This window comes from Oncorhynchus mykiss, chromosome 2 (genome assembly GCF_057628025.1).
Source record: "Oncorhynchus mykiss isolate SJ-2025 chromosome 2, ASM5762802v1, whole genome shotgun sequence".
NCBI classification, from domain to species: Eukaryota; Metazoa; Chordata; class Actinopteri; order Salmoniformes; family Salmonidae; genus Oncorhynchus; species Oncorhynchus mykiss.
Window position 1 is genome coordinate 32104206 of NC_143023.1, and position 109609 is coordinate 32213814.

Here is a 109609-nt window from a genome sequence, read left to right on the forward strand (position 1 = left end):
GAAGAAAACCTGATGGAGTCTGCAAAAGACCTGAGACTGGGACGGAGATTTGTCTTCCAACAAGACAATGATCCAAAACATAAAGCAAAATCTACAATGGAATGGTTCAAAAATAAACATATCCAGGTGTTAGAATGGCCAAGTCAAAGTCCAGACCTGAATCCAATCGAGAATCTGTGGAAAGAACTGAAAACTGCTGTTCACAAATGCTCTCCATCCAACCTCACTGAGCTCGAGCTGTTTTGCAAGGAGGAATGGGAAAAAATTTCAGTCTCTCGATGTGCAAAACTGATAGAGACATACCCCAAGCGACTTACAGCTGTAATCGCAGCAAAAGGTGGCGCTACAAAGTATTAACTTAAGGGGGCTGAATAATTTTGCACGCCCAATTTTTCAGGTTTTGATTTGTTAAAAAAGTTTGAAATATCCAATAAATGTCGTTCCACTTCATGATTGTGTCCCACTTGTTGTTGATTCTTCACAAAAAAATACAGTTTTATATCTTTATGTTTGAAGCCTGAAATGTGGCAAAAGGTCGCAAAGTTCAAGGGGGCCGAATACATTCGCAAGGCACTGTATGTGTCCCCTTTCTCTTCCCCACAGAGAATAAAGAGGAAGAAACAGTATATGCTGAAGTTAAGGGAAGTGCAGTCACTCAACGGAATCCTGCCACAGCAGGTACATTTGAGAGATACCGAACTGCGAAAGATCTGCGTTATTGTGCAATTAGTCTCTCTAGATATCCGGGTTGCCTCCAACAATTAATTTTTTTTTCGCTTTAACATCGTCTGAACGGCAATTTGGCATAGAGGAATTATGTCACTGCCTATGCGAGTACCTTATCCGCTTGAATAAAATAAGAAATAGTAAAAAGCAAAATGTATATATATTTCCTCAAATTATTCACCATTTACTGTTCAATTATTAGATTTCAACAAATTATGGAATAACGCTTACCATTAAATATATACACTTATGCTAACAATTTGGCTATAATAACATGAATCTTATTTTTGCTATTCCTAGTGGATGAGAGGCCTGCTCTCCACTCTCAACCCTTTCGAGGAGTGGCAGTGTGTTTGGGTGTTCTTTGTGTCCTCTTGGTTTCAGCCATTATAGGCCTCTATGTGTACTGTGAGTATGTGGATCATAACATAATATGGATTGTGGAGTGGTGCAGGATGACATCATAGAGTAAACATGTCCTTCTCTCTCCATAGTCAGCACTGCCCTGTCAGAGCACAACACAAAGTTGGTGAGGGAACTGGAGCAACTAACAGATGTGCGTGCATTCCTACTGGCGGCCAATCAGGACCTTACGAACCTCAACAGTAATCTGAGTACAGCCAATCACATTTTGCGGTGTGATTATAGCAAAGTAAGCACTGCAAACCAACGTTTAGCGGCTGAGAAAGAAGCATTGTCAAGAGAGAGGGATAGACTGAACTGGAATCTTAAGTACATATATCAGTTTGAAAATTTTCCAGTCAATCAATATTGTTCACCAAAGGATGACGTAGGAGGTAAGCCCCCTTCCTGTTGGCCTTGTTTTCATCATAGTGTACACCACGTGTCAAACTCCTCCCACGGAGGGCCAAGTGTCTGCGGGTTTTCGCTCCACCCTTGTACTTGATTGATGATTTAAGGTTACTAATTAGTAAGGAACTCCCCTCACCTGGTTGTCTAGGTCTTAATAGAAGGACAAAACTAAAACCTGAAGACACTCGGCCCTCCACGGAATGAGTTTGACACCCTTAGTGTACACTAAAGACAAACTTTACACTTTCTATCTTACTCTGTAATATTGATAACACGTATGTAGTACAATTACCTAATAATTACAAACTAATAATTATCACCTGTAATTCTTCATTGTTGCAGAGAGAAAGTGTAACCCTTGTCAAAGTGGGTGGATGTTGTTCCAATCTAGTTGTTACCAGATTTTATACCATTCCAGTCCCTGGAAGACCTGGGAACAAAGCAGAGAGAATTGCAAAACAAATCATTCTGATCTGCTTGTCATAGGAAGTCAAAAGGAACAGGTGGGACAATGCTACAGACTAGAGTTTTGAGGGACAGATTCATTTCACATTTAAAGTGGATCTCCAAAAAGTGAAATGGGAACTATATTATAATGTGTGATATGTAGATATGAGCTCAAGGTAAACCAGTTGTTACTGAAAAACAAAAGCACAAAGGTCATTATACTGCTGCTACCTGTTTTGTTATTCTCGCTCATTTGGACCTGATTAGATACATTTATTCATAACGTTTAGACACTCTCTCCTGAAACTGTGGATTACCATATAAAAATGTTTTTACTTGTGGTTTCATTCATTTCACATTCAGGAATTCATTCATAACCACACTCAATACTACTTTGATATTCATCATGGATACTGGATCGGTTTGACTGACATAGCTAATGTCAACCAATGGCTCTGGGTTAATGGAAGTCACCAGACTGATGGGTAAGGACCTTTCAGTCAATGTAAATACAACAAAGACGCATTGCATTGTTAAATCATTATTTGACTCAGTCATTTCTTTTCATTCATGGTGGTGTTCTCTTTTCACAGGTTTTGGAAGAGACAAACTGGGGGCGGTAATTGCGCGCTAACTGTCCCAAATAATGGGCCTTTGGCTAATTGGAATGCTGAATCATGTAGCATGCAGAACCGTTGGATCTGTGAGAGTAGAGCCTTACTATGGTCAGATTAAATTGCAGGGACACTCTCTTAAGAGGTATTCTCACATACTGAACTTATATATTATTGCATCTCCACTTGAGAATTACATTGAGTTTTATTCTTCTAATTTAAGGACCCATGCATCTGTCTGTTGTGGTCAATTCGAATTCACTCAATTCAGGAAGTGATTTTAATTTACAATGGAAAACCTTCCTTAGCTGACTTCAATTTGAATTGACCCCAATCTGGTTCTGTTTGTATGTTTTTGAATCAAGGATCTGTAGTAATGTAGCTATAGAGAAGTTAAAAAATAATGTTCCGTTTTGACCTTTCATATAAATCAGGCATATTTTCTTTAATGTCAATCATTTCACTTTGACAATAAATGTATGTTCTTCTATTGTCTTACTGTATTATGTTCGTAGTGTTTTAGAATAACATTTGTTTTGGCCTTTTCATAGATCAGAAATCACATCATATTCAGTTTACAAAGCAAAGCAGGACTTGTCTTCCAAGATTGTCTTCTTTCGATTTTGAAAGATCTTACTTAGCATAAGTAGTATGCTAAGTAAGTTTAATACATGGAATGGAAGTTTAAAGTTTTTAATGAAATCACTGTTTTATAAACTATACAATACTTCTAAATCAGCAGCTTTAGGCACTTGATTAAATCTTTATTTAAAGCAGCAATCAGGAGTTGAAACCGTAACAAAGTACATCCCCGCCCCTGTTTTGGCGAAAGAAAATAAAAAGGCTGAGGGATGGGGCTGGAGAAATGTTACCACTGTCAAATTCATAGAAGGAGCCATGCCTGACCATCCATGATATCAAAATGATAGTTTTAACCATGTTATGAAGCTGTAGTGTTTGTTTACATGTATTTTGATGACAAACATTGGAGTAAAACAAGCTTATATTTTGGGTTCTGATGGAGAATCACAGTTGAACGAAGCTCATGAGGCATTTAAGTTATATTCTTTAAGAATCAATGGGTACATATCATTCATTTAAGTCCAAAATTGATTCCTCTTTAAGCATCATGCAAATGTGTCACATCAGAGAGTAGTAAGGAAAGCTCATTGAGAAAAAGACGGGCTCCAATCCTTTATTCAGCCCATCAATTATCCAATAAGATGAATTTGATAAGATTACTACATTTTCTACACAAAATAGTCACAATCTTTATCAGATAAACTAAAAACCATTGTGTCCATATTTAATTAAATAATTGCAAATGTATATGCAGAGACGGTGTTCTACATAACAGTAATGTCAATCAAATCATGAATTTCTCCAAGTGACTGACTCAGACACTAATATCAAAAATAAGAAGTCGTCCAAGAACAAAGAGGATTCAGATGGTGATAGAACACACTAACGTAGAGAAACCAACCAATCAGAAACTGCGGTGGACTCTCCTCCGAAAAATAAATTGGATGCAGCAATAGAGGAGAGAGAGAGATGAAGGGAGAACCGTGGAGGAGGAACCTAAAATAAAAGGTAAAAACAAAAAATGCAAAGAGGACAAGCAGACAGTAGAGGACAGGTAACATGAGTCCATACCTCTAAAAAATAAATAAAATGGAACAAGATTGAGGACTTGCCTAAGATTGTTGGAGAGGCAAATAGGTCAGGCATTTAGGAGCTTGTGGTCAGAGCTCCAATGTTCACTTCATCTCATAGACACATGAAACCACCATAGGAAACCGTATATTTGAATCTGACATTATTGCAAAACCATGAAAAAAGGATGCTTTGTTTCCTGTCAACAACAGACTTTCAACAATCTACTTCATAGTGGAATGGATAATAGAAAGAATTTTGTGTGCATCAACTGGTGTTTATATACCACTTCTTGTACGGTGGTCCTGTATTGTTAATATTCTCAACATGGATGTTTTAAACAATGCTACATCAGATAAAAGGTTGCTAGATATGAGCATAGTAGTGTCCATGTTTATTTGGAATAAACAAATGGCGTAGCTATTTTCTCAGATCCATTTTGACCTCAGTACTACCCTCTGGTGACAGTATTCAACATTGCAACAGCCCCACGTCTATATTGTACAGTAGCAACCCCGCTTCCATTCAACCTCCTAGGGTTGGCTCAATAGTGTACTGAAGATCTACTGCATTCATATGGGAAATGACTTAATATCTATTGCAGACTAATTGGAAAACTTACATTTTCTGACATCTTAGGAAGTCAGGGAATTTCCTTGAACTTGTAACCAGTCAATGTGGCTCGATCTACTTATTTTTTAAGAATCAATTAGTGACTGGAGGGTATGGCAAGTCTTCAGAGATATGCTCACCCTAAAACAAGAGAGGAATGAAAGACAATTGTATTTCTGTTTCCCACAGCTATAGAGCTTTCCATATTGAGTAGCACACAGCAATGTTACCATCATGACACGTAAACATACATTCCCCTTTTGAGTCAGATGTGTGAATCTGTACAGTGAAATGTCTGTCTGTGAAGTAACCTCATCGCCAGGCTCAATTACTACAGTGACAGAGAGCCGGCTGGGTGGAGATTATCTGTGAGTAATTAATGCAGACCAGAGTCAACCCATAAGTACTTATACAGATCCTATTGGGGATAACAACAGTAGTCGCACTTGCAGAAACAGTAGTCGCACTTGTATCGAATCACGCTTCAAACCAGCTTGAACAAAAAAGGGAATCCCAAAAAGCCTTCCTCACCCCAGGACACTTCAACAGGTAAATAAATACCTTTAAATAAACTGGGAAATAAAGAAAGGGTGCTTATGAAGGCCTCCAATGATGAAACATAAGCCTGTTTGCTTTAAATGAAACAGATCAATGCAGACAGAGAGCTATTTTTCTTTATTTTCCTGATAGTCACCTGCTGCAAAGTCCTGGAGTAAGGAATGCTTTTTAACAGTAGTCGCACATGTCTTTCAGACACCGTTGGTTATGGCTTTATTTGTATCTGAAGGATGCCAGAAGAGCTGCATTACTCTACAGTGGTTATAAAAAATTTAAAAATGTCTTCACCAAAAGGTGAGTCTTAGCATTTCTTTCTCTCTTCATCTATCTTACTCTCTTATAGTGCATTTATACCAATTCAGCTAATTCTCACTGCCAGACCTAGCAATAAAACAGTTTTACTTAAATTGCCATGTTTTTAAATGTTCAAATTGATGGATGCTTAAAGCAAGCAAGCCGGTTATGGCAGCTATTTATTCCAGATTATTTGAATGTTTTACCAATTCTGTGTTGGAGAACATTGATGCCAAATGAATTGTAAATTAAGGTTTAATCAAGTACCTCTGTGTAAAAACTAATGAATAATCTCCCTCTCCCACGAAATAAGAGGAAAAGAAAGAACATATGCCATATATTGAAGTAAAGGCAAGATGCACCCAGTCAACCTGGTCCTGCCACAGCATGTGTTAAATAAGAGCTCAATATCCACCACTTATTGTTCAATTATTTGACTCCTTCGAATAATAGCATACTGTCAGATTCACTAATGAAGCATATTAAAATGTAGCTATAATGCACTCCTATCTTTGCTATTCCTAGTGGAGGAGGGCCCTGCTCCCCACTCTCAAACCTTTGGAGGAGTGGCATTGTGTTTGGGGGTTCTTTGTGTCCTGTTGGTGTCAACCATTTTACCTCTCTGTGTCTACTGTGAGTATGTTCATCATAAAGACATAATAATATGGAATTTGGAGAGGTGCAGGTTGAGTAAACATGTCCTTCTCTCCACAGTCAGCACTGCCCTCTCAGAGCACAACACAAATTTGGTGAGAGAACTGGAGCAGCTAACAGATGAGCATATATCCCTACTGGCAGCCAATCAGGACCTAATGAATCTCTACTGCAAGCTGAGTGTAGCCAATCAAATTTTGCAAAGCGATTACATCAAAGTGTCTACTGAAAACCAGCAATTGAAGGCAGAGAGGATGAACTTGTCAAGAGACAGGGATGGGCTCAACTGGACTCTTGGGGTCATATTTCAGTTGAAGAATTTCCCAGTTGATAACTACTGCCCATATGAAGATGCCAACACCAAAGGTAAAGTTTCCATCCTTAATATTTAATATTAATATTAATATTAATATTTCCTCATTCATTTGAATTGTTTCATATGCTGATGGTCTAGAATGTGTCACAGTGATACTTTGTTACTTTAAATGTCAAAAACACTATGTAGCTGGTCGTAGTGGTCCTCTGTTGCCCAGTTGATAGAGCATGGCACTTGCAATGCCAGGATAGTGGGTTTGATTCCCAGGACCACTCGTAGAACAAATGTATGCACGCATGACTAAGCCACTTTGGACAAAAGCATCTGCTAAATGGTATATATTAATATTATATTACTTTGCATGTTTCATGTTGCACAGATAGAGCGTGCAAACCTTGTCAAGTTGGCTGGGTGCTGTTCCAATCCAGTTGTTACCTGTTTCTGCACATTAAAGTCCCCTTCGGTCACCTTTGGAGGACCTGGCAAGGAAGCAGACAGCACTGCAAAAACAACAACGCCGATTTGGTTGACATAGGCAGTCAAGAGGAACAGGTAGGACACTACTACAGGGAACAGGTAGGACACTACTACAGGTACATCCTTTAAGGGAGATTCACACAGCCTTTAAAGGGTTGCTCAAGCAATACAAATGTACAAAAAGTAGGAATAGGAACCATATTAAAATGTGATATATAGCTACCTCATAACATGAAGTTCATTAACACTGCTACAACTGTGCTCCTTGTTATATGGTATGAAAGTGGTACTTCCTGTTGTCTCGTTTTGTAGGCTAAGAATGGGCTTCAAATAAGACTTTTCTAACTTTTGGCAATGTGTCGTACTTCTTGAGCATCAAATATTTTGATAAAAGGAATCGGCTATGAGCTAATCAACACATGAATATGAATAGAATTGTGTATATATTATTATATATATGTAATACACTGAGTGTACAAAACATTAGGAACACCTTCCAAATATTAAGTTGCACCCCATTTTGCCCTCAGAACAGCCTCAATTTGTCAGGGCGTGTACTCTACAAGGTGTTCGAAAGCGTTCAACAGGAATTCTGGCCTCATGTGGACAATGCTTCCCACAGTTGTGTCAAGTTGGCTGGATGTCCTTGGTGTGGTGGACTATTTTTGATAAACACAGGAAACTGTTGAGTATTAAAAAAACAGCAGCCTTGCAGTTCTTGACACACTCAAACTGGTACACCTGGCACCTACCACCATACCCCCATTCAAAGGCACTTCAGAAAATCTTGCCCATTCACCCCCTGAATGGCACACACGGTCCATGTCTCTAGGCCTAAAATCCTTCTTTAACCTGTCTCCTCACCTTCATCTACAATGATTAAAATGGATTTAACAAGTGACATCAATAAGGGATCATAGCTTCTCACCTGGTCAGTCTGTCATGGAAAGAGCATGTGTTCCTAATGTGCACTCAGTGTATTTAATTATATAAGCTTGAAGCCCATTCAAAAAAGTAGGGGACTGACAACAGGAAGTACTTTCATACTGTATCTTTCATTTGCACCAGATAAGATACATTTAGACAAGTCACACTGCCTCAAAACTGTGGATTACTGTTAAATGTATCCTATATGTATTTTTATCTACTTGTGGTTTCCTTAATTTCGCATTCAGGAATTCATTCTCAACAACACTCAAGCCTACTATGATGAAGATCATGGGTACTGGATCGGCCTGACTGACATAGCAGAAGACGGTCAATGGCTTTGGGTTGATGGACGTAATCAGAATCTGACTGATGGGTAAGGACATTCCAAAGAAGCATGTTCCCTGAAACAATTCTTCACTAAGGGCTGGATTCAATTGGTATCGCAGAAGATTCGCAAAATTTTAAATCAATGTTCCCACGTTTGCAGACTGCATTCATGGTCAACGCTGCATGCCGGCCCAATTGGAAACCATTACCTCTAAATCTTAACGTGGCTCTTCCACGATACAGATTGAATCCAGCCTTAAATCATTATTTTTGGGGGTTATGTTTTTTCATTCATTGTAGGATTTCTTTTCACAGGTTTTGGAAGATTCAACCTGTATGGGGTCGCGATTGTGCTTTAACTAACCCAAACAATGAACCTTTGGCTAATTGGAATGCTGCACCATGTGGCCAGAGAAACCGATGGATCTGTGAGAGTAAAGCATTAATATGGTCAGGATAAATTGAGCCACGTTCACAGTCAAAAAAGCTATTAGCAGTGTATAACAATTTTAAAATAGAACACTTGTGTAGGGCTTTCATAGGTTCCGTTTTTTAATATAAAACAATTATAATTGCTGTTTTAGAAGCGATGCAATAATTCTAAATCAGCAGCTTTAATTGTCACTTCATGTAAATGTACCTCAGAGTAGTAAGGAAAGTTAATTGAGCAAAAAAAATGCATTACTGTGCTCATATGTAGCAACCTCATATCTGATGTTGATATCACATTGTTTAAAACATCCATTTGAGAATATTAATACAAGACCACTAGACAAGTATAAAAACACCAGTTGACGCTGAAATACACTGCTCAAAAAAATAAAGGGAACACTTAAACAACACAATGTAACCCCAAGTCAATCACACTTCTGTGAAATCAAACTGTCCACTTAGGAAGCAACACTGATTGACAATAAATCTCACATGCTGTTGTGCAAATATAATAGACAACAGGTGGAAATTATAGGCAATTAGCAAGACACCCGCAATAAAGGAGTGGTTCTGCAGGTGATAACCACAGACCACTTCTCAGTTCCTATGCTTCCTGGCTGATGTTTTGGTCACTTGTGAATGCTGGCGGTGCTTTCACTCTAGTGGTAGCATGAGACGGAGTCTAAAACCCACACAAGTGGCTCAGGTAGTGCAGCTCATCCAGGATGGCACATCAACGCGAGCTGTGGCAAGAAGGTTTGCGGTGTCTGTCAGCGTAGTGTCCAGAGCATGGAGGCGCTACCAGGAGACTGGCCAGTGCATCAGGAGACGTGGTGGATGCCAACAACCCAGCAGCAGGACCGCTACCTCCGCCTTTGTGCAAGGAGGACCAGGAGGAGCACTGCCAGAGCCCTGCAAAATGACCTCCAGCAGGCCACAAATGTGCATGTGTCTGCTCAAACGGTCAGAAACAGACTCCATGAGGGTGGTATGAGGGCCCGACGTCCACAGGTGGGGGTTGCGCTTTACAGCCCAACACCGTGCAGGACGTTTGGCATTTGCCAGAGAACACCAAGATTGGCAAATTCGCCACTGGCGCCCTGTGCTCTTCACAGATGAAAGCAGGTTCACACTGAGCACGTGACAGACGTGACAGTCTGGAGACGCCGTGGAGAACGTTCTGCTGCCTGCAACATCCTCCAGCATGACCATTTTGGTGGTGGGTCAGTCATGGTGTGGGGTGGCATTTCTTTGGGGGGGCCGCACAGCCCTCCATGTGCTCGCCAGAGGTAGCCTGACTGCCATTAGGTACCGAGATGAGATCCTCAGACCCCTTGTGAGACCATATGCTGGTGCGGTTGGCCCTGGGTTCCTCCTAATGCAAGACAATGCTAGACCTCATGTGGCTGGAGTGTGTCAGCAGTTCCTGCAAGAGGAAGCCATTGATGCTATGGACTGGCCCGCCCGTTCCCAGACCTGAATCCAATTGAGCACATCTGGGACATCATGTCTCGCTCCGTCCACCACAGACTGTCCAGGAGTTGGCGGATGCTTTAGTCCAGGTCTGGGAGGAGATCCCTCAGGGGACCATCCGCCACCTCATCAGGAGCATGCCCAGGTGTTGTAGGGAGGTCATACAGGCACGTGGAGGCCACACACAATACTGAGCCTCATTTTGACTTGTTTTAAGGACATTACATCAAAGTTGGATCCACCTGTAGTGTGGTTTTCCACTTTAAATTTTGAGTGTGACTCCAAATCCAGACCTCCATGGGTTGATAAATTTGATTTCCATTGATCATTTGTGTGTGATTTTGTTGTCAGCACATTCAACTATGTAAAGAAAAAAGTATTTTAATAAGACTATTTCATTCATTCAGATCTAGGATGTGTTATTTTAGTGTTCCCTTTATTTTTTGAGCAGTGTATATATTTTCTTATACAGTCTGTAGCTGAATTTTTCCATACAAATAAATATGTTGACAAGAAACAAAACATCATTTTTGCATGGTGTTGCAATAATGGCCATTGAGCGTTAATTAGAAATATACTTAATTTCATTAGATGGTTTCATGTGTCTTTGAGACGTATTAGAGCGCTGACCCAAATCCCTGACCCGTTTCCTCTCCAACTAGTCCTCATCAATCTGGTTCCTGTTGTTTAGCTTTCTTCTATTTTTTTAGAGGTATGGAGTCCGATACATCATGCAACCTGTCCTCTACTGTCTGCTTGTCCTCTTTACCTTTTATTTTAGGTTCCTCCTACACCGTTCTCACTTCCTCTATTGCTCCATCCCGTTTATTTTTCTCTTTTGGAGGGGAGTCCACCAGGTTCCGGTTGGTTTCTCTATCAGAGCGTTCCATCTCCCCAGCCACCATAGCCACCTCTGTTCTTGGAGGACTTCTTCTTGGTAGTAGTGTCTGAGTCAGTCTGTTGCTGAGTGGCACCTTCTCCCTCTGAAGCCTCTTCACAGCCGCCTCCAGCTTAACTCCCTATAGAAATGACAGCAGTTTCACACCTCTCCATTTAGATGACAGCTCTCGCCCTCTTCCAACACCTTCCACTGTTTTGAACGTTTCCTCTTGGTTGGCTGAGCGTTGTCTGTTGTATTATCTTCCACAGAAGATAATAGTTATTCCTCTACAGGAACCACTGCCACCTCTCCAGTGTTCTCCTTTGAACTTCCCTTCTTTATTTCCATGTTGGTACTTCTGGAGAAGACAGCAGAATCAGCATTCTCTTCAGCCACATTCCCACGGGTATCCTCCGTGATTCTTCCTCTTTTTCTCCCCCCCCCCCCCCCCTGGGTCTCATCCTTCAGTTCATCCTCAGGGATCTGGGCAGCTGGCTGGGTAACGGTGGTGACGCTATCTGGTGTTGCACCCGCTAATTGGTTTTTATTGCCATACTTTGCCATGAACTCTTGCTCCTGCTGCTCCAGTCTGGCTAGCTTGGCACTCATGGTAAGGCCGTATCTGGCTCCTCTGTGGCGAACAGGAATAGGGACAAACGATGTTTAGCTTCCTTATTAAGACATGCAAGACCAGGTTCAAGCCCTTCACTAACAGCATGCACCAAGATAGAATACACATTCATGTGATTTGTTTATGGTTTATTACAAACTTATTGGTGACAAGCAAAATACTTGAGCGGTGCGTCCTCCACAAGCCTTCACCAGGTCAGCGTCCAAGGGAAATAACATTTATTATTTAAACCTGTGAGTACATAAAACCACTGTCGTTAATCTTCACATTGATATGAAAATGAATAACCTTCAAACTGATAACAATCCCTGTATGGTGGTGGATGGTATTGGGCAGTGAGGTTCTTACTTGGTGGTGCTGGAGAGTTCCAGTCTCTGGTCCTCATCGTCAGAGCTGCTGCTGTCATCTGTACTGGAAGACTTATACTCTGGCTGCTCCAGTCCTGCCAGGAGGGTGGCAGACTAGGAGGAAGAGAAGTACAACCGTTCCAGTCCATATCATTAGCCAAAGTGCAGTATATTTCTGTACTATCAAGAGAGCTCATTGGCACAGATATGGAAGTGTGTTCCAGTTAGATTTGTTTATCTGTACCTTCACAAAGCATCCATAAAGTTTCTCTTCCCAGCATGGCTTTCGTTGGCTGCTGGTCCTTCCTCTTCCTCCTCAACCAACTTCTTCACACCATTCTACAACAGAAAGGTGGAGATGTAGCCTAGGCCCAATGTAAGCGTGTGTGTGTGTGTGTGTGTGTGTGTGTGGTAGTGGTAAAATACTCTTTCATTTCACACACCCCTTCTGAGGACTTACCTCTCCAAATTCCACTTCCAGTCTAGAAGATGTCCCACCCCTCCCTTGCCACATTCACTATGATAGCCTCACATACCATTCTTCTGCCGACCAAGACCTTTACCTGTGAACAGTGAGGGGTCTTCTATTAGTGGTAGACTTAGAACATTAGACCTAGTTACCTTTCATAACACAGAATAAGATACAACTGGCAACTACTACTAGTAGGGACAGCAAACATTCCGTCTACTGCACAGACATAGGCTCTAGTCTAGAACGCCCAATGTAATTGTTTGAGAGCATTTTTTTTTAACACTAAATCATTAAATTAGTGAGAAATAGATGTCATTGTTGCAATAGTTTGACACAATCATCTTAAATTGACATGTTTCATTATTTTGCCATATTGAATATTGCGCTCATTTCCCTAATGTGGACATTTTGTTAATACCTTACAAGCTTGCATTTTCAACCTATAATAAACTCGGCAAAAAAAAGAAACGTCCTCTGTCAACTGCGTTCATTTTGAGTAAACCTAACATGTGGAAATATTTGTATGAACATAACAAGATTCAACAACTGAGACAAACTGAACAAGTTCCACAGAAATGGAATAATGTGTCCCTGAACAGGGGGGGGTCAAAATTAAAAGTAACAGTCGGTATCTGGTGTGGCCACCAGCTGCATTAAGTACTGCACCAGATTTGCCAGGTCTTGCTGTGAGATGTTACCCCACTCTTCCACCAAGTCACCTGCAAATTCCCGGACATTTCTGGGGGGGGGGGGGGGGGTGGCTCTAGCACTCACCCTCCCATCCGGTTCAACAGGTCCCAGACGTGCTCAATGGGATTGAGATCCGGGCTCTTCGGTGGCCATGGCAGAACACTAACATTCATGTCTTGCAGGAAATCACGCACAGAACGAGCAGTATGGCTGGTGGCATTGTCATGCTAGAGGGTCATGTCAGGATGAGCCTGCAGGAAGGGTACCACATGAGGGAGTAGGACATCTTTCCCTTTAACGCACAGCATTGAGATTGCCTACAATGATGACAAGCTCAGTCCAATGATGCTGTGACACACTGCCCCAGACCACGAAGGACCCTCCACCTCCAAATTGATCCCGTACCAGAGTACAGGGCTCGGTGTAACGCTCATTCCTTTGATGATAAACGTGAATCCGATCACCACCCCCGAAGAGACAAAACCACGACTCGTCAGTGAAGAGCAATTTTCGCCAGTCCTGTCTGGTCCAGCGACGGTGGGTTGGCGCCCATAGGCGACGTTGTTGCCGGTGATGTCTGGTGAGGACCTGCCTTACAACAGGCCTACAAGCCCTCAGTCCAGCCTCTCTCAGCCTATTGTGGACAGTCTGAGCACTGATAGAGGGATTGTGCGTTCCTGGTGTAACTCTGGCAGTTGTTGTTGCCATCCTGTACCTGTCCCGCAGGTGTGATGTTCGGATGTACCGATCCTGTGCAGGTGTTGTTACACGTGGTCTGCCACTGCGAGGGCTGTCTTAGGCTTCTCACAGTACGGACATTGCAATTTATTGCCCTGCCTAAGGGCCTAAGGCACGTTCATGCAGATGAGCAGGGACCCAGGGCATCTTTCTTTTGGTGTTTTTCCAGAGTCAGTAGAAAGGCCTCTTTAGTGTCCTACGTTTTCATAACTGTGACCTTAATTGCCTACCGTCTGTAAGCTGTTTGGGTCTTAATTAATGACCGTTCCAAAGGTGCATGTTCATCAATTGTTTATGGTTCAATGAACAAGCATGGGAAACCATGTTTAAACCCTTTCCAATGAAGATCTGTGAAGTTATTTGGATTTTTACAAATTATCTTTGAAAGACCGGGTCCTGAAAAAGGGACTTCTCTTTTTTTTGCTGAGTTTATTTAGTGGAATTACATATCCTTTTACCTCAGATTGGTGATGTTAGTGTAAAAGAATATAGTCATCACGATGACATAAGATTGATTACTTAAAACATATCAATATATTTGGTTTTGTACACACGTGCTGGGATTAATGAAATGGCATGAAAAATTTGGGTCAGTCTCTCTCTATGACAATCAAACTATCACTTAAATATCAGCCAACCATCATCACTGTTGATATCCTATGGGTCGTGATAACTTAAACAAATCACAACATTTGGGTTAACAGAAAGTGGTTTGTTCCCTTTTTTTGTGATGCAGCGTCGGGAAATCAACGTCCGGCATTCCAAAATATAGATATCAGCCTTCTACAAGTTCTCATCTAACCAACCATATACAGGTTATTCCAGGATTCTGTGTGGCCTTTGAATAGTGTTAGTTTAAACAGCGCTGCACTCCAAACGTTTGCCCCCTGTTCAACAATTGTAGCTAGCAGTCTCCTACAAAATTGTCCTCAGTGATGTACACATTATTCCATGTGGTTTTCGATACGAGTGATTGACAAATGTGTTGGGTTTCTTTTTCTGTTTAGGCAACCCTCAAATCAAAATGCATCACCCCAATGTAGCCCACTGTCTTCTACAGGTGATGTAAAAATATCTCCAGTGTTTTTAGTTTCAACAGGGCGTACCCGATTTCCCCCCCTAATCGATATCAGTGATGTATTGCCACCAGTCAAACCAGGGTTTATGGTGCATAAAAAAATACAAGTAATATGATTACTAATTGTTGCACATGTATGATGGTACATTTTATGTTTAGGTTTTCAAGATACACTGTTTCTGCATATTGGGTATTGATTTGGCCACGTTAAAACTGTTTTGACATTGGGCTATTTATCCAAATGGCTTGTGGAAAGGAAGCAGTGCCAGCATCATTTAACACACGTTTTAGGAATATAAATTTAACTTTCAACATTAAATTCCAATGGTATTGTACTTAAATCTGGTATAAAAAAAAAACTGCTGAATGAGTCCAAAAACGTGCTGTGATGGATTTATTTTGATGATATACCATAAAATCACCAAAATAGCCCTGCCTACTAATGTAATTTACAAGCAAGTTAAAGCTGACATATGTATAACGTTACACTTGATATATTATCATTGCTACTGTTATTTTCACTGTTGTTTTTATTTCTTTACTTACCTATTGTTCACCTTTTTTAACTTAGAAATTGCACTGTAAGTAAGCATTTCACTGTAAGGTTGCACGTGACAAATAAACTTTGATATGAGAAACTCCTGCCCGTAATCGATGTTCATTAGCTAACAGATTGTCTATCGTTAATTGACTATACTGTTACTAAATATATTTCTGAAAATCTAACACGGAGTCAAGTTGATAGGTATTCGACTAGCCGGACTGTTCCCCGGACTCCATGTGTAGGGATTTGTACAATGCACAAACAAGCCTATTGAACCTGACATTGGTGTCTGTCTTTATTCCTTTATCCAACATATCATACTGAAACAGTAGTGGTTGCTCTGCAAACTTCAGTCCACGGCTCTTTCCCTTAACAGTTTCTGCCATTTACTTCCAAAGAAATGAATATGTTAGCTATATTACACTGCATTTGGCAGGTCTTCAGTCTCAGGTGTCAACATTTATGTATTAATTAGATAGTTGAACAGTAATGCACAAAGAATACACGATTTTCTCAAATATAATATACACATTTCCGTTTGGAAGTCTGCAAAAAAAATAAAAAAATACTGCTCAGTCAAAGTTCAGTTTGGGTTTAGCTAACGTAATCTAACAATAGTAACGTTAGCTAGGTAGTTTTAAGAGAACATTTACACTTGAATGCAAGTCATTAACGTTACTGTGCTAATAAGGGCTGGAAATGAAATCATAAACAACGACCGGAGTAATGGAACTAATTACTTTTACCTCGTCTGGTTATCTAGACTCACATCGTTGTTGAAAAGAGATACATAAAAACGTTTTCACAGTTCTATTGAAACAATGGGATAAATTCAGCACGCTGACACGACACCGGAAAATAGTAAACTTCTTGTTCTTCCTCGACGAAGTTTAACGGCAGTTGGCATCCAATAAATGTTCCATTACCGCCACCTACGAGACTGGAGTATAACTCCCTTGTACTTTGCTTGTAAATTCAAAATAAAAACAAATCACCAAATACCCTACCATCTAACCCTACACTCACCACCCTACTCCACTATTTAAATATATCTAGGCTACCTCAGGCCAACAGCCTGAAAGGACAGGTCACCACCACTCAATACACCCTGTAACTCTTCTGACGTTAAGTCTCATACACCCAAATATCTCTCTGTAGCATCCACCACAACTTTTCTGCGACTTACATTCCATCCCTGCAGTACAGTTGAAAATCATTGCTATAAATGCAAAAACTCCAATCTGACTGAAGCATACAGTACCTGTCGAAAGTTTGAACACACCTACTCATGCAAGGGTTTTTATGTTGACTATTTTCTACATAATAATGGTGTCAGGTAACCTAGTGGTTAGAGTGTTGGACTAGTAACCGAAAGGTTGCAAGATCAAATCCTCGAGCTGACAAGGTAAAAATCTGTCGTTCTGCCCCTGAACAAGGCAGTTAACCCACTGTTCCAAGGCCATCATTAAAAATAAGAATTTGTTCTTAACTGACTTGCCTAGTTAAATAAAGGTCAAATAAAAACATCAAAGCTATGAACACATATGGAATCATGTAGTAACCAAAAAAGTGTTAAACAAATCTAAATATATTTTATCTTAACCAGCTTCACCTGGAATGCTTTTCCAACAGTCTTGAAGGAGTTCCCACACATGCTGAGCACTTGTTGGAGGCTTTTCCTTCACTCTGCGGTCCAACTCATCCCAAACCATCTCAACTGGGTTGAGGTCGGGTGATTGTGGAAGCCAGGTTCTGATGCAGCACTCCATCACTCTCCTTCTTTGTGGTCAAATAGTCCTTACACAGCCTGGAGGTGTGTTTTGGGTCATTGTCCTGTTGAAAAGCAAATGATAGTGGGATGATGGAATGGTGTATTGCTGCAGAATACTGTGGTAGCCATGCTGTTTAAGTGTGGCTTGAATTCTGAATAATTCTGAATAACCACCATCACACCTCCTCGTCCATGCTTCACGGTGGGAACCACACATGCGGAGATCATTCGTTCACCTACTCTGCATCTCACAAAGATATGGCGGTTGGAACCAAAAAGTCCAATTTGAACTCATCAGACCAAAGGACAGATTTCCACCGGTCTAATGTCCATTGCTCGCGTTTCTTGGCCCAAGCAAGTCTTTTCTTCTTATTGGTGTCCTTTGGTAGTGGTTTCTTTGCAGCAATTTGATCATGAAGGCCTGATTCACGCATTCTCCTCTGAACCGTTGATGTTGAGATGTGTCTGTTACTTGAACCCTGTGAAGCATTTATTTGGGCTGCAATCTGAGGTGCAGTTAATTGCCGATTTCTGATTCTGGTAATGCTAATGAACTTGTCCTCTGCAGCAGAGGTAACTCTGGGTCTTCCTTCCCTCTGGCGGTCCTCATGAGAGACAGTTTTTCACAGTTTCTTCGTAGTTTCTGCGACTGCACTTGAAGAAACGTTCAAAGTTCTTGACATTTTCTGGATTGACTGACCCTCTTGTCTTAAAGTAATGATGGACTGTCGTTTCTCTTTGCTTATTTGAGCTGTTCTTGCCATAATATGGACTTGGTATTTTACCAAATAGGGCTATCTACTGTATACAACCCCTATCTTGTCACAACACAACTGATTGGCTCAAACGCATTAAAGGAGGAAAGAAATTCCACAAATTCGCTTTTAACAAGGCACAACTGTTAAAACCCCTCTGGGATATGTGGGAACTAGCGTCCCACCTGGCCAAAAGCCAGAGAAAATGCAGAGCGCCAAATTCAAATAAATTACTATTAAAATCAAACTTTCATGAAATCACACATGTAAGACACCAAATTAAAGCTACACGTGTTGTGAATCCAGGCAAAATGTCAGATTTCAAAAAGGCTTTTCGGCAAAAGCAAACAATGCTATTATCTGAGAGTAGCACCTCCATAAACAAAGAGAGAAAACATATTTCAACCCTGCAGGCGTGACACAAAACGCAGAAAGAAAAATATAAATCATGCCTTACCTTTGACGAGCTTCTTCTGTTGGCACTCCAATATGTCCCATAAACATCACAAATGGTCCTTTTGTTCGATTATTTCCGGTGATATATATCCAAAATGTATTTATTTGGCGTGTTTGATCCAGAAAAACACTGGTTCCAACTTGTGCAACGTGACTACAAAATATCTCAAAAGTCACCTGTAAACTGTGCCAAAACATTTCAAACTACTTTTGTAATACAACTTTAGGTATTTTCTAAAGTAAATAATCGATCACATTGAAGACGGGATGATCTGTGTTCAATACAGGAAGAAAACAAACTGACGCTACCTTTCTGGTCACGCGGCTCTAACAAACAGTACACTTGAAGTGACCCTCGTTTTGAACAGGACTACTTCTTCATTACACAAAGGAAAAACCTCAACCAATTTCTAAAGACTGGTGACATCCAGTGGAAGTGGTAGGAACTGCAAGAAGGTCCCTTAAAAATCTGGATTCCCAATGAAAACCCATTGAAAAGAAAGTGACCTAAAAAACAACAACATCTGAATGTTTTTTCCTCAGGGTTTCGCCTGCTACATAAATTCTGTTATACTCACAGACATGATTCAAACAGTTCTAGAAACTTCAGAGTTTCTATCTTATCTTCTGGGGATGAGTAGCAGGCAGTTGAATTTGGGCATGCATTTCATCCGGACATGAAAATACTGCCCCCTGTCACCAAGAAGTTAATTGAAATGCAAACCAGGTGACTACCTCATGAAGCTGGTTGAGAGAATGCCAAGAGAGTGAAAAGCTGTCATCAAGGCAAAGGGTGGCTATTTTGAAGAATCTCAAATATATTTGTTTAACACTTTTTTGGTTACTACATGATTCCATATGTGTTTTTCATAGTTTTGATGTCTTCACTATTATTCTACAATGTATAAAATAGTAAAAATAAAGAAAATTAGTAGGAATGGGTAGGTGTATCCAAACTATTGACTGGTACTGTTTATCACTTGTTGGCCTATCCCTCTGTACTGGTACAGATCTACTACAGTACTCACATCACTCCTCTCAAAGTCCCTCCCCCTTGACCCATCTTCCTCTACTTTCTTCACTGCCTCAGCATATGATAACTTCTGCACTCTAGCCCTAAAAACCTCAACCTGCCTCTTTCGCACTGCACATTTCTGATCCACAGTCCCATGGGCACCCCTACAATTAACACATATCCTGTGGTGTAAAGTACTTAAGTAAAAATACTTGAAAGTACTACTTAAGTTTTTCAGGGTATCTGTACTTTACCTTGCTATTTTTGACAACTTTTACTTCACTACATTCCTAAAGATTTTTAAAAACTTTTTACTCCATACATTTTCCCTGACACCCAAAAGTACTCATTACATTTTGATTGCTTAGCAGGACAGGAAAATGGTCCAATTTACACACTTGCCAAGAGAACATCCCGGGTCACCCTACTGCCTCTCATCTGGCGGACTCACTAAACACACATGCTTCGTCTGTAAATTATGTCAGTGTTGGGAGTGTGCCACTGGCTATCCGTACATTAAAATAACAAGAAAATGGTGCCGCCTGGTTTGCTTAATATAAGGACTTTTACATTTTAATTTACCTTTTGATACTTATGTATATGTTAGCAATTACATTTACTTTTGATACTTAAGTATATTTAAAACCAAAATAACTTTAGACTTTTACTCAAGTAGTATTTTACTGAGTGACTTTCACTTTTACTTGAGTAAGTTTCTATTAAAAGGTATCTTTATTTGTACTCAAGTATGACAATTTGGTACTTTTTCCACCATTGCACATATCCCTACTTTCCCCAATGCTACACATTCCTTTGTCTCATGCCCTTATGCACACTTCTCACACCTAGGAACCTCCCTCCTACACACCGCTGCCACCTGTCCAAAGGCTTGACACGTGTAACAACGTAAGGCACAAAAGCTCATACGGGATAACTAACATCACTTTGTCGGGCAAAGACTCAACATCAAAACTCAAAAGAACAGACAACGACTTCTGTTTCACCACTCATGCCACCCTGTCTGCGTTGCACCAAGTGACTAAACACTGGGGCGTATTCTTTACGTTTCTGAAACGGAAGCAAACGGAACGCAACGGGGAGAGACCTAGCAGAATTTGTCCAATAGTAACTCTCGTTTGGACCACAGGAGGTTGGTGGCAAGTTGGTGGCACCTTAATTGGGGAGGACGGTCTCGTGGTAATGGCTGGAGTGGAATTAGTAGAATGGTATCAAATAAATCAAACACATGGTTTCCATATGCTTTATGCCATTCCATTTACTTCGTTCCTGACATTATTATGAGCCATCCTCCCGTCAGCAGCCTCCACTGGTTTGGACTAATGATTACAACCCCAACGTGCAGAATCGGCAACGTTCTGAACTTGTTTCCGGTTTTAGTTGATTAGAAGTGGTTTTGAACTTGCAAATAATCATTATTTAATTGGTAAATGTTGTACTTGTCAGCCAAACTGAACAGAGAATGTGTTGCATTGCCATTCCAATACCAACCCTTACTTACTTACATATGTGAAACTCACAGAAGGCTGCTGAGGGGAAGACGGCTCATAATAAAGGCTGGAACGGAGCTAATGTAATGGCATCAAACACATGGAAAACATGTGTTTGATGTATTTGATACCATTACACCTATTCCGCTCCAGTCCTTACCACAAGGCCATCCTCCCCAATTAAGATGCCACAAACCTCCTGTTTTGAAACTACAGTCATTTGAAACGAATGTGCCCTATATCCTTCCAACAGTGGACTCTTGATTGGCCTGTCACAGTTCTGACAGTGGGCCTACCTGCCCCCTTGTTCTTGCAAACCTGCCTCCTAGGGCCCCAATGGAGAAACCCCATGTTGGGGCCCCAGAGAAAATTGCATTGTGATAACGTTTTCCTCAACAGCTGTTTTCCTCAACAGCTGTTTTCCCAACCTTTCCAACTTATACCCATCCTGTTTGTAAAAATGTTGCACGTTTCTTACAATTATGGAGCCTATGGGAAAACATTGTAATTGTTTTACTTATCATGCTTTGAAAATGTCAATGATTCATAATTCATATCATATTTTATCACAATATTTTAAAGCAGCAGCTTGCCACATGAGTAAGTCTTTCATAACCCACAAGGGGTCATATGAGATAGAGAGAGAGAGAGAGAGAGAGCAATCTGAAAATCAACAGATGGGCCATGATCAAGTACATCTTTACATAATATGTCATTTGTCTTATTCCATGAATTTCTGTATGACATGAGCTCAATTGATTTTAATTTAGCTTTTGAGTTTGTGTAGAGACATAGGCTACAGTTCCATTCTAACTGCGTCCCCTGGCTCAATTAGTGCACGGCCGGCAGGTGGACATAATTAGTTCCATCCTACAGGAGTCCACTCAGGCTTTGCCTCATAGGGCCCTGGTTGAGCACTCCAGCCTACAGGAAACCATTTTATTTTTTCCTTGGGCTCTTGGTTTCCTCACGACAAGGTTGTGTGCACCATTAACCCACCATGCTGTGCTGTTTATCTGTGTGAACACTCGGCGGTAGGAAAAACCCACGTCCTGAAGTCCCCAGTTATCATCCCCAGCCTACTGTTTACCAGGAAACTCTTCTCTTGCTGCCGTACCTATATACCACCCAGACACACGGTTAGCACAGCAGTCGCAACATATATTGTGAGCCAGAAATACCCAATGTCAATAAAACGTGTGTCCACTGTCTGGTCATGTTTAACATTCCTGTCCTGAAACTCAGTGCCCTACTGAGGAGGGGAAAACCCCAAGGGGAAAGAGAGAAGAGGAAAAAAAGGTATAATGTGCAGTGTGCATATTGTCATTTTTCAACAGGAGTACATTTACATGACTAAACCTTTCCGACACCAGGCCTACTATGTTGAATTATTGGTTCTGTACAGTGGTGAAAAATTATTTAAGGATGCCTTCATCAAACACTGCGTCTACATGATGTCACTGATGCACTCGGTCTGTCCTCCATATGAGCCAGTCGTAGCAAACTGATGTTCTGTCTACCTAGCATGCAATGAGTTATTTAGTTTCCCATCGAGTATTCATTGCCGATTGGTCCTTACTTACAATCTGAACCACAAATTCTTGATCATATCTCCTCATCCACTTCTTCAGATCTTAAAACTAGGCTACAGTAATGAATAGCGATCATGTATGACAAATAATTGAATAAAACTCCAATGTGCACTTTGACGTGATCACCTACTGTATTAGTTCAATCCCACTGAAAATGTACTAACCATATACTTTAGGCCTTCAACAAGATAATAAATCAATTTGCCAATTTCGTTTTTGTTTATTGTGAAAAGTCTAATTGCAATCAAATGTTTACTATTCTATACTTGCATCTCTCTTTCTCTTTCTCTTTCTCTCTCTCTCTCTCTCTCTTCTCTCGTTCTTCTTTCCTGTCACAGTTTTTCAATTCGCTACTTGTCTCTCCTCCTCTCAATCCACAATCTGCGACGACAGACCCTCCCCCGATGGATGCGGCTGAAACCAATGCACTGAAGTTGTGAAGTTATGCTACTGCTCTTTCTTCACTGACTTCATCTGGAACTCATTTTTCACCGCTGGAAATTTGTTATAATATCTTGAGGTAGCCTACTTTGAGATCGCAAATACAGTGGATTAACAACAAATGCTTTTCACCCAGGTGAGTACAGAAAACAAATGCGTTTAGAAAACAAACGATAACGTCTATATTGTATAACCAAGATTATGATTATGCCTGATCATTTGCAGATTATTCAAACTATAGCGGTCATATTTAGATCTGTATGATTTTTTAAAATTCTCTCCCATACTGCTGTCTTGCTCTTTTCACTGAAGTACCGCACATACAGTAAGTACATCCTGACATGCCTGCTTATTACCATGTATATTAGTAGATAGAAAATAACACGTGAATACTGAACATTTGTATTTGGAGTGCCGATTTTGTGAGTATTTCTTGTCATTAATGTTTGCTATATCCTCAGTCTTCATAACTAAACCGGGTCAATTCATATTTTGTTAAAAGGATTAGCCTATAGTCTTGATATGCAAAGCATGATCTGACTATCATAGAGTGCCATCTTAATGGGTATTGTTTGATCAGGCTTGCAGTTGATTGGTTTAGGGTTCAAGTTGTTTCAAAGAGGGTGCCACTTTTCATTTTATTAAGTGCCTCTGGGGTATTCCGAGATCTTAATTGACCTTGAGGCCTATGTTGTGGCAAGGCAAGAGTCATGATTAATGGCAGTGAAACGTGGAGATGAGGTGGTTGTCACTTCTCGCAGTGTGCGACACATTGTGACACAGCCTGAGTGACTGAGTCAACTTTCAACTCTTCCATGTGTAGTCTGTCAAGTTGGAAACATACCAAATAGGACAATCATAGGGCAACGAAACGTGGAGATGGATCTGGCGGATCTGTCTCACCCAGTGGCTTTCATATCTATGTGGAGCACATTTCCTCGTTGGATGACACATATAAAGTTGAAGTCGTAAGTTTACATACACTTAGGTTGGAGTCATTAAAACTCGTTTTTCAACCACTCCACACATTTCTTGTTTGCAAACTATAGTTTTGGCAAGTTGGTTAGGACATCTACTTTGTGCATGACACAAGTAATGTTTCCAACAATTGTTTACAGACAGATTATTTAGCTTATAATTCACTGAATTACAATTCCAGTGGGTCAGAAGTTTACATACACTAAGTTGACTGTGACTTTAAACAGCTTGGAAAATTCCAGAAAAAGATGTCATGGTTTTAGAAGTTTCTAATAGGCTAATTGACATCATTTGAGTCTATTGGAGGCGTACCTGTGGATGTATTTCAAGGCCTACCTTCAAACTCAGTGCCTCTTTGCTTGACATCAAAGGAAAATCAAAAGAAATCGGCCAAGACCTTAAACCTCCACAAGTCTGGTTCATCCTTGGGAGCAATTTCCAAATGCCTGAAGGCACCACATTCATCTGTACAAACAATAGTACACAAGTATAAACACCATGGGACCACGCGGACGTCATACAGCTCAGGAAGGAGACGCGTTCTGTCTCCTAGAGATGAACGTACTTTGGTGCGAAATCCCAGAACAACAGAAAAGGACCTTGTGAAGATTCTGGAGGAAACGGGTACAAAAGTATCTATATCCACAGTAAAACGAGTCCTATATTGACATAACCTGAAAAGCCGCTCAGCAAGGAAGAAGCCACTGCTCCAAAACAGCCATAAAAAAGCCAGACTACGGTTTGCAACAGCACATGGGGACAAATAACATACTTTTTGGAGAAATGTCCTTTGGTCTGATGAAATAAAAATATAGCTGTTTGGCCATAATGACCATCATTATGTTTGGAGGAAAAAGGGGGAGGCCTGCAAGCTGAAGAACACCATCCCAACCGTGAAGCACGGGGGTGGCAGCATCATGTTGTGGGGGTGCTTTGCTCTATTTTGTGATGCACTTCACAAAATAGATGGCATTATGAGGAGGAAAAATTATGTGGATATATTGAAGCAACATCTAAAGACATCAGTCAGGAAGTTAAAGCTTGGTTGCAAATGGGTCTTCCAAATGGACAATGACCCCAAGCAAATTTGAAAGCATAGTTGTGTCAAAATGGCTTAAGGACAACAAAGTCAAGGTATTGGAGTGGCAATCACAAAGACCTGACCTCAATCCTCTAGAAAATTTGTGGGCAGACCTGAAAAAGCATGTGCGAGCAAGGAGGCTTACAAACCTGACTCAGTTACACCAGCTCTGTCAGGAGGAATGGGCCAATATTCACCCAACTTATTGAGGGAAGCTTGTGGAAGACTACCCAAAACATTTGACCCAAGTTAAACAAGTTAAAGGCAATGCTACCAAATACTAATTGAGTGTGTGTAAATTTCTGACCAACTGGGAATGTGTTGAAAGAAATAAAAGCTGAAATAAATCATTCTCTCTACTATTATTCTGACATTTCACATGATTAAAATAAGTGGTGATCCTAACTGACCTAAGACAGGGAATTTTTACTTGGATTAAATGTCAGGAATTGTGGAAAAACTGTGTTTAAATGTAATTGGCTAAGGTGTATGTAAACTTCCGACTTCAACTGTACTCTTTGTATGGCTATTTCTTATTGCTATAAAGCTAAGCTATATGTGTTTGTTTTTCACCCAGCTTTACCTTAGGACTGCGAACTGGCCTAAAATCCTCCAGTGTAGTACCCAAAGAGATCTTGTGAATGGAGGCTCTTGGGAGAACCTGGCGCTGATGCACATAGAAACACTTTAACACTCAACACCTGGAAAGGAAAGATAGGATATGTGATTTACACAGTAAGCCGCTGCCACCTGGATCTGACAGCACCTAAACTCCCATCTACTGCGGTCTTTAAGACAGCTCACCAAAATCCTCAGGAAAACACATTGATATTTGTCTGTAGTATGCTGACCTCTTTACAAAAGTAGATACCCACTGGGCACAGACGTCAATTCAACATCTATTCCACGTTGGTTCAATACCATTTAATTGACACTTTATTTGTTTATTTTTACATTTTTAATTTCACCTTTATTTAACCAGGTAGGCTAGTTGAGAACAAGTTCTCATTTACAACTGCGACCTGGCCAAGATAAAGCATAGCAGTGTGAACAGACAACAACACAGAGTTACACATGGAGTAAACAATAAACAAGTCAATAACACAGTAGAAAGAAAAAAGGAGTCTATATACATTGTGTGCAAAAGGCATGAGGAGGTAGGCGAATAATTACAATTTTGCAGATTAACACTGGAGTGATAAACGATCAGATGGTCATGTGCAGGTAGAGATACTGGTGTGCAAAAGAGCAGAAAAGTAAATAAATATAAACAGTATGGGGATGAGGTAGGTAAATTGGGTGGGCTATTTACCGATGGACTATGTACAGCTGCAGCGATCGGTTAGCTGCTCAGATAGCAGATGTTTGACGTGGAAACATAATTAATTCAACCAGCGTGTGCCCAGTGGATAAATCGAGATTCCGTGTGGATTTTTCTGTCTGATGTCCATACATACTGCTCTGCATATTTACAGTACACCTCTTGGATACGTGTCTGTTTGTCTACAGACTGTTACTGCCATCAGTCAGTACTGTATGAAGATTTGGTGATCTCTTTTCTGTCTGTGGTCTAACTACAGATTCCTCTCTTCAATCAAACAGCTGGAGTTTCTCCATTGCTCTCCTCAGACTGGCCTTCTATGACCATCTGTTTCTCCATCCAAGAGGTGAAGTATGGAGGTCTGGTGAGCCATCGGATATGTTTTGATTTGGGATGACACTGGCCAGACACACCAGAGCCGAGGTAGAAATAGGACGAGTAGAGATGAGGTAGTTACAGTATATTTACTTCACGTTAATTTGATCTTCCAAATGGCACAAACCCTCTGTTTATAAAGGTTTATTGTAACGCCACAGAGTACACTGGGTCTCTATGTGTTTTCTTTTGAAAGCTAGGGCTTTTCATGAAAGGTTTATACCAGGCCACACACCATTTGTGTGTTGTTATTGAGTTGAGATTGTAGTTGTGGATCCTTGCTTGTTTTTTATCCAAACATGTCACTTTATGGACTCAAAACATTGTTTATATAGAAGGTGGATTAATGGTTGTACTGTACAGAAGGCCTGGGAGGTTCTTACGAGGTTTTTTGACATCGTAGTCTGGCAGATTTAATGTTGTCAAATCTACACAGCAAACTCCCAGTTGATTCATAAACCTCCCAAGGATTTCTTTCCCTGCCAAAGTGATTGTCAATATTAAAATTAGTACTCGACTTGATTTGATGATTGGTCAATCTTGTCTTTTCAGTCTTTTGTGCAGATAAATCATCGTAATGGAAAACAGCAAAAGAAGGTGACAGAGATGTAATATTCCTACGACATGATTGTATAAGTCTCTCAACTCCATATGCTCTGCAGCCGTGCAGATCATTTGGAGCAGATACGACTGCAGCCATGCGAGACGTGGTTTTGGACCGGTTTTGCTGTGGAACATGGACAGTTACTATAGGCTCTGGCTCAAATAAACTTTCATAAAGAACAGTTGGATAGAGGATCGGGGGGGAGGGGACTGGAAAGGGCTAATGGAGTGACCACAGAGTACTTGTACTGTGGTGAGTGTCTTTGAAGCTGCTTGTGTTGTTGGTTGGTTGGGTGGGTGGGTGATGTTGGGTAGGGAGGGTGGTTTTGTGGAGGGGGTGGTGGAGACGTGTAATTAAGATTTGGGGGCCTGTTCTGGTGCCTCTCATTTCATGCGGTGTCTATAGAGGAAGGCTGTAGCAAACAGAAACCTGAGCTGTAGAGGGAGGAAATGTATCCCCTTTAACGTCTCATTGCTTTCTCAGGCCGTCTTGAGAAAATGGTTGTGCTTTTTCCACTCTTTGTTTCTTTCAGCAGCTGGTGTGAGGTCATTTATGTAAATGAAGCAAGAGCCATTTATTTTCTCAACTGTTGGATAAGATGTCATATTTATAATATAATGTGAATTCTGAATGCTAAAATAAAGAACTGTTATGTCATGCTTGGCACCCCAGTGACATGAATTGGTAGAGCCCCACTTGATGTTTTTCCCAGTTCCTGACCTACAGCCAACCCAGTCGTCCACCAGCTGTGTGGAGCAGTGACTCCATGGCTCTCCATCATGCATTTTATGAGATCCCCTCCACTCACAAACATTTCCATTATTCAGGTCAGGTAATAAAAGGGAGAGTTAGTCACAGAGAAATGCAGAATGAGAGAGTATCCCTCGTCAACATCACCATTATTCAAAACAACAGACTATGTTAGCATCCCAATGGATTTGCTCTTGGAAATTCTGGGTACAGCAATGCCAGTATTGGTATGATGGTGTTGGTAGTTTTTGTTTTACTCGTAAGAATCCCTCCTCAGTTGTGTTTACTTGTCAAAGGAAGGGAAGGTTGGGATGCAGACCTGGGTTTAGAGGCAAGATGTTTCCTATCTGCTTCCTATTGTTTGTCCTAGTTCTGTCTCACAGCGATGAGCGAGGGAAAGAGCTATGAGAATGTGGACTTGTGGGGGTTTGGGAGACTGGGGATGTTTTAACTTTGTTTTCTTTTTGCACCCTGGCAGATAAACAGAGCAGAACAAACAAACTATTTGCGTGAAGAGACAGCTTGGCCCCTGTGTTTTATAAGAGGTGAGCGAACACATGAGTTAGTAGAGTCCATATTGAGCCATCTTTTTTTAAATGGTAGAATGACCTATATGATCAAGATGACCCCATTTAAAGGATGCTTTTGAAGTAGTGCTGAAGGAAAGGAAGAAGCAGTAACACTTACTTTTACAGTGTGTTAACTACAAGGAAATTACTTGGTACCTACTCACAGCTATAGCCATTTATAGTTATTAGTTGTTAGGCTACCATTAGTGCATGCTGCATTTCCACTTCAACTTATTATTATTATTTTTTACATAAGTTCAGATCTCTACTGATTAGTTCCCACTTTGCACACAGAAAAATAAAGTGTTACATTTGTTTGCCGTGTCCTTGATTGGCTAAGATCATACCCAAAGAGGAAGGGATGCTCCTGGCCCCTCTTCTTCCTTGCCTGCCCCCCGCGTTATTTGCCCAGGACGTCCTTTGTGGTGGCGGTGGTGTGCATCTGGCCCTTGTTTCCAGGTCGCCCCCTGCCTTCCTGTTCTGTCGAGCAGACCTGCAGGTGTGACACAAAGCATTTTGTTTTACCATATGATTACATTTTGCATGCATAATGACCACATGGCTGTATTTTCCTCTTATTCTTTGCTGAATGTATCGCTTTTATGTTTTGGAGCCAAAGTGAAAAAAAGTAATGCTGCCACCTATAGGTCTCGAAATAGGTTACAGCACCACAGCTGTGAAAAGCATAGTCGCAAAGACAAAGGATAGGAACATTTCTAAGGGTTCACCTTCAGGGTAGCACACGTGGCTCAAGTTCTAAAGTGACAAAATACAAAAATGAGTTTGGTCTTTACTTCCAAATGCTCAGAACGAGGGATATATTTTGGTTCTGTGAAGAAGAAGCTGCGATAAAAGGATCACATTAATAAGGAGCAGATTTCCTCCTCGTCCTCCAAAGGCAGTGCACCGAAGGCCAGAGGCAGGCCAGTAAATCTATTGGGTTTAAATGAGAGGAATTTACTGGCCCAGACTGAACTTCCTGGAAAAACAGAGAGGTAGTAGAGATAGAGAAAGAAAGAGACAAGTACCTTATGATATGCATCCCACTCTTAGTTCTTTCCCTGGTTACTGTCCCATTGAATTATATTTGCTAGCATGTCACAGTACCTTTCTGATGTGCAGTCATTCAGCCATAATGCAGACAGAGGGACGAGTCTGTAGATGCACATCTGCCTGCATGTGTTTAGGTCTATGTCTCTTCATGCATTATGCATAATGGCCTAACCACATACCCTGCAGGCTTTTTACATTTAGGGGGTACATGAGGTAAATAAATGCCCAGATGGGACACCATTATTACTCCCCAAACAGGAAATGATGCCCAGCTAAAGAAGATGAAAAACAACAACAGCAACAGAGAAAAGATATACCAACAGCTACCCAAATGGGTTCCAGCTCGCGCCTGTCTCACTGACTGCAAATAAACTGGCCAGCTAGTTACATTAGAAGTGTTGTCTTAATCGAAAGCAGATGCTGCGTGGTCATAGTCTGTTATCTTTAATTGCTCTCAGTTTCATGGAACTGTGAAGTTTAAAAAAAATGTGAAGGCCCAGTGCAGTCAAACGTCTGTTTTGTATCATATTGTACAAGAGCTGATGAAACGAACAATGTAAAAGTATGAACAAATGTGATCAGTGGTTGAAAATACAATATACACAGGACCTTGTAATTAGCAGGTTTGCATGGGAGGGAGTTTCGGCTTTCCATGGCGACATGGGGTAAATTGGTTAATAGACTAATAACAAAGAGAGTTCTAAACCTCTCTGCCAATGACAGCTAGTTTTCAGTTTTCCCCTTCCCACTCAGAGCATTCCCAGACAGTCCTAGCAAATGTTTTGCTTGAGAGATTTTTTTTGTTGTTGCTTAAATACAATTTTGCCCATTTGAATAGAAATCTATTACAGTAAGGTACTTAATTGTTACCAATAAATTATTTAATATTGATAGAAAACGGCTTCATTAGGCCTTTAAAGCTAAATGCCCATGGCATGAAATGTGTGGTGCTTGAACCATGTGTTATTGAAGAGGACACTGAATCAGATACTCAACCATGGGATTCCGAAGGATCAGTGAATGTTACACTAAATGTGGAAAATCTTTATTTATTCCTTGGGATGTCTTTAGTTTTTCTAAAGATCTGCATTGCACCGAAACGTATATATTAGGAATTACAATGCCTGTATTGTAGAAATACTTAAACTAAGGTATACTGTAACATCCAAATCTGTGTTACTGTACCTATCAGGGCCGCTGTGAGTCCTGTTGAGACCATGGTTCCGTTTGCTTTAGTGTTAGCCAAGGCAGAGGGGGGTTGCTACCACACCTTGCCACTGGAGAGGGGACTGCAGCAAACATCTGGGACTTGTAGTATGAAATCTGCATGAGATTCAACCAAGGGAAAGGGGATAGTGGATAGAGATGGAAAGTGTGCGTGCACACACTTGTTGTGAGGGAGGGCATGTGAGGCCATCCATGAAGTCACTGTTGGTCTCTGTGTGTGCACATCTGTGTTTATGTGGATGTTTGATGCAAGGTTTCTTTGATGGCCAGGCAAGTTTTGCTGTCCACATCAGTTCAACATTTCCTTTTGTTAAAGTACATTATGCTTGGCTGTTTTCCTTAGTGAGAAAATACAGAACAAAACATTATTGGAATACTGTACCAGTGCTGCTCTACGGCCAACAATTAATTGGGTATTGATTGACAGACCGCAAAATTGAGGAAGTAGGAGAGGCAGAGAGTGTTTTTGAATATGCCACCTCCAGTGTAGTAAATCCAGATGTGCACAGTTTCAGACTACGGTGTGGTCATAAAACAGGCATGACTTTTATAGACTTGGGTGATAAGGAGGAGAATTGATTTCGTAACAGGACTTCTATGGTCCTCAAACATCATTTGATGGCAATTTGCAATACTCCAGAATGTTATGATGAGTGATCAGATGAATTTAAATTAATTGCAAAGTCCCTCTTTGCCATGCAAATGAACTGAATCCCCCAAAAACATTTCCACTGCATTTCAGCCCTGCCACAAAAGGACCAGCTGACATCATGTCAGTGATTCTCTCGTGTTGACGAGGACAAGGCTGGAGATCACTCTGTCATGCTGATTGAGTTCGAATAACAGACTGGAAGCTTCAAAAGGAGGGTGGTGCTTGGAATCATTGTTCTTCCTCTGTCAAACATGGTTACCTGCAAGGAAACACGTGCCGTCATCATTGCTTTGCGCAAAAAGAGCTTCACAGACAAGGATATTGATGCCAATAAGATTGCACCTAAATCAACCATTTATCGGATCATCAAGAACTTCAAGGAGAGAGGTTTAAGTTGTTGTGAAAAAGGCTTCAGGGCGCCCAAGAAAGTCCAGCAAGCGCCAGGACTGTCCCCTAAAGTTGATTCAGCTGCGGGATCGGGGCACCACCAGTACAGAACTTGCTCAGGAATGGCAGCAGGCAGGTGTGAGTGCATCTGCACACACAGTTAGGCAAAGACTTTTGGAGGATGGCCTGGTGTCAAGAAGGGAAGCAAAGAAGCCACTTCTCTCCAGGAAAAACATCAGGGACAGACTGATATTCTGCAAAAGGTACAGGGATTGGACTGCTGAGGACTGGGGTAAAGTCATTTTCTCAGTCCTGTGTCATGCCAGCAGTAAAGCATCCTGAGACCATTCATGTGTGGGGTTGCTTTTCAGCCAAGGGAGTGGGCTCACTCACAATTTTGCCTAAGGACACAGCCATGAATAAAGAGGTCTTGAAAAGAAGGGTCAACACTGCATATACAGTGCCTTGCGAAAGTATTCGCCCCCTTGAACTTTGCGACCTTTTGCCACATTTCAGGCTTCAAACATAAAGATATAAAACTGTATTTTTTTGTGAAGAATCAACAACAAGTGGGACACAATCATGAAGTGGAACGACATTTATTGGATATTTCAAACTTTTTTAACAAATCAAAAACTGAAAAATTGGGCGTGCAAAATTATTCAGCCCCTTTACTTTCAGTGCAGCAAACTCTCTCCAGAAGTTCAGTGAGGATCTCTGAATGATCCAATGTTGACCTAAATGACTAATGATGATAAATACAATCCACCTGTGTGTAATCAAGTCTCTGTATAAATGCACCTGCACTGTGATAGTCTCAGAGGTCCGTTAAAAGCGCAGAGAGCATCATGAAGAACAAGGAACACACCAGGCAGGTCCGAGATACTGTTGTGAAGAAGTTTAAAGCCGGATTTGGATACAAAAAGATTTCCCAAGCTTTAAACATCCCAAGGAGCACTGTGCAAGCGATAATATTGAAATGGAAGGAGTATCAGACCACTGCAAATCTACCAAGACCTGGCCGTCCCTCTAAACTTTCAGCTCATACAAGGAGAAGACTGATCAGAGATGCAGCCAAGAGGCCCATGATCACTCTGGATGAACTGCAGAGATCTACAGCTGAGGTGGGAGACTCTGTCCATAGGACAACAATCAGTCGTATATTGCACAAATCTGGCCTTTATGGAAGAGTGGCAAGAAGAAAGCCATTTCTTAAAGATATCCATAAAATGTGTCGTTTAAAGTTTGCCACAAGCCACCTGGGAGACACACCAAACATGTGGAAGAAGGTGCTCTGGTCAGATGAAACCAAAATTGAACTTTTTGGCAACAATGCAAAACGTTATGTTTGGCGTAAAAGCAACACAGCTGAACACACCATCCCCACTGTCAAACATGGTGGTGGCAGCATCATGGTTTGGGCCTGCTTTTCTTCAGCAGGGACAGGGAAGATGGTTAAAATTGATGGGAAGATGGATGAAGCCAAATACAGGACCATTCTGAAAGAAAACCTGATGGAGTCCGCAAAAGACCTGAGACTGGTACGGAGATTTGTCTTCCAACAAGACAATGATCCAAAACATAAAGCAAAATCTACAATGGAATGGTTCAAAAATAAACATATCCAGGTGTTAGAATGGCCAAGTCAAAGTCCAGACCTGAATCCAATCGAGAATCTGTGGAAAGAACTGAAAACTGCTGTTCACAAATGCTCTCCATCCAACCTCACTGCGCTCGAGCTGTTTTGCAAGGAGGAATGGGAAAAAAATTCAGTCTCTCGATGTGCAAAACTGATAGAGACATACCCCAAGCGACTTACAGCTGTAATCGCAGCAAAAGGTGGCGCTACAAAGTATTAACTTAAGGGGGCTGAATAATTTTGCACGCCCAATTTTTCAGTTTTTGATTTGTTAAAAAAGTTTGAAATATCCAATAAATGTCGTTCCACTTCATGATTGTGTCCCACTTGTTGTTGATTCTTCACAAAAACATACCGTTTTATATCTTTATGTTTGAAGCCTGAAATGTGGCAAAAGGTCGCAAAGTTCAAGGGGGCCGAATACTTTCGCAAGGCACTGTATTGCATCAACTTCATGTAATTGTCAATAAAAGCCTTTGACACTTAAGAAATGCTTGTAATTATACTTCAGTATTCCATAGTAACATCTGACAAATATATCTAAAGACACTGAAGCAGCAAACTTTGTGAAAATGTATATTTGTGTTACGGTGCGTGAATGAGGACCCAAAAGCGAATTAACTTAAACAGAGCTTCTTTAATTACCAAACATAGGTAGGCTCAGACGGACCGGCAGATTCCGACAGGACAAGACAAGGTTACAGCAAACATGACGACAGTCTGGTTCAGGCATGAAACACAACAAACAAGAATCCGACAAAGACAGGAACAAAAACAGAGAGAGATATAGGGGACTAATCAGAGGGAAAAAGGGAACAGGTGGGAAAAGGGGTGACGAGGTGGTTAGGAGGAGACAAGGCACAGCTGGGGGAAAGAGGGGGAGAAAAGGTAACCTAACAACGACCAGCAGAGGGAGACAGGGTGAAGGGAAAGGACAGAGACAAGACACAACATGACAGTACATGACAGTACCCCCCCACTCACCGAGCGCCTCCTGGCGCACTCGAGGAGGAAACCTGGCGGCAACGGAGGAAATCCTCGATCAGCGCACGGTCCAGCACGTCCCGAGAGGGAACCCAACTCCTCTCCTCAGGACCGTACCCCTCCCAATCTACGAGGTACTGGTGACCACGGCCCCGAGGACGCATGTCCAAAATTCTACGGACCCTGTAGATGGGTGCGCCCTCGACAAGGATGGGGGGGGGGGGGGGAAGACGAGCGGGGGCGCGAAGGACGGGCTTGATGCAGGAGACATGGAAGACCGGGTGGACGCGACGAAGGTATCGCGGAAGAAGAAGTCGAACTGCGACAGGATTAATGACCCGAGAAATACGGAACGGACCAATGAACCGCGGGGTCAACTTGCGAGAAGCCGTCTTAAGGGGAAGGTTCTGAGTGGAGAGCCAAACTCTCTGACCGCGACAATATCTAGGACTCTTAGTTCTACGCTTATTAGCAGCCCTCACAGTCTGCGTCCTATAACGGCAAAGTGCAGACCTGACCCTCTTCCAGGTGCGCTCGCAACGTTGGACAAAAGCCTGAGCGGAGGGGACGCTGGACTCGGCGAACTGAGATGAGAACAGCGGAGGCTGGTACCCGAGGCTACTCTGAAAAGGAGATAGCCCGGTCGCAGACGAAGGAAGCGAGTTGTGGGCGTATTCTGCCCAGGGGAGCTGTTCTGACCAAGACGCAGGGTTGCGAAAAGAAAGACTGCGTAAGATGCGACCAATAGTCTGATTGGCCCGTTCTGCTTGACCGTTAGACTGGGGGTGAAAGCCGGAAGAGAGACTGACGGAAGCCCCAATCAAACGGCAAAACTCCCTCCAAAATTGAGACGTGAATTGCGGACCTCTGTCCGAAACGACGTCTGACGGAAGGCCATGAATTCTGAAAACATTCTCGATGATGATTTGTGCCGTCTCTTTAGCAGAAGGAAGCTTAGCAAGGGGAATGAAATGAGCCGCCTTAGAGAACCTATCGACAACCGTAAGAATAACAGTCTTCCCCGCTGACGAAGGCAGTCCGGTGACAAAATCTAAGGCGATGTGAGACCACGGTCGAGAGGGAATAGGAAGCGGCCTGAGACGGCCGGCAGGAGGAGAGTTACCGGACTTAGTCTGCGCGCAGACCGAACAAGCAGCCACGAAACGACGCGTGTCATGCTCCCGGGTGGGCCACCAAAAACGCTGGCGAATGGAAGCAAGCGTACCCCGAACGCCAGGGTGGCCGGCTAACTTGGCAGAGTGAGCCCACTGAAGAACGGCCAGACGAGTAGGAACGGGAACGAAAAGAAGGTTCCTAGGACAAGCGCGCGGCGACGGAGTGTGAGTGAGCGCTTGTTTTACCTGCCTCTCAATTCCCCAGACAGTCAACCCGACAACACGCCCCTCAGGGAGAATCCCCTCGGGGTCAGTGGAGGCTACTGAAGAACTGAAGAGACGAGACAAAGCATCAGGCTTGGTGTTCTTAGAGCCCGGACGATAAGAAATCACGAACTCGAAACGAGCGAAAAACAGCGCCCAACGCGCCTGACGCGCATTAAGTCGTTTGGCAGAACGGATGTACTCAAGGTTCCTATGGTCAGTCCAAACGACAAAAGGAACGGTCGCCCCCTCCAACCACTGTCGCCATTCGCCTAGGGCTAACCGGATGGCGAGCAGTTCGCGGTTACCCACATCATAGTTACGTTCCGACGGCGACAGGCGATGAGAAAAATACGCGCATGGGTGGACCTTGTCGTCAGAGAGGGAGCGCTGAGAAAGAATGGCTCCCACGCCCACCTCTGACGCGTCAACCTCGACAACGAACTGTCTAGAGACGTCAGGTGTAACAAGGATAGGAGCGGATGTAAAACGATTCTTGAGGAGATCAAAAGCTCCCTGGGCGGAAACGGACCACTTAAAGCACGTCTTGACAGAAGTAAGGGCTGTGAGAGGAGCTGCCACCTGACCGAAATTACGGATGAAACGACGATAGAAGTTTGCGAAGCCGAGAAAGCGCTGCAGCTCGACGCGTGACTTAGGGACGGGCCAATCAATGACAGCTTGGACCTTAGCGGGATCCATCTTAATGCCTTCAGCGGAAATAACAGAACCGAGAAATGTGACGGAGGAGGCATGAAAAGTGCACTTCTCAGCCTTCACAAAAAGACAATTCTCTAAAAGGCGCTGGAGGACACGTCGAACGTGCTGAACATGAATCTGGAGTGACGGTGAAAAAATCAGGATATCGTCAAGGTAAACGAAAACAAAGATGTTCAGCATGTCTCTCAGGACATCATTGACTAATGCCTGAAAGACAGCTGGAGCGTTAGCGAGGCCGAAAGGAAGAACCCGGTATTCAAAGTGCCCTAACGGAGTGTTAAACGCCGTCTTCCACTCGTCCCCCTCCCTGATGCGCACGAGATGGTAAGCGTTACGAAGGTCCAACTTAGTGAAAAACCTGGCTCCCTGCAGGATCTCGAAGGCTGAAGACATAAGAGGAAGCGGATAACGATTCTTCACTGTTATGTCATTCAGCCCTCGATAATCTATGCAGGGGCGCAGAGACCCGTCCTTCTTCTTGACAAAAAAAAACCCCGCTCCGGCGGGAGAGGAGGAGGGGACTATGGTACCGGCGTCAAGAGCTACAGACAAATAATCTTCGAGAGCCTTACGTTCGGGAGCCGACAGAGAGTATAGTCTACCCCGGGGGGGGGGGGGGTGGTTCCCGGAAGGAGATCAATACTACAATCATACGACCGGTGTGGAGGAAGAGAGGTGGCCCTGGACCGACTGAACACCGTGCGCAGATCGTGATATTCCTCCGGCACCCCTGTCAAATCACCAGGCTCCTCCTGTGAAGAAGAGACAGAGGAAACAGGAGGGATAGCAGACATTAAACATTTCACATGACAAGAGACGTTCCAGGAGAGGATAGAATTACTAGACCAATTAATGGAAGGATTATGACAAACTAGCCAGGGATGGCCCAAAACAACAGGTGTAAAAGGTGAACGAAAAATTAAAAAAGAAATGGTTTCACTATGATTACCAGAAACAGTGAGGGTTAAAGGTAGCGTCTCACGCTGAATCCTGGGGAGAGGACTACCATCCAGGGCGAACAAGGCCGTGGGCTCCTTTAACTGTCTGAGAGGAATGTCATGTTCCCGAGCCCAGGTCTCGTCCATAAAACAGCCCTCCGCCCCAGAGTCTATTAAGGCACTGCAGGAAGCTGACGAACCGGTCCAGCGTAGATGGACCGACAAGGTAGTGCAGGATCTTGAAGGAGAGACAGGAGTAGTAGCGCTCACCAGTAGCCCTCCGCTTACTGACGAGCTCTGGCCTTTTACTGGACATGAAGTGACAAAATGACCAGCGGAACCGCAATAGAGACAGAGGCGGTTGGTGATTCTCCGTTCCCTCTCCTTAGTCGAGATGCGGATACCTCCCAGCTGCATGGGCTCAGCACCCGAGCCGGCAGAGGAAGATGGTAGTGATGCGGAGAGGGGGGCGACGGAGAGCGCGAGCTCCTTTCCACGAGCTCGGTGACGAAGATCAACCCGTCGCTCAATGCGAATAGCGAGTTCAATCAAGGAATCCACGCTGGAAGGAACCTCCCGGGAGAGAATCTCATCCTTTACCTATGCACGGAGACCCTCCAGAAGACGAGCGAGCAAGGCCGGCTCGTTCCAGCCACTGGAGACAGCAAGAGTGCGAAACTCAATAGAGTAGTCTGTTATGGATCGATTGCCTTGACATAGGGAAGACAGGGCCCTGGAAGCCTCCTCCCCAAAAACAGATCGATCAAAAACCCGTATCATCTCCTCCTTAAAGTCCTGATACTGGTTAGTACACTCAGCCCTTGCCTCCCAGATTGCCGTGCCCCACTCACGAGCCCGTCCAATAAGGAGAGATATGACGTAGGCGACACGAGCAGTGCTCCTGGAGTAAGTGTTGGGCTGGAGAGAAAACACAATATCACACTGGGTGAGGAACGAGCGGCATTCAGTGGGCTCCCCAGAGTAACACGGCGGGTTATTGATTCTGGGCTCCGGAGATTCGAAAGCCCTGGAAGTGGCCGGTGGATCGAGGCGGAGATGGTGAACCTGTTCTGTGAGGTTGGAGACTTGGGTGGCCAGGGTCTCAACGGCATGTCGAGCAGCAGACACTTCCTGCTCGTGTCTGCCTAGCATCGCTCCCTGGATCCCGACGGCTGAGTGGAGAGGATCCGAAGTCGCTGGGTCCATTCTTGGTCGGATTCTTCTGTTACGGTGCGTGAATGAGGACCCAAAAGCGAATTAACTTAAACAGAGCTTCTTTAATTACCAAACATAGGTAGGCTCAGACGGACCGGCAGATTCCGACAGGACAAGACAAGGTTACAGCAAACATGACGACAGTCTGGTTCAGGCATGAAACACAACAAACAAGAATCCGACAAAGACAGGAACAAAAACAGAGAGAGATATAGGGGACTAATCAGAGGGAAAAAGGGAACAGGTGGGAAAAGGGGTGACGAGGTGGTTAGGAGGAGACAAGGCACAGCTGGGGGAAAGAGGGGGAGAAAAGGTAACCTAACAACGACCAGCAGAGGGAGACAGGGTGAAGGGAAAGGACAGAGACAAGACACAACATGACAGTACATGACAATTTGTGTCAAAACGTTTGGCCACGACTGTATATGACAATCACTTGTGTTTATAAAGTACCATATGCATTCTTTATGATGAAGTCCACTTTTGTTTATGGAATTACATACATTTATACTCTACCGTTCAAAAGTTTGGGGTCATTTAGAAATGTCCTTGTTTTTGAAAGAAAAGCTATTTTCTTTGTCCATTAAAATAACATCAAATTGATCAGAAATACAGTGTAGACATTGTTCATGTTGTGAAACAAGAAACACGAACAACGCACAAACAGGAAACAATGACACCTGGGGAAGGAACTAAATGGAGTGACATATATAGGGCAGGTGATCAAGGAAGTGAGTCCAGGTGAGTGATGATGCGCAGGTGCGTGTTACGATGATGACAGATGTGCACCATAACGAGCAGCCTGGTGACCTAGAGGCTGGAGAGTGAGCACAAGTGACAATTAGAAAACCCTTTTGCAATTATGTTAGCACAGCTGAAAAACTGTTGTTCTGATTAAAGAAGCAATAGAATTGACCTTTAGACTAGTTGAGTATCTGGAGCATCAGCATTTGTGGGTTTGATTACAGGCTCAAAATGGTCAGAAACAAAGCATTTTCTTTTGAAACTCATCAGTCTATTCTTGTTCTGAGAAATGAAGGCTATTCCATGCGAGAAATTGCTGAAGAGAAATTGAAGATCTCGTACAGCTCTGTGTACTACTCCCTTCACAGAACAATGCAAACTGGCTCTAACCAGAATGGAAAAGGAGTGGGAGGCCCCGGTGCACAACTGAGCAAGAGGACAAGTACATTACAGTGTTTAGTTTGAGAAACAGACCCCTCAGAAGTCCTCAACTGGCAGCTTCATTAAATAGTACCCGCAAAACACCAGTCTCAACGTCAACAGTAAGGGGCAACTCCGGGATGCTGCCCTTCTAGGCAGAGTTGCAAAGAAAGGTCATATCTCAGACTGGCCAATAATAACAAAAGATTAAGATGGGCCAAAGAACACAGACACTGGACAGAGGAACTCTGCCTATAAGGCCAGCACCCCGGAGTCGCCTCTTCACTGTTGACGTTGAGACTGGTGTTTTGTGGGTACTTTTACTGCTTCTTTAATCAGCACAACAGTTTTCAGCCAATTGTGCAAGTTCTCCCACTTAAAAAGATGAGAGAGGCCACCATAATTTGCAAATAAATTCAGTTAAAATCCTACAATGTGATTTTCTGGATTTTTTTTCTCATTTTGTCTGTCATAGTTGAAGTGTACCTATGATGAAAATGACAGGCCTCTCTCATCTTTTTAAGTGGGAGAACTTGCACAATTGGTGGCTGACTAAATACTTTTTTTGCCCCACAGTAATTGCAAAAGGGTTTTCTAATGATCAATTAGCCTTTTAAAATGATAAACTTGTATAAGCTAACCCAACGTGCCATTGGAACACAGGAGTGATGGTTGCTGATAATGGGCCTCTGTACGCCTATGTAGATATTCCATTTAAAAAACAGCTACAATAGTCATTTACAACATGAACAATGACCACTCAATTTTATGTTATTTTAATGAACCAAAAATGTGCTTTTCTTTCAGAAACAAGGGCATTTCTAAGTGAACCCAATCTTCTGAACGGTAGTGCATGTGTAGTCTGACATTATGAGGAGGGTGATGTGTAGAGGTATGACTGATATCCGAGTTTATAACCCCTTTTTCTCGTTCTCAAAAAAAACTTCACACCTTACAGACTCATAACTCTTCACTGTCAGGCGCCAAGGCCTTTTTTGATCATGGCATCATGTGTGAAGTGACTCAACGGGTAGTATAACAATAGGCTTGTGGGGTCCAGGGCACCACAGAGACCTTCAGACTATAGGGAACTTCCTGTTGTAATGTCACCACCATATTGTAGTAGGAGAGGGGATTTTACTACGGGGTATGGCAGGAAGAGCAAAGGAAGGGGTAGTTCTGAACAAGCAAGCTACTGATGATGATTCATGCTGTCACACCAGAAAACTCATCAATTATGATTATCAGGATGTCTAGAAGTCATAACACAAATTGTGTAATTGTGAAAATCTCAAATTATGTAGATATTTATTGTTTCGTTATTCAAGACCTGTATGTCAGGATGCTACAGTATTTCTTGAGGATAATTATGGTAAATATTAATCTACAGCGGAGGATTCGGTTATGAATGGGGTTATACCATTAGTGGATTGTTATTTTATACCAACTAAACTGTACTAAACAGCTTGTCTCCAGCATGGAGGTTCATTCACTATGAAAGCTCACTGTGCACGCATGGGGTCTCTAGAATAATACCACTTGATTCTATGGCAATTACATATGGTCTCTAAAATAATACCACTTGATTCTATGGTAATTACATGTTCAGAATCCTGAACTGTTACTGGAGCCTTCTAAGCGATGGTCTCACGATAATGCCAACGGTGTGGTCTTTCTACCGTGTTCTTCAAGGCTGTGTTTTCTGGTTGTGGTTTGTGGAAAGCCTTTTTTATTTACAAGAAGCCCAAGTGTCTCTGCATACATTATGATCCCAGTACATTACGGCGCATATAATTACTGCTCTGTATCGTCATGTCCCTCCAAAACCAGGGCCTCCATTTTAGGTTTTCCACAATTTCATATAGTTAAGTTTGCATAGAAAATACTATTTATACCCTGAACAATGCTTTTTTAATCTGAGGTGAGTGTTTTGGGGTGTACTGAACATGTACATGTGAATGTGTTTTTATTCTGGCTAGAGTACTCCAGAGTGTTTGTGTTTGTGAGGACCCCTACACTTTCTCTGACCAACGAAACCACAGTCACTCTGCCTGTGGTTATGGTCTGGAGTGTGCCGGCCCTAGAGGTAGTTTACACTGTGTGGCTAGCTGGTTGCAGACGAGAACACACAAGCCCTCACTGTGAAGCAATGCAGCAGGGATGTACTCAACTTGGAGAGAGAGGCCTCAACTTGGCCAAATGCCCAACACAACAAGAGAGAATATGTTCCCAGAGTGTCAGTTCAACACGTTTCAGTTGGCCAGGCATTGATACCAACCTTATCTATAAGATGACACCCCCAAAGAGGATGACTGACCTTTTACATGGACATCAGAACAGCGATTACTCACCACAAACTGGAAGAAGCTTTTTCCTTTAACGAGTCCGATGAGAAGGATATACTGCTTTCCCGGGGGGAACAGGCCCAAATCCCAGTCATTTGCATAAAGAAAAGACGGAGAAAAAGAGGGCGCAGGCTGGGCTGCCTTCTGAGAATCCGTAGAAGGATGAGTAAACTCCCACTGCCATCCGTTCTACTTGCTAACATGCAATCATTTGAAAATAAAATTGATGACCTACGATTATGATTATCCTACCAACAGGACATTAAAAATTGTAATATCTTAATGTTTCACCGAGTCGTAGCTGAACGGCGCCACGGATAATATAGAGCTGGCGGGATTTTCCATGCACCGGCAGAACAGAGAAGAAGCTACGTCTAGAGGGGTGGGGGTGCGTGTCTTTTTGTCAATAACAGCTGGTGCGTGATGTCTAATATTAAAGAAGTCTTGAGGTATTGCTCGCCTGAGATAGAGTATTTTATGATAAGCTGTAGACCATACTATCTTCCAAGAGAGTTCTCATCTATATTATTCGTAGCCATCTATTTACCACCACAGACCGATGCTGGCACTAAGACCGCACTCAACCAACTCTATAAGGCTATAAGCAAATAAGAAAATGCTCAACCAGAAGCGGCGCTCCTAGTGGCCGGGGAATTTAATGCAGGCAAACTTGATAAATCAGTTTTACATTTTGTGCAACCAGAGGAATAGAAACTGTAGACCACCTTTACTCCACACACAGAGATGAATACGAAGCTCTTCCCCGCCCTCCATTTGGCAAATCTGACCGTAATTGTATCCTCCTGATTCCTACTTACAAACAAAAACTTAAGCAGGAAGTACCAGTGACTCGGTCAATACGGAAGTGGTCAGATAACGCGGATGCTATGCTACAGGACTGTTTTTCTAGCACAGACGGGAATATGTTCATCCAATGGCATTGAGGAGTAACCTCCTCAGTCATCGGCTTCATCAAAAAGTGCATTGAGAATGTCGTCCCCACAGTGACCGTACTTACATATCCCAACTAGAAGCCATGGATCTGCATCGGGCTAAAGGCTAGAGCTGCCACTTTCAAGGAGCAGGACACTAATCTTTTAAGAAATACCGCTATGCCCTCAGACTAACCATCAAACAAGCAAAATGTCAATACAGGATTAAGATTGAATCCTACTACACTGGCTCTGACGCTCGTCAGATGTGGCAGGGCTTGAAAACTATTACGGACTACAAAGGGAATCCCAGACGCGAGCTGCGTGCCTACCAGACGAGCTAAATGCCTTTTATGCTCGCATCGAGGCAAGCAACACTGAAGCATGCACAAGAGCACCAGCTGTTCTGGATGACTATGTGATAACACTCTCCATAGCCAATGTGAGCAAGACCTTTAAACAGGTCAGCAATCACAAAGCCGTGGGGCCAGATGGATTATCAGTAAGTGTACTCAAAGCATGTGCGGACCAACTGGCAAGTGTCTTTACTGACATTTTCAACCTCTCCCTGACCAAGTCTGTAATATCTACAGTACATGTTTCAAGCAGAGCGACATAGTCCCTGTGCACAAGGAGGCGAAGGTAACCTGCCTAAATGATTAGCACCCTGTAGCACTCACGTCGGTAACCTTGAGGTGCTTTGAAAGGCTGGTCATGGCTCACATCAACAGCATCCTCCCAGATACCCTATACCCACTCCAATTCGCATACAGCCTAAACAGATCCACAGATGATGCAATCTCAATCAAACTCCACACTGCCTTTTCCCACCTGGACAAAAGGAACACCTATGTGAGAATACTGTTCATTGACTACAGCTCAGCGTTCAACACCATAGTGCCCACAAACCTCATCACTAAGCTAAGGACCCTGGGACTAAACACCTCCCTCTGCAACTGGATTCTGAACTTCCTGACAGGGTGGTGCGTACGGCCCAGTACATCACTGGGGCCAAGCTTCCTGCCATCCAGGACCTATATAATAGGCAGTGTCAGAGGAAAGCCCATAAAATTGTCAAAGACTCCAGTCACCCAAGTCATAGACTGTTTTCTCTGCTACCGCACGGCAAGCGGTACCGGAGCGCCAAGTCTAGCGCATCCATTTGTTTTGTACACTGCTGCTACTCGCTGTTTTATTATCTATGCATAGTCACTTCACCCCTACCTACTGTACATGTACAAATGACCTCAACTAACCTGTACTCCCACACACTCTGACTCGGTACCGGTACCCCCTGTATATAGCCTCGTTATTGTTATTTTATTGTGTTACTTTGTATTATTTTAAATTTTTTACTTTAGTTAATTTGGTAAATATTTTCTTAACTCTTCTTGAACTGCGCTGTTGGTTAAGGGCTTGTAATTAAGCATTTCACTGTAAGGTCTTGTTGTATTCGGTGCATGTGACAAATAAAGTTTGATTTGATTTAATTTGGATATATTAGGTCTGAATGATCATGCATGAACTAGCTTCAAGTATTAGCTTAACAACACCATAAGTCACATATTCCATGGCTGACTGTTTGGCCATGTGTAGAGCTCATGTTGATGTTCTAATAAGACCCAAAACAACATCATTGGCATGGTACCCTTATCAATCTATTTCAGTCTGTTCAGTGTCGCCCTATCGACAGTGCCTATGACATAAGCTTTCTACACCAGAACCACATGACCAACATTACAGGGATAGAGTCTAACACATACACCCCAACTCTGGTTTATCAGACTGCTAGAGCTGCTCTCTATGAGTAGAGGAAAAGGTGTGGCCATCACGTAGACCTCCTGACCCAATCATCTGGTATTTGGGGGCCCAACCCCCCAACCTTTTTCTTTTTTTTGGGGGGGGGGGGGGGGGGGGGGGGGCAATATGTGTGCCCTGCATGCCCGTTCGGTAATCCGGCCCTGCTCACACACAGGCCTTGGGCCCGTTGCCTGACAAAAAAATAATATGGTGCGTGTCCCTCCTTTCCCCTAGATAGCATATGATAGCAAAATGTGTAGAATTGCTGGAAATTAGCTTTAAAACTGCAAAATGTTCTCTCAGCCTTATGACAGAATGTGTAGAATAGTATTATAAAACTGCACATTTTTCTCTCTGCACCATGGCTTATTTCCCCTGGAGGTCGGTGGCCCAGGGCCCCAAATGCGGTAGTCCGGCCCTGTATGTGAGGCAGAAGAAGAGAAGTGTGAGGCAATAGAGTTGACATACAGACGTAGGTTCTGTTTTATTTTTCCATAGCAACTACTCTGATTTAACAAAGCGTTAGAGAAGTGTTTTATGACTCAAACCGTGGCATAGATTGGCAGACATCATTAAGTATACAGAATGTTACTGTATTGAAGAGGCTGTTGCTGAGAAGGGTTGTGTTGAATCATATCCAAAAGGCTGACCGAATCAAACAGATTTCCTGAGGTTCAATAACATTTTTAAAGAAACAGACGCCCAAAAGTGGTATATCAAAAGTTAAGAACAGGTCAAGTTCAATAAATTATTTTTGGTATTTTATCTTTTGCCATAAAAGTTGAACTAGTGGCCAGTTGATAAACTTAAACCGGGGATGGGTAACTGTGATGGGGCTGAGGGCCACCATCTGAACTCATCATGAGGGGCCGCAGTGGCTCGCCGGTCTGCGTACCCACAACCATACCCACATCCATACCCACACACGCAGTCAGAGCCAGCCCTAGCCTTTTGGCGGCTCTAAGTGACATTTTGTTGGGGCCCTAAGTTTATCTTATTTTTTTATTTTTGTGACTGACATAACAAGAGAAAAACATCTGATGCACGATCAAATTTCGAAAATTCTACTATTCTCACTCTCAACAGTAAGTTGAGTTTAAAATATACATTTTTCATTTATTTTTAGGTTGCTCCGTGGGTCTACAAAAACGGGCCACTAGTTGCCCATCCCTGACTTAGACACGAATGCTTTTGTCAGTTGTTAATCATTGGTCATCACAGTGTTTAGCTGGGGTTGTTTTTGTTTTCTGATGGCCCACAACATTTTTCAAAGACTCGTGGCCTCTTGGCCTTGTGGTGTATGTGTAAAAGCTGAGTGTTATGTCTGGCAGTGTCATGAGAAGATCAGCCGATGACGATACACCTCATCTAGAATACTTCACTCAAGTAGAGGTTCCCACAATACTCTGGTCCCAAAACAAGACAGAAGTTGAGTTGAAGAGTCATGAAGAAAATAAGAAGTACAACATCTTGATTGAGGAAATTAGACATAGGGATGACATACAGTTGACATAGGGACCATTTTATTTGTTTTTCAATAGCAACTACCCTGGTTTAACGTAGAATTAGAGAGAGACCATTACGCATATGTCACTGTATTGGAGAGACTGTGTTGCGTTGAATCGCATCCAAAATGTTTACGTCTGTGCTTTTTCGAGAACATTCAGCGAAACAAAAGCATCAAACAGATCTGCTGAGATACAATAACAATTCTGTAAAAGGAAGACAAAAGAAGCAGACACCCAAAAGTTAAAGGTGTCTTTTTTTCTCTCCGGGTCAAAGGTCAAAGTTCAAGAACTCATAGTTCATTCGCATGAATCCTACAGAAGACAGCACACTCTGCAGCTCCAAGCTCACTCAGCAAAATACAGCCTTCCGAGAGGTAACTTCCCAAAAGACGAACCCCTCCTCTTTCCCTCCATTCATCCCTTTGTCACACAAATCCTACGACAACCATCAACAGCATATGAGCTGCCAGGACAAGACTTTCCACTCAGAATGTTCCAGTGTGTGGGGGATGAGACTTGTGGTCCGGTACCACCTTTAATGTACAAAGCCTCACTGTGAATACCCCCAAAATGTGTCATGTTCAAGAAACAATAAAATATGTAATGGATAAATGCAAGAAAATGACCAAATCAACAGTTACGCACCACATATATTTCTGATTTGCAAAAAACGTTCATGTTTCAGAAAGTATGAATTTGAAAGATTGGGTGTGGGGTGGGGTGTAGTTGTTCCGTCAAATCCCCATTCTCCCAAAGGGTTGTTGATGGTGCCTACTCCCTTTGCCCCCACACCCGCCCACCTAACATGTGGCATTACAGTGACTAGGGAGTGTGTGCCAGCCTACCCGTGGTCGAAGGAGCCGAATCTCTCATGCAAGTCATGAAGAAATTCCAGATGCAAAGGATTATGGGATGATATATCTAGTTTACAGTAACTGTGTTTTAATGGAGGGTATAGGGGGGAAAGGGGGTGGGGGCTAATGCTGCAGAGTCGGGACTATAGACTGTGGTTAGAGTGACACATCAAGCTCTCCATCTTATTCACTCCAACTGGCAATGCCTGTCAGCTTGAGAGCACTTTTATGGATTTGTTCTTACAGTTCATATGTAAATTGATGACACAAAGTCTTAAGCTTGAAATTGTTATATTTGTCCTAAAAAGGCTCTTGATACCACTAATCAGGGGAATTGACATTCAGAAGTGTTCAGCCAATTATATCATGTTGACAAGTTTTGGTTGTTACATTACCTAACTGATATGCATGTAAATAATATTTTCTGTATAATGTTCAACTATAATGTTCAACTATAGTGTATAATGTTCAGCTTCTGAATGTCATATATCATGGAAATCGTGCAGCTGGTGACATTGACCTTTGATTGGTTGTTGTTACCTTATAAGTATCATAGAATCATATATAGGAGTTGGCTGTTGAATGGATATCAACCTCATTACAAAGTGTTGACTCTTAGCCCATCGTTTTTGCGCAGTGCAGACGTGGCAATACTGCAATACTGAAGTGAATAAACTGTTTTCCTGTGTCATTTTCTCTCTTTGGCTTCAATAATTTGGGACATTTGGACATTTGGAAATGGCATTCATATTATTGATCATATAACATTATTATAGCATTTTACAATGCCAGGAGATTCCCAGGAGTAACTTTGAGAAATGACTGTGAACTTGAGACTTCATAGTGTGTAACTTAGTTTCTTAGTCTGGCTTAGATATTGCACCCCTCTATATGAAAATCGAGTTGTTATTGGCGTCCCTCTCTCCTCCCTCCTTTCCTCCCTCTCTCTTTTCTCTCTCTCTCTCTCTCTCTCTCTCTCTCTCCCTACTTCTCTCTCTCTCTCTCTCTCTCTCTCACTGTCTCTCTCTCTCTCTCTCTCACTGTCTCTCTCTCACTGTCTCTCTCTCTCTCTCTCTCTCTCTCGCTGTCTCTCTCTCTCTCTCTCTCTCTCTCTCTCACTGTCTCTCTCACTGTCTCTCTCTCTCTCTCTCGCTGTCTCTGTCTCTCTCTCTCTCTCGCTGTCTCTCTCTCTCTCGCTGTCTCTCTCTCTCTCGCTGTCTCTCTCTCTCTCGCTGTCTCTCTCTCTCTCTCTCACTCTCTCTCTCTCTCTCTCTCTCTCTCTCTCGCTGTCTCTCTCTCTCTCTCTCTCTCTCTCGCTGTCTCTCTCTCTCTCTCTCTCGCGCGCTGTCTCTCTCTCTCTCGCTGTCTCTCGCTCGCTGTCTCTCTCTCTCTCTCCTTTTCTATTTTCTCTTTCTCTCTCGTTCTGTCACCAATCCACAGCCAATGTTTTTCTCTCAATTTTATTTTCCTTTGCGACGCTCTGTTCCAAAGAGTGACTAATATTTTCTACCTCAATTAACATTTCAACCCCAAAGAGAGAGGAGTAGAGGGGAGGGAAAAAGGCAAGCAACATTTGAACAGTGCCATGTGCAGTGTCTGGAATTTCACCATATACTGACAGTATAAAAACAACTCTCTACTCTAAAGAACATTTGAATGACACTAAGTGGCAGTGTTTTTACAACTAATGCCGGTTTGCCTGAGGCTGATGCCGTGAAGGTGTTTGTACACATGCATATACACACACTCTCATTCAAATAAACACATACAAGAACACACACATACATGTAATAGTGCCAGACATGCACACAAACATATACAGTTGGCATTGCTGTTATGATTTTAGTCGTCCTTGATGTCCTTTGTTGTTTTTTTTATAATATTTTTTTTGCATTGTTGTTTGCTGTTTTCTTCTGTCTTTTCCTTTTTTCTCTTTAGTCATTCTCTTGGTTGTTGGTACATTGGGTGGGGTTCTTGGGGGTGGGGAATTACATTAAAAAATATTCCTTGGGGGAGGGACTGTGGGAGGGGTCTCAAATGGTTGAGGGACAACTATTAGGGAACTGTGGGGGGATCTTGGAGGGTTCGGGTTCACGTTTTTTGGTCTGGTGGTAGATCGGTCAACGTGCCCTTGAGCAGGGCATTGACCCTGGTGTGTCGCTTTGAATGGGAATCTGTTGGATGACTGGTATGATGTAGTTGTTGAGCGGCTTCACTGCAAGTATGTTGTATGTTTCGAATATTCAATAAATAATAAATAAATAAATAAATAATATAAAATGTAATTGAAAAAACTCTCTACCCTGATTTAAGGAGCATGTTATCCAATAGCGACCATTAAGACCCCACCCCACTCAGGACTGGATTGTCTTGGAAGACAAGAAGCTTTAGGATGCTCAGTAAATGTGAATGAATCACTATTGCATGAATATTTCATGGTTCAAATGATGGTAAAGATGAAATAATAATAATAAAACGTTTCAGTAAATATGTGTGAGTAGCCTCCTGAGCTGTCATTAAATGAAAACTGTGAACGCAATCTGTGTGAAACCAAATCAAATATTTTTCCTTAGTCTCATTTCTGAGGCTTTTGCAAGACTCGTGACTGAAATTGAATGGTAATAACATGCATAAGAGTGTCTCGGTCTTGAAAGATTAATGTGACACGAGTACATCTGTTTTCATTTGGGCCTTGTTTCCATTGAAGTCCCTGTGCAGTTCTGGAAAGAGCATTGTGGGGCCCTTTTAAACATTAGGACATTCTCCAGTTGGTACGATCGGCACACGCCTGGGCCACTTGTTTAGATCTGTGACGCTTGACATTGTGAGCCAAGACGAGTCCAATGAATTTGTGAATATACTCAGATACTATAAATAGTCTCTCTGTACTCGTTTCAATGTATGGGACTCATTTTGTGCATGGAACGTTTTAAGAACATGAAAAACGAATGAGCTGTCGATGAAACTATTAGAAAGTGTGTGCGTGCGTTGTGCTGTGTATTCCTAGACTCTTTTTTTTAATGGGCCACATGAAAGTCCAATTGAGATGGTCTGCTTTGCTCATTGAAACTAACCAAAAAAAGCCTTCGAGTGCAGGCTGCTGCATTAGAGGTCCAGAACCACCTCTGTACCATTCAAGGCACATAGAGATGCACCTCTGGTCCAGACTACACCTCGGACCTAATAGATAAGTAGAGCCAAATCTGGTGCCCATCTGCACTTTTAACATAATAAATAATAATAATAAATATACTTTGCCATCTGTGTATGTTTTTATCTCATGTTGATTACATGAAGCAACACAGAAGAAACTTGATTTTTATAAAAGACGATGGAAGAAAATATGATGAGGATTAAACTAATAACTGTAAGTTGAATTTTATAAGAGTGTGCTCTCAGCAGCAAAGGCTTGGGCAGGAATCAGTAATCAACCCACTTGTATGGGTGGAGTTGCAAATAAAAGACTACTTTTGGGGGGGGGGGGGGGGGGGGGGGGGGGGCCTGAACCATTTTACCCTCTCTGAGCAGGGGTCTGCTACCTACTTACCAGTTATGTCTACCGACCTACCGTTCAATTTAAAGGTAACGCAAACATGTCATGTGAACTGCGCTGCCTTTACTTTCAGCCAGAGCTGTCGCTCTTCACGTCTGCACTCATTAAACCTACGTTGTCTTTCTCGGCACTTAAGCATTCCCATGCGGTTTCAAGACTTTGTCTAATGAAGATCAATTAAAAAGAAAAAAGCTAATGAAAGATATTTACTCCAGTCCAATGAAGTGGCTGCTGAAGTCGATTGCTCCTCTTAATAAAAACCATATGCCTGTTCTTATAAAATTCTGTTTTTGTGGTGCAGCTTTTTAAGGCGTTAGAGTGTGTGCCAGAATGTGTATTATCTCCTGACACAGAGGACAGGAGGGTTGTGAAGGGTGATCTCTCAAACGCAGCAGATCAGTGAATGAACATGATTTATGTTACAGGGAGAATTGTGCCAAATCAACTCATAGCTACAGCTGTAGGTTTAGTGTGACTGCTGTGGTGTGGCTGCAGTTTGTTTGTTACTCTGATTAGGAGAATGCTTAGGCTGAAGCCCCTAAAAGGGATCCTAGCATGGCATTGTTGAAGAACCACAGCCTTACATTGTGGGGGGAGAAAGAGACCTTGTGAAGGGCTAGACCTAGACTTATTGAAGTGGCTTGTTGTTCCTCTCTTTGCTTGACTGAACAAAAATGCTAAATATCTAGTTGAATACCCCTTGACCAATTTTATGTCAACATGAGTCCATCCTCCAAAGACCGTCCCTTTCCCAAGATGAGGGGACTGGCCCTTCAGTCTATAGTGCTCCTGAACTTCCCAAAATGTCCATGGGAGTTTTTTGGGGAAAAGACCACTTTGTCTGTGCAGGCCTCCCTACCGCTCCTTGAGAGCCTTCTCCGGTCCCCATCACTGGGCGTTCCCCTGGGTCTGCGTTTTGATTGGATCCAGATGGTGTGAGTGTGGAAGGGGACATGGTAGAAGAGTGTGGAGTCTTCTCTCCAGCTCTGATTGATAATAGCTAGGATGGTAGCTGGAGTCGTATTCCTCTCCCCAATCCATTTCTGTCTCGCTCGCTCTTTCTCGCTCTCTCACAGATTCAGTGGTGGAAAAAGTATCCAATTGTCATACTTGAGTAAAAGTAAAGATTCCTTCACAGAAAATGTCTCTAGAAAAAGTGAAAGTCACTCAGTAAAATACTACTTGAGTAAAAGTCTAAATGTATTTGGTTTTAAATATGCTTAAGTATCAAAAGTAAATGTAAACGGTTAAATATACAATCATTTCAAATTCCTTATAATAAGCTAACCAGACGGCACAATGTTTTCTACGGATAGACAGCGGCACACTCCCAACACTCAGACATAATTTACAAACTAAGCATTTGTGTTTAGTGAGTCCCCCAGATCAGAGGCAGTAGGGATGTAGGGATTCATGTGTGAATTGGACAATTTTCCTGTCCTGCTAAGCATTCAAAATGTAAGTACTTTTCAGTGTGAGGGAAAATGTATGGAGTAAAAAGTACATAATTGTCTTTAGGAACGTAATGAAGTAAAAGTAAAAGTTGTCAAAAATATAAATAGTGTAGTACAGATACCCGAAAAAATGAGTTAAGTTGTACCTTAAAGTATTTTTACTTAAGTACTCGACACCACTGCTCAGATTCCTCAGTTCTAAGTTGCCATATGGGGAGAGTAGGGGGCGCGACGGGGAGGGTTTTGGTACGCGGCTCAATGCTGGCCCGCTGCCTTACCTCTGCTTAGTGTTTAATCAACTCTTTTACAAGGGGTAATGCTTACCATGCTTTATAGGTGCTGAAAATATCATTAGATTCCCCTTGGAGTGAAACTACAGGAAGGTTTCAGATAAATGTTCATATTCTTTACATTGTGAAGTGTTTGATATCTTTGTAATTCAGATGGCGGGCTAAAAGCAGTGCCAAACAAAAAACAGACAAGTATCAGTTTATCAAAGTCAGTATGATTTGATTTGCTGTTTAATGAGAGAAATAAAGAGAGGTATTTGATTATCCCCGTTCCTGCTAATAACCTGATCCTTAATAACTAACCCTCTCCTCAAATGTTGGTCCTCATGCTTTCGATCTGTAGCCTATTATCACTGCTATTGCTCCCATAGACAGGCATTATAAATATCCTCCATAACCTTTTTCCTCCCTTTCTCTCCTCAGGACCATGCAGTCACTGCAGACCTGTACCGTCCTGCTGGTTCTGAGCGTTCTGATTGGCCTGTCCTGGTCTCTGAACCCCAGGGACCCCAACGTGTGTAGCCTATGGGAGAGGTAAGTCAGTGTAGCTCATCTCATGTCATTGTACCAGAATAGAAGGGAGCACGTTTTTTGTTTATACTGTTTAGTTTGTGATAAAGAAATAGAAGTAGCAGCAGGTTTCATTGTAGATAACATGTTGTTCGTTGAAGATGTAGCACAAAATATCAACTTCAGGTTGTCTCCACTCTAGACCATGATGGGTTCGTTCTGTCAATGTATTATTATGTCTGGGTACATTTTGTCCTTTCATGCAGCTTCACAACCTCAGTGAAGGAGTCGTATGCCCACCCTTATGACCAGGTGACAGAGGAACCTTGCTCTGAGCCACGCACCTCCTACAGATGCACCCGTCACAGGTAACACAGTCTGCCGACTCACTTCATGTTTACTTCCTGGTTGTGTCCATGAGGTCAGAGGGTAACAGGAAGTATTCTCTATTTGACTTTGTGTTGGCCAGGATCACCTATAAGACAGCATACAGACAGGCGGTGAAGATGGACTACCGCCGGAGGTACCAGTGTTGCCCTGGCTACTACGAGAGCAGAGACAACTGTGTCCGTAAGTTTAACGCCATGGCTTTTCTTTATTAGCATACCATAACAAACTAAGAAGATTCACTTGGTTTCATCAGTAGCATTTCAATTCATTACATTTCTACATATTTTGCCATCGATTTCTAGAATTCATCCAGTTTTGTGCTTGGTTGCTGAGTTGGTTACATTCTGCAGAGTTGACATGCATAATTACATAACATAATATAACCCTCCACGAACCTTCTAGTCTACTTAAGCGTGTGTTTGTGTGTGTTTTTCATCACTAGCCCGCTGTACTAAGGAGTGTGTCCATGGGAGATGTGTTGCTCCAGACCGCTGCCAGTGTGAGGGAGGCTGGCGTGGCGACGACTGCTCCAGTGGTGCGTTACATCAACACACACACACACACACACACACACACACACACACAAATCACACATAGGGCTTTCCAATGGAAACAGCAAGGGGCCAAATAAACAGTGATGCGTCATTGAAGTAAGCCACAGTCCAGAAAACAGTTTATTAGACCAGGAGGACACTATGTCCCACTCCCTTCCCTTCCTTTCACCTGCCATTTTATGCTACATCAAGTATATAACATCCCCAAAGCTTATACTGCATGCTTAGACCCAGGGCCCGGGATGTAAAATCAATATTTTCCGTATTCTGCAAGTATACACTTTTGGAATCCTATGCTACAAAATGTATAGATTAAAAAAAAGCTTTATCTCCAGCACAGGATTAATGTTTTCCATTTTATTTATCCCAGAAACATTTTATTAACCCAGAAATTTCTAGTTAATCAATGCCAGTGTTCTTCTGAACTCAACCAGGTCACTGGTACAGTGCTGAATGGGGGGCTTAACTTAAGCTGGTGGTGTATGATGCCTTCAGAGGGGATGATGGGAAGGGGAAATGGAAAATGTTACCCCTTTCCCACTTTGTCTCTCTCTCCTTCTCTCTCTGGGCAAACAAGTGCTGGCCTTGGCCCCATACTGCTGAGTCCTATAATAAAGCCCACTGGCAGAATGAGATCTGACACTTCCTGGAATAGATTCTTGTGTGTTGAGCTAGCTGTGGGAAATGAGAGAGAAAGGCTGAGGTTTAGCACTGGGAGCTGAGAGAAAAACAGAGGAAGAGGGAGAGAGAGAGACCAAGAGAGAGGGGGAGAAGGGGGGGGCAGAGGCAGCCAGAGAGAGTGCGAGAGAAAGAAGTGGACAAAGAGAACGAAAGAGGAAGAAAGAGAGAGAAATAAATAAATGTAGTTTAATAAGAGATTGTTTTGGGAAGAGCGATTGTGATGGAATAATACATATTTGGTGAGGTCGGGGGGTTTGGAGACAGAAAAAGAAGACTGGTTGAGTTTTGATACTTAAGAATAGAGTGATATACTCTAGAAGGGTGTGTGAGAAAGAAGGGTATGGGGCAAAGAAGGACTGAATGTGGTTCAGTTAGATATGTGGGAGATGATGCTGTGGTTGGATGCAGACGTGACCTCCACCACCACTTGGACAATACACTTTGGGAAAGGAGATAAGTGTCCCACCTTATCTTAATGCATTCCATTTACAGTACAATGGAGACTTGACATTTTTAAAGAGCGCATCAATCGAAAAAATGTAACTTTTGAACCCTGATCAGATGTAAACAAACATATCGACAATCTCCCTGAGAACAGGTCTGGGTTCTGTTATAAGTTGAGTAAGTGCAGAGGCTTGGGCACAGCCAGCTGGTCCTAGCACAGCTCTTCAAAGCATAGGTGTCCAATCCATCATGTTTCACTCACCCACACTCATGGCTGGCCTTGTCAGGCCTGGACTATGATAGCAGATAGTAGAAGGCCTAGTACCCTGCAGGTCCTAAATCTCCATTGGCGTCCTGGAGAACGCCTGTGCAAACATTATTGCTGCTCCAGCTGAGCTTCCCATAACTCAATGTGTCACACACTCCAACTGCAGCCTCTCAGCGTCTCTGCCCACACAGGGAATGAGTAAACGTTTGATTAATTTAAACAAAGAAAGGAGAAAAAGGTCTTGTTCTGAGTTAGAGTAATAAACATTTCTCTGCTATGTGGTAGTTTACGCTCCAAACCCTAATTTGGCCATACTGTCCCCTCCATTTAATTGTCAAAGAAGTCCTGCTTGAAACTGTGACACAGTACATACTGTATGTGACTGAAGGAAAGAGAGGTGGGTGGAAGATCTCACGATAAACTACGTAGAAAAGATACCGTTCCTGTAGAAAATGTGTGTGCTTGCTTCAGCTGTCTAAAAGTATTTTTCTCATAGTGGAAGAAGTAGTAGTAGTTTTTACTGCAATAGTAGTTGTGACTGAAGCAAGCACACTAGAATCCATTTAGAACCCTATGATTTGTTTGTGATCATTCCCCAATAACCTCAATGAGACAAGTATCAATCTATCATTGAATGGTTGGCACCATGATAGTTAGTGAGATCATCACTTGTGTGCAAAGCATCAGTTACATCACCTGTATTGGATATCTTTTTTTCCATTGAATAGGGTTTGTACCGCAGTCCGTCTGCATTATTGATGAGACATTGGAAGAGTCAGTGCGTGTCCATGTGGGATCCTGGTTCTCGTGGAATCAGGAATGATCCCCCCCCCTGACGCTCCTTAACTCTGATTGAAATCCAAACCCTGTGCGAATCACCGGTTGACGATAACCGCCGGAGCCATCCCGAAAGGCCACTGTCAAATTCTCAATTTTAACCTCATCCATCTTGTTGGCTCCATGCAAATCGCCCTGTCAATCGTGAATCACAAGTCTGTAACATAATATTCTGGAGCTATTAGGGCTAGAGTTGGACATAGACTATGTCTCTGTTTGTTGGAAATTCATGACTATACATGTATAGATATATTGTCCCTGGGTGAGTGATCTTTACCATTGTCTTCTACTCAGGTTCCTGTGCTGTTGTTGTTGGGATGAAACATGACAGTCCCAGTGGTCCAAATGGAATTTCATTGGATTTGTTTTTGTCAATGTGCATTGCAATGACATCACATATAGTATACAGTGTAACACCATACAACTACATCAGGTTAAGTTAATATAAAGAAAACCTTTTCAGAGATATCAGATGGAAAACATTGTACACTGACCCACCAGTCCACTGTATGGGGTTTATTTTTTTATGTGTCTGTAATCATCTGTCTGTGTGCGTCTTCCAGCCTGCGATGACCAACACTGGGGTCCAGGTTGTGGTCAGCTGTGTAAGTGTGAGAACGGTGGCCTGTGCAATCCTGTGACCGGTACCTGCCAGTGTCCTCCAGGCTACATTGGGCGCCGCTGCGAGGACCCCTGCCCACCAGGCACCTTTGGCAAGGGCTGTCTTCAGAAGTGCCAGTGTGGAACTGGGGGTTCCTGCAATAAAGTGACCGGAGAGTGCCTGTGTCGAGAAAATTTCACTGGGACATTGTGAGTTGTAGAACTAACGCTCTCTCAAATAGGCCTTCAGCAGTATGTATCAATATAAAGTAAATAGAATGTTAAGGTTGGAAAGACAAAATGCAGAGGCAGTAGACTAATTGTTATACCATATCCTATGGCCTTATTCCATCCTACCAATGCAGCAAAAGAGCCCCTCTTGAAACAGTAGGTTAGAGCATGAGTCATTACTTACAACCTGTGTTTTAGATGCCCCTGAGGATGAGTAGAAAACCACTAGGAATTAGTGGGAACTATTTATATGAGGCAGCTGCCAATGTCAGAAATCAATCAACAGCACTCTAATAGTCCAAGGTCCACCCTCAAAAAATGTGTTGATCCATGACCCAGGAAACAAAACTGCAAAATGTCAGCAACTAGGTAGATAATCTTGTGAATATGAACACTGTGTGATTCAAAACTTGTAAAAATTGCATATTAATTAGTTTTAAAAAATGTAAGTTATGTCTTTAGCATCAAAATCATAGCGCATCTTGGATAATATCCCTAACAACGCTCCTAGCAACGTTCTGGATAATATCCCTAGCAACGATAATATATCCCTAGCAACGTTCCTAGCAACGTACCGGTCCTTCACTGATCCAGATGAACCCGTATAAGATGTTTTGTCAGCTGTATTTAGCTTACAAGGGCCATCATTGCTTTTGCCTTCTAGCCAAACTAAAGACAGCACATTTGCCAGCTAGCACAGCTCTCAAAACATTCAAGGTCCCGACAGCTACATAATGTGATGTTCTGAAATCTGATACAAAAATCTATTTAGCACCTTTCAACAGCTTCTGATCTTGTGTTATTCTGGGATTTCTCCAGTCCGGTACATAAGTTGCTTTCTGCAAGCATGGACAGCGGAAAGTGTGTAACAAATGTAACCAAGGTGTAGCATGCCAACCTCATTATGTTGCTAGAGGAAATGCTAAAATGCTATGATTTTGAAATTGCATCTTTGATTTGTAATATTTAAGCAACGTGCCATGTTTACAAGTTTTGAAACACAGTCCTCATACTCATAAAATGATCTGCATAATGATGTTTGTTTCCTGGGTCACGGAATGCCTTTTCTGAAGCCTTTTTTTGGTGGTTGGCCCTTTGACTATAAGCACTAGTAGAAGTGTTTGGCAATGTACCACTATTGATGAATTCTACTGTGTGCCGTTGAGTATTTGTTGCAAGTGCAGTAATTTGATTTGTCCTTGAACAACTTTCTCTGTTTGCTTATGCACTGGATCGCAAAGAGATTCCACTGAATTGAAAAAGATAGGAACTCGTTAACTTGTACCCTACATTTCCATCTCTACACAATCTGAGTTGAGCTGCCACTCAGAGTTCTTTCCTCCATGTTCCTCAGCTGTGAGAAGGCATGCCCAAGGAGTCGATGCCCGCTGCGATGCCCGTGCCAGAATGGGGGAATCTGCCAGGGGAAGGGGATCTGTGCGTGCCCCCCTGGGTGGACGGTATGTTTCCTGATCCCTACATTGACTCAAACACAGCATCAGTGGGTCAACATGGAAATCTTTGTCTTTTGAGGTTATCAATCAGATCCCTCTTTTTTATGTCATCGTACCATGTACACTCTCTCTCTCTTTCTCTCCTCTCTCTTTCTCTGTCTTTCTCTCTCTTCCTCAGGGTGAGGTGTGTACAGAGCGCTGTGCAGAGGGCAGGTTTGGTCCTAACTGTGCCAACGAGTGTGTGTGTCACAACCGGGGCCACTGCGACCCTGAGACAGGCCATTGCCAGTGTGCTGAAGGCTTCACTGGAAACAGGTGTGTGTGTTTATCTAACTCTCTGCAGTAGAGACCGATGCATGTGCCGTAAACTCAACCTGCGCCCATGGTTGGGTAGAAGTTGTTTATATCATACAGTTCATGTATCTGTCATACAGGATATTAAGTAGGGTACAAACACAATAGTTTCTGATTCAGTTCGAGACAGATATATGTTATTCCACTTTGGTTGCGGAGCTTGTCCTGATTTGTGTGTATGTATGTGTGGTATCTCCACAGGTGCAGCGAGGAGTGCCGGGTGGGTAGTTACGGGCGGGACTGTAAGGGTGTGTGCGACTGTGCCAACGGGTCTCGCTGCTATAACATAGACGGAGGCTGTCTGTGTGAGCCTGGCTTCAGTGGACCCCAGTGCAGAGAGAGGATGTGTAGGCACGGCACCTACGGCCTTCAATGTGAACGCACCTGCCGCTGCCACGACACACACACACTCAGGTATGGATCAAGAAAGGGTACACACACACACTGCCACATATAACAATTCACACACACACACACACACACACACACACACACACACACACACACACACACACACACACACACACACACACACACACACACACACACACAAGCCCATATTAGTTTTTACATTATTTTGTTGTTTATAATTCTTAGATTTGTTCAATTCTGTATTAATTGTGCTCACCCATGTGACCATGTTTTCCTCTGTCCATTGGCTAGCTGTCACCCACTGAAAGGCGAGTGCACGTGCCAGCCAGGCTGGGCGGGGCTTTACTGCAACGAGACCTGTGCACGTGGTTACTACGGCCATGGTTGCCTGGAGCCCTGCCTCTGTGTCAACGGAGGGGTGTGTGACAGTGTGAGCGGGGGCTGCCACTGTGCCCCTGGGTACACGGTGAGTGATTAGGACAGGCAACACTGGGGCACAGAATGGCACTAACAATAACTAAAGCATCATTTATTTGGGTTATTTACTTAAGGTAATAAACATGCATGCAGAAATGTATACTCATATTGCATATATTCTGCTTTTCTGTTGTTGTGAGCTGTTATAACCTGCTTATGTCTGTTGCGTAGGGTGCTCACTGTGAGAGTCCCTGTAAGAGTGGTACCTATGGGAAGGACTGTTCTCTGGAGTGCTCCTGCTCCAACTCAGTGTACTGCTCTCCCATTGATGGGACCTGCTTCTGCAAAGAGGGTGAGTCACTGATAAGAGACAGTCTTACTGAGCGAGAATAGTCATAATATCTCTTCTCCGATGGGACAAACAAACACGCAGACATACTCAACGGTGTGAGTGTGTCTGTGGCTACTTTATTGTGTGAACCAGTCAGTTAGAACGCGATTCCATCTGTGTCGCTGAAGCGTTACAGATTGGGCAATCTAAATTTAAACAGGACTTCCTTTTGAGCCGACATATGCAGCGTTTACCGTGAACGCAGTCACCGCTAACGTGGGAACATTGCCTTTAAAGTTCAATCACGCTGTAACCTTGAACTTCCGCGACACCGTTTGAATCCAGCCATAGGTATCAGAAGCAGACCTGTGTTTTGTTCCAAAATAGCTGCTCCTCTTTACAGAAAGACATTTAGACAAACATACAGGCTGACAGACACAGACATGTATGATTCCTTTACAAAATGTCCCTCTCTGTCTCTCTCCAGGCTGGCGAGGGCGGTACTGCTCCATGCCCTGTTCTAAGGGCACCTGGGGCCCAGGTTGCAACGCCACGTGCCAGTGCGCCAATGGGGCATTGTGTAACCCAGCAGACGGATCCTGCACTTGCTCTCCAGGCTGGCAGGGGCCCCTGTGCGACCAACCATGTCCCGTAAGTGCCAGTATGATACTGTAGCTATAACGTTTGTTAAAAGGAAACATAATCTTAACGTAACTTGGGCCTGATGTGATTTTTTTTCATTGCATTTATTAGTAATGTTACTCAAACTATAATCACTGTCTTTATCTCTTTACTGTAGCTCATTCTGTGCATCCATAAGCCTATATTCTGGACTTCCCCTTATCATCAGTCCTCCTTTTCCTCAATGAGGAAAATCTGCCAACTATGATGTATTTACAGTGTATCTTGCCAAAGTACAGTTTGCTTGACTCTGACTGTGCTGGCCAAATGGTTCAGGGATTCCCTTGACGATGCTTTCGTGGTTGGCATGTGTTTGCTGTACAGATGGGCACGTTCGGGCCAGGCTGCCTGAAGAGGTGTGACTGCCTAAACGCAGACGGCTGCCAGGGTGCCAGCGGGCAGTGCCAGTGTCTGCCAGGGTGGACTGGTAAGCACCGACGCCCCCATTGAGTTTGTGTCAGCTTGGGATGGACCTGGAAATGAGTCAGTCCAATGTGATCTACAGGTTTTAACCTCTCTCTGTGTCTCTCTCTCTGTGTCTCTCTGTCTCTCTCTCTCTCTGTCTCTCGCTCTCTGTCTCTCCCTCTCTCTGTCTCTCTCTCTGTCTCTCTGTCTCTCTCTCTGTGTGTCTCTCTCTCTCTGTGTCTCTCTGTCTCTCTCTCTCTCTGTGTCCCTCTGTCTCTCTGTCTGTCTTGTGTGTGCTTTTCTCTCCTAGGTGCTCGCTGTGCCCAGACATGCCCAGAGGATACATGGGGACGTCACTGTAACCAGAGCTGCTTCTGTCAGAACAGCGCCACCTGTCTGCCACACAGCGGTGCCTGCGTTTGTCTCCCTGGTTACTGGGGACCCACCTGTCAACAAAGTGAGTACAGAAAATGCTTGATATTGATGCTTGTATAAATAAGTAGAAAATGTCACTCTATCACCATCAATCTCATTCATATGCTAAATTGTGTGTCAAGTTGCTAAATTGTTATGAATCACCATAATCTCTCTCTTTCTCTCAGTGTGCAGTGCAGGTGTGTATGGTGACCAGTGCAGTATAACATGCCCTTCCTGTGCCCACTCCTCCTCCTGCCACCATGTCACAGGCCAGTGTGTGTGTACCCTCGGGTACACTGGAGCCCTTTGTGAACAAGGTCAGCACTAAATCATATCTCACCTATAGTCAAACTAGCGTACATGTAGAAGCCCCGCAGCATCTTGGCATACTTGCTTTATATGGTCATTTTTTATGAGTGTATTATATTTGACCTTGACGTGTGTTTTGGTGTAATTCCTAGCCTGTCCAGTGGGTCTCTATGGTAAGCAATGTACTGGAGTGTGTAGATGTGCCCACAACTCATCGTGCCACCATCAGGATGGGTCCTGCCTCTGCCCCCCAGGATGGACAGGCCCTGACTGTACTCTACGTAAGTCTGGCTCAATAGATTTTTTACTGTATCACAACATATGCCCAACTTGACCTTTGCTGATTGAAATCAATGCCATTTTTTTTTAAATAAAGAGTTCAAATTCATGAGTCATACTTTGAATATCTGCATGTGCCTCTAGAATGCCACCATGGGATGTTTGGCCTTAACTGTGCCCAAGTCTGCTCCTGCCCACCCAACTTCTACTGCGACCCACAGACAGGGGAGTGTGTGTGTGAATCAGGACCAGGGATCGACTGCAAAAAAGGTATGGTCTCCCCTTTACCCAAATGAACAGCTACTAACCATACATCAGTTTACAAGCTAGTAATGACACACTGTTGCCCATAGCTACCAGACTATAATAGTTGTCTATTGAATCTGCTACAATCCAGTTAAATAAGACGGTACTGAAACTTCTGTGATTATCTACCGAAGGCTATTCAGCATTAAGTATTGTGACGGTGATGACTGGAGGGCCTGTGACGGTGATGACCCTTGTTCTCTGTGCTCCACACAGAACGCTTTGTGAGTATGATGGTGCCCGTGTCCCCGGGGGAGAGGGACTCGTGGGGGGCCATCGCAGGCATCGTGGTGCTGGTCATGCTGGTGGTGCTGCTGATGGCCCTGCTCCTGCTCTACCGCCGCCGGCAGAAAGACAAGCAAGCCAACACACCGACAGTCTCCTTCTCCACCTCACGCACCGTCAACTCCGAATACGCAATACCAGGTACTGTATTGATACAGTGTTGGTTTAAAAGAAAAATGTTTGCGAATAGTTTGACCCCATAATGTAGCCATACTGTAGCGCTGGCTAGGTTACAGTTTTGGTTAGGATTCATATACAGTAATGTATTTTATACACAGTGCTGGTTGAGGTCATGTCCCTTCTTGCTCCTCAGATGTTCCTCACAGCTACCACCACTACTACAACCCCAGCTATCACACATTGACTTGGAGCAGACCCCCTCTACCACACGTCCCCAACAACCAGGACCGCGCCATCAAGGCAAGTGTCATTACCGTCACCTCCGTCTCGAGTCAACTCTGTTACACCTGTGTCCTTTATACAGGATATGCTTGTTTGTGAGGAGCTGTATGATTTCCAATTGGTTAATATTGGTGTCTTTCAAACAGAACACCAATAACCAGCTCTTCTGTGATGTGAAGAACATGGAGAGGGAGAGAGGCCTGTTCGGGGTGGAGAGCAATGCCACTTTGCCTGCAGACTGGAAACACCACGAGGCTCGCAAAGAACCAGGTCCGTCTTTTTTACTGCCTGTTTCAAACTGCCCGTTCTTCGCCAACTTTCATCCTCCATTTCATCACCTGATATTGATTTAATACCAAGACAGCATATTTGTATTTTATGAGTTTGCTATAAATAAATAGATTATGCAAAATGTTTCATGTTTACAGGAGCTTTCAGCATTGACCGCAGTTATAGCTACAGTGCCAGCCTTGGGAAATATTACAACAAAGGTAGTTTTCCATGCTTCCTATATATCCCTTTTCTCCTTCATTTCCAGCAACTCCAAGTTAACGTGAAATATGCTTGCTTTTCTCTAGAACTACTCTAGGCAACAAGGCAAATCAATCCATTTTCACACATGCCTTCCTTTTGTGGAACATTTAACATAAAACATGCCTGAACTGTCAACCCATCACCAGATGACAAACTACATGTGACCTGGCTGACCCAGAGCCGGTCAGCTCCTCTGTTAACTTTTACACTCTGCCCCTTGTTAGTGACAGAACTAAAGGACACTGGGGTTGCAGCTAGCAGCAGTTCTCTGAACAGTGAGAATCCCTACGCCACCATTAAAGACCTGCCCGGCCTTCCCTTCGGCCCTCCTGAGAGCAGCTACATGGAGATGAGGACGACCGTGCCCGATGAGAGGTCCTACACGGAGATCAGCCCTCCACCATTCAGCACAGCAACATTACGCAGAGGTGGGTTACTATACTGTTGTTCAAGACCCTTCCAATTTATGTATACACGGAATATCTGGCTATGCTAGCATGTAAAACAACAAAACAGACAATTCTCTATCACTATGTAAAATGTTTAGGTTTCACATAGCATACTCAGAAAAAAATAAAGAATAAATATTAGACTGTGCAAATAGACAACTGAGATGGATGGGTTTCCGTAACACATGGTTGAATGGGCAGTCCTGTTTTCATGGAAATGAAAGGAGGTCATGTGAGGAAAGGGAGAGGGGAGGAAACCACAGGAATGGATTGGAAAGTCTCAGTATGAGGGCTGGAGAAAGGGTTGACCATAGCAATAACCTCATTCTTAAGCCAGGAGAATCATACCGTATATTTCATAGTATGATCCTTAATTTACCATTCACATTATTTGAGTAAACATAAAGAAAATCAGAAATATAAACTCCAGTAGACGGATGACAATTACCCTTACAATGTTTATTTCACATTTTTCAGAGCGCAGTTCCCTTGGGCAGGTCCCAGAGCAGGAGCCCCAGAATCACTATGACCTACCTGTGAACAGCCACATCCCAGGACACTATGACCTGCCACCTGTCCGACGCCCACCCTCTCCCGTACGCAGGAGACTGCCCCAATGACACCAGCCCTACTCTGAACATCACAACTCAGAAGAACTACTTTTAAACGTTACTGCCATTCAAAAAACATTGGTAGGAAGTTGTCTTGGGGTTATTCAAGGCTGCAAAACAGTCAGTTGCAGCAGTGACAGTCAGTGCAACCTGACAAAGACAGCAGATTATGCCGATGCTTCTGTCAGTAGGTTTACATAGTAACACTGCCCCCTGGTGGATTAAGGTGGCATTGTATCCACCGTTACACTCTTGTGATCCAGACTCAAGGGCCAAGGCATGTGGGGATAGGCTTTGAGAATGCCAGTATCGCAGTTTGAGGACATACATGCATGCATTCGAGTTTGACCAAACTTGGGATTCCTTCAAATGTTATTTTCACACTGCAGATGAAGGGACTTGGCTTGGAGCACATGATTTGGCATACAAGCCTTTTAACCAGAATGACATAAACCGGGACGGCAATTGAAAGACATTTTTATATCCATGATGTCAGTAGTTTAGTATGATGTCTTCTCAAGCCCCTTTTCCCCTCCCCTATAGACAATAGAATGTCAGCTTCCAATTCGGGGAAATCCAGAGCACATTTGTACAGCTAGCGCCTCAGAATGTTGTTCAATGTAATCATGCAATATGTTGTATATAATGTACATTAAATGGCTTAACATTGTATGCACTTGTTCAGAAGCATTTTGTGCTCAGGTAGGTACTCTAATATCACACATCAAACCACAGATGACATTTTATTAAGAAGTCAACCACAAGACGGCATTTGTTGGGAAAATAGTTTTCATTGTGTCGTCTTGAACAGAAAAGGCTGGTACATCATCACTAATTCATTCTACCTGGATTGCATGGTTTTCCCATATTAGGTATAATCATTTCTTACAAATTCAATTGAGCATTATGTACAAGGGCAATTTCCGTACAAATATGCAACTATAGCCAACATACTCTGTAAATCTATAAATTCCATGGTCTTTAAAGACAAAATATCACATATCTTTGGAATTGACCCCTCATAATGCAAAAAGAATACATCATTTCCAATGATCACTAGCAGGTATCAATAAGGCACTTGAGACATGACGAGAAAAGAAATGCTGAAAAGTGACAAAAGTAATTATATATATGTATAAGTTAAAAAATTATTGAGCTTCTCTAAGGTATGTCTGGGGCAGTGAGAATAATCACATTTTCTCCAAATTGGTAGTGATAGAAATGTGTATGAAGTACAAAAAAAAAACTTTCATGTTTCATAAAGTATCAAGTATTCTCAGAAACTCTTCACTGCTTATACATCCTATAAAAAGGCTGCCAGACTACTGTACATGCCTCTAATATATTCAGTGGATAAATATTTGTAGATGATTGTAGCTCATTTGACATAATTGTAAAGAAATAAGACAGAAGAATAAACATGGCCAAAAGAAAAGACACTAAGCTCAGAAAAACACAGCCATTATAATCCTTTAGTGGGAGAGAGGCCTCTGGACAATAGTCTCAAGACTACAATACATGAATACAGAGCATGTCAATGTAAAATTGGTATCATGTGAGGAATAGATGGTTTAAGTTCCATTTAGGTTTCCTTCTCAAGTTAAATACTCTTTCTGACCTTGTCAAAGTGACACCTTGATAATTGATTACACTGAAAATATGGCACCAACATGTTTGCCAATGCAACATATTGTGTAGTTCATAAATAAAGTCAACTTTTGGCCAGATAATACCATATAGTCCAACTACCCCTACGGGCCATTCAGGCTCAGGCTTACTTGTCCAAGGTTTACTTTCTATCTGTACCCATTCTTTCTGACACTACACCTGATACAAACAAAGTTACAGAATGTACACATTGTTGCACTGCTGTCACGAGAAGGTAAGCATTGTACTTTCATTTAAAATCAACACACTTCCAAATCAGACGATTTCTGTCTTTAGAGTCTGACAAACCAGAACATCTATTTCTCAAGCTGCCACATTCCCTCAAACCTAAAAATGGAAGGTCAATATTAGAAGGTTACAGTAACATTACTATAATCCATCTGGCAATTATCTCAGATTCAAAAAAGCAAAATAATCCCTACAAATCATATTTTTTTGTCTAGATCTGATGAGTTGCCCTACAGTATAACTACGTAAACAAAAAAAGCGTGGCATAACTGTTTTGTCATACAAGACAAAGGTCAGACAAGAATTATCAGCCTCTAAGAGGAAACTATTTCTGGAGGTCAGAGGTCATGTCAAGACCGTACTCAACTTTACAATACAGTACTACTTTGTCTTCCCCATATCTGTGTGCTCATCTCGTTTTGGTATCCTTTCTTTAACAACTACATACCTCTTTCAAGCCTGTGAAAACAAGTCACAATTTGGAACCGATATCCATATTACCATAGTTGTCTGATTGTTTCATCAGTAATAATATAGATGTCATTCCATAAAAACGACTGTCTTGTGTTCAGAAATATAAACCACTTGATGACAGTGTCAAGTTTGAGCTCCTCTTTGTAACTATGGCTTTAGAATGACCAATCCCATCGCTCAGTCTAATACAAACCCCCATAATCCTCTCGCTGTCAGAGGGGGTTCACTCCATCTCCATTTAGTGACATTCAGGACATTCTATGGTAGTGTATGTGGAATACCAGGCCAGAGATCCCTGGTTCCAGCCCCCATATCCACTGATTCATAGCAGGGTTTGCTGCTGTGCGTGTTTAGTGGTGTGACAGTTTAGACATGACGCAAAAGCCCACTATGGATCAAAGTCCACTGTAATGGTTAAAGGTGCTTTCTGTGCCTCTCTCCCTAGATATGGCCCTAAACAGTGAAAGCATCTGCCCAGCCCACATGCAATAACTAGAATATACAAGCTCATATATCTGAAGTGAATACACAGCTCCTAAGCCCTTTGCCAAACACCAAAGGCAATCTAACCTGCAGATTATGTCATACAAAATAAGACAGATCATACATCAAACAAAGGAAATAAAAAAGTAATTTAAAAAAAGACGTCTCCCATCCATGTGTGGGAGGTACTTGTCCAGGTAAGCTGGTGCCTGCCTGGCTTTACATGATGGAGCAGTTCTCCGGTCTGGGACCTCCCTGAGAAAGACAGGAAGTGACATAGGGGCGTTAGAGGAAGTGAGGGGACAGGAAGGGGCTGTTGTCATAACAGCAGGAGACACAGGAAAACTGGGATAACAGTGTTGCTGTGCGCATGAGCGTGCATGTGTCAGAGAGAGAGAGAATGAGGAGTGTTTGTGCTTTGAAACAGAAATAGTGTGTGCTAAGTGTCTTAAAATGTGTGTTAAAACGATATACATGATCAAACAGATGGAGTCCTACAGTACCTGTCTGGGTGAGTTGCTACCCATTATAAAGAGGGGAGACATCAGGCCCTCAGGCAGACCTCCTCCACTGCTGATGGAGCAGGAGCCACTGGACACCCCTGAGGTGGCACAGCTCTTGTCAGACGGCTGGCCACATGAGCCACAGACCACCGTGCGGCTCCGCAGGTTGTACTCACTGTCCACACCGCACGCACTGTGGTTGCCCTGCAGAGGGAGACAGAGAACAGAAGGTTCCAACATTACTGGTAAATACTAACTGTAGCCACTGTGAGGCAGTGGTTCCTACACTTTTTAGCACTGAGACCCAGTAATGGTAAATAAAAGTCTTCCCATTTTTCTGGTCACCCTTTAGAGAAGTATTTAAGTGTATCATCGCACACCCCTGGCCTTGTTCAGTGACTAAATAAGTACTCTACATAAATTAACCTATTTTCATCTGAAACAGGGCATCCTGAACAACGTTTTGGCTCAATAGCCTTCCTCACAGTGCAAGTATAGTTTGAGTAATTTATTTATCATCCTGAGCCTGTGTCTTTCATAAAACGTGAGACTCACGTCATCGTCATCATCTTCCTGGAACAGGGTGCGTGTAACCTTCCTCTGTGCCATTTCCTATAGGAAAGAGAGGCGCAGAACAGTCAGTTTGTCAACCGGCCATGACATGAGTAAGGTTTTTTACCAAATCTCACATGTATTCAAATATGTAGGATAGGAAGTGGGATGATGTTGCCAAGAGAAAGACTGAACAGTCAATGGGACAATGGGAAGGTACAACTACAAACAGGTGCATGTAACGTGTGTCTCTCACCTCTCCATTGGCGCTGACCAGGATGGTTTGGAACAGGTCTCCGCTGCCCCATGAGTTCTGGGTCTTCCACACCAGGTCTGAGGGGGGGTTGTGGGTGCCGCCTGCTCCTGAAGCCCAAATCTACAGAGGGAAGAGGTACAGGACTGTCTGTTATGACCTAATCACATACTATAGATGCTTTACACACAGGCCCACATTGTGACAAACATGCTGCTCTCTGTTAGAATACACACTTCTCTCAACATGGTGTACTAAAAACTGAACACAAGCATAGTTGATGACAGTGCAGACATGATGAAGGTTTTACTCACTGTGACGGTCTGTCCTGCCTTGAGGTTGAATTTGGGGGGGAACTTGTAGACGATGGGGGTGCTGGTGCCCACCTGTCTCTTCACCTGCCAGTGGCCCAGAAGCTGGTCCTGAAGGAGAACAGACAAGCATCAAGTGTGTTTCAGCCAACGTCAACTAAAAATCACTAAGTAGAAAAGTGATTGTCCTTTTACAACATCAGCCTAACATGGTGTTTTTACTACAGTAGCTTCCTTACAAAACCTGTGCATTTGACCATAACAGAAAGAATGCGCCAATGGGTGCTTTCTGCTATGAGGCATGTCAAGCTGACCGATGAACTCCATACCTCGTTGGCCTTGTTGCTGAGGCGGACGTACTTCCCCTCCAGGTCCACCTCGTCCACGGTGACACGGCCGCTAGCGGAGGCCTGCTGGGCAATGCGTGTACGCGTCACGGCGCCCCCCGCCAGGCTGGAGGTCTCGCTGTCGTTGTCATGGAGCCGTCTCTTCTTGGCGCTAGCCGTGCCTGAGGAGTTGCGGCTGCCGCTGGTGGACTGGACCACTCGGGCGCTGTGGCTGTGTCCTGAGCCCGAGGTACGGGTGGTATGGGTGTGTGCTGAGCCCGAGCCGGTGGTACGGGACACAGTGACTCGGGTTGGGGGAGGGCTGGGGGACAGACGCAGTCTGGGGGGGTGGCAGAGAAGAAGATTGTTGATACAAATCTAGTGTGGGTGTGTAGGTTACATGAGTTTATTTACTTCAGTCTGTGTGTAAATGTCTGTGTGTGGCTTTCAGTGCTCGTGTATGCATGATGTGTATTATGCATATCTGTCATGTCTCCTCACCTCTCCTCCTCTCCCTCCAGCAGTTTACGATAGGCGCTGATCTCCATGTCCAGGGCCAGTTTGATGTCCAGCAGCTCCTGGTATTCATCCAGCTGTTGCTGCATCCGCATGCGCATGTCCCCCATCTCCCTCTCCTTGTCCTCCAGGCGCCGGCGCATCGTGTCCCGCTCCCGGGCCAGAGACTCCTCCAGCTCACGCACCCTGGCCTCCCTCGCCGCCAGCTAACACACAGAGGGTTGATACCCCGGTTAGACCAACCAAAAGAGCCATATTTGACAGAGACGAGATGAACTGCGCTAATACTTTGCATTAGAGCCAACACTAGATCTAAGATAACTGCTGTCAGAGCTCCACAGTACGGAGATGTACGGTAAGAGACTTCTGTGATTGCACCCTGTCCACCGTACCTGTTTCTGCAGCTGGCTGAGCTGGGAGGACATGCCCTCCATCCGCACGCGGGTCTGCTGCAGCTCCTCGTGAGCCGCCCCCACCAGGGTACTGTTCCTGTCTGCGGAGTGACGGGCGTTCTCCAGCTGAGACACACACAGGGCCAGAGAGGTCAGAACGAAACCACACTACATGTGTCTGTGCTAGGTTGGCACTGGGCCAGTGAAAGGATGTTGAATGATGCATGGACAATACTACCGATTTCAACTGGATGGACAGCTTAGTGAAATTAAAATGAAATAACACTATCGATTTGAACTGATTTACTTCTAGTCCACGTTTGAGCTGGCAGTGTGGACCAGTGGGTTGTGCTCCCTACCTTGGAGGTGTAGGTCTTCTCGATCTCCTCCTTATAGATGCGGACCTGCTCCTCGTGCTGGGCTCTCAGCTCCATCAGGGCCTCAGCCAGCTTACTCTCGTAATCCTGCTTTGTTCCTGCACTGTCAATCTCCACCATGCGAGACTCGTGCCTGCGCTTGGACTCCCTCAGCTCCTGCAGGGAGATAGACGGTACAGGCATACTTGAGTTATAGAAGAGGGGGTGAAGAGGTAACCTCATAAAACAGACTGATCTCGGTGTTCCATCAGTCTAGTTTGTAAGGCTAGTGGGGAGGACAGATGAGGAAACAAAAGGGAGAGAGAAAAGAGTGAGCTAGATAAGGAGGAGCAGATCAGAGGGAAAAAAAGAGAAAAAAGTCTGAAAAAAAGTCTGAGGTAAAAAGAGAGAGAGAGAGAGGTCAAGGGGGGAAAGGGGCGCTAGTGTAAGAGTGTAAGCTAAAAGAGGGTGTCACCTCACCTCTCCGTAGATGTTCTTCTGGAACTGCAGTTCTTCCTTGAGGGTCTGCAGGCGGTTCTCAGCGTCCACTCTCCTCAGCATCTCATCCTGAAGCTGCTTCTTAGCATCGCTCAGACCTGTCTCCAGCTAAGGGGCAGAGAGTTTAAAGTTTGATGTTCACCTTTAGGGTTCTGTTAGATTAGATCAATTATTAATCATTCGTTAATCTGAAATCGCTAGAGTTATCAAAATCGCTTTAGCGAAGAGGAATAGAGGAGCTGCATGTAAGATGTCAAAGCATGACTGGGTGAAACGATAGTTCACTTATGTGAACAGAAGGTGGCGTAGGAATATTACTCATTTCAGAGTTCATTGAGAATGATCCATGATGATGCACTGACCTTGTTACAGCACTAACCCAAAAGTCATATTCACAGTTGATAGTTCTTTAAAAAGTAACATGTTTTTCTTTATATACACTGGAAGATTATAAAAAACGTTTTTTCAATCATATGCAGTTTGAACCCTGTACCTGAGGAGAGAGTATGTAGTATGTGTATAATTCAGAGTTGGCCTTTACCACTAGTCTCTTACCTTGGCTAGCTGGGCCTTTAGGTCCCTGACCTCAGCATCTAGAGAGCGTTTCTCCCCCAGGGCAGTGGACAAAGAGGCATCTTTAGAGTTCAACAGAGCCTCTAGATCCCTCAGCCGGGCCAGAGCTGCCTCTAGGTCTGACTCCTTCTTCCCATTTCTGTTGAGACATAGGTAGACAAATATATCAGTTTCCTGTTTCACTAACACAGTCTGTGTTTGAGCAACTTGTGTCTAATGCAGTATGATTACAATAAAGGCTGTTATGCATTTAGGCTCTTACAAAAAGAGTCAAACTGTTTAGTAACCTCTGTACATAAACGTCCCATTGACCAACATTATCCACATAGGTTCTAATTCTGGGATAACGTACTCACTACCACTACCTATGAAAGACTCATGAATGCCTTGAGCTGTCCTTAACTGAACTCCCATCATATTGAATAAATTAATTGACAGGGACATAATTGAATCAAGCTCATGTGTTCTAAATAAAAGGCCAACAGGCACTCCTGAGGGAATCTCAGTTAAATCAAACACTGGCTGCAGAGATCCAACTTTTCCCTCAGCACATATCCTGACCACAGTCTGCGCATGTGTTTCTTTACCTCTACTTTACACACACATTTTTGTGGTGTGATAATTCTTCAAGTGTTAATGCTGAAACGCCCATGCAGCATCTGCATTCCAACCATTTGAGCTCAATTCAGTTAAATGTTTACATTTTAGTCATTTAGCAGGTATTCTTATCCAGAGCAATTAGGGTTAAGTGCCTTACTCAAAGGCCATCAGATTTTTAACCTAGGTCAGCTCAGGGATTCGAAACAGCTACCTTTCGGTTATTGGCCCAACGTACTTCATGGGGATATGCAATTAGATCTTGAGTTACGAAGTTGTCTACAGTGTTGTTTTGAATGATAAACAGTGAGCAGATTCAAGAGCAGATGGTGTTAAACTGTAGCAGAGCCTACTTGTGTATTTTGCCTAGTGGCGCACGCTTTTGAGTTTTGGCCACGAGAGAAAAATGTGGTGGTGTTTTGTCCTTACAGTAACGTTATACTATGCTATTATATTCGGTTATGTAGAATACGATCATTATGTGATCTTGCAGCCTTTGATTCAGCTTTGGTCTAACTTTATTAAAACGAGCACTATCCGCAAGAGTAGCACGTTCTCTACGATTAGAGCAGAGATATGCGCGAAAAGTTGAAAATAAACATGGGCAGAAGCTTCGAGGCTTTCCGGAAATTTGGACCGCAGACACGTTGCATGTGTGTGTTTTTTGTGTCAGACCTCTAAAGCAGGCATCAATTTGCCGTAGTGGTAAAAAACAAACTTGGTCCCGGACCGTGGAAAAACTATGTAGCCAAACAGAAGAGGATGGGAAAGTGGTAGCTTGAGCTTCATACCAGTTTGGCAAAGGCGCTCATTGAAAGCCGAGCAGGAAATAGATTCCCCGTTATTACATTTGGCCCTTGCATTTCAATGTTCATGATCACTAATGACGCCCATCTGCTTGGGAGATGGCTTCCAGACGGCTAACCCACCACACTCATGCTCCCCCAGCCACTGCCAGCCTACAATAATCCCCTCTCCTTCATGTATGCATGAATTCAATAAAAAGACAAAATCAGAACCATATGTATACGCCAATAAAGCCTACACCAGTACAAGAACACACATAAAGTATACAATGGAGTAGAAATATGCTCTGCCACATACAGACTAGCCCTTGTCCCATCTCAGATTTCACAAAGGCCCAGAGAGCACTAATGTTCAGCAGGATGAGTGATTGATGGACTAACAGTTGGCATCCAACCACATTTACCGGCACCGGCCACCCACACAGCCCCCACCATTTGCATGAAAACAAAGACCCAACACAGCATCCTTCATGCACAGGAACACAAACACCCATACATATATTACAGTGATAATGGACAAGATCCAGCAATTAAAATGTAGAGGCATATTAGTCTGAAGGGTCCATTTAAAAACATTGTCTGCATATTTAATCAATAATAGCTTCGCTATACATGTGGCAGTAAACTGCCTACTCTGATCTGAATTAATTCAACCATTATTCTTGATTTCTAGAGGCTTAAAGAAACTCTACCCCGGTCTAGATTTGATTTGATCTAGATTTGATTACTCGTTAGACTTTATGACAGACACTGGGGTCATATTTAGCTTATTTTCCACCTGTGTGGATGGAGAGGACCAGTCTAACAGCTTGTACTGATAAGCCTGACTGACAGAGAAACACAGGAGAGCTCAGTGGGATGGAAACCAGGAGTCATGTGAGGAATGTGCTGGTACTGTTGCCGGACAAGGCCAGGCAGAAGTGATTTGTATTAAACGTATTTGTTACGTTTAACCACCTTTGGTGGGGCCAAGTTCCCTCTGGCTTATAGCCTAACTGTGGCCTTAATGAAGTTCTCACTGTTCCAATGGTTGTGAGGGTGTTTGTGTGGAATATTTTATAATAGTAATTTAAATATAATAGACATGGGAGAACCCAGAATAACCCAACGTAGGGCTGTTAGTCCTGTGTTATGAGGCATGTGTGTGAGTTTGTGTGTCGGCATGTGTGTTTAGCCCAACTTGCACACGGAGTTGGAACAGTAAAGCACTTGTGTCCAGACATTCAGTGTTTAAATAAGACATGTAAACATTTCATGCTGGGGCTACATTAATGCCTCCAGAACTGTAGCTTGTGTGTGGGTGGTGGGCCATTTATTATGACTAAATGGGCTATGTGGATCAGCTCTGGTACTGAACCTATGGTGATATAGAATGTAAATAATAAGCATGTATATGATATTATCTCGTGAATGGCTGGTAGCTCCCGAGTGGAGCAGCGGTCTATGGCACTGCATCTCCGCGCTAGAGGCGTCACTACAGACCCTGGTTCGATTCCAGGCTGTATCACAATCCGGTTGTGATTGGGAGTCCCATAGGGCGGCGCACAATTGGCACTGTCGTCCGGGTTAGGGTTTGGCCGTCATTGTAAATAAGAATTTGTTCTTAACTGGCTTGCCTAGTTAAATTTAAAAAATGTCATAAAAAAGGTAACATCGAATGGCTATAAGATGATTTAGGACATAGGCTGTGATGACAGAATGTGAATGACCTGAGTATGGCAATATTGGGTGTGATGTGTGTCAGTAACTTTGTTCATCAGCTGTAGTGCTGAGGATATAGGTGATAATGAATATGAATGGCATTGTTGATCCGCTCTAGTGTTGAGGATATGGATGCCTGTGTATCCATAACTGCCAGTAAGCCTGCAATGCGTTGTTTGCTCCAGGATGTCGACTTAACAGAATGCATGACCTGGCTGAACGTCATGCCTGAGAGCGTGAATGTGTGTGTGCAAACTGAATACATTGGTAGAGCAAAATGTACTTCGAATAAAGTTTACATTTGAATCCATCCAAACTTGGACCCCACCTCAGAAACCGGTGTGGATGGAAGTCTGTTTATCAAAACAGCATGTGTTGGATGTGGACAGTTTATGCAACTGAATTTTAGGGGATAAAAGAACCAAACCAGTGTACTGTATTTATAGCATAGGGTATGATGTGTTCAATTGTCACAATTACTCATAGGACATTGATCTGGGCATCTAGATACCATGTAAAGAAAAGGAGTTAAGGAAGCCTACAGTTACCGGTCTATTTAGATAAGAGAAATAGTCGATGATGCTTCAAAACACACAGTAGCCCGACTGTTTCTCCTGTGCACATTACTGTTGTGATAATCTTGGTTACCCAGAAGTAAAATTCTCTTGCGAAAGTTGGCCAATTCCTGTTTTACTTCTGGGGGGGAATGGCGTTAACAATTGTGATTATCTTTGTGCAAAAGGAAGGAAGCAAAGTTTCCTCCCTCGGAAATGGAAACTCTCAGCCAAACCCCTGCCTTCCGCTAATTCCCCCAGTGTTAATCATGGCCAAAATGCACATTTTATATTTCACAAATTTTTACAGAGAGACAATTTGACTTTGTGGCTGTGTAATCTAGTGGAAACAGTTTATAATCCACACATGGGCTTGAAAAATCGACCACACCAGTTTAAGCACCGCCGTCACCCAATCCTGATTCGTCCAAGTAATCAACGACGAAAACCACAAACCAGGAACTGCTGCTGCTCGTAATCAAATAATTCTGTGAGCCTTGACAGATTCCTGCCGTTTCATCTGTCCACCAGAGATTACTGTTGTGACAACACAGTGTTATATCAAAGCTCACACAACTTTAAAAAAGGGCAGAGGACAAAGAGCTGTCTCAAAACGCTTTCCGGTATACATAGTGAGCAGCAGAGCTACTGCCGAATGACAGTTTAGTGAGTGTGAGTGAGAGAGGGAGAAAGAAAGGTGAGGAGAGAGAGAAAAGGGGAGGAATAATAAAACGGAGGAATGTGTTGGTTCAGCCTCCACTCTTGGGTGACTCACTGCTATCCTTGTCCACCTCATTGACGACAATGGAGCGAGCCCACCCCCAAAAAAACAAAACTACGGAAAACCCACAATCCTGGCTATTTTGCTGTGCCGTTGCTATGACAACAGAGGCCTACTCATCTAAAGTATGGCATTTCCCCACATTTTGGATATAATGGATAAACACGTAGAATTTCACTGCCGATGCTTACTTTGAGCATATTTCAGAGCTAAACTCGATCGAAAAAGTTTCCTCCCTCATAGGCCTATTTGGAAAAGCTTTCCTGTTAGGCTCCTGGTGGAAAATCTAGCCTATAATTACTACAATATGACAGATGCATCATGCGGGAATACCCACAAAGTCTTAAAGTATTTTAATGTCCTGGCAGCAGTAATACCTAAATAATGATTCACTATGAAGACCAGCCAGAAACCAGAGACCATATCGGTTTCCCATGAAGTTGATGTTAAACAGATCATTCATTGTATGTACTCTAAATCATATTTTAAAGGGTAGGAAGCATATGAACAATACTAGACGCTTCATTTTAACCAGGGATACATATAGTTCACATCCAAATTACTTTTTACACAAATACTACAGCGGCATGATTATAGACAACTATGAACACTCCTATACTCTGTGTGTGTGTGTGTGTCCGCACCCATCCTCTGGTCCCCTCATACTACCACACCCACTTTCTGACTCTCACACACACACACAGTAAATTACTTGCCCAGTTCCCCGACCTTGTAAACACAGCCATTTCCCTATCAGTGCAGGCTAACAGTGCACTGTAGTGAGGCAGTCAACGCTAAATCACCCCACTAATGGGAAAAGCCAAATCTCAAAGAAGTCACACAGTCAATCAGGCAGTGCAAAAGGCCCTCTGGCCTCTCTGTGCTATTAGGGGGTCTGTTAGGAATGAGAATGTAATCCCCCCTCCCGTGTTACTACACAGTCTTCCACTGCACAGTTGTAATGGTTGATTGATCTTATTGGTACGGTGCGCAACTAAGGAACGACACCCCGCCCGTCTGGCTGGCATGTGTGAACACGTGTGGGTGGGTTCCCTTGGAAGTTGGAAATTACCAGGGGTCCTCCGTCCCTAAAGACGATCTTTGGGCTCCCATCCCTATTAATAGCTATCCTTCACAATCCCATTTTCCCAATACCAAAGTGGTAAGTTTAGGACACAGAGAGCCTAGAGGGGAAAAGGCTGTTGAATAATGGCAGTAGAGAGTTTTTCCAAGACCAACAGCCAGACTACACAATGTGTCAGAGTTTCAGGAGAATGCTGAAAACAGCATTGATTAAATGAAAAAATGTGCGGTTCATATTTAAAGTTAACTATTCAGACCATGGATTGGTTCAACTTACTTCTGCACTGATTCAACAACATGTTTAAGTATGTCATGTATTATTTCAACTAAAAGGTTGTTTATGTGAACATCATGTTAAGAGGACACGGAGATCTCTGACATTAAAAGAAAATAATATAATCCAAAGTACAGGCTGGCACATGATCATGTCTCTTCTGGGATCAAAACACAATGGAAAGGATTGTTTTCATTCCGTGTGTGTGTGTGTGTGTGTGTGTGTGTGTGTGTGTGTGTGTGTGTGTGTGTGTGTGTGTGTGTGTGTGTGAGATAAATCACAAGGGGAAAACAACCCAGCCATAGCCAGAAGCCACCCACTCACCACATCCATATGGGCAGATGGGAATAGAGTTCCTAGTGTTTCACCACCAGCATCATGGTGCTCAAGACTGCGATCTTCCTATGTGTTTCAAATAGACAAGCAGTGGTGGTGGTGGGGGGGGGGGGGGGGGGGCAGGGAGGAGGCCATAAACAGCCTACACATGGGTCATGCTCAGTAGGTACAAAACGTTTTGAAACAGAAAACTAAACCCCCCCCACTTCAAAATGTTTCTTTCCCCTTGTCATGTCTATTGAACATGACCCTGCTTTTTGCCTCCCATAATATCCCCATTCAAACACATGGCCAGCAATGACCAAAAGAAAGCATCTCTCCCACAGATAAAGCTTTTTATGTAGCTCTGGCTCTGTGTGTACGTGACACAGGCCTGGTTCCACTTTTAATGATTAGTTAGTGATTCACCATGACATGAGTCAGAAGCCTGGTGCCCTTTCATTCAGCATGTTGGCATAAAAGCTAGCTATTGTTTGATTGTCTAGCCCCGATAAGGTAGAGAACACAGGTTAGCCAGTTTGTCCTTGTCTTTTACCACTTGTAACACTTGTTTTATAATACTTCAACTGTCAGGAGTGTTACCTACACACAGAAAGTGATGTAGCTATGTAAATCAATTCTTACAGCTCTAAATGTATTTTAAGCCTGCATCACCTATGAGCTTTAGTCAAATTTCAGACGATAACACTAATGAAATGAATTGAGATTGCTTGGAATCAAACTACTGCATACTGACAAAGTTTAAATACATGTTAACCTTGGTAGAACATACGCTCCATGTAGATGAACAGCAAACAGTGTGTGACTGGCTTTGACAGAGCAAACAGAGTCAGTGGGGACAGAGCTTAAGTGATCTGAGGCCAAGTGGGGTGGGGTGGTGTGTCCCCCCCCCCCACCCCACCGAAATCTGGTTGGCCACTCCAATGGCCCCTCAGAGATCTGATCGGTCTTCTCTGAAAATATATTGACATGACGGGCACCGAGCATCTCACCGGAAAAAGCATCCGAGCGAGCGAAACAGCACCCCTCTGTCTTAGTATGTGTAGCCCATGTATCTGATCTTGTCTGGCCAAAAAGAGTATGACATGTCCATACAGCATCAGATACATGGGCTACAGATACGAAGACAGAGGGGCGCTGTTCGCCTCGCTTTCGATGCTTTCTCTGGTGAAAATTATGAAAGACCGTTAGACACAAATGAGAAATCATTTTATAAGTGTTTCTTTTTTTTTATTGTTCATTTTTGGAGACTTTGTAGGCTGAATGTCATTACACTTATGGCGTTTGTAACATCCCTTTCCATTCAAATGGTGGCTGCACAGTGCACTGTTCGGATGCTGGACTTTGGAGTAGACAAACGTGTGCAGGTAACCTACTTGACCTACTTTTTGATGTGTTTGTTTACCAATCAGGTGATAACATCAGACTGGTTGTGTTCATGACACATTAAAAGGGAATATTTCTACAGTTAAATTACATTCATTTACTATAAAGCCGATAAAAATACATTTGTGCACGCACAAGCACACATAGGAGGTCGCTTAAGAATGTCACGGTATAAATTTGCTCTCTGGATGCTCTTTGCTCTCTCTCTTCTATAAAATCCTGACCTCAAATGCAAACACTTTTGGAATTGATTTATTTGAACAGGGAAATGTACCAAACGTAAGCTGAAGCATTTAATATGTGTTGAACCATTATAATTGAAATTTGTACAACCCCCCCCCCCCAAAAAAAATAAAATATATATATATACAAATCAGGTTCAAAATGGTATGATCCCCCTAAACTGGGTCTGTGTCCCACCTTGGCCACCCCATTCAAAATGTTCTGGGCACGCCACTGAACAGATTCAGAGCTTAACTGATCTGAGGCCAATTACCCCATGCAGCTGCATTGAGTTACAATGAAAGCTCTGCTGTGGTGCCATGTGAATAGATGGGGAGTGGTGCTAACGTTAGCATTATGGAACTAATACAGCAGACTGTGTGGCGCCTAATAGGAGGAGCAGTGTTAGCTTTAACATTCTTTAGCCTATTCTAGCCAATGGGAATATGTCTGTAACAGCACCCAACTGTTAGATGCACTATGCAGAAATCGCGTCACCATTTCCTGGTTGCTAAAATTCTAATAGTTCGCTTAATTTCAGTTTGTGACAAAACAAGCAAGTATAGTGTAGAGAATCATTGTACCATCTAAATTGCTGTGAAATATATTTTTCATAACCAAAAATATTGTATTTTCAGCTGTTGGAAGCTGGTGTGCAAAACCAAAAAGTAAACAATGCAAAAACTAAACTTAAGAACAGGAAGCATAGAAGTAGTGCATAGAACAGATCTACCGCTTCTTAGACTTACTTTCAACGAGAATGACAGATCTATAACCCACATTTATATGTGAATTTGGTCAAGTCGCCCAAAAAGTTACATAATCCATCTTTAATAGGTTAAGATTAGTTCCCTTCTGCATTACGGTATGTAAACATCAGTAAACATTTCCTTAGTGAACACTTGCATTGAGGAGTAGTCTATAACAGTGGACAACATTGGCCTGCACCTGGTTAAACATCACAATCCTTTTAAAGCTTGGCTTGTATAGGCTCCAGTAAACAAGAGTGATGTTTAGTGACACAAAATGCTAAACATCTGGAGGTCTTCCTGAATGTTCAAAATGCTCCATGCAAACATCAAACTCTGTTGAAGGAAATGAAAACGCTTCAGACATATTTATCATTCAGAGTTGTGGTAATCCACTGGCAGTTACATTACTGATCAGATAAGAACATTTGGGGGTCGCATCCACTTCATCCAGTACCAAATGGGAACTTCCCAGTGTGTTGTGTGTGTGTGTAACTTACTTTAAGGTGAGTGTGTGTTTTAATTTGGGTACAATGTGTGTGTCTAAGTATGATGTGTGTTCGTGTGGAGTGAGCATGTGTGCAGAGGCCCAGCATCTTAAAGTGATTTACCCTGTTAGAGAGCGGATGACTCATTCAGCTTGGCTGGGTCTTGAAAATAATCAAAGTGCTATGGAAACTCTTATCCACACACACACTCGTTCCAGCCCGCCAATGCCTTCTCCGAACACAGTACTGGTCTACTGAAAGGCCAAACACTACTCTTTAATTATCAAAACTCAGCCCAACAAAGAGAGCTCTATATAGCAGACATCACATGTACAGTCTTAGCACATGTGTTTTCCATTGCCATGTACTTTGTTAGGGCCAGTGGAGCGAGTAGCCACGAGACTAGGTTAGGTATACTCCCACTTGCCCCACTCACGCCTTTGGAGACCCCTAGAGCCTAGGGAACACTAAGTTGAAAGACAAAACAATGTATGAGAATAGCCATCAATTGTAGAACATTCATATCAGACTTACTATTAACAACATTCCATGTTTTATAACTACAGCCACTGGAACAGTCAGCCTTCAAGCTCCCTATTCATTACTAATCAATAAACTAGTTGAACAGCTGCTGAACTAACTACTAATGACACAGTAAACACTTGTAAAATGCTCTCAATGGGGCGGCAGGATAGCCTAGTGGTTAGAGCGTTGGGCCAGTAACCAAAAGTTTGCTGGATCGAATCCCCAACTGTCGTTCTGCCCCTGAACAAGGCAGTTAACCTACTGTTCCTAGGCCATCATTGTAAATAAGAATTTGTTCTTAACTGACTTGCCTAGTTAAATAAAAGGTGCATTTTTTTAAATAAAAATAATCAACGACATGAAAACTGGCAGTTAATTTATTTATTTTACCTAAGAACAAATTCTTATTTTCAATGATGGCAGAATGAGAGACTTGCCAGCTCGGGAGTTTTGAACTTGCAACCTTCCGGTTGCTAGTCCAACACTCTAACCACTAGGCTACCCTGCCGCCACAAAATGAAGACAAACAATGTTTCTATAACACATTTTTTAAATATACTTAAATATTTCAATAGGCCTGAACCTGTCTCTCTAATAGCAGGTCACAGAACAGGTTTCATTTGTGGCCTACACACCGTTGTGGCTAAAATAAAGTGTGTCACCCAAATCCAGGGAGCCTGTGGTCCAGACAGACTTGGTTCTGTATAACTTGAGAAGGTCACACTGTGTCACCTGATACAGGCTGAGGTCATGCTGGTAGAATGACGCTGCCCTCAAGGGAGTTTTCCGAGAGAATAGAGATCCAAACCTCCTGGGAGAAGCTGTAGTATAATAAACTGTCATGGTACACATTTCGTCCCCGAGGAAAACGAGGGGGGAAAAGGCTGCACACACTGCTGAGTTTCTATCTGTTCCATGAAGAGCGAGCGCTTTAGAAACCAAATATTGATTCTTTGTGCCTCACGAACTGTAGCAAAGATGGATTCTATGTTGAATAAGACATTTTTCTTCTTATATTCAATTCAAGTTATGTTCTGCACAATTAAGGATGGGCACCAACTATTGCTTTCTCTCTAAGGTGCACTTCTATTGTGAACTTTAGACATTCATATCCTGAGGGATTGAGCCAAAAGCCTTTATTGAGAGGTTGTTTCAGTGCAGAACCACAGAGTATTTGAACAGCTTTGATACATCATCATTCATTGGTGGGGAGAGGATGTTTGCTCTTGTCCATTTTAAAGGGAGAGTGACTTAATTCAAACACTTTAGCATAACAAATGGACTTCAATGGGTTCCTCCTGTTGTCCAGCTGTGTGTCAGCCCGGCAGAACATTCACATGATTAAATGGAAGTAGAGTGCAGTCGACGTCAGCGAATTGTTTAGAGTTTCCCTAAGCTAAAAGTAGCAGTACAGCCCTTGGTTACTAGTGGTAACCAAACTATGTGTTTATAAAATATTTGGGCCTACAAATAGACCACTTAGCCTCCTTGTATTACCATCCTTGTGGGTACCGGAAATCCCCAAAAGGACAGTAAAACAAGGAAAATTCTCCCCACCAGGACAAAGGCTATTTGAAGCTTATGGGTTAGGTTTAGGGTTGCAGGTTAAGGTTAGGTTTAGAGAAAATAAGATTTTGAATGGAAATCTATTTTAGGTCCCCACAAATATAGTAAAACATATGGTGTGTGTGCGAGCACGAGCGCAGAAATGAAACTGAGACAAAAACTTTCTTAAATGAAGGAAATGTGTTCATGCTATATGATAAGTGTACTTCCTGCTGTGTTCTCTGATAGCCCCAAAGTGCTACAAGTTGGCATGGCAGCCACTCCAACACAAAATACATTACAGTACATAAAGAAGCCAAACGACTTCATATCAGATTCTCCATCATTCAGGTCATTGGAATGAAATGACGATTAAAAAAGGAAATGCGTTGGGAAACTTCACACTGCAACCATATTCATTCTAATGAACATTTATCCTGCATACCGTACCCTCAATAAAACAGACAAAACATCTACGTGTGTTAGAAGATGTTATCTGTCCTGTCCCACCATTAGCTACACTTATCTGTTACTCTTTGCCAACAGGTGTCACACACAGCAACCTTGGAAAAAAAGAGTCTGGAAATGGGAGTGGGTATTGACTTTTGAACTCCCTCAATGATCTAGCCCATTCCACCACCTTTGATCCCGAATGCCTACAACTCCGACCATAAAAATAATTGTTCTACAGTTTGCAATAGATTAGCGAACCATCTTTACTTCCAGGGAGTGAAAGTCAAAAAGCAATAGGTTTTGACAATATAACTCAAAGTGCCATTTTTCAACAGGTGAACCAACAATAAGATCTAGAAAGAACACTATCTGCAGAGCTTGCATGGGTCTCCCTGTATATTGTCAACACAAAGCAGCCTATTCATCGTCTGGATGGGGAGACAAGGGATTGTCCTGCCAATGACGACCAGGAGCAGGTTCCCCCACACATGCTCCTATTTCACAGCCACAGATGGAAGGCACTGTGGCATGAGACTAGCGTCCGCCGCCCCTCTTAGGTTCCAGAGGAGGAGCATCCACAGTGGATAACTAGACCTTGACGAATGTGGGAGTGTGGGCCAAGCCTTGGGGCTCATGTTGAAGCTTAGCAAATCATATTGCAGCATAGCAGCGTCTTAGGTGGGTAGTCAATATTTTTAGGCTAGCCTGATTGTGCTCTAGCCTAGCGATTCTTACTCTATCCTAACAGTGGAACATGCTTTAGCCAAATAAGGTTTGTTTTTATCCCCCCTGGCAAATTATTTACAAGCTAGAATGGGTTGTAGACGAGCAGTTTACATCCTAGTAGCCCAATGGCGATGGTCTGTCCTCAGGGGAGTTGCATGTGTCTGTTGCGACATAAAGACGACTGTGTGGCATGGCCCAATGGCATGTCTAAGAACAGGTGTGTATAGTCACAGGCCCTGGTAAGTGACAGTTACATCTGCTGCAGCACACTACAAAACAGGGCTAGAGGGCTTGGCACTGTATAATGTAGGGCCTACAGTAATGGGGTATTATAATATTTGAATGACTAAGAATATTGTTGAAAGGGACATGCACACTGTTTATTTGTTGGGACGGTATACTGCTCTGTCTCTGATAAGAAAGTTACATTTACTTTGAAGTCCTCACAGGGCACCAGCCAAAGGTAATAACATGGTGTTGATAGGGAACTAGATGATACGTATGAACTATTAATAAAGATGGCTCGCTGCTCTGCCCTAGAGATCCAGACCTAAAGAAAGGCCACAGCCAGCAGCTCCCTTCCCACAATCAAGGCCCTGAAAAACCTCTGAGTCACCACCCTGTCACACGCCCATGCCAAGACTCCCTAGCTGCCATGGCAACCAAACACTGGCAAACACACCGGCTGCAGCGTAAGAGACCGAGGCTGCCCACGCAGGCCTGAGTGATACATTTCCACCACACGTGTAACAAATGATTGGTTTCCAACGGAAGTTATAGGCGCTGTTGCTATTCTTCACTCAGCTAGGGACCTTACGGCACAATGGGAAAGAGAATTTAAGTGAACTGTAAAATTCCATTCACTCACCAAACAGACTTGGTTTTTAAAGAGAGTCACTACTCCTCAGACAGCCCAACTCACTCAACACACTCAAGTCAAGACCCAGAAGTCCACACCCTGACCAAGGTCGGCACTCAAACACAAACCCACCCCAGAGCCACACCCTCACCTGCAATGTTGGGTACACCAAACACTGTACATTCCATCTTGACAGATACACTGCAAACATTAATTGAAACATTAACCCAGTGAAAACACAATGGCACTATGGTTGAACAAGTAAGACTCCACCCTCACGTCTCTGTACAGACGCCATTGCTTCAACATTGCAATTGCACGGTGTTGAAAACCAGAGTCATGCCAATGAGAAGCTGTTGAAGACAGTGTTTGCATAGCTTAAAATATTCCTATTCTCTGTTTGCTACTCCCTGCGGAGGAAAGCCCAATGCATAAACGAGGGTACGTTAAAGAAGTTTTTTTTTTTAAATAGTAAAATAACAAGTAAATACAACTAACACTTTCAACTGTCTTTCATTTTCTCAGACACACTGCAACCCGATTTGCACTTTGCCAAGACATTCAAACATTCCTGTGGAGTCATTGCAGGCCGTTGCCTGCTAGTAGGAGAGAGAGAGAGAGAGAGAGCGAGAGATGTGAGCTATTGTCTAGTCTGTGGGCACATTTACCCACTTAACTCTGGTAGACAGATCCCTTTCACATTCTCCCAAAGGTCTAAGTCTAACCTACCCAGCCAGTTCCGATGGCTCAGTTGGTTGGAGAATGGTGCCAACACCAGAGTTTGGATTAAAGCATATTTTATCTTAACCTGGAAACCTGCTTACAGGCTTTGATTGAAATGCGCTGTGTAATAATGCATTGCATGCATGGGATTGTGGGAGTGTTGACTGTCATTACACTCGTAAGTCAAGCTAAACAGAGCGAGCTGTTTGTCAGGGCGTGGCCCCGTGGCTGGGCCCTTTGTCATTACCATGTAGGGGAATACAGTATTACTACCCAACCTGCTGAAAACCACCAGGAATGTACACAACTAATGTCAGGCATGTCGCTCTCCACACCTCTAAAGGATTTTAGAAGTCGGAGTTTAAGGTAGTGTGCATTCTGGTGCAAAATGGATGTTGCATCACCCAGGTGTGGATTAGAAGCACTACCACTCACATCCTCAGTGGCAAACTGCCTTGGAATTAAAGGTTGCAATGGGTTAAATTCAATTATTTATTAGTAAAGGCTTATCTGACCAACGCTCTGACAAATGTGCCAGCATACTAGGTATCCAGTCCAGGGTGAAAATGGTTTCAGGGCTGGTGTACTTATGGTTTGGAAGAGAAAGAGGAACATGATGTAGTAGTGGAAATCTACTTCATTGAGAATGACTGTAGTGAAGGACTGGAGTAAGAGCAGACCTGCACTGGTTGATGAGTCAGAGCCAGTACAGGGAAATAACGTCACCACAAATGAGGTATAATGAAATGAGATGGTGTCTCGTCCTCTGGTTTGAATATGCCCCTCCTTATCATTATATAGGAGGTTGTAGGCAGTTAAATGTGTGTCAGTGAGATTACATGCTGAATCACAATCACTTTCAAATTTAGACTAAATTAATTAGCCCCTTGGCCAAAACCCAATGTGTCCCTCGGCCAGAAACTTACAACAGGGAGCATGGCAATAGACTAACTTTATGACACCACAATTTGATACAGGATTACCCATAAACCTCCTGCCTTTCTGTCCCCATCCCAGGATTTCCAATAATAATACTCTTGCAAACCCATCTTTGCTAGCTCTCTTGCCCCCCACCTAGAACATTTGGCCTAAATTCAACTGAACATTTGTTTTTGCAGCCTTTGCATGCTGCCTACAAAAAAAATGACCTAAACCCTGCCAACCCAATGTGTCCTACCTGACTTTGAGCTCCTTGTAATCCTCCTTGACTTTGCCTAGCTCCAGCTGCAGTCGGGCGCGCTCCTTGGCCACCGAGTCGAGGGTCTTGCGGGCGTCGGCAAGCTCCGTCTCATAGGCCACCTTCATGCCTGTCACCTCACGGCTGATCTCGGTCTCGGACTCGGTGATGCGCAGCCGCAGCCCAGCATTCTCTATCTCCAGCGAACGCACCTTGTCAATGTAGACGGCCAGCCGGTCGTTGAGGTTGCACAGGTCGTCCTTCTCCTGCAGGCGAGAGATGCGGGTTGGGGAGAGTGGGGTGGCAGTCCCACCGCGGCTGGCTCGTTTCTGACCCGGAGATTCCATAGTGGACATCCAGCAGGTGGTTCAGGTGGTTGGCTGGGAGACAGGCTGTGGAGGGAAGGATTAATTCATTAATCAACATCTGATACAGCAAATGTTAGAACAGGTATAGCGAAGCCTGAGGGAGGAACCATGTGAGTTAGCATGTGCCAAAATAGAAAATAGTAAAGGAGGGGGGGGTTGGGGCTTAGGCGTATAACAGCTATGCATCTCTCTCACCATCAGAGAAGCCCTACTAAAAATGCTGTTTGGGTGGTTAAGCAACTTTAGCTCTCTCCTGAGCAAGTCTAATTCCCACCATCTGGCGTCTGCAGTGAACAGGCAATTAGACAATTTTGATAACACACAAAATATGTATTCAAGAACTACAGAAGCATACAAAACAATGAACAAATATTACACAAGCAAAGAATATCTGCATCATCTCCCTTGTCCGCCAACTGCTTGTTGAGACAGAGTGAAGAAGTACTAACAGCCTGCTAATTATGCCAGAGTCACTAATTCGGAGAAATCTGTCCGATGGCTGTCTCCCTCCACTTACATTCGGCTTGCCTAAATCTCAGTCATTACACCATGGCCTTGACTCACTACATAAACAAACACAGCAGGATGCCCTGATTAGGAGATGAAGAACCACTTTCTCAATGTTTAGATGGGCAGAGGCAGCAGTGAAATGACTGTCAGAAAGTAGTGGATGAAAGGCTTTCGAAGCCCAAAAAACTAGCTGAGATTCCACTCTGGAACTTTGATATCGCAGTAGAGTAAATTAATGTTTCCACAATATATTGACAATTAGCAATACAAAAAAATATTTTTTTTTTCAATATCCATGTTGATATATTTTTTAATATTTAAAAATTAATGTTAAAAATAAATATTGAAATCTAAATACTACTCATATTACAGAGAACGCTGTAAAGCTTCTTATGCCACCAATTCTTGCTTTGTAGCATCTACAGATTAAACATTATGGAGTCTTAAAGGAGGCCTTGGTATGCCCGAAATGTCATAAATATGCCAACTTTGACTAATTATTTCTCAATTATGCTTTTAGATACATATTTCAAATACACACTGAATGTACCAAACATTAGTAACACTTTCCTAATATTCCACCCCCTTTAGCCCTCCGAACAGCCTCAAATCATCGGGGCACAGACTCTACAAGGTGTTGAAAGCGTTCCACAGGGATGCTGGCCCATGTCGACTCCAATGGTGCCGACAGTTGTGTAAAGTTGGCTGGATGTCCTTTGGTTGGTGGGCCGTTCTTGATACACATGGGAAACTTGAGAGTGAAAAGCCCAGCAGCGTTGCAGTTTGACACACACAAACCGGTGCGCCTGGCACCTACTACCATACCCTATTCAAAGGAACTGAAATAATTATCTTGCCTATTCACCCTCTGAATGGCACACATACACAATCCATACCTCAATTGTCTCTAGGCTTAAAAATCCTTCTTTAACTCGTCTTCTCCCCTTCAACTGCCCTGATTGAAGTGCATTTAACAGGTTTCATCAATAATGGATTATAGCTTTCACCTGGTCAGTCGGTCATGGAAAGAGCAGGTGTTCCTAATGTTTTGTACACTGTATGTTAACAATCCTTCTTCCAAAGGACTGTTGTATGAATTTCATTTTGAGAAAATCCCCAAAAGCATGGTCTTTTTTGTCTGGGTTTTATGAGGAATCACTCAGATGTAATCTATTTCATTACTCGTGCAATGATACAGCATATATGATAAATAAGTAACTGATGAATGTGAACACCTTAGCACTACATAGCCCTTTCCATAGATAATTAGGTACTTTTAGAAAGAGTAACTACCTACATTACTTTCCCCAATAACCATGCATTAGAGTAACTTACACTGAATGACATATACTTTGAAAAGGTCACAGCCGAGTTGTTATCCTACACCCCCAACCGGTCAACAACGAAAGTGAAATGAAATTTGAACTGTACACTGTAGCTGTCAAGATCAAAGTACAAGCAGGAACCTATTCTCACATCTCTGTTAGTGTGGGCTGACATTCACAACTGTCAGTCAAAGTGCAACCAGAGCCAAAACGTCTTTATCTTACCTTAGTGAGAGTGTGAGGTTGTGAGTGGAAGCCTCCTCTTGGAGCAGTGTGTGTGTCTGCACAGCCGGACCTGTGTGGAAGTTCAGCTGCCGCTGTGTGTTGTAGATAGGTGTTCTTCTCTGGGTCTGAGGTGCCCCTGTGGAGTATAGGGAGGAGGATCAGTGCTGTCTGTGTGCCTTTGGCTCACGCTCTGGAATGGCTGCGTCACAGTCTCTCCCAGCACATGTATCGCTGAAGAGAGAAAGAGAGCGGGAAGTAGGGAGAGGGTGGGGCAAGGAGGAGCCAGGCTGGACTAATACAGATAGAGCCCACACACAGCACAGCAACTACTCAGCTCCCTGGTGTCTCACTTACTCTCTTTTCCTTTCTCTTTCATTCACAGTGGGCTCACAGACACAGTGATCCCAACTCCTTGGACATGTGGCCTGTCAGTGAAAGCTCCACTTTCAAGTGCAAACAGACAGAGGAAAATGGTTGGATGGAAAATCCGTCCTTATCCATTCTTTAACTGTACGGAGCTGTACAAATTAGTCTGTAATTGCAAATCATCACCTTACTGTCAGCTCACAAAAAAAAGATTTCGTTTGCACCATTTTTTTTAATCAAAAGACCAAAAATCCCAAAGAAAATAGTCTATGTTACTGCTATATTTCCAATGAAGGGTACAGCACAGTACACCAATACAGTAATTCCCATAGGTCATCTTCAAGCTCCCAGGTCTCTTTATCATCTCTGCTCGAAGATGGATCTTGTATTTATTGCCTCGGGGTGGAGTTAATGAAAGAACAGGTCCAATCAAGTCCAATGTCAGGAGAGGATGGTTATTCTGTTGTGTGTGTGTGTGTGTGTGTGTGTGTACTGTTGATGGAGAGTGTGGGCATGGCATTGGACAGGCCCAGTAGCTATGGGAGTACCCTGGTGAAGCCCTAGCGGTGGAAAGGGCCTGTAATTCTGTGGCCTTCTCTCTCTGAGTCACATATACCAGCACAAACAGCTCACTGTGTTCAGCGCTGCCCCCTTTTTTACCCCTCCCTCTCTCCCGCTCACTGTTCTTGCTCCTTAGGCATTCACCCTAAAAAGTGGTGGAAAAAGTACCTAATTGTCATACTTGAGTTCTATATAAATAGTAAAGTAATGTAAAGACACTCCAAAAAACTACTTAAGTAGTACTTAAAAGTATGTTTACGTATGTACTTTACACCACTTCCCCTAACAAACAACAAGCTTGTTCCAAATGAAGTATTTACCCCAAACTCTTATACTGGACATTGGACTATACTAAAAAAGCAGCAAATAGCCAACTCTTTGGGTGGACTGCATCTGTGCCTGAACCATAGAGGACTCAAAAAACATAGTACTAAGAAGTTACTACTGGGTTTGATTCAAATTGAGGCGGCAGGTAGCCTAGTGGTTTTAGCGTTGGGCCAGTAACCGAAAGGTTGCTAGAGCGAATCCCCGAACTGACACTGTAAAAATCTGTCATTCTGCCCCTGAACAACTGACGGCCTGTTCCTAGGCCGTCATTGTAAATAAGAATTTGTTCTTAACAAACTTGCCAAGTCAAATGAAAGGTTACATAAAAATTCACTTCATTTTGGTACCTGCACAAATAACATAACCATAAAACCCTTTGGGTTAACAATAGTAGGACCGAGACGATACCAGATACACAATACTCATTAGTATCGTGGCAAGGAAACCAAACACAAAATGGATTTTACGTCTTTAGGAAAACAGCCCTAATTTCGGAAACAAAACATTATGTCATCCAGAGAAACATTTATTTATTTTCCAAACTATAGCACATAATATTTTACATACAGTTGAAGTTGGAAGTTAACATACACTTAGGTTGGAGTCATTAAAACTCATTTTTCAACCACTCCACAATGTCTTGTTAACAAACTATAGTTTTGGCAAGTCGGTTAGGACATCTACTTTGTGCATGACACAAGTAATTTTTCCAACAATTGTTTACACACAGATTATTTAACTTATAACTCACTGTATCACAATTCCAGTGGGTCAGAAGTTTACATACACTAAGTTGACTGTGCCTTTAAACAGCTTGGAAAGTTCCAGAAAATGATGTCATGGCTTTAGAAGCTTCTGATAGGCTATTTGACATAATTCGAGTAGATTGGAGGTGTACCTGTGGATGTATTTCAAGGCCAACCTTCAAACTCAGTGTCTCTTTGCTTGACATCATGGGAAAATCTAAAGAAATTGGCCAAGACCTCAGAAAGAAAATTGTAGACGTCCATAAGTCTGGTTCATCCTTGGGAGCCATTTCCAAATGCCTGAAGGTACCACGTTCATCTGTACAAACAATAGTACGCAAGTACAAACACCATGGGACCACGCAGCCGTCATACCGCTCAGGAAGGAGACGCGTTCTGTCTCCTAGAGTTGAACGTACTTTGGTGTGAAAAGTGCAAATCAATCCCAGAACAACAGCAAAGGACCTTGTGAAGATGCTGGAGGAAACAGGTACAAAAGTATCTATATCCACAGTAAAACAAGTCCTATATCAACATAACCTGAAAGGTTGCTCAGCAAGGAAGAAGCCACTGCTCCAAAACCGCCATAAAAAAAGTCAGACTATGGTTTACAACTGCACATGGGGACAAAGATCGTACTTTTTGGAGAAATGTCCTCTGGTCTGATGAAACAAAAATAGAACTGTTTGGCCATAATGACCATCATTATGTTTGGAGGAAAAAGGGGGAGGCTTGCAAGCCGAAGAATACCATCTCAACCGTGAAGCACAGGGGTGGCAGCCTCATGTTGTGGGGTGATTTGCTGCAGGAGGGACTGGTGCACTTCACAAAATAAATGGCATCATGAGGGAGGGAAATTATGTGGATATATTGAAGCAACGTCTCAAGACATCAGTCAGGAAGTTAAAGCTTGGTCGCAAATGGGTCTTCCAAATGAACAATGACCCCAAGCATACTTCCAAAGTTCTGGCAAAATGGCTTAAGGACAACAAAGTCAAGGTATGGGAGTGGCCATCACAAAGCCCTGACCTCAATCCTATAGAATGTTTGTGGGCAGAACTGAAAAGGTGTGAGCGAGCAAGGAGGCCTACAAACCTGACTCAGTTACACCAGCTCTGTCAGGAGGAATGGGCCAAAATTCACCCAACTTATTGTGGGAAGCTTGTGGAAGGCTACCCGAAACATTTGACTCAAGTTAAACAATTTAAAGGAAATGCTACCAAATACTAATTGAGTGTGTGTAAACTTCTGAACCACTGAGAATGTGATGAAAGAAATACAAGCTGAAATAAATAATTATCTCTATTATTCTGACATTTCACATTCGTAAAATAAAGTGGTGATTCTAACTTGACCTAAAACAAAATGTCAGGAATTGTGAAAAACTGAGTTTAAATGTACTTGGCTAAGGTGTATGTAAACTTCCGACTTCAACTGTATATCAGGTTTTAAAGGACCAAAGACTGTTCTGCTTCGTGTTCTCATTTTTGCCATGTAAAAAATTATTTTGATACTGGTATCCTCACAGCCCTAAACAGAGAGATCAGACTTTTGGATGAAGGCTGTTGCTTGATGTAAAAGCAACACACAAAGCGGGTCCGCTGAAATCCAGGGTCAGGAGTGAATGCTCTAACTCTCTGAGGCACTCATCCAGTCAACAGGCAGGAACAGGAATGACAGCCTGTGATGCAACTTACGAGACATGACAGGCAACATGTGGCATGTTAACTCTGCAGTCAGCCCTTTCTTTCTGTTTCATTCTCTTTCCATTCCCCTATAGCATTCCAAGAGGGCAGCAAAAAACAAGACACTGTTGAGCAATCTAAATGTTTTCTTTTTTACGAATGAGATATTCTATTGAATGCTGATGCACTACGTACAAGATGTGGCTGGGGTTATAGCATTTCTTTCACATGACCCATCAATTTAGACAAGTGTGTCTGGGTAAGCTTCATCTAATATTTTTTTAATATTTTTATCTGGACACTTTGTTTACCTGGAACTTTTCCTTATTGTAGGCTACTACCACTTTTAGTCTTAATCTTTACTACATGACCTCATGTGAATCCTTAAAGAGATGGGTGGGCCTGGCTTAAGAGGATGTGAACAATACTGAATGGTTGTAGACAAAGGAAAGCTCTCCAGTAGGTACCAAAACAAAAGGCCCTTTCCTCAAAAGTGATTTTACAAGCGTATAACATTCAAAGCAGAATTACTTTCCCATAGTTCCTAAAAAATGCTGTGCATGATATATCATTTTGTAAATTCAAGTCTCTACTTTTATCCAAAGTAAAAAACACAATTTCAAATGTTGCTACATAAGACCGAATCCAGGTGGTGAGTCACATATCATCTAAGGCCACAGTAAAACTGCAACTAGTAATCCAAGTATGGAATATTCACCCTTAACAGTAGTATCACTTGTTACATTTCTCACTGCAAGGCATATCCTAGTTTATTTCATACTTCCACCTTGGTTTATTTTGTGTTAGCTTATAAAATGAACAAACTGCTACAGAAAATAATTTGACATGCAGCTGAGACAGGTTGCTATAGGCTGTTTGCTCTGGTGTAATTTTTGTGACCTGGATCAATCTCTACAAAGTTCAACAAAAATAAATGTAAAGATACATTAGCCTACTTTGTATTAAAGTTTCAGTGTATGCTAAAATGGTTTATACTCTGTTGTATGAATGGCGTTTGATGCATTGTCCGACTAGTATTAACTGTAAATCCTTTACCCTCGGGGGAAGAATGGCAGGCTTCACTTCAGATGCTCTACTCTTCTGCTCCCGATTTACAAAATGTATCAGCAGAGTACAGTAGGACTACATTGGCAGACGATGTGCTAACTTTGTTTTGTACAGGCATCCTCCCTTTGGGTGGGTCCAAAAGATACAGGACCACAAGGGACAAAGGATCAAGCCCAAGGTCCCATTTAGCATAATTAGGAACATGATGTGATTATGAAGTGTCCCATAGGAACAGATAAAGAGGGTATAGGGCTCAAAATGGAAAAGAGCTCCAATGTGCCTCTTCCTAATCCTAACCACTTGTTTTAATGGCTGGCTGAATATCTAGTGAATGACTACTGAGGCTGATGGGTTGGGAATTTCATGTGATTCATCTATCATAATTCGCAAAAAAAGTAATTCATCTCATCATTCCATTCGTCTGGAATGGACATTTTGGTAGGTAGTACTTGACGTTTGAGACGTGGCCGCGCCCCCTGCCTTCTGTTATCCATCCAGTCAATACAATTATTCCTCCTTCAGTAAACACAGGCAGAAACAAAGGCATAGGCGCCACCCACCGGCCAACTGTTGATGAGAACTCTGACTGACGTGAAGTGCAGGAATTTCAGGAAACATATTATAGAAGGAAAAATTGTGACGGAAACATGCTGATTGAAAACAGCAAACCATTTCACCTCAACAGAATATGGCCAGATTGGCTTCTATGATAAAACTTACCACAACCAGTTGGGGACTTTTTGGTTTATTGACTGATGAAAGAAAGTCACTTCAAAAACATACGCATTTGTCACCCGTAAGTGAAATGTAAGTAGCCTACAATTTGTTTGAAATACTGATGTAGCCTAATTGTAAACTACCTGGCATACGGTGTTACAGCCATCTGCAAATTTGATTAATTACGTTGCTGCGCCCGCTAACATCTTCTTCTATGGTATCATGGCGTTTGCTCATTTTGTTTGTGCATGCCGCCACCTGCTGTGCGGTAGTGTGGTCAATCACGTTATATTCATTTTGTGACACAAAAATAAAAAAGGAAGGGGGAAAAGGAAAAAAATGTCACCACGAACCCTGCACCTATATACAGGTGTGTAGTGCTGAGGAAGCGTTTTCATTTTGAGAATAGACAGGAAATTAATTCTTATCCATTCTGAATCAATTATATTCAATTACCACAAAAATTCCATGACAAATAATAGAATGACAAACCAAATAGAGATCCACAGTGGAGGTGTGGAAATCTTGGTTTCAAACAGGGAAATAGTTCCAATAGTTTTCTCAGCGTTAATTTTTCCCACAGGGAATTTTAGAAACACTTAAAAAGGGCCTTTATTTAGTGTAGTCTTACCCTGGCGTGTATTTTTGATAACCATGTAAATCTCTCTCAGACAAGGTGATGTTTACCAATATTTTCAGCTCTATTTACTATCAGATTCAAAAATGCTAATTAGCATCAAAGTAGACATCATGCAATTTACACGGTTACACATATTTACACAGTTATCTAAACCGCTGAAAAACATTCCCACTGCATGATGCTGCCACCACCATGCTTCACCGTAGGGATGGTGCCAGGTTCCCTTCACACATGATGCTTGGCATTCAGGCCAAAGAATCTTGTTTCTCATGGTCTGAGAGTTCTTTAGGTTCCTTTTGGCAAACTCCAAGCGGGCTGTTATGTGCCTTTTACTGATGAGTGGCTTCCGTCTGGCCACTCTACCAAAAGGTCTGATTGGTGGAGTGCTAAAGAGATGGATGTCCTTCTGGAAGGTTCTCCACAGAGGAATTGTGGAGCTCCCTAACCAAGGCCCTTCTCCACCGATTGCTCAGTTTGGCCAGGCAACCAGCTCAAGGAATAATCTTGGTGGTTCCAAATGTCTTCCATTTAAGAATGATGGAGGCCACTGGGTTCTTTGGGACCTTCAATGCTGCAGACATTTTTTTGGTACCCTTCCCCAGATCTGTGCCTCGACACAATTCTGTCTCGGAGCTCTACGGACAATTCCTTCAACCTCATGGCTTGTTTTTTTGCTCTGACATGCACTGTGGAACCTTATATAGACAGGTGTGTGCCTTTCCAAATCATGTCAAATTAATTGAATTTACCACAGGTGTACTCCAATCAAGATGTAGAAACATCTCAAGGATGATCAATGGAAACAGGATGTACCGGAGCTCAATTTCGAGTCTCATAGCAAAGGGTCTAAATACTTATGTAAATCAGGTATTTCTGTTTGTTATTTTTAATACATTTGCTCAAATAAAAAAATAAAATTGTTTTCGCTTTGTCATTATGGGATATTGTGTGTAGATTAATGAGAACATTTAAAAAAAATCTATTTAGAATAAGGCTGTAACGTAACAAAATGTGGAAAAAGGGAAGGGGTCTGAATAATTTTCAAATGCACTGTAAATATGTAGGCTACAGCGGGCTAGGTAGTGTAAATGATGGTTTCTTCCCTGTCTTCTCTCGGTGGTGAGAATGATGAAAAACTGTAGGCTAGTACTGTGTGTACTGCGAAGGTCCGTTGAAAAAAAATCTTAATTCAACTTTGATGTTCAATAAAACTCCAAGACCCCCTCTTGTGCAGGGCCTGTTCTAGCTTGGTATGTGTGGGAAATTGGAAATGTGAATCGGGCCAGGATGGAGGTAATAATGGATTTAGATTATAGTCCAATGAGATGCATGAATAGGCTACACCACACCAAAAGCTTGATTTTATGGTTGTTTTAAAATGAATTGCCTGCAAATTATGTTGATGATTAAATCTATGCAAATAAATTCTATGAATTGATAATTCACCTCTGTTTTATTTTATTCTGTAATAGGGTATATTGTAACCATGTGTTCAAGCTAATTAAATCAAAGTTCATTTAGCGCTGTCCTTTTAGAACTACCAAGGGTGCTCCAGTCATTTAAAATCACAATCATCATTATCTGTTGGCTATACCTAATAGTCCTGCTCATCACTTATTATATTATTACGAATAGAAGATTATCACTTTTCACAATGGTGCTCGTTTAGTAAAGTTAGGTCAAAGCTGAATCAATGTCTTGCAAGATCACATAATAGAACCGAATATAATAGCATAGCATGTCTACAACGTTACTGTTACACCAAAAACACCTCCTTATTTCAAACTAGATTTTAGCTGAAGCTAACCATCCTAACCAACAACAAAATATCCTAAGCCAAAACTCAACAGAGCCACTAGGAAGGATATATGCTTTCATTGAAACAAAATACAAGAAAGGCTAATAGTTTGATGACAATCTACTCTAATTCACTCACGAAACAGTAATTCAAGAAGATCGAAATGCATAGGTAATTCCCATGAAACTGGTTGAGATCAATCAAATGATTGACGTGCAGATGCAGTTTCACCAGTAAAACGTGAAGATTAATCATCTAACTGATCCTACACCAGGCCAATGGCCAGGTAGGATGGGACTCTTACGTTCAACAAACCTTGTAACTCTTCTGCAGTAAAACCTCGTACACCCAAGTACTTCTCTGCAGCTGCCACCACAACATCTATGTTCTGTGATTTACGTTCCATTTCTGCAGTACAGTTGATAACCATGGCAATGAACACTAAGAAGCCATCCTTACTGAAGCACAAATTCATATCACTCTGTATTGACCCTAGGCCTACTACTAACACTTGACCCATCATCCTCTACTCTTTTCACTGTCTCAGCATACAACACTTTCTGTTCTACTCTAACCCTGGCAACCTCAACCTGTCTTTCTCGCACCGGGCACATCTGATCCCCAGCAACATGGGCACCCCGACAATTGACACACAGTTTTTTACACCGATACTACACATTCCTTCGTCCCATGCCCTCCTACACACTTCTCACATCTTGGAATCTCTTTCCTACACACTGCTGAAACATGATCATAAGCTTGGCATCTCTAACACCTTGATGTGTTCGGCACAAAAGCTCTCACTGGATAATTACATATCTTTACATTATTTTATCAGGTCTGCTTCAAAACTCAAAAGGACAGACAATGTAATGTCTTCTCAGTTTCACCACAAGGACTGCATCTCACAAAAATGGCGGGCATCACAGAAACAGGGAATTTTAAATTTCAGTTGTCTAATCTCAACAATTAATGCCACCCCAGTAATCACTCCTTTCAAAGGCTGTACTGCTCCGGAGAGCAAAGCAAGTCACAGGTCTTGTCCCTAGTCACGTGACGTGAAGAGTCTGCTTCCTCTGGACGGAAGAAACACAGAAAATCGTCACGTCCACTTCGAGCTACCTTCTGTCATGTCTGCTCCCGCTCCCCTCTCTGGCACTCGAGGGTGCCAGGCGGCCCATCATTACACACACCTGTCACCATCGTTACGCGCATCAGCACTTCTTGGGACTCACTTCTTGGACTCTATTACTTTATTGATTGCCTCCCCTATATCTGTCACTTCCTCAGTTTCTTCCCCGTGTCTGCATTAATGTTGTTTTGTTCCCCCTGTCCAGACGCGGCTCTTATTTTGTTCTATGTCCGTTTGTCCATAAAATATTCACTCCCTGTGCTTGCTTCTCGTCTCCCAGCGTCTGTCCACACAGAATGCAGAAACCAATATTGCAAGCATCAGGGAGTTTTTACATTTTCTGGGGGGGTTGGTGACGTCGGGTCCGGGTGCCACTGCCGAAGGAACCAGGGGTGCCTCAGCTGGCTCGTCAGGCTTCCATGCCTTAGCTGGCTCTAGAGATTTTCTTGCCTCGGTTGGCTCGGCAGGATCCCATCCCACATCATGTCTCAGCTGGCTCGTCGGGCTCCCACGCCTCAGCCAGCTCATCAGGCTCCCATCCCACATCATGTCTCAGCTGGCTCGTCGGGCTCCCACGCCTCAGCAGGCACGTCAGGCTCCCATGCCTCAGCCGGTTCATCGGGCTCCCAAGCCTCAGCTGGCTCGTCGGGCTTCCACACTGCAGGCAAGCCTGTCAGGCTCGCCCAGGTGGGACGTTGGGTACTGACACGCCTGCTCCTGCACCTGTTCTCCTCTCTGGCGCTCGAGGGCACCATGTCGCCCATCATTGCGCACACCTGTCACCATCGTTAGGCGCATCAGCGCTTCATGGGACTCACCTGGACTCTATTACTTTATTGATTGCCTCCCCTATATCTGTCACTTCCTCAGTTTCTTCCCCATGTCTGCATTAATGTCATTTTGTTCCCGGTCCAGACGCTGTTCTTGTTTTGTTATATGTCCGTTTATCCATTAAATCTTCACTCCATGTACTTGCTTCTCGTCTCCCAGCATCTGTCCTCACACCTTCACCTATTTAAAAGTACCCAACTTATTTTCTACCCAGCCTAAGGCTACATATGGATCAGCCAAAAGGCAGGGATCCACTTTCTCCAAAAACGTTCCTCCCACTGGTCCCTGAAGTGGCAGGTAGTAGATTACGTAAAAATACTTTGTAACTTGTTCAAATTCCAATTCAAGAGGCGAGCACCCTGACTGAATTGTCGATAATTTCACAGTAAAACAGTTTGTTTTTAATAGAAAAGGGGGTTAAATATGAGGCAGATTATCTGTAGGCAAGCTCTATGTGTTTCTTAGTTTAAGTTGAGACTTTTCTTAAATTATCGGCCAACGTAGTAGGCTACGGGATCTGGGTTCGGTTTGCCGATCTGGGCCCGAAATCCCATGGTAGATCTGGGCATGGTTTCCAAAGAGCATCTTAAGGCTAAGTTCATTGTTAGAACCATAAGATCCTATGATTCTAAGATGAATTTAGCCTTAAGATGCTTTTTGGAAACCGGGCCCATATCACCATGGGTCAAGGGCAAGGCCAGACAGAGGAGGTGAGATGACATTTTCACTTTTTCCCAATTAGCATATAACATGCATTTGGTGTCATCAGATTTTCATAAATGCAATAACTGAAATTTAGCCATAATGTTGTTTGAAACAAGGTTCTGGATTATTTAATATACCTAATCTAAATGCCAGAAAATAATGACCATGCTCATAGAATTGAAAGAAAAAATGTATGAATACAGAATCTGCATTAATATTGATACTGTAGGCTACATTGATTACTTTATTACCAACATTTATCTGTGGCTTTCTTTCGTTTTCGTAACGGGTCGCGAAACAACCTATGGGAACTCCACACGATGTGTAATATGTGCAGGGTCACAAAGCCTTGGCACACACATCCATGGTCTCACATCACCTCTCCGAGTTGGGACTAACAATTCACTCGGAAAATAGTTATCTAGTCCCCACTCAATGTGTGCACTTTCTGGGCTTGACATTGGACAATCAAATCTTTCGAGAAACACTCTCCAGAAAGAGTGGTATCTTTGACAAATTGTCTTTCAACATTCAAACTGAGAAAACAGGTGACAGCGCTAGAGAGTCAGAGGCTCCTAGGATGCCTAGCTGCTGCAGTCCATTTTGTACCATTAGGCTTGCTCCACATGCGGCCAATACAGCGTTGGTATGACAGAAGGGACAAACACAAAACGCTGGCAATTTCAATGAGTTGCTGGAGAGCAATACAATGGTGGCCCCTAGCATTTCAAACTCCAAGTGGAGTTCTCCTAGGTGCAGTTCACAACCAGATGTGACATAGACACAGGGAGTCAGAAAGCAGGTGCAGTCGGTGAGTTTAACCAGAATGAATATAGAGAGAATACAAAAACAGGAGAAGCGTCTGAACATGAAAACAGAAACAATACTGCCTGATGGGTGATACAACGGAGTGCTAGATAAAGTGGAAGTAATCAGGGTAGTGATGAAGTCCAGGTGTGCCTAATGATGGGGCACAGGTATGCGTAATGATGAGTTGCCAGGACCGGTAGTAGGGAGCGGGAGTAGACATGACACCGGGTTACTATGACCACAGATGCCTCCCTACAGGGATGAGGAGCAGTCTTGAACCAGTCAGTGGTCCATGATGTATGGTCAGCACCATGGACAATGCCTCACATCAACGTACTGGAGCTCAATGCGGTTCACCTGGCATTCTGGCACTTCCTCCCAGTACTGAGAGGACAACATGTACTGATATGGACAGACAACACATCCGTGGTTGCACACATCAACCACCGGGGCGGACTGAGGTCAATGGCACTGCACCAGATAACAAAGGTGATACACCTGCCAGGGGTGGAGAATCAGGCAGCAGACCTTCTCTCCAGAGGAGGCCCTCTTCCTTCAGACTAGAGGATACATCCCACCGTAGTGGAGAAGATCTGGGTGCGTTTCGGAAGGGTCATCGTCGATCTGCTCGCATCGCAAGACTCAACCTATTGTCCTATTTGGTTCTCAATAAAGGGTCAATCAGGCCGCCTCGGCCACACAGATGGCCAAGGGGGCTGCTGTATGCGTTTCCACCAATTCTCTTGCTCCCTCAGGTCTTGAGAAAGATCAGTCTCATGAGCGAGTCAGTTCTACTTGTTGCTCCACATTGGCCACAGCAGCACTGGTTTTCAGACCTTGTATAGCTGACAACCTCCCAACCATGGGAACTCCCTCTTCGAGCGGACCTCCTGTCACAAGCGAACGGCAAGCTTTGGCACCCCAAACCCAGCATACTGAAGTTGTGGGTGTGGCCTCCAAACGTGACCGCCTTGTAGCTGCAGTGTTGCCCTCCTTGGTAATTGATACAATTCAGGCAGCCAGAGCATCCTCTATGCCAAGCCTAGGCAAATTCAGTCCTTGGGGGCCTGATTGGTGTCACACTTTTACCCCAGCCCCAACTAACACACCTGACTCCAATAATCAACTAATCATGATCTTCAGTTAAAAATGAAATTAGTTTAAATCAGCTGTGTTTGCTAGGGATGGGGGAAAAGTGTAACACCAATCAGGACCCTGAAGGACTGGAATTGCCCAGGCCTGCTCTACGTGAACCCTGTATTCCTAAAAGTGGAACGTGTTCAGGAGGTGATGTGTCGACCATACAGAATCGCCATCTTCCTGACCAATTTCTGTCATTTTGACTTTCCTCCAGGAGCTTATGACTGCAGGGAAGTCCCCATCTACATTGAAGGTGTATATGGAAGCCATCTCTATGGGTCATGACCAGATTGCAGTTGCATCATCATGGGCACACCCTCTAGTATCGCAATTCATGTAAGGTGCCCACAGGCTACGGCCCCCCAAGGCTCCTTCAGTACCCTCATGGGAGTCAGGTGTTGTCCTACTATCACTTATGAGCCCACCATTTGAGCCACTCTTCACTTGAGCTATGTGAGCTCTCAGTCAAGACTGACAAAACCAGTATTATTTCCTAATGTGCTTTCATCATCACATGCTAACCAGCCCTTAATCATAGCAGCATTTCACCCACCTCCTCACTTCTCACAGGAGAGTTGTGAGTTGCATTCACTTTGCCCGGTTAGGGCATTGAGTGCCTATCTTGCTCCAACAAGAACTGTTTGTCAAACAGAACAGCTTTTTGTGTGTTATGGGGCTAACACCAAAGGGGAAGCAGAGACTGGCACATTGGATTACCAATGCAGTGTCAAAATCACACGCTGCAGCAAGTAGACCAACTCCAGACAGCCACTTCATGGGCACTGTTTAGAGGGGCTTCACTGGACTCTATATGTGCTGCTGCAAGTTGAGCAACAACCATGACTTTCATGAGGAACTAAAGACTCAATGTAATGTCCACACCATCAGTGGGGACACCAAGCTTTCATGTCGTTCCTTCACCTCCGTGGAGTTCATGTGATGTAATAGACTGTATGTCACACTGGTTCTGGACACTGCAAGCTCTTTGAACACAGATAAGTGAACATACCGTGAACCTTGTACTTATCAACCATCATTGAGAAAATGAATACAGAGGTCGTCTAGTCTTGGTGCTGTTGCACCCAATTGAAGCCTCATGTTGTAAGTTCTAGCTTTCAGCTTGCGTGTGTATACGGTTGTATACCACAGTTGAAATTTTGTGTTACCCTGTTGAGTAATTTTATTATGTTGCATCCTGTGGGGGATATAAGGACATCCCAGGGACTCATCTGGAATAAGTTAAATGGTGAGTCATCCCTCTCTGTTGTTCAAAAGATCTCTTTGGTACAGCCTTTCCCATCGGTCGTTTGGTGACCAGTTACGAAAATGAAAGAGAACGGTGGATTATGGATGTAACCTTGGTTCTCTGAGTAGAGTAATGGGTCACCAAGCTTTCATGTCGTTCCTTCACCTCCGTGGAGTTCATGTGATGTAATAGACTGTATGTCACACTGCCTTTTATAGTGACAGGTCACGTAGGTATAGTAAGGGTGTGGCATGACTTTAGATGTATACATATTTGATATTAAGCATCTAAATCACATCCCGTGAAGGGGAAGGAGTTCCCATAGGTCATTTGGCGGCCCCTTATTCTACTCAGAGAACCAAAGTTACGTCTGTAACCCAACGTTCTACAGTATGTATGTACACTGCTTTGTTAGGCATTATGACTTTGTTCACCTAGAAACACACAAAAAGACCAGAAAAAGTACAATAGGTTAAAGTAACTGTCAGTGGTGTAAAGTACTTAAGTACAAATAGTTTAAAGTACTACTTAAGCAGTTTTTGGGGGTATCTGTACTTTACTATTTATACTTTTGACTACTTTTACTTCACTACATTCCTGAAGAAAATATTGTACTTTTTACTCCATACATTTTCCTTGACACCCAAAAGTACTCTTTACATTTTGAATGCTTAGCAGGACAGGAAAATAGTCCAATTCACGCCCTTATCAACCGAACATACTATGTCATCCCTACTGCCTCTGATCTGGCGGACTCACTAAACCAACATGCTTTGTTTGTAAATGATGTCTGAGTGTTGGAGTGTGCCATCTGGTTTGCTTAATATAAAGAATTTGAAATTATTTCTACTTTTACTTTCAATACTTAAGTATATTTTAAACCAAATACTTTTAGACTTTTACTCAAGTACAATTTTACTGGGTGACTTTTACTTTTACTTGATTCATTTTCTATTAAGGTATCTTTAACTTTTACTCAAGTATGACAGTTGGGTACTTTTTCCACCACTGGTGTCACGCCCTGACCTTAGAGAGCCGTTTTATTTCTCTATTTGGTAGGGTCGGGGTGTGTGTGGGGTGGGCATTCTATGTTCGATTTTCTATGTTTTTGTTTTTGTTTATTTTGGCCGGGTATGGTTCTCAATCAGGGACAGCTGTCTATCGTTGTCTCTGATTGGGAACCATACTTAGGTAACCCTTTTTCCCACCTGTCTTTGTGGGTAGTTTACTTTGTTAGAGGCATCATAGCCTAAGTTAAGCTTCACGGTCATTTCTGTGTTTTGTTGGCGACATTTACCTAATTAACAGAAATGTATGCTCACCACGCTGCACTTTGGTCTCCTTCTTACGACGCCTGTGACAACTGGTAACTGTCCAGTGAAAGTCTCCATTTAAAATTTTTATATTCTGTTAACTCTGTTCTGTTAACTCATAACCCCAAATAATGAAAGCATAAAGTGGGAAAAAAAACACTTGTATTTCAAACAGACCATTTAAAAAAAATGCTTGCTAGTTCCTCATAGAGAATGATGTCATCCTCAGCTGGCCAATCAGCAGTCTACTGTCAATAATATTCTTTATGATCAGTATATGCCCACACCATTCTGTTGTTGAGGTACTCCCGAAACATTTCAAATCTAATCAAATTGTATTTGTCACAAGAGCCGAATACAACATGTGTAGACTTTACTGTGAAATGCTTATTTACGAGCCCTTTCCCAACAATGCAGAGTTAAAAGTAAGAAAAATGTATAAGTAATAATAAAAATGTGCTAAATAAAACAAGGAAAATAGTAACACAATAAAATAACAATAACGAGTCTATATGCAAGGAGTACCGGTACTGAGTCAATGTGCAGGGGTATGAGGTAGTTGAGGTAATTGAGGTAATATGTACATGTAGGTAGGGATAAAAGTGAATAGGCAATCAGGATAGATAATAAACAGAGTAGCAGCAACGCATGTGAGGAGTGTGAAAGAGTACAAAAGACTGTCTGTGTGTGTGTTTGGCGTCAATGTGGATGTGTGTGTGTGTGTGTGTGCGTGTTGGAGTGTCAGTGTAGTATGTGTGGTGAGTGTGTCGGTAGAGTCTAGTGAGTGTGCATAGAGCCAGTGAAAAGAATATGTATACAAAAAACACAGAAAAGCTTATTTTTAACATATTTCATTACTGTTTTTTGAAAGGAAAACTATTTTACACATTGTAATTCATTATAGGCCATATTTGATATCAAACTGACTTCAGTCTCTTATGGGTGATGTCATTAGAGAGCGGAAAACATGAGGTGAGGTGAACCGTACTCATCACTAGGTGTGTCACTACCTGCTGAGCATCGATGTGATCAGTTTGCTAAGAGAGAGAGAGGGGGGGGGGGGGGTGACCTAATACCCAAGAAAAGCGATGAAGTCATAACCACCTGACTCATATTCCCAGCTGAGACCAGTTTTCCCAATCTCCATAAGCCTGTGTGTGTGTGTGTGTGTGTGTGTGTGTGTGTGTGTGTGTGTGCAAGAGAGAAAGTGAGTGAGTGTATGCCTGTCCAGGGAGTTGTTGGGGAGGATCATGCCTTTAATAGTGAAAGAGGGTGTTGAATAAACCTTGGTGTGGATATGTTTGTCACACCAATCCTACCACTCTTCTGTTAAACACATTCCCTCACATACAGTAAATGGAGCTTGCCTTGTAGTGAGAGAAACACATTAACAGCCTCACTCACAGAGAAGTTTTATGGGGCTGTATTTATGGATTGCCGTTCATTGAGAAAATGCTGCCGTTTCATTGACAACTTCTAGAGTGTTCAGGGAAAAAACACAATCAATTGGATGAAGTCAAAGAGGCAAATAAAACCAGTAAGGACCAGGTTTAAGTGAATAACATATTGATAAGTGTCATGTTTGTCTAAGTCAAGCTAACTGATTATGGTTTATGTGAAATAATCTGCAATTTTAAACTGATCCTCTTACAGAGGATTCTATTGCCGTCTTGTCTGCACAAAGCTGATACAATGCAGGGCATTTTAGGCTATACTCAGCTTAGAATGAGATATTAGTGCAAGATATGACATGGTGTCATCATATGCAGGAGAAGTTACGTCATCCACATGTGCTGGTTCACTGTATGACATCAGCATTTGGCGGCAGGCCAACATCTCCATTGTGCTCATAGCATCATTCAGGAGACAGCGGGGCACCAAACATGTCATGAAAGGACATCTGGACATGAAAATCAAAGGGATGCCCCTTGGGGGTTTCTTAAAGATGTCTTTACACTCCATTAAGTCCACTTTGAAAGACAGACACTGTCCATAGGTGGATACGGTGTTTGCATGAGTTGTTGGACAAAGAGATTGTTGTCTGTCTCTGTGGCACAGTAAACCAAAGCACCTCCCCACAGATGCAGCTTCCCTTTCAGAGGGTGCAGAAGGGAGACAGGCATAATCAAACAGCCAGATGGTCAAGATCATTGAGCGTTTTTTTATGTGGGCATGTAACATGACCTCAGCACTCTGGGTTTTATCAAGCATCCTCCATACACGCACAGCTGATGAGTTTGTACACTCAAACTACTAGGTAATAACATGTGGATGTAAACCAGGCCTGCTGTGTCTGATCTTTTAGCGGCATACTGTGTGAAACTTGTACTGGGTGGGGTCAGATCAGGATCCCTAAATGTAGGTTTATAGAGAGAGATAATGTAAGGAATACAGTATCATCACAAACAGGCCCATAACCCAGAGCCCCAGACACCCAGACAGACTGGGGTGGGGGGGAAAGATTATCCCTGATCTGTCCTCTTTATTGATTGGGCCTTGGGCTCCCTGCAGACCCCATTAATGGAGGCAGATGACCTCTTGGACAACACTGGCTCTGTGTGTCACTGAGAAGCTGTTCCTTCTCCAGCGTCTGCCACAAAGCCTCTCCCCCATCCTCACACTCTCCCCAGCCCTCAAGCCTCTCTGCTGGGATAGGGGGATACAGACCCCCTCCCCCAGTCCTTTATTCATCCCCAGCAATCCGGCTGTTGGTGCTGTTGTTGTCATAGAGGCCTTGGGGTTAGGTGGACTAATACAGGGTTTTTAATCCTGTATTCCTTTGTACATATTAGTTCCCCTCTCCTCATGGGCCAGCCTTGGGAGAGCACCCCTTTCTGATTAGCACCCAGGGCAGGTGTCAGAGTCTAGACTCTCTAGACTATGATTATGCACAGGTACACCTGAACTGACCTTTGTTGTGACAGTGTCTTTCAACACATGACATAGCCTACTCATCTGTAGTGACTCAGTCAGTGTCTCATGTGAACAGAAGAGAAAGTTGAGGGATTTTTAAAAAAAATGTTTGAACTATTTACAAATTAATTGCAGAGATTATGGATGAAAAAATGAGCTCATCTGCAGACTCAGGCACATTTACAGTACATTAATGTGAACACTGGAACGTTTACTGATTAATGTGAACTGTCCCTGTTAAATAAATGGCATATAACTAAATAAATCATTAATTAAATAATGATTTATTGAGTAATTGTTTCTCAGTTTCATACATACTCAAATTGTAATGGTTGTAAAAAAAACTATTATGGCGTAAACATCATCATGGTTATAAATGAGTGTTTTATCAATGCATTAGGCTAAACATTCATTATGAACATGTAATACTGCTGGATTACCACATTATTAGGTATAGTTATTGTATATGGATTTGTGCCCATGAAATTAGTGGGAGACTGTCTGATCACATACCCAGTCTGTCACATCCCAAATGAAGGAGGGTTGTTGTTGTTATCAGTAATGTAATGCATGACAAGGCCACATACAGTATATGGTGACAAGTGATTCATTGAACTCACTCTGTGGGGTTCAAGTCCTCAGATAATCTGGTTAAACCAGTCCAGCCAAACCATATCCACTTTGATAATACAATGAGAGCATCAAATCATTCGATGATATTCATAATCGGTTAGGCTAACTATAGTTTTGTCAGTGCTGAACATATCACCCATTTGAGGGTGGCTTTGGTGACAAACGTCAAGGTTTCCACAGTTAGTTCGAAGGACACCAGAAACAGCAAGATAACATAATTGCTTATGCGAAGTGCACAGGAAAAAGTAATGGAAACGGTAAATTACCGATCAAATTAACCGTATCGTGGTTGGTAAGAGAACAAGCAGTGATGCCCCCCACAGTTTGCCACAACACTGCCATGCGCACCCACACTGCGCCCGCGACAGGCACTATAGGCTACATAAGATATGACTACTGTTCCGCTCCAATTCACTATTGAGAGTTTGTATTGTTCACTTGTGAAATGAGACATTGGAGACATTTTAACTTAAAACACTGGAGATAGATTGTATTATTCAATTGTACTATTATTTGTATTATTATTATTACTACTAAGCACATGTGTCTTTGTGTTATTATACAACCATGCCGCCAGGCGTGGCTTCTCTAGAGGACATTTTGGTATGTAGATTTCGCGAGGCAAACGCGGTTCTTTGTTCGCGCCAGGCAAGAAATGCTGCAAGCAAGAGCTCTGCTTACGGGAAATATGTAAGGACATTTTTTTTTAAAGATTCCTGCTGCACAGGGTCTGCAACGCCTGTCTGACAACTCCCTTTCTCCTCTCCTCCTCACCCCCTCCTCCTACGTTACAGCCCCCATGCGCAACGGCGCCCGAGACAACAACGCGGTGACCTGCAGCAACCCACGACGAGTGGGGTGGGCGGAACCCCGAAATATGTCACTTAACTCCTTCATTCTCGATAGACAGAATAACGCAAATCCTCCCCAATACAGTGAACGAAGTCGTTAAGGTTTCACAAATAAACTACATCCAAAGTCCATCTATCCCTCAGTAGGCTACTGCGTCCCACCATACATAATACAACATTGCCAATATACCAAAACAGTACGCTATGGTGCCCAAATAGTAACTTGAATCGGGAAACAATCCTAAATGCATCCACTTTTGACATTTTATTGAGGGGGAATTATTAAACTATAGCCCATGCATCCTTGTACAAGTAGCCTACAGTAAAAAGACCGTTGCGGTCTTGCATTGCAGGGATGGGGAATGAGTAGCGTTGCTTGAATCTAACGCATGGCTGATATGGACAAAGGAAAGGTGGAGGGAATATTTTTTATTTTTTTTCCAT

The 109609-nt window shown here is 42.9% G+C and overlaps 4 protein-coding genes and 1 pseudogene across 9 annotated transcripts in view; 3 read left to right on the forward strand and 2 right to left on the reverse strand.

Moving 5' to 3' along the window:
* Positions 1-3088, forward strand: part of LOC110487428 (uncharacterized) — a 9361-nt gene extending 6273 nt beyond the window's left edge. Inside the window, exons 2-7 of the mRNA XM_090197004.1 lie at positions 604-678; positions 1027-1134; positions 1221-1523; positions 1882-2042; positions 2350-2471; positions 2580-3088. Coding sequence (XP_090053130.1) covers positions 604-678; positions 1027-1134; positions 1221-1523; positions 1882-2042; positions 2350-2471; positions 2580-2721 — 911 coding nt within the window. The 3' untranslated portion in view covers positions 2722-3088. The remainder of the gene's footprint in view (positions 1-603; positions 679-1026; positions 1135-1220; positions 1524-1881; positions 2043-2349; positions 2472-2579) is intronic.
* Positions 3089-5274: 2186 nt separating this feature from the next.
* LOC110487411 (C-type lectin domain family 4 member C) lies at positions 5275-10848 on the forward strand. Its single transcript, XM_036946079.2, has 7 exons — positions 5275-5414; positions 5619-5717; positions 6243-6350; positions 6432-6737; positions 7067-7239; positions 8340-8467; positions 8737-10848. Exons 2-7 carry the CDS (start codon positions 5654-5656, stop codon positions 8879-8881), a joined length of 924 nt encoding a protein of 307 aa, XP_036801974.2. The 5' UTR covers positions 5275-5414; positions 5619-5653; the 3' UTR covers positions 8882-10848.
* Positions 10849-11150: 302 nt separating this feature from the next.
* On the reverse strand, positions 11151-12812 carry LOC110487437 (uncharacterized; annotated as a pseudogene). Its single transcript, XR_016490444.1, has 5 exons — positions 12806-12812; positions 12429-12496; positions 12186-12298; positions 11999-12022; positions 11151-11837 (listed from the first exon to the last, which is right to left on the reverse strand). The product of XR_016490444.1 is annotated as an uncharacterized LOC110487437 (transcript).
* Positions 12813-23128: 10316 nt separating this feature from the next.
* LOC110487447 (platelet endothelial aggregation receptor 1) lies at positions 23129-65807 on the forward strand. Of its 5 annotated transcripts, none has more exons than XM_090197033.1 (25): positions 23135-23380; positions 26884-27073; positions 28832-28898; positions 53440-53550; positions 53793-53894; positions 53996-54096; positions 54359-54451; positions 57264-57510; positions 58886-58991; positions 59164-59300; positions 59541-59753; positions 60003-60177; positions 60360-60480; positions 60947-61110; positions 61465-61567; positions 61856-62002; positions 62148-62279; positions 62424-62552; positions 62695-62820; positions 63073-63282; positions 63455-63561; positions 63690-63813; positions 63972-64034; positions 64302-64505; positions 65004-65807. In XM_090197033.1, the coding sequence occupies exons 4-25, from the start codon at positions 53444-53446 to the stop codon at positions 65144-65146; spliced, it is 3054 nt and encodes a 1017-aa protein (XP_090053159.1). In that variant the 5' UTR covers positions 23135-23380; positions 26884-27073; positions 28832-28898; positions 53440-53443; the 3' UTR covers positions 65147-65807. The 5 variants fall into 5 exon arrangements, with proteins under 5 accessions (XP_021415063.3, XP_090053159.1, XP_090053156.1 ...); XM_090197030.1 differs by lacking the exon at positions 26884-27073 and adding an exon at positions 29263-29421 and having other exon boundaries at positions 23160-23380; XM_090197036.1 differs by lacking the exon at positions 23135-23380 and adding an exon at positions 29263-29421 and having other exon boundaries at positions 26906-27073.
* Positions 65808-65908: 101 nt separating this feature from the next.
* Positions 65909-90414, reverse strand: LOC110487461 (lamin-A). Its single transcript, XM_021559400.3, has 13 exons — positions 89684-90414; positions 87256-87647; positions 72253-72409; positions 71680-71805; positions 71203-71376; positions 70844-70969; positions 70437-70657; positions 69939-70275; positions 69613-69720; positions 69302-69421; positions 69049-69105; positions 68494-68697; positions 65909-68245 (listed from the first exon to the last, which is right to left on the reverse strand). The coding sequence occupies exons 2-13, from the start codon at positions 87609-87611 to the stop codon at positions 68210-68212; spliced, it is 2022 nt and encodes a 673-aa protein (XP_021415075.2). The 5' UTR covers positions 87612-87647; positions 89684-90414; the 3' UTR covers positions 65909-68209.
* Positions 90415-109609: the final 19195 nt, after the last annotated feature.

Coding starts and splice junctions, on each gene's coding strand:
- LOC110487411 (XM_036946079.2), top strand. CDS start 5,654: ATGCCAGAAGAGCTGCATTACTCTACAGTGGTTATAAAAAATTTAAAA. Junction 6,351..6,431: donor TTTACCTCTCTGTGTCTACT/GTGAGTATGTTC, acceptor TTCTCTCCACAG/TCAGCACTGCCCTCTCAGAG. Junction 8,468..8,736: donor AATCAGAATCTGACTGATGG/GTAAGGACATTC, acceptor TTCTTTTCACAG/GTTTTGGAAGATTCAACCTG.
- LOC110487447 (XM_021559388.3), top strand. CDS start 53,444: ATGCAGTCACTGCAGACCTGTACCGTCCTGCTGGTTCTGAGCGTTCTG. Junction 57,511..58,885: donor GAAAATTTCACTGGGACATT/GTGAGTTGTAGA, acceptor CATGTTCCTCAG/CTGTGAGAAGGCATGCCCAA. Junction 60,178..60,359: donor ACTGTGCCCCTGGGTACACG/GTGAGTGATTAG, acceptor TCTGTTGCGTAG/GGTGCTCACTGTGAGAGTCC.
- LOC110487461 (XM_021559400.3), bottom strand. CDS start 87,611: ATGTCCACTATGGAATCTCCGGGTCAGAAACGAGCCAGCCGCGGTGGG. Junction 68,698..69,048: donor AGGAAGATGATGACGATGAC/GTGAGTCTCACG, acceptor CTCCCTCTGCAG/GGCAACCACAGTGCGTGCGG. Junction 68,246..68,493: donor GTAGCAACTCACCCAGACAG/GTACTGTAGGAC, acceptor TGTCTTTCTCAG/GGAGGTCCCAGACCGGAGAA.